Source organism: Eschrichtius robustus, chromosome 14 (assembly GCF_028021215.1).
Source record: "Eschrichtius robustus isolate mEscRob2 chromosome 14, mEscRob2.pri, whole genome shotgun sequence".
In the NCBI taxonomy this organism is placed as follows: domain Eukaryota; kingdom Metazoa; phylum Chordata; class Mammalia; order Artiodactyla; family Eschrichtiidae; genus Eschrichtius; species Eschrichtius robustus.
The window spans coordinates 15638861-15781041 of record NC_090837.1 but is presented as its reverse complement, the minus strand read 5'-3'; the positions used below and the strand labels follow the sequence as shown (position 1 = coordinate 15781041).

The 142181-nt window shown below is 46.2% G+C and overlaps 4 protein-coding genes and 1 pseudogene across 9 annotated transcripts; 4 read left to right on the top strand and 1 right to left on the bottom strand.

Annotated features, from left to right (window-relative positions):
- The first annotated feature begins 31287 nt into the window (after positions 1–31287).
- On the top strand, positions 31288–91859 carry RPH3A (rabphilin 3A). 3 transcript variants are annotated; one of them, XM_068562990.1, is made up of 20 exons: positions 31288–31373; positions 35417–35428; positions 43785–43931; positions 60717–60846; positions 62243–62329; positions 64515–64680; positions 67953–67991; positions 68091–68243; positions 69506–69592; positions 71309–71371; positions 72439–72687; positions 74883–74962; positions 77660–77734; positions 79094–79203; positions 83003–83129; positions 85196–85252; positions 85968–86122; positions 89330–89411; positions 90829–90925; positions 91729–91859. In XM_068562990.1, exons 1-20 carry the CDS (start codon positions 31303–31305, stop codon positions 91857–91859), a joined length of 2118 nt encoding a protein of 705 aa, XP_068419091.1. In that variant the 5' UTR covers positions 31288–31302. The 3 variants fall into 3 exon arrangements, with proteins under 3 accessions (XP_068419091.1, XP_068419092.1, XP_068419093.1); XM_068562991.1 differs by lacking the exon at positions 35417–35428 and having other exon boundaries at positions 31291–31373; XM_068562992.1 differs by lacking the exon at positions 43785–43931 and having other exon boundaries at positions 31303–31373.
- A 5679-nt stretch (positions 91860–97538) lies between these two features.
- On the top strand, positions 97539–105758 carry LOC137776924 (2'-5'-oligoadenylate synthase 1-like). Of its 2 annotated transcripts, none has more exons than XR_011076355.1 (5): positions 97539–97790; positions 99269–99557; positions 100998–101182; positions 103676–103903; positions 104729–104897. XR_011076355.1 is itself a non-coding variant. In XM_068563669.1 (5 exons), the coding sequence occupies exons 1-5, from the start codon at positions 97611–97613 to the stop codon at positions 104886–104888; spliced, it is 1047 nt and encodes a 348-aa protein (XP_068419770.1). In that variant the 5' UTR covers positions 97539–97610; the 3' UTR covers positions 104889–105758. The 2 variants fall into 2 exon arrangements, 1 of the variants encoding a protein (XP_068419770.1); XM_068563669.1 differs by having other exon boundaries at positions 103671–103903; positions 104729–105758.
- Positions 98016–98570, bottom strand: LOC137776432 (ATP synthase F(0) complex subunit C1, mitochondrial pseudogene; annotated as a pseudogene).
- Positions 105759–109613: 3855 nt separating the features above from the next.
- On the top strand, positions 109614–116809 carry LOC137776923 (2'-5'-oligoadenylate synthase 1-like). The gene is made up of 7 exons (XM_068563668.1): positions 109614–109923; positions 110717–111005; positions 112239–112423; positions 113174–113406; positions 114558–114711; positions 115826–115990; positions 116132–116809. The coding sequence occupies exons 1-6, from the start codon at positions 109744–109746 to the stop codon at positions 115946–115948; spliced, it is 1164 nt and encodes a 387-aa protein (XP_068419769.1). The 5' UTR covers positions 109614–109743; the 3' UTR covers positions 115949–115990; positions 116132–116809.
- A 4510-nt stretch (positions 116810–121319) lies between these two features.
- Positions 121320–137879, top strand: OAS2 (2'-5'-oligoadenylate synthetase 2). 3 transcript variants are annotated; one of them, XM_068563667.1, is made up of 11 exons: positions 121320–121582; positions 123623–123806; positions 125558–125736; positions 126843–127078; positions 127553–127694; positions 129910–130083; positions 132824–133106; positions 134300–134487; positions 135522–135760; positions 136645–136798; positions 137710–137879. In XM_068563667.1, the coding sequence occupies exons 1-11, from the start codon at positions 121406–121408 to the stop codon at positions 137797–137799; spliced, it is 2046 nt and encodes a 681-aa protein (XP_068419768.1). In that variant the 5' UTR covers positions 121320–121405; the 3' UTR covers positions 137800–137879. The 3 variants fall into 3 exon arrangements, with proteins under 3 accessions (XP_068419768.1, XP_068419766.1, XP_068419767.1); XM_068563665.1 differs by having other exon boundaries at positions 123536–123806; XM_068563666.1 differs by having other exon boundaries at positions 123536–123806; positions 136645–137827.
- Positions 137880–142181: the final 4302 nt, after the last annotated feature.

Here is a 142181-nt window from a genome sequence, read left to right as displayed (position 1 = left end):
TTGAACATCTACTTGCTGCCTCCCAGCCTTACTTCCTTGGGGGTGGTTAAGATCCAAGAGGCTGCCCTCCCTCCTCCCTCACTACATTTGAATTGGTGCATTATGGTGCACCAGGGAAAGGGAAACAATCTTCTGGAAAGAGCCTTGGACTTGGATCAGGAGACCTGGGTTCCAGCCCCAGCTCTGCCTCCCCTTTCTGGGCCTCAGTTTCTCCATCTTTGCAATGAGGTAGTTGGTCTATGTGACCCCAAGGCCCCTTCCAGCTCTGAGGTTCTATGACTATGTGATGAGTGTACATGTGTGTGCACACACTCAACGCTTCTAGGAATGGTTAGCACTGTGTTTGGGAATTTATCTTATGTGTTGAGGAGGTTTTGTTTGGGTGAATCAGGATGGGGATCGACCCTTTGAGAACTTTGCTAGGTTCCTAGAATCCTGTGCTCATCTGGAGAGGGGTCTTCTTTGTTTATGGCTTCAGTTGCATAGACATCCAGGTTTGGCAGCACTTGAAGGCCCTATAGAGATTTATCCCAGGGAGACACCAAGGACCCCTTTGAGAACCTTCACTCTGAAAAGATGCATATACCCTGTAGCCCACCTGAGCACCTCAAGTTCGGAACCTCTGATCTAGTCTGACCCTTCACGGGCCCCAAAGAGGGAAAGCAACTTGCCCAAGACCACACAGTAAGTCATGCACAGCAACATAAAAGACAAGGCATTACGCTCTCATTCCTGGCTCCAGCAGCCCCCACTCCCCCCACCCAGCCAGGGTGCAGGGGGAGGACTTTCAGCAGCTCCTCTCCATCCTGTGCTGGTAATCAGGAAGCATAACTGTGGAGACAAATGTGGACATTTCCCTTCTCACTGGTGGGAGGGAGGCAGCGGCCAGAGATTCTGCAGTCCAAAACGGTGGCCTGGGAAGTCAGTCTCCCCAGCTTGCTCTGCCTTTTCTCTTTTCTTGCTGCCTGTACACATCCTGGCTGCCTGTCTAAGGCTGTGGGTCTGGTTGGGGTGGTTTATTTGTAGGCTGTGGTATTTACTTTTATTTAACCCTCTCTTTCTTTCTCTCTCTCTCTGTGGGTCATAGAGAGTTTGTGACTTTCTGACAAAAACCACCATGACATATGGACCTGTCTTCTGTTCTTTATCGCCTTCAAGAGGGGAGCTGATCATGAAGGCAGACAAATCGGAGTTGATGTAAAAGTGATGAGAAGCGAACAGCATGGTTTATTTCTGTTAAGCACTGTGGCTGTAACCTGGGATAAAAATAAATCTGGGACCCAGTAGTGGTGGGCTGGAGCCGATGAGCTTAAATTATTCAGCTGCCACCCAGGATGGAGATCCTTGATGTGCTGGGAGAGTGAAGGAGGCACCACAGAAATAGCCCTCTCTCCTTGCTGTTCCCCACCCCTGTCTGCTTCATTAACCAGCCTTTTTAGCCTCCAGGGGCTGCAGTGTGGGTCCCTGGGAGCAGCCAGACCTGAGTTTGAATCCTGGCTCCAGTGCTTCCTTGCTGTGTGACTTCAGGCAAGACCCTAAACCTCTCTGAGCCTCATTTTCCTCAGGTGCAGTGTGGTGGTGAAGAGTGTGGGCTCTGGAAATAGATCTCTTGGGTTTAGATCCTGGTTCTAACACTTTCTAGTTATGTCATATCATCTCTCTGGGCTTCAGTTTCTCCATCATTAAAGTAAGGATAGTAAAGGAACTGTGAGAATTTTGAGTTAATGTTTGCAGTGTGCTTAGTACTGAGCCTGGCAAGGAGTAAGTGTCCAACAAATGTGAGTGATGGGGATGCTGTTGGTGATGGTAACAGTGAAATCACCCCGACCAAAGTAAGACTGGGCCAGGATAGAGGAAGGTGAATCCTTTGTGCCAGGCATACAGCTCTGGGACCCAGGAGAAAGAGGACGTGGCTTGGAGACAGTAGACTTCCAGTCCCACTTATTCTGTATGTGGTCTTTGTGCAGTTGCTGAGGGTCCCCAGACCTCAGTTTATTCACCCATGAAATGGGCATAATTACCTCCTTTCTTTAAGCCTGTGAGGCCCTGAGGAAACAGGGCAGTTGTGAGTGTGGTGGGTAGGCCCTGGAGGAAGGAGTTCAGGAGGAGAAGCCCTCCTGACTACTCTGAGTCTTTCGTTCCTCCAAATCCTTGGGAGGCTTTTGCTGAATCATCTCAACTCACCAGCTCGGAGCCCGAGGATTTTTCCTAGGAGACCTGAGCTTTCCCTCCCTTCCCTGCTATGGTGCTTTCCCTGCCACGATGCTCCTGCATACGGCTCCTGAGATGCTACAAGGCGAGATCCTTGCAGGCCAAGGCTGTGCCATCTTCCTTTTTGGAGTCAGATTTAGCACACAGCAAATGCTCAGCAATGACTTGCGTGAATGAATGGATGAATGAAACCTCGATTGACTAGTGAACTGGTCAGTGTGGGGAGGTGCCTTTGGCCTATGGTCCAGCAAGAGAGCTGCATACAGTCGGTGCTTAGTTACTGTTTGTTGATTATGATGAGTCATTGGTGAAGAGTTTAAAAGGGCTTGGCTTTCATCTCAGATCTGCTACAGGCAAAGGACTGGCCTTTCTCTCCTCCTGTCAAGAGTGTTAATTGACATTTATTCATGTGTCATACATTTATGGAGTACTTACAGTGTGCCTGGTACCATGGTGGACATTGGCAAAAAATAGTGACAAAGACATAATCCCTTTGGGACTTAGATAAAGTAAGCGGCTGCCTACAAAATGTGATCTTTTGGGGGGTTGGTACAAAGAGGGCTTCCTCTGTCACCCTAAAACACTCAGCTCACTGATATGTGAAATTCCATCATTAAAGTTTCATCCTTTGTCTTTAGGCTTTGCTCTTGGATAAAGATGCTTTTGGGTGGAATAATGCATCCAGCCTTATTAGTCATTTACACTTCAGTGAAGAGGAGTTGTAAAATCTCTGAAAAGTGAAGGGAGTGCTTTTTGGGAATGGGAAGTGGAGTTTGCACATACTAAGCTTGAGGTTTCACCTGAGAGGGCAAAAGGCAAAGAAAGACAAACACTGCTGGATTCACATTCTGCTGTAAAAAGCTCTCAATGCTCAAGACTGATTTGCCTGAATTGGGTGATTCATCTAACTCAGTGGTTCTCAGACTGTGGTCCTGGCCACCTTCCCCCCCCACCGCCCCAGCGGTATCGGCATCACCTGAGAACTTGTTAGAAAGGCAAATTCTTGGGTTATATTCTGGACCTGTCCCATCAGAAACTCTGAGTACAGGGCCCTGGGATCTGTGCTATAAAGGAGTTTTTGAAATGCAAAACACTATTACAGGTGTTAGTTATAACAGCTCTGGGTGTGTTGTGAGCTTCAGAATTTTTGCCAAGGTCCCCCACCCTCATCATCCCCCGAGGGGCTGAGGTCTATTGCCTCCTCAGCACACATCATTTACTTTTTGCTACTGGATCCCTCTGTTTCACACGGGAGCACGAGCTGGACCTACCAGGGTTGACCCCATTCCCTGCTAACCTGAGTGCTCCAGGGGGCTGCTTCTTTCTCAGGCAGCACCCAGGGATTCAGGTTATAGGATGGCTCATTGTCAAGGCGTCAAGGGTCAGCCCTCCAGCCTGGCCAGGGAACAGACCTGGTTCCTCTTAGCCCAACACAGCTTCCCATTTGGGCCAGGGGAATGTGGGACACCACTGTGCAGTGCCGAGGCACCAGACTGCCATATGCAATGTCACTGTGGTTTCTTCGAAGTAATTGTCTTGCTGTCATTAGTTTTAATGACATATAATGCACGCTTAAATCTCATTGCAATGGAGCTGTGTCAGACTCTGTCTTAGGAATCCAGCTAGTGAGCAAGATAACATGCCTCAAGAAGCTGGGGTTTTGCCCACCCCTCTGCAATTAATCAACAAGAGGAAATTCATATGACAGCATCATTATGATGTTTGGTTTGTGAAGGATTTATTTGCAGAGTGGAAGAAAAAAAAAATTTCTCCACATCTCTTAATATCTTCTAAGTTCATTCAGCTGCCTTTTTCTTTCTTCTCTCTCTCTCTCTCTCTCTCTGTCTCTCTCCCTTCCTCCCTCCCTCCCTCCCTTCCTTCCTTCCTTTCTTCCTTCCTTCCTTCCTCTCTCTCTCTCCCTTTCTCTCCTTTCTTTCCTCTTGTAATGCATCTACACCATGACAAGCAGCAACTTGTGAATGGAAGCAGCTTTCAGTCGAGAATAGATTCGGTAAGCAGGTTTGGTGCCAGCCATTGATGATGAGGCTGCATTCCGGGGCTGCTGAGAAGAGAGATGGTTTCTTGAAGTTTGTTGGGAGGCCCTCCATGCGAGATGCTGCCAAAAGGCGTCTGTGTGGTCCAGTCTGCCCCATAGCCTGTGCCTGCCCCCGTCCCCTCCCGCTCTACCTGTCAGTTTTTCCTCTGTCGCCATAGCACTGTGTCTCTAAGTCTGTCTCTGTCTCTTTCTCTCTCCCCTTTTCACACCCCCAACCCATCCCCTTCCCCATCTTTCCCATCCTTTAAAAATTCCCTTTCTTTCTTCCTGTGGTTCATCTCTCCTCCCCTTTTTTCCCCCTCATCTGACCTCTCCTGTCTCCCTTCCACTGGCATTTTCTCCCAATCTCTTTTTATCTTCCTGTCCTAACTGCTGCCCTTCCCCATCCCATCTTTAGTCTTGTCCATGCAGATATACCAAAGTGGCTTGGGAAGGGAATGCATTTGTGAGTCCCAAGACCCCAAGTCAGGCCTCCAAGTAGGATCACCAGCTGTCCCAGTTAGCCTGGGACTGAGGGGATTCTTGGCAGGCAGGACTTTCTGTGTTCAAACTGGGAGAGGCTCAGGCAAACCAGGACGAGGTGGTCATCTTACTGCTAAATCAAATGCTTGGGATTTTGTGGCGCTTTCAAAAGGCCAGAGATGTGGCTTTCTGGGCAAATTGCCTGCCCTCCTGCTCTGGGGAGGGACACAGTGGTCTCCGAAGCCCTTCCCAGCCTTGGTGTGCTCTGCATGGCTCTGGGGCCTGAAGACTACCTGGGCATGCAGAGGCCAGTTGTCAGTCAAGGGCACAGGGCTGACTCCTTCCTCCTTCCCCCGACAAGACTGACCACCCAGTCAGTTATGCACTCCTTAGTCACAAGAGGGGATCCGGTGAGAGACTGTAGGTGGTTCTATGACAGAGATTCACAAACTTAAGCCTGTGTCAGAATCCCTTGGAGGGCTGTTAAAACAGAGTTTCTGATTCAGTGAGTGGGGCCCAAGAATTTGCATGTCTAACACATCACTCCCAGGTGATATGGATTCTGCTGCTCCAGGAACCCCACTTTGAGAACCACTGCTTTCTGCAAACTCATTCCCTTTCATTTATTTACTCCTTCATTCATTCATTCTCAAATATTTATTGTATACTACCATGTGCCAGGCACCGGGGACTCAGCAGTGAATGAGACAGAGCTCCCTGCCTTCCTAGAGCTTACAGTCTAGTGGGGAACAAAGGCAATAAACAAGGGAAACACACAAATAAGATGGTTTTAGACCATGTTAAGTGCTATGAAGGAAATGGTATGACATGATCGAGAGTGATAAATAGTGGGTGGGGGAAGAGAGATAATTTAGTTATTACAATTTAGTTATGAAAAGGATGGCCAGGAGAGATGGTAACATTTGGATTGAGAGCTGAGTTTCTAGAAGGAGCCAGAAGGATCCAGGCTGGAGGAACAGCAAGTGCAAAGGCAGAGACAACTGTGGTGTCTTGAGGGAATAGCAAGAAGACCAGTGTAGTGGGATGAGGGGAAAGTGAGGGGGATGAGGTCGGAGGGCCCTGGGGACTGCAGGACCTGCCAGGGTAGGCAAGGAGTCTGGATTTTATTTCACTGGGAAGGGGGCTTTAATCGGGAGAGTGACATGACCTAATTTACAATTTTGGTAATGATCACTTCAGTTTCTGAGTGGAGAAAGGACTGCAGGAGGCGGGGTGGAAGCCAGGAGACCGGTGATGGGGAGCAACGATGGCGCCTGGGCCAAGTGGTAGAAGAAAGACGGTGGTAAGATCTGGGGTGGTGCGGGGCTTCTGCAGTAGCTCAGTCAGGTCAGATATGGGGGAGAGGGAGGAACCAGGGCCCACACCAGGGGATGGGAACCTTCTTGGCAGTGGTTCAGCGGTTGTGATTCTGGGGGTGTGGAGAGGGGCCAGTGGGTTAAGAGGCAAGTGTTCAGAGGGAGGGGCCTTTCAGGGAGGGCTGCAAATGCCCTTCCCACCCAGTTAATGTGCACCATCCTCCCCTCCCCAGAGGAAAAGGCAGCGACAAAGCCTAAATCCAACAGAATGTGACAAAATGCTGGAAAAAGCAGGCGGTTAAAATTGTGCCCTCAGCATCCTTCCTGGTCGGGCCCCAGCAGCTGGGGCTGTGAGTGCTTCCAGGTGGGTGCTCCAAGTCACAGAACACCTGGCTACCGGCAGGTGGCTGATTCCCATGGGGAGCTGGGAGCCTCAGGGTAAACATACAGGGTTCTGTAGGCTACTTCTCATGCTTTGGGGGAAGTTGGGTATCTCCCTCTCCCTCGGCTTCTGTCCTCACCCCACTGCATGTGCCATGAGCAAACCTCTGGGCTCTTTGTTCTTCAGCACCACCAGTTGGTTGGCTCAAGCCAGGGGTGTGTGTGTACCAGGCATTTGTAAAACCTGACTTGCTTGTGGGATACCCCAGCAGTAAGGGGCTCAGCAATGAGAGCTAAGACTCCTTGGGTTCAAATCTGCACTTCATCCCTTTCTAACTGTACAGACTTGGCCAGTTACCAAAGCTCCCAGCACCTCAGGTTTTTTTTTCCAACTATAAAATGGGGATGCTGTTAACAACAACATGTATTTTATAGGGTTCTCATAAGGATCAAATTGGTTCATATGGGCAGAGATCCCAGGACCCTATCGTCACCATTGTTGTTATTTCATAGTAGCCAGTACAAACTCGTTCTAAGATCTTTGGATCTTCCTAGTTCAGGAAGGCTCTTGGAGATCACTTGCTTATGCTAGTGGTTTCCAAACATGGATCTGGCCTGTTTATAAAGTTCCCACTGGCCTTGATGAAAGAAGGAAAATTAGGCCTTTACAGATAGGCAAAATATTGCCAACTAAATTTTCCTAGAACGGATTTTCCTTTAGCCTGACATTGTCTTTTCTGCTCATTTAATGTTACAATATGTTCTTTAAAAATGAAACATTGGCAATAGTTGATGGTAGTTTCTTTCTTTAAAAAAAATATTTTAGTGCCCTTCCTTGGAAAGTAACAACAACAACAAAAGTTGACAACCCTAGGGAGGGCTCCCCTAAAATTTGGAAGAGAATTTTACTCACTTGAGAAATCCAAATGTCTGGGAGCTAATTTTGCCTAGTCATTAACTTCAGGGGTTCTCACATTTTACCGTATTCAAGAATCTCCTGGGATATTTTTTTTAATTCTCAAGGCCCATCCCTAGAAATTCTGATTCAGAAGGTTTGGGGTTGTACCCAGTAACCTGCAGGGTAAAGAGTTTCCTGACCGATTTGGTTGCAGCCGGTCCATGGGTCATTCTGGGAGGAACGCTGCTCTTTCCCGTGGGTGAATCCTCTTCATCACTCCTAGGCCAATGGGCTTGAATGCCTCCATGGTGGTTGGCTCAGCACCTACAAAGTCATTCCACACATTGCTGGACAGGTCTGATCAGCATGATTGTCCTTCCTGGTGTTGACTTCGATCTGACTCCCCTCGCTGCTGATCATTTAACCTTCTGGAGCCAAACTGAAGAAATAAAAATCCTAAGACAGAACATAATCCGTAAGAGTTAAGTGCACATTCGGAGGTGATTGCATGAAGCTATAAATCTGAGTTCATTTTTGTTAGGGGGATAATTCAGAAAAGAATGTCTAGTCTCCTCTGCATTGAAGTTAGGGGTCCCCTCAGTCAACATAAAATCATTTATTCATTCAACATACAATCATCACTATTCAGCTGATAGATATTTATTGACTATCTACTGCCATGAAGGTCAGATGGCCCCAAATACAAGGTTGACCTTCAATTTCCACATTTTCCCAGTAAAATCAGTCCCTCCTAACTTGCACAAAATGGTTAGCCAGACTTTAAAAAATAATCTGTTAGGAACTGAAAGAAAGAAAACAAAACCTATTAGGGATGTAGATGAAATGGTCAAATGTCCATTTATAGTATTTGATTCATCAATCATATTATACAACCATACTTAAAATCACATATTATATAAAATAATCAATTAATCCATAAAAACTTTTTTTTCTGCCACTGACACATATTTTAAAAATAATCAACAAACCAGAAAAGTAAGGAAAGTTTTATAACTTTAACAAAAGTCATCTACTGCAAAAACCTTTTGTTGAAGAATGGGAAAAGGAAGAGATACCATTTGGAGCCTGATGGATGAAAAGTTTAGAAAAAATTTACATAAACTATTCCGTTATTCCAAAAAGTAAATTGAGAGAGATAATGAGAGACACTTGACAGTGTAAAAAAAATATTTTAAGGACCTGGATAGAAGGTGGATTTCTGTTTTCTGAGGGATATTTGGTTGGGGGATCCTTATCTTCTATCTGGTCATTAGTAGTATTTGTCAGGCACTGTGCTCACTGTTGGGATATGGTAGAAAACAATTTAGAGTTGGTACCTTCCCTCAAGGAGGTAGACATAAATCAGTAATGATACAAATGGATGTATAATTAGAACCTGAGGCAAGGGTTCTAAAGAGAGGAACACAGGTCTCTGAGAGCATGTGACAAAGAAACCTGATGTAATCTGGGAGGGCTTCCCTGAGGAAGTGACATTTGACCTGGGAGCTGAAGGATGAATAGGAGTTAACCAAGCAAAAAGAGGAGAAAAGAACATTTATGGCAGTGAGGACAGCATGTGCCAAGGCCCTGAGGTGGTGGTATTCCAGGATCAAAGAAGGCCAGCATGGCTGGAGCACAGGTTTGGGGGGAGCGCAGTGTGAGATGAGGTTGATAGTACCTGCAGGGCCGTGGTGTGGCAACTTGTCTTTATCCCAAGAGCAATGTGGTTTCACAAGCAAAAGGATGACCTGATCTGATCTGTTTTGAAAAGGGCTCCCTAGTTGCAGCACAGGATTCACAATCAGGGGAGGAAGAGGAAATACTCTAAACTGACCCAGAAGGAGTTTCATGTGTTGGCCAATCCCCCTGCACCCCACCCTCTTTACAGCACTGACTCCCTAGAAAGGAGGAGGACAGTGGGACCCCAACCAGGGAGAGATTATGTTCTGCAATTAACCATGGTGTAGGGTCCCTTCCTGAAAAGGAGGGCGGTGAGAGTGGAGGGAGGAGGTAGGGATAGTTGCCAGTCTGCCTAGGTTTGAATCCCAGCTCTGCTGCTGTGTGACTGAGCAAGTTACTAAATCTCCCTGTATACCTCAGTTTCCTCATCTGGAAAATGTGGATGACAATAACATCTACCTCCTGGGGTTGTCTTGGGAATTTAACAAGTCAATATATACAGTCTCTGCTTGGAACAGGCATGAGAGGTGCTCAATAAACATTAGTTATTTTTATTTGATGGTGGTGATGATGATGATGACGAAATCTCAGAGCTCAACATTCTAGAGAGGGTACGCTTAATCCTTTCCACTCTTTGCCCACTACCTCACTTCCTTTTGGACTTTACTTAAACATCACCTTCACAGTGAGGCCTTTTTGGATCATCTTGTTTAAAATTGCACCCGCCTCCAGAATTCTACTTCTTCCTTCTTTATTTTATTTTTCTCCCTAGCACTTAGCACCATGTGACACATGATTTTACTTATTTATTTCATTTGTTGTCTATCTCCCCTCACTAGAATGTCAGTTCCACCAGCACAGGAATATATGAGTGTTTTATTTATGACAGTAAGCTCAATACACTGTATCCCACAGTGTCGGCACACAGTAAGTGCTCAGTAAGTAGTATTTGTTAGATAAATGAGCACTGACAGTGTCAAGCTAATGCTCCTTGCCCTTGTTCGAAACCCGACCCACTCCCCAGGCTGCTCTAACTCATCCTATGGTTCATTAAACAGCAAAAGCAGGAAAAGAAAAAACAATCCCCATATCTTGAAAGGGGTGGGGGACAGTCAGGGAAGGCGTTGAGGCACCGGAGATTTTGGTGCTGGGGAAGAAAGTGAAGGTCTTTTATAAAACCAGCCCAGCAGCCTGATCTTTGTAACCTGATTAGTCGTATTAAGCCTTTGTCAACATCGACATTACCTCAGCCCTGGCTGTGGCAGTTGGTGGAGCAGCAGACTTATTCAATATTTAAGAAGACCTGCATTGCAGGAGAAGGGTTTGGGCCGTGTGTGGAAGAACAAGCAGCAAATGCTCAGTGACAGTCTCTTAAGTGGTGGATTATTTTTAAAAGGAGAGAAATAGGAGAAGAAAAAGCCCCAGAGTATTCAGCCTCCTCCCTCCTGGCCTTCCTTGGTTTCTGGTAACATTTGCTCTGACCCAGGACAAAGAGAATGCTGTCAGCAGAACGGAAACCATGGACCAGGAAATTTGGTGTCCTGGGTTCCGTTTTTCTAGCACTGCACACAGGGGTGGTCCCCAGAGTGTGTGTGGTCCCTAGACCAGCAGCATAACATCACCTGGAACTTAGAAATGCAACTTTTGGGGCTCTGTCCCAGCCTTCCTGAATCAGAAACTCTGGGGCTGGGAAGTGGGCGTCGGTCTCCTTTCCTGAGCCCTCCAGGTGACTCTGATGTACATTCAAGTTGAAGGTGCCCTGGCCGGAGGAGGAAAGGGAGCCTGGAGAGAGTGTGGATCGGGGCACATGGTTCTAAGCTGGTGGTTCTCAGCCCCAGCTGCACATTATAACCACCAGGTGGACTTTTCAGAAAGTATGATGTGGGTACCCACCATGAGCATCTTCTTTAGTTGGTTTGGTTGGGATTCTGGACTTAGCATTATTAATTCCTCTCATCCCCCACCATGATTCTAGGGTGCAGCCAGGGATATGACACTTTGTTCTAAGACAGTCCCTCTGTTTACTACTGATCTGCCTTTGGTGAGTCATCTTACCTTATGTGTCCTCATTTTTGGCATCTTTAAAGTGGGCCCTAAAACTCCCATCTTATGTGACTTGCAAGGAAATGGTGACGCTTAGGAGGGATGCTATTGTGAAATCTTTGCAGTGTGTTAAAGTGCTATGCAGATAGGAGAGTTGATGAGGGTCTCCTGGGTTGTGTCAGTGCCTTTTGACAGTTCTTGACCATTTCCTTCTGGTTGCCCCATCAGCCCCCCTCATCATCTTGGGGATCTAGGGCCACAGAATGCTCACCCCCCGAGATTTTTAAAAGATCACTGAGGCTCCTCAGTATGGAGATTACTGTACCTGGGAGAGGAGGGGGCAGCACAAGGTGCAGAAGGCAGAAAAAACAAAAGGACATGAGTATAAGTTCAAGCCTTACAGGCTGTGGTTGGCAATGAGGACTTTGTATTAGAATTATCATTATTCTGGAATGAGAGCTGCCAGTTACTGAGCATTTAATGTGGGCCAGCACCATGCTGGGAGCACTACGTGTCTGATTTCAACCAGTTCTTCCGTCGGTCCTGAGTAGAAGGTACAATGATAAGCCCTATTTTCTGGACAAGGAAAGCGAGGGGCCAAGGAACTTGCCCAGGGTCCCAGGATAGCAAGAGATAGAGCCAGGAGCAGCCCTAGTGAAGAGTCTAGATTTAAATACTTCATATCCAATGAGTCCCTAAACTGAACACAGGTTGGTTTCCTAGGAGAGGTGATTATTGAGGAGAGGTTCTGAAGATGTCCCCAGAAGCACCAGATGAAATGACAGTGGTAGGAGTTGAACATCACCTTCTTTGCTCTTGCCTCTAAATCCAGACCCTTAACACAATGCCTCCTGCTGGCTTCAGTTCTAAGTCACGAGAGCTTGGTTTTTCACTCAGGGTTTCTCTGTCCCCAGGTCCCATGAAGGCTTGTTGGGGACACTGTCGTTTCCTTCCTTGATTTTCCTTGCAGCTTGGCCATGCAAAAACCAGACCAAAAACTCAGAAATAACTGCAAAGCTTTAACTCCTCTTTTAGAGAGAAATGACCTTCAAGTTTTCCTTTCTTTCCTGAAGAAGGAGCTGGAAATCAGGGCCAAGGGGACTCAATCCTCACTTGTCCTCAGCTTTGAAAGATGAGGACCGTCCTACTCCCTCAAATCAGCCCTCATCAGTGACCCATTTTATTGCAGAAACTGAGCTGGCAGCCTGGCTGGAGAGGAACCACTTGCAACTACCCCTGGCTCACTGCAAACCTTCCGCCTCTGAGCATGCTCTGCGGATGCTAGAGATTGAAAATGTACTTATAAACCCATTTGCTCCCAGCCCTGGTTTGTTATCTGATTAGGCTCCAGAAGGACTGTGTACTAGATGATTCCTGCAAGTTTTCCATCCCCAGTGAATCCCCAAGTCAACTTGTTCACTCTTGGCTGATTTCCATTCTTCTGCTTCACCTCATTCTGCCCCAGAAAGGTGATGGTGTAGGAATGGGGTTTGAAATGCACCTTTGGTATTACATGGGAGAAATTGGCCAGGAAACAAGCCATAATGACAGTACTTTGTAGGTCCTTGGCACTTTTCCTCCCTAATTACCTCTTTGCATCAGTTATCGTATTATCTGCCCTTTGCCTCTACTGTACTTGAAAAATAAAATAGAAAACAGACCAAACTACTAAGCATTTGTCCCACTTAATAGTCCTTATTGTAAGAGGAAAAGTGGAAATGTAAGAGTGCTTGCCGATTAGTATTTTATATATATTTACATATAACACATATGTATGTATATATGATATATAACATCATTACATATTATGTATGTATTATTTATTTTATATATACACATAACTGCATATATGTATGTATGTGTATGTATATATCAATATATACATATCTATACATATATAGGGGGAGAGAGAGAGAGTTGATGATCATTATTTGTAGTAGTTATGTTCTGTGAAGTCACCATGATCACTGAATTAGCAAATACTCAACCATTGCTCCCAGGGGAAATACAGGGTTAGGTTCCTGCAAGCTTCTGGTCACACTGCATCAACCAATCCATACATATCCATGTTTTATGTGTTTCTGTAAAAAAAAAAAACTTATTTAATACTGATGGCAAACCTAACTCAAACTAATTCAAGTGATACAGAGGGACATCTACTGGCCAATGTAATCAAAGAGTCCAAATCACAGCTGAGGCGTGACTGGATCCCGTGGCTCTCTAGGACTGAGTTCTAACCATCTCTTAATTCTGCTTTCCTTTGGGTTAGCCTCACTATCAGGCAGGCTTTCTCCACCTGGTTGAACCTCACCAAGTCCAAGTTTGTATTTTCCCATCTTCAGCCCAGTAAGGAAAAAAACAGAGAATCTCCTTCCTAAGATATTCCAACAAAAGTTGCAGAATTGAGTCTAATTGTCTTGTATTGGGTAACTAATACAACTTTGAACCAGAAGAGGGGAATATGCTGATTGCCCATACCAGGGTCATGTGACTTGCCCCTTAGCTGGTAGTTGAGGTGAGCCCCATCAGAACCCCATGGGTAAGATAGGAAAAGGATGGTTCACTAAAAGAAAATTGGAGTGTTGATAACAGGAGAAGTTCCATTCCTCCATGGAATTTTCAGTCTTGTGGATGATGATTTCTGTGAACTATGGGAGGCTAAGCCCTGAGTTTCTGAATTCCAAGTACATTAAAATTTCAGAGAAGAGAGGGCTCAGGTGACTGTAGAAGGCATTATGGGACGGTGAGGGTTGAACTGGGATTTGAGGTGTTAAGTGGAGGAGCACAAACATTTCAGGGAATGAAAACGGCTTCTCAACACCATACGATCCTGGTAGCTTCTGCTGCATGAACCTCAGGGAGAAAAGTGTGAGTCACATCATAAGGGGATGGTGGACCCCAACTTTTAGGAAGTGCATCAATTACTGGTTTCATCCCTACACACACACACACACACACAGAGAGCGAGAGAGAGAGACACACACACACACACACACACACACTTCCATATATTTACTAAAACAGGGGGAGTAAAGTACATGTGCCGCTGTCTGTGGTCTTGAACCATAGCTTTGGCCAAATCTCTGCTGACATCTCCCCAACTTTTCTGAGGAATGAGGGCTTCTAGTTTGTTGCTGCTGTTGTTTTCTGTCTCCATGAAAAATATGTGCTGTTGACACTGCCTGTGTCAATCAGGATCCCAGCAGGAAACAGATGGCAATTCAAACTGTGTAATTTGGGGACAGTTTTTAAGAGGAACAAAACATGAGCAGGATTAAGGAAAACCAGCCATGGTTAGTGAAGTACCCTGGGGCTAACAATAATGGGGAGCTGTTCCCACCCCTAGTTCTGAAGGGGGAGATAAATAGAATTACCAGAATCATGTGAGAGCTGGAGATGTAGTTATAGGACAGGACCTTCTGACCAGAGATGTGACCTTTGTCAAGGGAGGCAGCCAGCCCATGACAACACTGCAGAAAGGGAGCCCTGACCTCACTCTCCTACCTCCATCCAGTCTCCCCTAGTGCTCTCCATGGGAAAAATCAGAATGGAAGCCAGAGGACAAGGGAGTTGATTGAAGTAATATATACAAGCCAGCCTTCCACAGAATAGAAAAGAGTGGGTAGTAGATGTGGAGGGGCAAGGAGAAGATATGGCACACTACCAGTATCAATTAGTTATTGCTGCAAAACAAATCAGTCCCAAAGTTAGTGGATTAACACACAACCATTTATTTACTTGTAATTCTGCAGTTGGGGCTAGAATCAGTTTGGTGGTACTTCTGTAGGTCTTGCCTGGGGTCACTCATCTGGCTACAGTCATCTGGAGGCTTGATAGCTGTATAGTACAAGATGGTCTCACTCACCTGTCTGTTGATTATCTGGGCTCTTAGCTGGGAGCCTTAGTTTTCTTCCATGTAAGTAGACTGGATTTCTAACATGGTGGTAGGAACACTCCAGAGGGTAAGTCCCAGTAGGCAAGCACTTATCAAGCCTCTGTTTGTGTCATATTGATTGACTTCCCATTGGTGAAAGAAAGTCATATGCTAAACCCAGAGTTAATGTGGGAGACTACACAATGTGGAGGCATGTTCATTGAGGACATCATTTCAAAAGGCTACTGTGCTGCCCCAGTACAGATAGAATCATTGCCAATATTTTACATTTTTGCTGCTGGCTTCATATCCTTTTGCCAGTTCATGCAAGCTCCTGACTATTAAAAAAATGATTCCTGGAAAGTTGGATGTTGAGAGGGTGTGTGTGTCCATGTCTGCCCCTAGTGCAATATAGATGTTTCACTTACTAGATTGAGAAGAGAAACTAGACCAGCTTCAGATGTAGTTTTGATATAATGTCTCTTGAGAAGGTCTTAAGTCAGGGAATGGGCAGTGGCTTATCTGGTGTAGCTTGAGGTAGGGTGTTTACGTGTGTGGTGTAATACATGTATGGTGTATGTATATCTCTGACATCTGGGATTTGAATACTGGCTCATTGTTTGTGACTTTGGGCTAATACCTAACCTCTCTCTGCTTCAGTTTCCTGCTATAAAATGGGGCTAATGATTGAGCTGAGGATTAAGTTAGGTAATACTGTGTTAAGTACCAACATGTGGAAAGCACTTAGCACTGTGCCTGAAACAGGATGAAAGTTCTATATTTATTAAGGGCTCAGTGAAGAAGGATGGGGAGGAGGAAGAAGAGGGTAGGGGGTGATTTAGAGTCAGTCAGGACTGTGTTTAAAGAAGCCCTACTTCTTACTGGTTCTGATTCAGTCTTGGGGAAAGCCAGTTAACCTTTATAAACGTCAATTTTTCTATCTGTAAAATGGACTCAGTGGTGTCTCTTTGCAAGTGTTGTATGAGCCAATGTATGTAAATCACTTAGTGTGGTGCCTGGCACACAGTAGGTGGTAAATACCATTATAGCCGTTATTCTCAGCCTTTATATCCTGGAGATGTGACAAGGGTAACGTACTTCTCTCTACTTAATTCTAACCATGTACCAGACACTGTTCTAAGCACTTTACAAATATTAACTCATTTAATCCTTTAACATCCCTATGAAGTAGATACTATTATCACTATTATTATGAAGTTTTTCATATGAGGAGACTGAGGCACAGAGAGGTTTAGTAATTGTCCTAACATCCTACAGCTAGAAAGAGGCAGAGCTGTAATTTGAACTCTGGCCGCTCAGCACTTTTCAACCTCTGCACTCCCCTGCCTCCAGTGATGAGGGTCATAGCGCCCACCTGCCTGGTCATTGTGAAGACCAAGGGCTTTGTAAATTGCAGAGTGCTCCATCCATACTTAATGTTCTGATGGCTGTTTTCATGGGGACATAGGGAGAGGAACAGGAACTTTGAGGTTCATTCATGTTCTCCAGCCAACACTGACCAAGATTCATTTTTCTGCTGCTTCCCCCCACCTGGTGTCAGGAGGGCCTGGGCGGGAGAGAGGAAGAGATGGAACCAAGTCTTCAAGATTTATTGTTCATGGGAACTTTCTGATGTGGTCTCAGATTTCTTAGAATCCACATCCCAGGGAAGTAGCCATGGCTGGACTGTATGAGGCAAGAAGTATCCTTCCTGGCCAGAGACCCAGTAACCTATGTTATTTTGGAGGGTAGGGTTCTGCAAGAGCCCCTGGGTGACACCTAGTGAGGGTTTGCCTTGCACCAGAACTAGCCTTGATACTCTCTGCTGCTGTTATTTTCCACTCCAACCTCTCAACAATGCTATGAAGTAGCTGCTGTTACAGCCCCCATTTTACAGACAAGAAAATCGACGCTCTGAAATGTTAAGTATTTTGCCCAGGCTCACCCAGCTTGAGTTTAGCTGGGGGTTGAATCCAGGTGTATGTGACTCCAAAGCCTGAGCTCTTGACGGAAGATTCTGTCATGACATTTGTACCATGGGTGAAAATGAGGGTGGTGTGTGTGTGTGTGTTTTGGAAGTGAAGGTGCTTGGGGTGTGGGTGCAGTGGGTGTGGGAGTGACTGGCGTAGATGTGGGTGTGTTGTGGGTGGGATGGTGCTGGGGGTGTGGGGGAGAGGTGAGCAGGAGCGTGTGGAGTGTGTGGCGGCCGGCGTGTGGACGTGTAGTGTGAGTGTAGGTGGGAATAAGGGCATGAGAACGTGCTGTCAGTGGGAATGGGCGAGTGTAGGTGTGTGGTGTGGGTGGGTAGGAATGGGGCTGAAGCAGGGGTGTGTGTGTGTGTGTGTGTGTGTGTGTGTGTGTGTGTGTGTGTGTTGAGTTGAGAAGACAAGTAAAGCTCTTCCCTGGGCTCTAATTGCCTCTTCTTCCAAGGATGAAGTGAAATATGCATTTTCCCAGGACAGGGAGCATCTAAGGCCAGAGTACTTATTCTTTCTGTCTTGTAACCAGAAACTGGCTCTGCTTGCTTGACAAGAGAGCCAGACCAAGTCAAAGATGAGGAGCTTTGCCTGCATATGAGAGGAGAGTCTGTGAGCTTGAACCATTCCTTTCCAAATGCAGAAAGAGGCCATCTCAGAAAAGCATATTGCCCTTTTTACAACAGCCCCAATGAGTAGTTTTTCTGTTTGTGCCTGATTACCTCCAGTGAATGGAAATCCATTACTTCTCAAAGTAGCATATCCTCCTTTTGATACCTCTGATGATTAGAGAGCTGTTCTTTACCTTAAGCCAGACTTTCTCTTACTGTACCTTTCACCTTTTGGTGCTGGGTCTGGCCAGGCAGCTGTGTTATATGAGTGGCTGTCCAGAGTAGTGGTCAAGAGTGTTGGTATTAAGGGGAGATACACCGGGATTTATACCCTGGTTGGCTCCACCATTCCTGGCTGGGACCTTGGGCATATTAAGGCACCCTTCTGAGTCTCAGGAGTGGAAATAACCTCATAGGCTGGTGTTGAGGATGAAATGAGGTGGTATATGGAAATTGCACAACTGAAGGCTTGTGATGTTAATTTCTGTGCTACCCCGCCTTTGCTAATGATAGACCCTCAGGGCAGGAGAGTGAGTTGGTCAAGAGCACAGGCTCTGGAACCACACTGCCAGGATTCTAAATGTGGCCCCATCATTTACTAGCTGTGTGACCTGGGAGTAGCTACCCAACCTCTCTGTACTCCAGGTGTATCACCTGTGAAAAGGGAATAGTCATTGTTTATTAGATCATTGTGAGGATTAGGTGATTCAGTACCCAGAACAGTGCCTGGTATATAGAAGGCACTCAGAAATTGATCACATACCCAAAGGAGTAAATGAAGAGAGTTTAATTAAGCGACTATTTATAGTCATGTGAATGAATCAACAAGGTCAAGGGAAACCAGGGTGCTGAAACACCCCAGCATCCATCAAAGGAAGCCATCACCATCTCCAGGCCTGGAGAGGCAGGAGAAGGAGCAGTTATGGACCCAGAAGAGAAAGGGTTATATGAAGAGGTCCTCCTGACGAGAGTTACCACCTTTAGTGTAGGGCCACAGCCAGCCCGTGGTGACCACCACGAGGGGTCCAGGGAGGAAGTACCCCAGCCTCTTGCTCTTTCCTCCCTCCAATCATCAGCAATCCCTCCAATTAGACAAATCCAACCAGAAACCAGAGGGTAAGGGAACCACTGATGCTGTTCACACAGGCCAACCTCCCAGGGCACAGACTAGGGCGGAAGGGTGAATAGATCTGGAGAGTGAATGGAAAATACCCAGCAAAGCTATTTTTATCATTAGTTTGGCACGATGATGCCACTTTTTAAAACCATATTTGCCATATAAAACCAGCAAGTTAATATGCTTAACCAAATATTATATTATTTGCACCAACAGTCAAGATAGCAGGTGTCTCCCTCCCACCTGCAAGAGGGAGGGGATATGGGGGTATATGTATACGTATAGCTGATTCACTTTGTTATACAGCAGAAACTAACACACCGTTGTAAAGCAATTATACTCCAATAAAGATGTTAAAAAAAAAAAAAAAAAAAGATAGCAGCGTGGTCCGAAGGCTCATTTATCTAAGACCCAGGTCCAGGAATATCTTTGGATATTCCACCTGCTACCAAGTGACCTTGGCAAGCCAGGGCCTCAGTTTCCTTATCTGTAAAATGGGAATGCTACGTCTCCCATCTGTGACTTGTGAAAATGCTCCTCAGATGAGAGGATGCTGTTTTTTTAAGGGGTAAATGCCCCTCTCTACTCTGAGTATTTCATCCCTGAGGCAGAGGAGGGATCAGGGTGACACCTGTGGTCTCTGTGGCATGAGGAGAGTTAGGGCTGCAGATAAGTCAGTTCCAGCTGAGTTTTAATCAGAATGAGTGTCACTGCAACTTGACCCTGAGTGGCAGCTGGAGGCCATTAAGCTAAATGACTTGTTTTAATACTCAGACCTGTCTAATCACATTTTCTTGTTTGGAGCAGTGTGTGTCTGTGTATGCGTGCTCAAGTGCAGAAATAAACCTGAGCTTTTCCTCTTCTCCTTACTCACCACAATGTGGTTGGAGCAGAGATAAGCTCGATAAGCAACACAACAAAAGCAAGCTTCCACTTTATCAAGGAATCAGGTAATTGGCTGGACTGTGCAGGGAGCCCTGAAAAGTGTTCTGTTAACAGTGTCTGCCCTTGCGTTTTGTTGTTCAGTATTTGGGTCTGTAGACTCAGGGCTCGGAGGGACTCATAACCCAGGGGAAGAAGGAAATGTTGAGGGTACCCCTGTCCAGCAAGAGACATTCTCCCCAGGAAGATCAATTCTAGATCCTCTGCCTTGCCTTCAGTGTGTGTCATGTGTTTTCCACTGTGGACTCATTTCGAATGCATGCACTGTTGTGACTTACTCGCTGTGTGTCCTTGGACAAATGACCTTACCTCTCTGGGCTTCAGTTCCCTGATCTGTAAAACTGGGTAATAAAAGGTCCTATTTTCTAGGATGGTTATGGAGATCCAACAAGATGTTGCACATGAAACACTTAGTGCAGTTTCTGGCCCCTAGAGAGCACAGACAGGATGGGTTAGGTTGTGCTGTGGTGACAAACAATCCTCGAAGTTTCAGGGACTGAAACAACAGAGATTTGTTTCTCACTCGTGCTCCCTGGATATGGTGGGTTAGCAGGGGGTGTCTGCTCTGCATTTGTCCTCACACAGGGGCCCAGACTGAGGGGCGATGGAGCTCCATCTTCATTCATCCATGATTGTCAAGACAGGAAAAAGGGGAAGTGCTAAAGTGGGCACCAGCTTTAGAATTTGCACCTGGAAACTTTTATTGGCCAAACAGGTCATGTGACCACTCCCAGCTTTCCATGGAGAGGGACAGGCAATCCTGTTACATGGTGGAAAGCCAGAACTATTTAGCTATCAGCATTAATGACAACCATAGCACTATCAAATGACCCTTGCTTTAGTACAATTATATTGTCATTATCATAATAACAGAATATGTTTTGTTGTTGTTTTTATTTCTGTCATTCATCATTATCATGCTTCATGTACTTAATCTGGCTTCAAGAACCCTGAAACATTTCCCTCTAGTGCCGAAGTTGGGTTCCCATCTCTTTAAGAAAACATACCTGAGATTATTATTAATAATAACATAAATTAATAATAGCTTCCACTTGGCCCCAGACCAAGGACTTCACACATATCATCTCATTTAATCCTCACAGTTCTCTTTTGAGATAGGTCCTATTATTTTCCCCACTCTACAGATGAGGAAACTGAGGCTCAGGAAGGTAAACTCACTTGTTGGGCTCATAAATGGCAGAATGGACTTGACCCCCAAATCCATACCCTAAGTTGCCTTGCTGAACTGTCTGCTAAGAATGTGTTGTCTTAGCCTCTGGATCTTTAAATGGGGAAGCAGGGGTTGTCTGGGTGGAGAGTGCTGGAGACACTATGCACGATCACTGTTGAAACCCACAGAAACAGGGGTTCATCGCTGGGACCCATCCACTCTTTTCTGTCCTGTTTTCCCCTCTTCTCAACCCTGCAATCACCCCAGGCTCCATCCTCATGAATTTCTCCATTCCCTAAATATTCCACATCCATTGAAGCCTCTGAGCCTTTGCTCACTCAGTTCCCTCATCCTTTCCTCCATCCTTCATGTCTTGCACACCCCAGCTCATCCTTCAGGGACCAGCCCCAATTTTCCCCCTTTTGGGAAGACACACCCCCAGGCAGAGCCAATCCCATAATCTGTCTGCTCCCATGGCATTTTGTACATTAATAAATCTAAGCCTTTTCTACACACACACACACACACACACACACACACACACACACACACACACACACACACACACACTCACAATACAGTCTTTTTCGAGGAGGGAAGAAATTATTCTTTGTTTTTAATTAATACCAGCTCTCTCATCCCAACTTTTAATACTGCCACCTCATTTGTCTTATTAAGTACTTAGTTTTGCTTTTAATTAGTGCTGTTTATTTTCACTGAATTTTAATTGTCAGTGCAGGGTCTCAGCAGACCTTGGTGAGGATGCTTTACAAATGTTTCTTGTCCTCCTGCACCACCTCAGCTTCGGTGGCAGTGTCTCTGAGGTAAAGGAGGCAGGGATTCTGAGGGTGGCTGAAGGCAGGTGTGTTTTTTTTCCATACCTCAGCCAATTCTGGTTGCCTTTGAGATTCCTGTTCGCTTCAAGGTAGCTGGTCTATGAAGACACATAGAGCTTAGGAGCATTGCAATGGCAGAAATTCAATTCAAAGTTGACTTCAGGAGAAAAAATAGGAACATATTGGCTCATATGTCCAACATATGGTAGCCAAAAAGACCAGGATTGATTCAGGTGTGGCTCAATCCAGCATTCCAGCAGTGTCGTCTGGAATCGGTCCCTCTCGATCTCTCAGCTCTACTTTCACCCCTTCACAGACCTTTGCCATTTGGTGGCAAAAGTGACCAGTAGCAGCTTCAGGCTTCTGTTCTACCAGTTTAGCAATCCCAGTGGAAAAAGAGTGCTTCTTTCCATATAGTTCCAGCAAAAATCTTAGGGCATGCCTTCATTGGTCCAGACTGGGACATGTGCCTATCCCTGAACCCATGGGGCATCATACACTGATTGATCAGAGGTGGATCATTGGCCCACCTCTAGGGACCAGGTTTGGGTGCCCCCTCATCTGAGCCACACAGATTGATACTGAGAGAGGGGTGGTTTCCCAAAGGAAAATTGGGGTTCTGTTACTCAAAAAAAGAAGGGATAAGTGCTAGACAGGCAAAAAACAAGAAATATCTACCCCAGATGTCCACTGCATTGTCTCACTCAGGCCTAAACAAACACCTGGAATTTAGACATTTGTTTTCCTCCCCAGCCCCACCCTCAAATAACACTAACAGTGACCTCCTTGCCTACTACTTAAAAAGCATTTTATATTACCAGGCCCCTGCACATGTGTTAACCCTTCAGCTCTTCCCAACAACCCTTCGAAGTTGGCATGACAAAGATGGGAATTTTTATGTCCTCATTTTACAGATGCAAAAACTGAGGCCCAGAATGACTAAGTGATGTGCCAGGAAATGAATAGTGGAGCTAAGGTTGGATCCCAGGACTCTGGGTCCAAGGCCGGCAATTGTTCTACAACAATGGGCTGTACTATCAGCCAGCTTTTGCTGCATAACAAACAAAGCACCCCACAGATTAGTGGGTTAGAACAGCAGCGTTTTGTGTTTTTTTTTTTTGATGTGGACCACTTTTAAAGTCTTTATTGAATTTGTTACAACATTGCTTCTGTTTTATGTTTTGGTTTTTTTGGCTACAAGGCATGTGGGATCTTAGCTCCCTGACCAGGGATCAAACCTGCACCCCCTGCATTGGAAGGCGAAGTCTTAACCACTAGACTGCCAGGGAAGTCTCATCAGCCATTTATTTATCTCAAGATTGTTTAAGTCAGTGACTGGGTTGAGTTCAGCTGGGCAGTTCTTCTGGTCTAGGCTAGGCTTGTTCACATCTGTGGTCAACTTGTATGTTGGCTGGGCCTGGCTAGTTTATGATGGGGCCCCCCCACAAACGTGGCCTCTGTAAACTGCCAAAGTTGCAGAGCAGTGTGGGATGAGCTCTGTGCCTGCCTTAAAAACCCATAAAATGGGGACTGTCCTATGGGATTTCTTGAAGGCTCATGGCAGGAACCATCTGTTATTGCTATATGGTGATGGGAGACCCATAGGGAGGTGACAGTAAATTTGCTCTGTTTCAAGGCCAGGAGCACAGAGGTGCCTTCATCTCGAGCATCTCTCAGGCCTGTCTCTGTCCTTGTCTTGGATGCCAGCCAGCTCAGCATGGAAGGAGTCAGGCCTTGTCATTCTAGCTTTGGCCCAGTTCAGGGGAGGCTGGGGATGTCCCATCTGGCTCTAGGAGCAAAGAGAAGCCAGCAGCAGCCTGCACCCTCTGGATGTAGCTGGACCTGTAAGGGATGCTGGGGCTCTGAGAGAGGAGGGTGGAATGGCAAGGCTTGCAGGCGTGTGGAGGGGCACTCAGCTCTGTCAGTAGTAGGCAAGGCAGGAGACCACCATCTCTCTCTTTGCTGAACCAAGTGTTCTTGCCATGGCAAATGTCTATAGGAGCCCTTAGTGCCTGGCAAATGGTCAAACCTGGACGCATGGTTGAGGCAGAATAGAATATATTCAGTTCACTTCTCAAAGCCCTTCTGTGGCTCCTACATCACTCAGAGTAGAAGCTTAAATGGTCCTAATGATCTGATGTCCCTTACCACCCCCACTGCTGCTTCGGCTCCCACTTACCTCCCCCTTGCTCACTCTACTCCAGCCACTCTGCACTCCTTGTCATCTCTCCAGCTAACCAAGCACATACTCATCCCGGAACCTTTGCACTTGCTTTCCCCTCCAACGTAGAATGCTCTGCCTCAGATATCCATGTGGCTCAGTCCATTACCCGCTTCAGTCAGGTCTTTGCTCAGATATCATTTCTCGGTGAGCCCCCATCTGACCGCGACCAGCTTTTTTGTTTGTTTGTTTTGTTTTGTTTTGTGTTTGCCAAGCCTCGCAGCTTACGGGATCTTAGTTCCCCCGCCAGGGATTGAACCTGGCCCCCTGGCAGTGAAAGCGCCAAGTCCTAACCACTGGACCACCAGGGAATTCCTTGACCACCTACTTAAAATCAAACTTCCCTCTCAATCACCGATCCTCCTTCCCTGTTTTTCTCTAAAGCACTCATCACCAGCCAGCATGCTTTACATTTGACTTACTGTTTCCCCACTAGAAGGTTAGCTCCATGAGGACAATGATTTTCCTTTTTTATTTGTTTTAATGCTGTATCCCCAGTGCCTAGAACAGTGTCTGGCACATAGTAATAGATGTTCTATAAATTTTTTTTTATTCTTCCCATTTCTCAAGAGAAGCTGGTAAACTGTATTTTTAATTAAATCCCGTGCTTTTAAAATATTGGCTTAATTTTCCTTTTAAAAAATACTGCATGGGCCAAACAAAAACGTAGTTTCAGCCTGGATGCTGTTGGTGGAGGGCCCCCAACCCCACTCCACCCCTGTTTGGAGCCCTTGGTGTAAGCTGCATTTCCCACGCCGTCAGACATTCCAGGTGATTTTTTTCCAGGTTCTTAATTGAGCAGAGATAGACTGGACTCAGGAGAAGAGGGAAGGGGCAGGAAAAAAGACAGAGAGACGGAACTGACTGGGCACCATCCGAGCTGGTGGCTGCAGGTTCTGCCGCGAAGCATCTGGTTTAATTCCAACACTGTGGGGCTGGGAGGCTGACTGTGGCATTGAACTCTACGCAGACAGCTGCAGCTCACACTGGTTCCCTGCAGCGCCCTGAAGTGCCGCGTATGGCCCCTGCCAGCCCAGCCCAGGCCCACCGTGTCACGCTTAGACACCTGCTGTGGCTCTGAAGCTAAATGGACTTTGAGGGTTGTTTTTTCAGTTCAACTAAAACCAGCAGAAGACCTTGGAGGTTCTGGGGGATGGAGGCACCCTTCCTTAACAAACTGTGCTAAAGGGAGTCAGGGGAGAAGTAGGTGGAACAAAATGTAGAGGGAGAAAGGCAGGGTTCTGGAATCTGGCTTTTCTGGGCTTGGGACAGGGTCTTCGTGTTATTTTAAGATGCAGGTGGCATAAAGATTAGTACCAAGCTGTGGAGGTGGGCAGATCTGGAACAAGGCCTGGCTCTGTCACTTACATGCAGATTTATTGAGTGCCCACTGCACTCATGGAGCTCTGTGACTTGTGTGAAGATTTATTGAGCATCTACTATATACCACACTCAGGACTGGCTGCAAAGTGAAAAATGCAGGGCCCCTTGTTCAAATATTATAAAGAATTTCAAGATGATGACAGCAGAGCATTAAGCCAAGTGTGGGCCTATCTAAGTACAGGGTCCTTCTAAGCTCAGGGTCCTTCTATGCATGGTGCCCTGTGCACCTGTATAGGTCGCAGGCCCATGAAGCTAGCCCTGCATGCACTGGAGTTACAACTGTTGAACAAATACAGACCCGGGCCCTGCTCTCATGGACCTTACAGAATAGGTGGGGAGACAAACGACGAATAAGTAAAAAATAATAATAATTGCACATCACAATAACTACTATAAAGGGAACAAACAGGATGCAGTGAGAGTAAGTAAGGGGTAAGAGGAGGTGACTTAGAGAGTGTAGTCAGGGAAGGCTTCTTGGAGGAGGTGACGTTTGAGCAGAGATCAGCAGAGCATGAGCAGAAACCAGCCATGAGAGAGTGAGAGGAAGATGCTATCAAGGCAGAGAAACAGCAGAGGCAAAAGCCTGGCAGCTGGAAAAGACAGTGTGTCTGGAACATGGTCCGAGATATACAGGAGTAGCGGGCAGAGGGTCATGACAGCTGTTTGAGGTCACGGAGAGAGTCTTAAATCTTACATGCGATGGACAGCCATTGAAGCACTGTATTATTTATCTTTTAAATAAGTCATTTATTTTTGAATAGCCAACATATCCACATGGTTGCAAATACAACGGGGTATCATGTGAAAATTCTTCCCATCTCAGTCCCAGCCTCCCAGTTTCCCTGCATAGAGGCAAACAACGTTGTCCATTTCTCGTGTGTTCTTTGCAGAGATACTTTATGCAGATACAACCCAAAATCACATGCACATATCCTACTTGCCCTTGTGCACACAGATGGTGTTGTTCTGGAATATTTTTCTACATCTTGGCTTTTCCACTAGACAATTAATCTTGGTGATCAATCCATATCCGTCATAAAGAATCTCATTATTCTTTTTTTTTTTAATTTATTTATTTATTTTATTTTATTTTTGGCTGTGTTGGGTCTTCGTTTCTGTGCGAGGGCTTTCTCTAGTTGCGGCAAGCGGGGGCCACTCTTCATCGCGGTGCGCGGGCCTCTCACTGTCACGGCCTCTCTTGTTGTGGAGTACAAGCTCCAGGCGCGCAGGCTCAGTAGTTGTGGCTCACAGGCCCAGTTGCTCCGCGGCATGTGGGATCTTCCCAGACCAGGGCTCGAACCCGTGTCCCCTGCATTGGCAGGCGGATTCTCAACCACTGCGCCACCAGGGAAGCCCTCTCATTATCCTTTACAGCTGTGCAGTCCTCCACCGTACAGATGCACCAACATCCAGCTAGCCAGTGCTTGTTATTCGGCATTTAGATTGCTTCATTGACTAAAGCAGGTCATTGGGAAGCCCACTTAAACTCTCTGTGACTCAGTTACTTATTTGTGAAATGGAATAAGAAGAACATCTACCTTCTAAGGCTATTGTGAGGATTAAATGAGATAAAACCTGAAAGGCACTTAGCAGGTACCAAGCCCTTGATATTTGAACTAGCGATTGTTGCTGTTGTTGCTTTCATTCCTAAAAGCAGACAGTTCCTTGGGGCTCACAGCCGGGCTGTGGGGGACCCTTTGCCCAGGAAAGACCTGAGCCTCTGGCTTCCAGGGGAGGCAATTATTTTATGCTTTCTGAACTTGCAGCTGCAGCACTAGATTTAAGCCAGTGCTTCTACCCTGGTGGAGCCGAAGCATGTGATCTCTCAGAGTCTCCAGGCAGGGGTCTGGGTGGGCAGGTCTCTGTTCGTTGCTGAGGCTGAGGTGGGAATGCAGCCAGGGGCCAATGGCCATCAAACACTCGTCAGAACCCAACAATCTGAAGTCCAGGGAGGAGTGTCCTACAGGTGTGAACACAGTAGTGCATAAGCACCTGGGCTTTGGAGACAGAGTTCAAGGACTGGCTCTGCTACTTGGTAGCTGTGTGATTTTGAGCAGGTGGCTTAACCACTCTGGGTCTCAGCTTTCTCGCCTGTAAAATGAGGATAACACCACTTACCTAGGAGTAAGACTATAAGGATAAAGGCTTAAGGACTGTAAGGATAAAAGCTTCATTATTTAATGAAGCTATGGAATTTGGCACATAGTAGATGCCCAAGAAATGTTAGTCCTTACTGTCAGATAAACTATGATCTAGGAGAAGTAGGAAAAGGGAATTACCATTCTACAAGTGCTTACTGTGCATCAGGGAGTGTGGAGGTGCCTAAACTCATCATCTCAATGACCCCAAGATTCTGCTGCGGTCCTAGGGCTGGAACACACATTTATCTGACACACACACCTCTACCTCTGCTCCTGAGATCAATGGGTGGTTTCCCTCTGCTGGTCCTCCCTGGCTTCCTGTCCGTCATGGTGATGCTGTCTCTGTAGTGGGCAATCAGAAAGATGGGATGATCTGAAAATGTCAGGGGCTCGCCATTGGACTTCCTCCGTTTCTGTTAACTCACCCGTAAACTTGAGATCTTGGCTGGACTTCATGGAGTATTATTTGCAGGCAGGCAGGGGATATGTTAGGATCCAGCTCTGTCAGATTGGAAATGGTTAAGCAGCTTGCCTGAGGTGACATAATGAGCTCCGGGACCAGAGCCCCGCTTTCCTAAGATTCTCCCTTCTACTTCCACATAGAAGTCAAGTTCTCTGGAAGCAGAACCTGAGACAGGTTTTTTAAAAAAATTGTATTGAAGTATAGTTGATTTGCAATGTTGTGTTAATTTCTGCTGTAAAGTGACTCAGTTATACATATATATATTTTTTTCATATTCTTTTCCATTATGGCTTATCACAGGATATTGAATATAGTTCCATGTGCTGTACAGTAGGACCTTGTTGTTTATCCAATTCTATATATAATAGTTTGCATCTGCTAATCCCAAACTCTCAATACTTCCCTCTCCCACCCCTCTCCCCCTTGGCAACCACAAATCTGTTCTCTGTGAGTCCATTTTTGTTCCTTAGATATGTTCATTTATGTCATATTTTAGATTCCCCATATAAGTGATATCATATGGTATTTCTCTTTCTCTTTCTGACTTATTCGCTTAGTATGACAATCTCTAGGTCCATCCATGATGCTGCAAATGGCATTGTTTCATTCTTTCTTATGGCCGAGTGATATTCCATTGTATATATATACCACATCTTCTTTATCCATTCATCTGTCAATGGACATTTAGGCTGTTTCCATGTCTTGGCTATTGTAAGTAGTGCTGCTGTGAACACTTGGGTGTATGTATCTTTTCAAATTAGAGTTTTGTCCGGATATATGCCCAGGAGTAGAATTGCTAGATCATATGGTAACTCTATTTTTAGTTTTTTGAGGAACCTCCATACTGTTTTCCATAGTGGCTGCACCAATTTATATTCCTACCAACAGTGTAAGAGGGTCTCCTTGTCAGTTAGTCATGGCTCTGGGCTGCTCCCTGGGGTGGGGGTAGCCTCCTAGATAACTCTGGGCAAGGCAGATGCTCTCTTTGGCTGAGGGCAATGCTCTGTAAAGTGGGGCTACCATAAGCCCCTAGTTGCTAACACTCCTAGAGGCTGGGGGTGGGGTGGGAGCCCCACCTGTAAGGGGCATCAACAATTTCTGCTGTACCCACTCACCTCCACGGGCATCTCCACCCCCAGCTGAGATGTGGACACATGACCTTCCCTCTCTGGGCTGTTACTCCAGTTGTTCAAATAGCCTTGATTACTCAGGCTTCCCTCTCCAGGCCCAGGCTACTTGACCGGGGCAAGGAGCCCATCCTGGGATATTACACTCTGAGAAGCCTGGGTGGCAAAGCTGAAATAACCAGTGCTGTCCAGGGTGGCTTCTGGCCTGGAGGGACAGAGCTGGGTGGTTTCCATGGGGCGGCCAGCCAGTGAGTTTGGACTTTGCAGGCAGAATTTTAATAGGAAATGAGCTCCCGGTATGCCTGGCTGAATGCAAGAGAGGGTGGGCAAGCCACGTTCTGCCTTGAGGGCAACAGAATTTGGAGATCAGAGTTCCTGGGAGGGGACAGTGTATTCCTTGTCCCAGCTCTCCCCCACCCCGACCTCCTGGGATCCTCCAAGGTCAGTGCTGCCTCTCTGCCTCAAAGCAGGAGGCGAGGTAATCAAATGAACGTTCGGCTGTCCAGACCAAGGGCAGCTGAGGACGCCCCCAGGGGGCCCAGGACAGCCTCATTCAGCTCTTTGCACAGGCAATAATGAGATGTTAAGGTTCTTTTCAGCAGATTTCCTTTACAACAGGAGGCATCTCTCCTTTCTTTCTGTTTTCAAAGTGGAAACAATGAAATGGTCATATTAATCTGGGAAGATTATGTTAACCACCCGGGAGCAGATGAAATGGCTTTTCTCTAAGGGGCCTTTCCTTCCCTGTGTCCAACCATCAGCCGCCCCCCCCCCCCCCGATCCCCGGCTTCACCCACACGAAGATTTAATAATTGCACTGGCTGTAGAATAGGAAAGAGAGTTCTCTCCCTGTTCACCTCCCAACTGCGCATCTATTCAGCTTCCTAGGAAAAAAGACTGTATTGTACCAAGACCTTCAGGGAAATCAGAACCCACTGGACACAGTGACCTACCTTCTAAGGCTTTTTTAAAAAATAAATTAAATGTGATCTCCATGGTCTCTTTCCCCTTATTCTTTTTAGAGATTTATTTATTATTTATTTATTTATCTTATTATTATTATTTTTTTTTTTTTTTGGCTGTGTTGGGTCTTAGTTGCGGCATGCGGGATCTTTTGTTGCACCACGCGGGCTCTTCATTGTGGTGCACGGGCTTCTGTCTAGCTGTGGCCGTGAGTTTTCTCTTCTCTGGTTGTGGTGCTCAGGCTCCAGGGCGCGTGGGCTCTGTAGTTGTGGCGCGCAGGTTCCAGAGCGCATGGGCTCTGTAGTTTGCGGTACGCAGGTTCTCTAGTTGAGGCGCATGAGCTCAGTAGTTGTGGCACACAGGCTTAGTTGCCCCACGGCATGTGGGATCTTAGTTCCCTGACCAGGGATCGAACCCGCGTCCCCTGCATTGCAAGGCGGATTCTTTACCATGGGACCACCAGGGAAGTCCCTCTTTCCCCTTATTCTTTGCTTAGACCTGAGGGAAGGGCAAGGAGGGGGAAGTTCAGAAAGGACATAAGCTTGGCTGAGTTCAGCTAAACTTAGTGTTGATGGAGACTCATTCACGCATTCAACAAATATTTATTAAGTGCCTTCTATGTGCCAGGCACTATGCTGGATATTGGACATTAAGCAGAGAACAAAACAGAAAAAGTTCTGCAAGAGGCTTACATTTTAGCAGGGAGATTCTAACCGTGATGGTGCTGTTTTCACAAGCTGTGATTTATGTTTGTGATGATCTCCCTGGTCACTGTGTAGAGCATGGACTGAAGTGGGCCAAGGGCAGAAGCAGAGAGACCAGTGAAGAGGCTCCTATAGTAAGCCAGGCCGGGATAGTGGTGGTTTGGATCAGCATAGTAGCAATTTAGGCACAGAACATTGAGAAGATTCTGGATCTATTATGATGGTGAAGCCAACATGACTTTCTGATGGCTTGGGTGTAGAGTATTAAAAAGAAAGCAAGCCAGGGATGACTCTGGCATTTGGGACCTCAAAACTCTCAAGACGTGGGTTTGTTTTCTTTTTGACCTGACCAAGTCCAAGTTGACTAGTACATGAGTCAGATGACTTCCTCTAGTAGAAAGACCCTGGATTGGAGTTAAGAGCTCTCACCCTCCCTCCTGGATATGTGGTCTTGCGTCAACAATGAATGGGAGGAACACGGATTAAAGGGAGGAAGTTCTTCCCTCTGATCTATTTCTGCCACGGGGGAGCTGTGACAGTTTCCCTCTTGGGGCCTGAAAGTCCCCATCTGGAAAGCGGAGAAGCTGGATGAAGTTCCGTTTCTTCTCTGTATCCCCCAGAGTGCTTGGCATAGACCAGGGCCCTGAGAAATAAAGGGTGATTGAATGACTGTTTGCATGATGTCCTTTCTGGGCTGTTGTTTTCCAGGAGCACTGGGCTTCTACCATGACTGACACCGTGTTCAGCAACAGCTCTAGCCGTTGGATGTGTCCCAGTGACCGACCCCAGCAATCAAAGTAAGTCGCTGGGTGTTCCTGGGAGTTGTTTGCTTTGGGGCAATGAGGTCCTGATCTACACTTGAAGGAGGAGAGGAATAGCAAGGAAAGAAATTTCCCTCCCTGGGGTGGAGGAAAAAGAACCTAGTGGGAGTTTGTTGTGGAAACTTCACTGATTTTACTTCTTTGCAAGGTTGGAGTAACAAGATTAAATTCTGAGCTCCATGCCCTAAATGAGAGGTGGCTTGGTGGAATGGAAACAGCACTGACCTGGTGGTTAGAATCAGACTTGGTTCTGGTTCTAGATCTGAGCTACTCTGGGTGAATCTCTTTCCCTTCTTTGGGCCTTGGTTTCGTCATCAATTAAATAAGGAAGTTGGACTAGATCAGAGATTGCAAACTGGCAGGCCACCAGCTGACTCTGACTTGCAGAAATGTGTTTTTTCTTTTTTCTTTTTGGCCTGATCATTTAAAAATTGGGAAATTTCACATAAAATAACTTCACATACTCTTTCCAGTAACTATTATACCTGAATCAGTGGTGTGCTGGATCTGTACCATGGTGGTTCCTTAGAGCTGATGTTAAATTTTCAGGAATTTTGCAAGTCAGTTGTTAAACATGGCCAGAATTAAAAATTAAGTTGTATAGTTTTACAATTAAATTACATTAAACACAAAGGTGGTGAATACTTAACGTTAATCACTTCTTAATTTTTTTCAACATCTTTATTGGAGTATAATTGCTTTACACTGGTGTGTTAGTTTCTGCTTTATAACAAAGTGAATCAGCTATACATAGACATATATCCCCATATCTCCTCCCTCTTGCGTCTCCCTCCCATCCTCCCTATCCCACCCCTCTGGGTGGTCACGAAGCACCGAGCTGATCTCCCTGTGCTGCTTCCCACTAGCTATCTATTTTACATTTGGTAGTGTATATGTGTCCATGCCACTCTCTCATTTCGTCCCAGCTTACCCTTCCCCCTACCCGTGTCCTCAAGTCCATTCTCTATGTCTGCATCTTTATTCCTGTTCTGCCCCTATCACTTCTTAATTATTTTACTATGTTTTGTTATTCTCTATGTTATTTGTGCCTATGATACCTGTATGGTGAAATACTATATAATAGTACACTACTGCATGTTTCCTCCCAGTTCTGCATTGAGTGACATCATATAGGTACTCGAAATCAGCCACAGTGGGGCTTTTTCTCCAGAGGTTCAACTGTTAAACATTTACCAGCACACCACTGCCTGAAGACCTTTACAATCTAAGTCTATTGTTTATCATCCCTGCAGATTTTCTCTCAAAGGTCTTGTTTTTTAAACGCTTGGTAATTTTTTATTGTGAGCTCAATCTCTGAGAATCCTGGGGATCTACCATGGGAATATTTTCTTCAGAGAGATTTGCACTTGCTTCTGCCAGGAATCAGGTGTGCTGCTCACCCAGGATGTGACCTGAGCTCCCTTAGAGGGTCCTGGCTCAAAGTGGGGGTCTCAGATTCAGCTTCCTCACCTTGTTAGGAGCTCAGAGTCAGCCTCTGGAACATAATGCTGGTATTTACATTGGCTTACTGCTCACAGCTCCCTGTTCTGGATTCAGTTTGCTGGGTTTTCTTTTTCTTTTTTAAAAAATTGCCTCATAAAGGTATAATTGATTTACCTCCAACAGTACAGTTTGATCATTTTTACGCATATGCGCACACTCATTCCCCTTTGCAGTCTCTCCTTTCTGCCCCTCCCTCTCCCCACCCATCCCTAAGTAATTACTAATCTTCTTTCTGTAACTATAAATTAGTTTGCATTTTTTGGAATTTCTATAAATGGGGTCATTCAGTATGTACTCCTTTTTTGAGAGATGTCTTCTGTCACTTGGCATAATTATCTCATGATCCATCCATATTGTTTTTCATATCAATAGTTTATTCCTTTTTATTGCTAAATAGTATTTCATTGTGTGGATATACCACAATTTGTTTATCCATTCACCTATTGATGAACATTTGGGTTGTTTCCAGTTTTGGGCTAGTACAAATAAAATTTGTATAAACATATACTTTCATTTCTCTTGAGTAAATACCTAGGAGTAGAATGTCTCAGTGGTATGGATAGTAGGTGTATGTTTAACTTTTTAAAAAACTGCCAAACTGTTTTCCAAATTGGTTGTACCACTTTAAATTTCCACCAGAAGTGTACAAGAGTTCCATCTCTCTTCCTCCTCACCAACACTTGATATGATTAGTCTTTTCCATTTTAACCATTCTAATGTGTGCATAGTGGTATTAGTTTTGTGATTTTAATTTGCACTTCCCTAATGACTAATGATGTTGAATGTCTTCTTTTGTAATTTTGCCATTCGTATAACCTCTTTGTTAAAGTGTCTGTTCAAATACTTTGTCCATTTAAAAATTGGGTCCTTTATCTTCTTGTTATTAAGTTTTCTAAGCTTTTTGTCATGTGTTGTAGATAAAAGTCCTCTGCTGGAGACACATTTTGCACGTATTTTTCCTGGTCTATGACTTGCATTTTCTTTTTCGTAACAGAGTCTTGAAGAGGAAAAGTTTTTTTATTGTGATGAAGTCTGTTTTGTTTATTTGTTTCGAAGTAGGGAGGGTTGTTGGAGAATTCCCTTATTTTCTAGCAATCCTAGGGTCTTTTGGAATATTTAGTGCACTCATATTCTTGAAGCAAAAGTCCCTATTTACTACTTCTACCTAAAACCTCCTCTAGTTCTACAAGTTTTATAGTTTTGAAGACATTATTGATCTCTGTTGGTTTCCTTTTTGAAAGGAAACTTCTAGTTTCCAAGCCCTTCCCATGATGTCCTCTTGAAGCCAGCCTTACTTGGCAGACAATATTCCATCAGCCAAAAATTGTCTCTGTAAGATAAACAGTTGCCTGAAGGTGAATGGGGTAAAATATTTATTTTATTTAAGAAATGTCAGTTAATTAAAACCCATCAGAGTTTACTTTAGTCGATATGAAGCCAAACAATTTGCCTTACAGTTAAATTAGAATTATTCAAACAGTCTGGATGCAGTTTCATTCAAGTGCTTCTGGGCTCCTGTGAAACATCTTGGCATTCTGAATGCATCCAGCTGGCTTGATTGCTACTGCATTTTCTTCAGATGTTAAAATTATTTTCCAATAAATGCTAATGGGTGAATTATAGTCATCACACATGCTATCTAGTCTGCAGCAGTGATGATGTGCTAATGCAGACGCTTCAAATGTCTTTCTCCAATGAATTAAGAAATCTAGTCTTAATTAACTGCTGGCTAGCCAGATACACTTTACTGCCTTTGTGATTTCTCTCAGTCTCCTTGAATCTGACGATGGTGTTTGGAACACAGTTGTGGTTGTGTTTGAAAGAAGTGAGTGTATCAGTTTCTTGCATCGGTAGGACAGGGCTTCAGCTGTCTATGTTGTTGATACGTGTGGAGAAATGCTGGTCTCCGATAGTTGATGCTTCTCTATAGTTTTCACGTCTGCAAGCCTGAGAGTGCCAGAGATCAGAGGTGGAAACTGAGGCACAAAGAGGAGATGTGACCTGCCTGTGGTAGCATGTCTAGTAAGTGGAGAGGCTGGTCTCCTTTTTAGAACGGAAGGACTTGCTTCCCCAAACTGGGGCACTGCGAGTTCTGCTTTTGGATGATCCAGTCACGGTTCAGGGCTCGTTGCCTACCTCAGTGTGCTCCTTATCCCCCAGTGTTTGAAACAACAGAAACCAAGAATGATGGTGGCCCTGTTATCATTAAGTGATTCCTTTTTAGTGCCAAAAAACATTATTCAAATACATAAATGATCAGATTGGTTAATTAATAAGCTGAACTGATTGGTCATTTTAATCAAGGCTGTGGCTCATACAACCCTACATTGCTGCAGCCTTGTTTTAGATGTGCTGGAATAAGATAATAATGACTGATAAGAAATGGAAGTAGGTCACTGTGATTTAAACAGAACTGTGCGGCTGTGGCATCCAGACAGTGTTGACATTGTTGAGAGATTTTTTCCCCCTAACTTTATTCATTTTGTTCTTTCTCTCCTTTCTTTGCCTTCCTTCAGTGATAAAGAACAGTGAGTATTTTGTAATACTTTTATTTTTCTACAGACTGAATTTTATCTCTTTTCTGATTAACGTGGCTTGTCCCTAAAGAGAGATGGTTCAAAAAGGAACTAGCATGTTTTACATATCTAAAAACAAATTCCAGTTGTTAAAGAAAAACGCATACCCCTCTTGAGAAAGAAAAATAGGAAATTTCAAAAAAAAAAAATCTTGATAAAAGGTTGGAAAATATTCCTTAGGGGAGCCCTCAGTTTAATTTTTGTTAGCAATTCGTGGGGTTCAGCAAGCTTATTAACCACCGTGTGCCTCTGTTTCTGCACCAGTTTGCCTGGGAACACTGTTTGTAGATAAAGAAAATATTAACTCACATGACTACTATCATTAATCAGATGCTGGTGAGCAGAACAGAGCTTGTGGGAAGTTACGTGCTGTACACATGGTCTCTGTCACCTCATGGAAGGTCAGCCTGATTTCCCAGTGAAATGCCTTTGACTCAGAGGTCCTATCTTTGCTCATAACTTTTGTTTTAAATTGGATTCATTTCCTAAATATGCATGACAGATTGGATGCTGGGTCCAACAAATGAACAGTCAGGCTGCAAAGCAGATGGGGCTTTGGTTGTGTGTACACATTGGGAAACTATGGGAGGTCATTTTTACCTTCCCCTTGATGGGGAAGTTTTCACAGAGCCACAGCCAGAGCGCTGAGTCTAGCCTCAGAACACCCAGGTCTGAGTCCTGCTCTGGGACTCAATGTCAGTGTGGCCTTGGGGCACTGCCCTTCACCTCCTTGAGCCCTGGCCATAACGTGGGTATGTTAACCCTGCCCTTCCACCTTCACTGGGAGGTGGTACGGTCATATGAGATGCATGGGAAAGCTTTGTAAACCGTAAAGCACCAAAATCAGAGGAAGGTGTGGATCACAACCTTGCTTTACCCTTGTGTGTATTTTATATATATATATATATACCTTGTATGTATACATTGTGTGTGCATGCATATATGTACGGTGTGTGTTCTACAGTCTCTGTGTTGGCTGGTAAAATTCTGGTCTTTTTATGAATATTGTGAGCATACCATTCAGACATGCTAGGGAGAGATGCTGAGATGTTGTGCGATTATAGATATGAACATCACAAGAGAGAAGTTCATGACTTCAGAGGGTCCCAAGTGCTTCAGGCTTCCTGAATGCTGAAAGCTGAAAGGTAGGGTGTATGTCCATCCTCCTTCCCTCCCTCCTTCATCCTCTCTTTCCTATCCTCTCCTCTTCCCTTTCTCCCTCCCTCCCTCCCTCCCTTCCTTCATTAACAAACACATATCATGCTCTGTGCTAAGCACCAAGAATACAAGGTTAGCCAAAGTCTGAGTGGATGTCTAGAAGGGTTTACAAACAAATAAATAGTCAGTCACCAACAAATACACTTTATAGTGCAAGGAGCTATAATAGCAGAATCACAGGGGCCAAGGGAGCACAATGATGGGCACCTAACCAGACTTTGGGGTCATGATGGGAGAGCTTCCTGGAAGAAGTAATGTGTAAGCTGAGACCATGTAGAGGAGGTACAAGATAGAGAAGAGACAGAGGAGTTCCAGGTAAGGGAACAGCATGTGCAAAGTCCAAATAGGAGAGAGAGCATGGGATTTTAGAAAAGCTGAATGGCACTCAGTCTCGCTTAAAAGGTTACCAGGAGCCCGAGATCCCCTTAGCTTTCTGAAGGGAGTCGGGATGGCACCCTCTTTAGTCTGTTAGGGGTAAATTTCATCCAAAAGGGCCTTTTTACCAGCAGGGCTTATGTAAAATGTTTTGTGGTGTGGATGCCCCTCCTTCCACACCCTCCCCTTCAGGATTCATTAAAATCTCATTCACTGAGCTGTAAAGAGACTTCCTGCTGACACCTGCTTCTGTCGGCATCCTGGGGGAAGGGAGGGGGTAAGAAGATAGGAAAGAAAAAGGATTCATTTTCTGCACACCACTGCTGTTTAATGCTTCAGAGCCTTCGTGCCCTGACAGCATTTCCATCATCCCACTCCTTTTGGGAGTTATAATATATTAATAGAGACATCTGGTGGGTATTTATTACGTGACTATTGTGTGCATGAAATGAAGAATCAAGGTGGGAGGCAGGAAGGAGCTGGGAATCTGCCCTTTGCAGTATTTTAGGGGTAAACATCTGTGAGGGGCTTCCACCTGCAGTCAGGACTAATTTCCTTTTGTGTTAGAGGCCACTGGTGCTGGTTTGTTGGGAGAGTTCCTTCTGACCATCTCTAGATGCCCCTAACCAAGTACATTCAGGTCACAGATGAAGCACGTCCAGAATGCTGGTGTCTCGAGCCTCTGACCATATTCTCCCCACACAAGAGAATTTCTTGGCAATTCTCTTCCCTCTTCTGAGTGTCAAGCATCTGGAAGATGAGCAGGTCAACTGCAGTGATCTTTAGACTTCTGTTAGCAGCAAAGTTCTTTCTTTGAATACTATTTTATTCAGAAGCTAAATATATAAGACAGATAAAGAGTGGCGATGGATAAAGACCTGTCATGGCTGAAAGCATTAAACATACCACGGTGCAACTGTAAGTTAAAATAATACCAAACTGTAAAGTAAATGTAGGGAGTTTAACAAGCTTCACTTTTTTGTTGCCACAGTAGATAGCGTATCAGTTATCTTTTGCTGTGTAACAAACCACCTTAAAACTCAGTGGGATAGAAAAACGATGACTTATTCTCAGGGACCTGGGCTCAGCTGGTGGCTCTGCTGATCTTGGCTGGGCTTGCTCATGTATCAAAGGGTTGTCTGATCTAGGATGGTTGTGGCTGGAATGACTCAGCTCTGATCCACATGCCTCTCATCCTCCAACAGGCGGTCCTGAGCTTTTTGTCATGGTGATGACAGAGAGTAAGAGAGTAAGTAGAAACACACAAGGCTTTTGCAGGCTTAGCCCCGGATGGCACAACATCTCTCCCCTGTGTTTTATTGGCCAAAGTAAGCCATAAGTCCAAGCAGGATTCAAGGGGTAGGGAGAAAGACCCGGACCTTTCGGTGAGATCAATTTCAAAGTCACATGGCAAAGGGCATGGATGCTTAGAATGGTGAAGTATTGAGGTCACCAATGTAATAAACTATATCTCATGATTTTATTAAATATCAAATATTAAATTCTTTAAAAATTTTTTTCTCTCACTCTCTTTGTTTTTAAACTGGCATCCTTGCTTTGCTAGTGTTGGGAACCCAGCATTGCCATCTGGGCCGAAATGAGGATGGAGGGCCTGGTTCCCTGCCCACTCTGTCCCTCTACGACCCACTCACCTGCAGCCCTTTGAGATCCCTCCAGGGAACTACAGACAATAGTTTGAAAACCATGGCTTAGACAATTTGGGGAAATAGGAGGCAGGTGCCCTTTGATGATTCTCCAGGAAGCATTGTCCTAGGTATGTGAATGAGAGCAGAGATGGGCCAGCCCTCTTCGCCCTGTCTCAGCCAGTAAGCCAGGGGTCTCTCCTCATGCAGCTACTGAGGGTCAGGAGTAGCCTCTGAAGGAAGGCTGTTTCCAGCAGGAAACAGACATGAAATCATTCCCACTTAACAGATCTGGAAACTGACATTCAGAGTGGCTCAGGGCCCTAGTACACACTGCTAATAAGCCACAGGTCCAGAATTCCAGTCTTAAACCCCGCCAGGTCAAGGAGGGCTCAAGTTGGTACACAGTAGGCCCTCTGGGTATTTACTGGACTGGATACAATGCTCTGAGTCACTTGTCCAAGGAAGCAACACTTTGATCTCCACCTTTGGTTTTTAATGAGATCCCAACACTGGACTCTGGTCTTAAGGACGTGGAGCTGGAATCCTGTGCCCAGAGGCCCTTGGCAAGGGTGCCACCGTCCTGTCACAGGAGAATTCTCAAGGCCCCCATGCTCACAGTGTTCTCCAGCCCAGAGGAGGCCCAGACAAGCCCATTTTCTCCCTTGAGAGCAAAGGCTTTGGTTTGAAAAACCATCTCATTTCCCTCTGTTTACTTTTGGGATTAAAACATGAAAATCCACAGGAGGCTTGCGAGTCCCCACTGAGAGCAATCAGTGACATTTTCAAACACTAGATGAACTGTTTGTCAACCGCGTGTTTCTGAGCAGAGGATGGGGGTCTGCAGAGGTGCCGGCAGCCTCTAGCAGGCCTTCTGCTCATCTGCAAATGGAGACAGTTGTCCTCGGCAGACCTCTTGTGGACCCCCATTCCTGCTTATCTTTCTGCAGTCGTGCATTTCCTGTGCATTCTGATCCCAGCGAGTTGTGTGGTGGGGTGAGAGGCATTGGCTTCAGGTCTGACCCATGGCTGACCGTACCCATGACCAGATTGTGAGCTGTGGGAATGTGCCCTTGAAAGGGTCTCCACTGGGTATGAGGCCCAGCATCTCACCTGTGCTCTGTCTTGGTCACTGAACTACTTCGTAAAGGCAGGAAATAAATGGAAGGGGCGATCAGAAGAGAATGAAGGAAGAAAAGAAGGGATGAAGGAAGGAAGAATAGGGGCAGCTGAGGCATCCATTTCCACAGAAAACCAGAGGGACCTGGGGAGGTGGCTGGATGAGGTTATAACTAAGGCTCTTTGGGAAGGATGGTGGTCTTCATTATGCAGGAGTCCAATGTATCCTTTACAATTAATGGGAAGAAACATCAGGCTGAGGGATATTAGCACACTGTAAGGAAGATCTTTCCAACAGAACGGCATAGACTCCTAATGAGAGAGTGAGGTCTTCATCACGGGGAGCATTCAAGCAAGGCTGGAAAGACCCCTGTAGGGAGGCTGTGCCAGATGGGCTTTCAGGTGATCCTCAATGGCCCTCCCCTCCTGGTGTTCATGCCTTTGTGTAAGCTCCTCGCCTTGAGTGCGTGCAGGACCTGGGATGTGTTTCTAACCTATAGAATACGACAAATGGGATGGAACATCACCCTTGTGATTACATCATGTTATATAAGACCCTTTCTCATTTGACCGGAGCTTGAGAGTCACCTTGTATACTTGATGAAGGAAGTGGCCCACAGGATGAAGTTGGAGAAGTCTGCTTGGTTAGGAATTGCAGGCTGCCTCCAAGACATGGAGGTGACTTCCTGCTAATAGCCAACAAAAAGCTGGGGTCCTAGGTCACATGGCTGCCAGGAAATGAATTCTGCCAATAACTCAAATTTGCCTGGAAGCTGATTCTTCCCCAGAAAGGCTCAAGATGAGAACCCAACCCAGCCGACAACTGATTGCAGCCTTGTGAGATGCTGAGCAGAGGACCCAGCTAAGCCGTGCCTGGACTTCTGACATGGAAACTGTGAGATAATAAATGTGTGTTGTGTAAAGCCCCTAAGTTTGTAATAACTTGTTATGTAGCAATCGAAAATGAACACAGACACTATCGCTGGGGCTTTGTGCCACCCTGTCTCTATCCTCCAGCTGGGCTGATTTTTCCAGTTATCTAATGCTGCAGAACAAATCATATCAAACGTAGTGGCTTAAGCAACAGAAACTACTTATTACCTCTTGCAGTTTTTGTTGGTAGATATTTGAGAGTGGCTTGGCTGGGTGGGTCTGGCACAGTTGTAGTCTTATGTCAGCTGGGGCTGCAGCCACATAAGGGCTCGACAAGGGCTAGAGGATCACACAGCTGGCACGTTTGGTGCTGGCTGTTGGCAGGGGGCCTCAATTCCTCTCCACAGGGATGTTTGAGTATCCTCATGACATGGCATCTGACTTCCCCTAGACTGCATGACCCAAGGCACCAAGGCAGAAGTTGCAATGTCTTTTGTGACCTAGCCTTGGAAGTCACCCACGGTCACTTCCATTGTATTTAGCTGGTCACACAGGACCAGCTGGGATTCAGTGTGGGAGGGGATGACACAGGGAGGGTGTGAATACCAGGAGGCAGAGATCCTTGGCGAGCATCTTGTAGGCTGGCTACCATATTGATCTTCCTTCACCTCCTCAGGCACACTGCCCACTCTCTCAACTCCAGGCCTCTGCAAAGACCATTCCTCTGTCAGGCTCAGTTTCTTCCTCTGCCTTCCTCTCACCAACTCTAGTTTATCTCTGAGGTCTCAGTAGGAGCCAGCCATACCTTTCTGCAGCCTGGAGCTTATGTAATTTAGGAGAGCCCTCTTCAAAATAAAGAAGACAAAAATATCTCTCTTTTACAAAGTTTTCAGGACAGATGATCATTACGAGGGCTCTTCCCAGGGCCTTGGAAGGTGCCTGTGCTAGCAAAAGGTCCCAAATTTAAGCTCCACCAGCATCACAGTAAATCCTCTTCAGGGTCTCAGAGTAGATATCACTCCCTCAAGGCACTCTCCTTGGTCCCCTAGACTAAGTGACTTCTGTTGCTTCAGTCTTGCTGTGGGTCACACTTATAATCAGACATTTATCATCCCTTTTGGCCATAAGGTATTGTGTCTTATTCGAAAACTCTTTCTGTGCTTACTCTCAGACACTATTCTAAATGCCATTGACATAATAGTGACCCAGACCCAGACAAGGTCCCTGTCCTCCTGGAATCCTACGTTCAGGTGGGGGGAGAGAGGCAACAAACAGGTAAACAACAAACTTCTTTTAAAAGATAATTTCAGTTAGTGATGGATACAAGTGAACCTGGGCAATGAGAGCTCAGGGGAGACCTCTCTGAAAGGCTGACATTTGAGCTGAGACCTGAATGATGAGAAGGGGGAGATCTGGGGAGATGAGTGTTCCTGGAAGCCGGGACAGCAAGTGCAAAAGCCCTGAAACAAAAACAAGGTTTCAGTGTTCAAGATTGAGCAGGGAGGCCAGTACAGCTGGAGTGTAGTGAGAAGGGGCGAAAAGGATGGAGAGTCAGGTAAAGCACAGATCGGGTAGGACTTTGCAGATGGGCAAGAAACTGAGTCTTACTTTTATTAAGGTAAAATTCACTTAACATGCAATTAACCGTTTTAAAGTGCACACTGCAGTGGCATTTAGCACATTCACCACATTGTGCAACCACCACCTCTATGTAGTCCTGGGTTTTATTCTAAATCAATGAGAAGCCATTGGAGGGTTCAGGGAAGGGGATTTGAGTATGTTTAGCGTTTGTTCATCCCCAGAGGCCCCTGATCCAAGGCAAGATGTGTTTCCACCAGAATTTCCCCAGGCTACCCCCTCCTTCCCTTTCTCGCAACAAGACTTGCCCCCAAGACATCTGCTTCCATTGCTTTCAGACTCTTCCTTCTGTGCTCTTCTGAACAAACCAGCTAAGGTGGGAGGATGGAAGAAGAGGCGGGAGCAGGGAGGAAGATGGGGCCTTTAATTTCCAACTTTGAGTGTCAAAAGGCAATTTCATGCCTGCTGACGTGATTAGAGCAGTGGAAGTAATAGAGGCTGGCAGCTAATGGGGTGCTGGCTCCAGGGGATTCACAGTTACTGATTTTTCCCCCAACAGGGACAAGAATTTCTAGTGGTGTTGAAGCCTGCATTCCACTTGGGCGATACACCTCAGTGCCCTGGGGTGTGGACCATGTTACTAGTGGAGAGGATGATACTTTGCCATAGACCACAGCGTCAGCTCTCTACCCAGCAGCCTCTGATCCTCTGCAGCGTTCAGTTCTCTCCGTACTGTGGAGGTTAAGTGTGCAGGCTGCCCAGGTCCGAATTCCACCTCTGCCACTTCCCAGCCATGTGACCTTGGACAAGTGGTCTAATGTCTCCTCACCAGAAAATAGACAGTAACAGTCCTGCCTTGTAGAAATGTTGTGAGGATTAAATGAGATAATGTGGGCATCCAGTAGGTGCTACATCAGTATTTGCTTTTTGTATTTTAAAAAAAAGATCAAGGAGAGCACAGGATGGAACTCAAAATGCTATAGGAGCTTTGGAGGCAGGAGGAGAGCTAGATGTTTATGTGAAATCAAGAGATTTTTATAAAACTAGTTGACCACTAGTTTAAACTTTTTTTTAAGGACTCTGTGGCCTACACCAAATGTATTTGTGCCAGACAGGGGCTGGCGTCAACCTGGGATCCAGGGCTTCAGACCAGCCTCCCAGAACTGTTTCCACTCCTGCTGTAGAAGTCTACCGTTTAGATTCTTTTCCTGAGAACACCATTATCCTCCAGGTTTCCATGAACTTCCTGCACATGCTACTTCCAGAGTGTCTGCCATGTGCTAAGCACTTAATAAGCTCATCAGAACCTTATGAGGGCGGTATGTGTGTCCTGTTGTACAGATGAGCAAACTGAGGCTCTGAGAGATTGGATTCTTTTGCCCAGGGTCTCCCGGCAAGGATTTGAACGGAAGTTTACCAGACTCCGGGAGCTAGAGCCTAACCACCACTCTGCAACTGCTGACTTTGTCTGCAGCCTCACACCTTCCTATATTACCTTTCAGGCTCCAGACAGGATGGTCCGTTCACCCCAGTGGTCAGCCAGACAGACAAAGGAAGCAGGAAGAGCTGACAGATGAGGAGAAGGAAATCATCAACAGGGTGATTGCTCGTGCTGAGAAGATGGAAGAGATGGAGCAGGAGCGAATCGGGTGAGGCCTGATGCTTCCCATCCGTTCTGAGAGCCAGTGAGGGCCAGGAGGCTCTGCTGCTCAGGGCGGGTGTGCTGTGGTGGGGCAGGGCTGCCTTCGGGGTTTGTGATCTGTGATGTACCAAGCCACCCACTCAGGCAGAACTGGAATCCTTGGCGTATGAGGTGGGAGAGCTGGAAGACAGAAAAGAGAACAGGGGAGAGAGTGGGCTGGGGGCTGGCTGGGGAGGGGGCTTCTGGGCTGGGGATGCATTAAAGATGGAGAAGGAGGGATCTTCTGAGAGGGGGATGAGAGATTGTCTCTGAAGGCTGGAGACGTGTGTGTGAGCACAGGTGTCATACCCATTCCAGCTGCATAGGAATATGTTCTAGAGACATTGGCCATGCAGATGCCAGAACGATAGCTGAGGGGGAGGTAAGGGGGAGGAAGTGTATGTCAAAGAGACAGTATGTGAAAGAGCATATCTGAAACGACTTATATGAGAGAATTGGAGAAATCCATCCTGAAGGGAGGCCAGCACGAGAGCGAGGTAGCAGAGGTTGGGTCTGGACTCTTATAAGAACTCGGCTTCCATCCCAGCTCCCCCGCTTGCCGGCTGTGGATCCTGGGCCATGTTGCTTCACCCTCTGAGCCTCAGTTTGCTCACTTGTAGAATGGGAGAAATAAAAGGAATAGTCCCACAGGATTGTTGTAAGGAGTAAGTGAAATGATGCTTGTATGGTTCCTGGACCAGGCCTGGTCATACTTCATGTTTAATGAATGGTAGGAGGAAGGGAAAAAGTGGGGTTTGGAGGGCAAAGGTAACAAAAAACATGTATGGGATGTAAGAAGGTGTGTGTGTCAGAGCATCAGTGAGCCAGGACAGTGTTAGAGAGAGAGGGAGGGCTCTGTGCCTGGGCTTGGGAAGGGTGGAGTGGGGAAGTGAGAGGGGAGGAGTGTCTGGGAGAAGAGGAGAGTGAGCGTATGTATGGAGGAGGGGGGCTCTTGGTGTGGGTGGAAACTTCCACTGCCAGGATGCAGGGAGGCCGCTAAGGGGTCCTCTAAGACTGAACCTCAAATGGGAAATGGGAGGAGCTGCTGAGATGCCACCCCCTCCCCAGACCTTTCTTCCAAGGGGCAGCCTTTGCCAACTGCTTACAACTGGTTTGGGCACTGGGGTGCCCTTTCATCTCCCTACCCAGCCACTCAGTGGGGGGTTAACAAGATTCTTGGATGGAAAATGATGCTGTGAACACACAGGAAGTGGGTGCCTTTGATTTGAGCCTCTGCAGATCATTTTATTCAGAGTGGGCTGGGGAGATCAGAGGTGCCATTGACAAATGACAAATAGCCTGGCACAGGCGGAGTCAGCTTTGTGCTCGGCCCTCCGTCAGGTTCCTCAGTAGGTTGCTAAAGGGATGGGTCTTGAGGGGTCTGCTTATAGGGTTGAGTTTTTATTTTGCTTTTTAAAAGATACGTCAGGAGTGAGGAGTTGTCCAGGTGGGAGGTCTGTGAGCATGTGTGTATGTGAGTGTGGGAGTGTGTGTGTGTGTGTGTTCACTTCAACCAACAAGGAGCCTCAGCCTTGCAGGAAGGAAGAATATAGATGTTAAATTCTTGCTTGGAAGCAAGAACTTCCAGGCTTTTTCCTGTGGAGCACTTTCCACTAGCTAACTTTGAATTTTATACATTGATTATATCTCTCTCCCCGTTAGATTATGATTCCTGAGTGTAGAGATTTTTGCCTGTTTTGTTTGCCACAGAATCCCCAGTCCTAGTACATAGTAGGTGTTCAGTAAAATATTTGGTGAGTGAGTGAGTGAACATGGTAGACAGTGCTGCCCCCCAATTTCTTTCTGCATCTCCTGTGACCAAGAGGCTGGAGAGCTTAGAATTTTGTAGTCCAGGGTCCATATTCCCAGGGAAGACACTATGATTGGCTGCTGCCTTATGTTTATATCAGATTCTATCCCTGTTAACTGTGGCCAGAGGTGCTGGCTACATTGTGCAAGCGTGGCCACTAGGCTGCCTTTGGGTGTAAAGTTAAGGGGATCTCTGTGGACTGAGCAGATTCTGGCTTGAACATTCTAGAACAGGGCTGATGGGTTCCCTGCCTTGTCCCCCATGTCCTGCCACATTGCCTGACCTGGTGACATGGTGGGAGAGCACAGTGGTTAATCCCTGGGACCCCAGAGTCAGAGAGACCTGGCTTCAAATTCCAGCTCTGCCACTTATTCCCTGTGTGACCGTAGATAAGGCACTTTACCTCCCCCTCAGTTTCCTCAGCTGCAAAATGGGGATAACATTAGCACACATGTCTCGGGGAGTGTTTAATTCACATGCAAAGGATTATCGTGGTGCCTGGCACAGAGCGCATGCTTAGTTAATGGGGACAATCATTAATGACAAATTTGCTGAGGAAACTTGTTTTTTTACACTGGCCAAGGTCTCCGTTCTAGAATCATGCCCGAGACTCCTGTTTGGCAAGCCCCTGGCTTCCCCTGAAGGAGATTTCAGAGCCTTCCAGGGAAGCTGGGGCCAAGCCCATGGTGACAGAGTGTCCCTTTGCTGAGAGAGTATGTTTTCTGCCGGAACGGGGAGGATAGTCCTAGAGGACTCTGGCTGAGGCCGTCCGCCCCGCCCCCACCGCCCCGCCACTCCCTTCCAGCTGCCAGCCCTCGCTGGTAGCATCGCCAGAGGCAAGCCCATGCTATTTGTCTTATGACCTTGAACCTGCCCTCATTCCTGTTCTACTCACACTTACTTGGGAGAGGATCAGAGTGAAGTCAGATGAAAGGAGAGAGACACATCAGACACGGATCGAGGCCGAAAACGGGGCGCCATCAGGGCTCCCCCTCCAGAACCTGAGGCTCAGTTAATGAGCCTTGGGGGCTTCAGTTCCCCACTTGTCCAATGAGGCGGGTCAGTCTGAGTCTCAGGATCCTTCCTGATCCGACTCTACGGTATTTGGGGGTGTCTGGTGGAGGACCCTGTACCCTGTTGTTGGCTGCACCTCTCAGAGCAAATGAGCTCCTTCTGGCTCTTCTAACTGTTAAAACTGCAGATGTAGTTATGTCCCCTTCTGGGTCTAGACACCAGCTCTGTGATGCTGAGTTTTCTTTTCTATTACCGAACAGTCATCTGGGAGACAAGTGAAGTCATCGTTTACATAATAAACAATCATTATAAATGGGTACCATTTATTGATTGAGCACTTACTATGTGCCAAACATCAAACCTAAAAACTTGATATGGATTTAACTCATTAACTGCTCCTCTCAACCCTATCAAGTAGGTGCTATTTTGCAGGTGAGGAAACTGAGGCTTAGGTCACTTGTCCAAGGTCACACAGAGCTAAGATATATGTCCCTGTCTGGCTGACTCTCAGAACTATGTTCTAAACTATTAGATGTCTTTCCTGAAGGCATGGCCTCAAATTCTTAGACTTTTCAGGACATGGAAATTTTTAAAGCTCAGGTTTGGAGGGGACATTTGGGGAGCTAGAAGCTAGAATCCCTTCTGTGCTGGCCCAGTGATTCCTTCCCAGTGATCTTATTAACCTGTTTGTACCTCCAAAGCTGCCAGAACTGGTCTCCATGGTCCTAAGGCCATGGAGAGTTCCCTGGGAGAATCACCCTAAGGTGTCCCAGGAGGTGCTGCCTCCCTGGGGCAGTTTTGCTAGAGTTTGCTGCCCCAGGGAGCACCAGATGATGCAGTGGACCAGAGTTGGTTCTCACCTTGGAGCCTCTGCTTTTGCCCAAGGCGGTGTCTAAACCTTCACTGAGTGGTAACTCAGCCCACAACCAAGCTCTGCTCTCTTCAGCACCCCCAGAAGGAGAGATGAGGGTCAGAAGGGAAACTCATTAAAGAGCCTCATTTTGCCCCACCTCCCTTATTCAAGGCTAAGTGGGATCTCAGAATTTATTTTGCATGACCTGACTGCTGTAGACTTTCTATACTAGTTAGGACACTTGGCTTGCAAGAAAAGGAATTAGTTCCAGCTAGGTTGTTTCAGTTATCTATCACTGCATAACAAACCACCCAAAACTTACTACAAGCATCAATAGTATACTCTTTTTCATAATTCTGTGGGTTAAGAATTTAGGCAGGGCTCTGCTAGGTTGATTTTTGCTCCATGTGGCATAGCCTGGGTTCACTCAACTCAACTGCATTCAGTGGGTGGCTGGGTTGGACTGGAAGGGCCAGGAAAGCTCCAAACCTTTGTCTGTGCCTCAGTGCACTCTGCATGGCCCCTCTCTCTCCACGGAATCTTTCCTTACTCAGTAGTCTGGCCCGAGTCCTTTAGATGGCAGCTGACTCCCAAGAGAGCAAGGATGGAAGTCTCCAGGATTCTTAACAGCTAGGTCTGGAACTGGTAGGGCATCGCTCCACTGCAATCTATTGGAGAGGAGAAATAGATCCCATCTCCTCCTGGAAGAATGACTTATGCATCCAGGGAAGGAAGATGTTAATGGTGGTCATCTTTGGAGAGTCTACCCCAATAGGCAAAAGGGGAATTTAATATAAGGATTCAGAGGTATCTCAAGGGATCCAAGGGCAGGAACACAGCCTGGTCTCATGAAAGGTCTGCTTCTCATCCCACATCTTAGAAAATATAATCTCATACTATACCTTCCTAGTTGTTATATTTCTTCTTAGTCCTAATTCCAAATTCCCGGGGAAGGAACTCTGATTGGTCCAGGTCACCCTGAGTGCCGCTCCTCATCCAATCAGCCGTGGCCAGAGGTGCCAGGCTATACAAACAAGGCTGCTGAGTGCTACTCTAGAGAGTGCAAAGGGCCTTTGTAAATTGAACAGACACCCAGGGGGTGTCCACAGGACTTTTAAAACATATTAAATATGGAATTAAACATTTGTCTGGGGAAATTTGTGTGTGCGGGTTTTGTTTTTGTTTTGTTTCCCAGTGGTAGGTTCCTCCATGTCTTTATCATGTTTCTTTCTATCCAGAGCCTCTCAGAGACATTTACTCATATATTCTGCCTGCAAAGGGATAGGCAGCTTGGTGGCTTCCATTCGAGGTCATCATCCCTCAACAGATGGGCCCGAAGAAGTAATTAGGATTTGTCATTAACCTTGGTGTCCAGACACTGTGATAGAGGAGGAAGTGAAAGAGACACAGAGAGACCTGTCGTTGACAGAATCTGTTGGGTTGCTATCACCTCCCCATCCCAGTTCCACCATCCCCTATAGTTTTGGCACAGAATTTTTCCAAAATGTGGACAGGGGGAGAAGTGAGTAATAATGCTTGGAATTTGCTACATCTAATTAGGTAGGCATCTTTCCTATGGTTTGACAAGCTGACGGTAAACCAGGTCATAGTCTCCTCTTTCTAAAGGAAGATTCCCCTACCGCCCCGCCACTTTTTTTTTTTTTGACTTGGGGTCCTAGACATTCTGTGGGTAGAACTCAGGGGTTCTGGGGCATCCTGATATTATAGACATAGTTATCCATGTGTCTGTGTGCTTTTTTTTTTTAATAAATTTATTTTTTTTTAATTTTACTTTTGGCTGCGTTGGGTCTTCGTTGCTGCACGCGGGCTTTTCTCTAGTGGCGAGTGGGGACTACTCTTCGTTGCGGTGCGCGGGCTTCTCATTGCGGTGGCTTCTCTTGTTGCGGAGCTTGGGCTTTAGGTGTGCGGGCTTCAGTAGTTGTGGCACGCGGGCTCAGTAGTTGTGGCTCGCGGGCTCTAGAGCACAGGCTCAGTAGTTGTGGTGCACGGGCTTAGTTGCTTCGTGGCATGTGGGATCTTCCCAGACCAGGGCTTGAACACATGTCCCCTGCATTGGCAGGTGGATTCTTAACCACTGTGCCACCAGGGAAGTCCCTGTGTGCATTTTTAAGAAGAAATATTCATAGATTTCATCAGGTTTGGGGGGACTCTGAACCCGCCCCCCATGTTGAGAACCACTGAGTAGTACCTCAGTTTTCTCAGGGTTTGGGTCGATGCCTTCTAATGTCCATCCAGCCTTAATAATTTATGGAATCTGTTTGCACAAAATGAAAATGAAGTCTTCTTAATTCCTTAAGCAGCCCAGTGCCTGGCATAAAAGAGAAAGCAAATGAATACATATTGGATGAATTCTAAACCCAACTAACTAAGCCTCTCATTGAATGTTTTTAACCTCAGGGTTTCCTGGACCTTATCTATAAAATGGACCATGTGGTCTCCAAGTCCCTCTAGCCCAAGGTTCCTGAACCTTGGCACTGTTTACATTTGGAGACAGATAATTCTTTGTGGTGGGTGCTGTCCTGTGCACCATAGGATTTTTTAGCAGCATCTCTGGCTCCCACCAACTAGGTGCCTGTAGTAACCGGGTCTGTTACCAAGCTGTGACAACCCAAAATGTCTCCAGACATCGCCACATGCCCCCTGAGGGGCAAAATCACCCCCTGTTGAGAACCACTGCTCTAGCCTTTTTGTTGAGTGGCTCAAGAAAGGAAGAAGAAACAAATGAGAATTTCCCTGCAACCACACTCAACTTCTAGAGAAATAATAATACCCCACCCTTACAAAGCACCATGTGTTGGCACTGTACTCAAAGCTTTATGTAGATTCATCTATGTAACCCTCACAACAGCCCTATGCATTAAGCCGCATTATTATCATTCCCATTTTACAGATGAGGCAACTGAGGCACAGAGTGGTTAAGCAACTTGCCCAGGGTCACACGGTTAACAAGCAATACAACTGGGATTACAAACCCAGGCTGGCTGGCTCCAGGATTAGAGTCCTATTCTGCTGTTCTATAGAAAGATAAACATTTATAGCCAAGCATTGTATTAGGAACTTTCAAATATGTTGTATTTCCTTTAATCCCCATTATGTTCTCTCAGAGAGACAGACTATTGTCTTTGCTTCACAGATGAGATTATTGAAGTTCATGGAGGTTAAGACACTTGCCCAGGGGCACACAGGTTTTACGTGGCCAAACCAGACTTTGAATCTGTCTTTCCACATTATCCTATTGCCTTTTGGCAGTGCAGGTAGGGATGGCAATTGACAAATGACTTCAGAGTTTCAGGGAAGTCAATAATTTACAGGGTGTCTCATATTTACTCAGGTTAATTGGTTCAGTCTCATACTTCTTCCTACCATAAGACAGTTCACCCCTCTCCACCACAATGACCCTTGTCCCCTGTGGGCCTCAGCAGCACATTCTCTCAACTCTACTTTCCACAACAGAAAAGGGCAGGTGGAGGGGTTAGAAAGAGCCCCAGCTATAAGCACTGAAATGAAACAAAGGCTTCATTCTTCCAAAGCGGGTAACAGCGTCTGGGTAGCTAGACCTAGCCTCTGATCCCATCTCTGCCACTTGCCAGCTGTGTGCCTTTGGTAAGTGACTCCCTGTCAGTGTGCCTCGGTTTCCCTATCTGTAAAATGGGAGTGAATAATAGAACTGATCTCACAGGTTGTATGACTTAAGGAAAACCATGCATATGGAATGCTTAACACAGCTCCTGATAACTGTTGCTATTATTGGGTTTAAATGACCCAGCTCCTTGCCTGACTGACTACATTAGCCCAGTGGAGCTGTCTAGCTGTCTTTCTCTCTTGGTTCCAACTCGGACCCAGGGTGACCCGCTTCCCCAAAGTGCTGAGGTCCAGACAGGAATCCCATTCACCAGTCCATCAAGGAGAGAGATTACGATCAATGGCTCCCCAGGTAGTGACGGTAGTAAACAACAGTGGGAATTAATGAGTCTGAACTGCGCACACCCTGCGTGCCAGCCGCGTGGCTTCATGACAGAGCAACTTAGTCATTTAAGGACAGGTTCCCGAGAGACCCTGGCATTGGAGTCTCAGACCACCCCCCTTCAGAGCAGCCATGTCCGTGTTCACAGCTGATGGCCCAGTCTAGACTTCAGAAAATGCCGAGTTTAATAAACTTAATGGTAACATCCACTTGGCAATTAGGGTGATGGGAAAAGCAGCATGATTCTGGAATTAATGGTGTGTGTGTGTGTGAGAAAGAGAGAGAGAAGTTGAGAGACAGAGATAGAGACAGAGGGACAACATGACATCCACTCTCCTACTTTGCTGCATTTTACAAACTATTGTGTAATCATGCTCAATCACAGCTCTAACGCAGCTGCTCTGGCTTCATACCTTCAGTGATGGAACCCCAGCTTTTCACCATTTCCCTCACCAATTCAGGAACCGGCACATAAAGCCATCACACTTTCACTGGCAGGGTGTCCTCAGCTCTGCAGCTCGCCACGTTAAGCCCACTTCCTGGAGCAATTGTACATCCATTAGCCTTCTCTTCAGCATTCATCAAGACACTGCGGCAATACTGGTTTGAAAGCTCAAAAGCAGTTGCCTGAATGTTTCCGAGGCCAGTTTGAACTTTTTTGAGGGAGCCTGGGCTTAACAAGTAAGCACTGTCTGATCTGCATTTGGCTTATATCCTTGTCTGCAGAAGGCAGCAAACTAGGGCTTGGCTCCCTGCAAGAGCGGAGTGTGTACAGCCGTGTGTGTGAAAGTGTGTTCTGTACATGGGTGCTGATCATGCACCTGTTCCTGTGTGGGTACATGTGCCATCCGTGTGTGTATTTAGAGATGGGCACACGAGTCCTGTCAGTTTCGAGTCACTGCAGCCCCTTTAAAAGCTTTAGAAAGACGGATTTCATGGGCAGATTTTAGCACCCTCGTTATAGAGGGAAAAAATGTGAGTATAGGGAGCTATAAAAGCCACAAATTTCCAGAAGAAATAATTAGCAGCAATCATGACTGAGTAGTTACCATGTTCTGGGCATTTTACAAACACTCTCATTTTTTTTTTTTTAATTTTTTTTTTGAACATCTTTACTGGAGTATAATTGCTTTGCAATGGTGTGTTAGTTTCTGCTTTATAACAAAGTAAATCAGCTATACATGTACATATATCCCCATATCTCTTCCCTCTTACGTCTCCCTCCCTCCCACCCTCCCTATCGCACCCCTCTAGGTGGTCACAAAGCACCGAGCTGATCTCCCTGTGCTATGCGGCTGCTTCCCACTAGCTATCTGTTTTACATTTGGTAGTGTATATATGTCCATGCCACTCTCTCACTTCGTCCCAGTTTACCCTTCCCCCTCCCCGTGTCCTCAAGTCCATTCTCTAGGAGGTCTGCGTCTTTATTCCCATCTTGCCCCTAGGTTCTTCATGACTATTTAACTCTCATTTTATCTTTGCAACAATCCTAGGAAACAAGGACTTTGTTTTCCCTAATTTACACATGAAAAACAGAGGCTCAGAAAGGTTAAGTAACTTTCTTGAGGTCACAGAGCTAGGAAGTAGCAAAGTCCAAATATGGACCCAGGCAAGGTCACTCCAGAATGGACACCCCAACACACCTGCATCATAAGTGCCTTGTGGGACTTCCCTGGCAGTCCAGTGGTTAAGACACCGTGCTTCCAATGCAGGGGGCGCAGGATTGATCCCTGGTCAGAAAGCTAAGATCCCACATGCTGTGCGGTGTGGCCAAAATTTAAAAAAAAATAAGTGCCTCGTATTTCTAAATTCTGAAAGTGTGTGTGCGTGCAGGTGTGCATGTGTGTGTGTATGTGTGGAGAGTCTATGTTTTCCTGGGGTTGTACTTGGAGAGGGTGATTAGAACCTCACAGAGTCCAAAGCCTGATCTGTCTGACATCCACAGCAAGGCAGGGAGGAATTGCCCAAACCTTGCTCTGGAGAGGAGGACTGGAATCTGATTTGGACCTGAATCAGGTGGAAATAGAACCTGGGTGGCAGATGGGGCAGGAATGTGGGTGTGCTGGGTAGAATAATGCCCTCCCCCACCGCAAAGATGTTCACATCCTAATCCCTGGAACCTGTGAATATGTTATCTTACATGGCCAAAGGGACTCTGCAGGCATGATTAAGAATCTTGAGATGGGGAGATGATCCCGGATTACCCAATGTAATCACACGGGTCCTTATAGGAGGGAGGCAGGAGAGTCAGAGTCACAGCAAGATTGAAAAATGCTACACGGCTGGATCGAAGATGGAGGAAGGGGCCACAAGCCAAGGAATGTGGGGCAGCTTCTAGAAACTAGAAAAGGCAAGGGAACAGACTTTCCCCTTGAGCTTCCAGAAAGAACACAGCCCTGCCTGCCAACACCTCGACTAAGTGAAACCCATGTCAGATATCTGATATCTAGAACTATTAAGATAGTAAATAATATATGTTGTCGTAAGCCACTAAGTTGTAATTTGTTACCGCAACACTGGGAAGCTAACACACAGAGTGACTCCTTGAAGCTGGCTAGCGCGCAATGGCATCTCTCACGGCCTTCCTGCTAGTGTACACTTTCACCACCACTGAGTTAGACCCACTTGGGGCAGTCTTGTAGTTTCAAGAGACCTGGTCCAGCCCCATGTGTAGACAAAGTCCAGGGACCTGCCTGCCTCATTCAACCTGGAACCACTGCGGCATTTGAAACTCTCACTGCTCCGAGCCTCCCAAGGACTCCATTCATATGTCCATATGTTGTCTCAAAATGGGGGAAGTTGAGTGTCCTCTACTTAAAGCCCTTTCATGCTGTCCCATCACTCTTAGACTCAAGACCCTGCTTGGAGTGGCCCCTGCCCACCCTCCAGCCTCATCTTCTACCGTCCAGCCCACCAGCGCTGCTAAGCCTCTCAAGTCCCTTGCACACGCTGTTCCCTCTTCTTCCAGTGCCTTTCCTCACCCTCTTTACTGGCCCAGCTCCTCTTTATCCTCAGGTCTCAGCTCAACAGTCACTTCCTCTGAGGCCCCATCTTACTGTTCATGTCCCTCTCTGTGAGTTCTCATAGCTTCCCATACTTGTCCTTCAGAGCACGTACTCCAAGTGTAATTGTGATGATCGGTGTGATCGTTTAAATAACGTCTGAGTCCCCAACTAGAATGCCAGCTCCATGATGGCAGGCACCTCATTTGTTTTGCCCCCCCTTGGGTCCTCACTGTCTACTGTCACATGGTAGGTTCTCCATAAATATTTGTCAAATGAATGAGTAGACCATCTGCATCTATTTGGACAGCAAGGTCAGAGCAACTTGGGAATCCACTTCCCACCCCCTCTAGAGGTCATCTGTTGGTGCTCAGAGGAGGGGACATAACCTTTCTGGTGCCTCCGGGAGCATCCTGGGAAATGGGAGATGCCCACCCAGCTTCACTGAGTAACCGTCACCTCCCCTTAAGCACCCAGCCTGGTGATAATATGGGTTTCCTGGACTGAGGTGCAAGTAGGAGTCATAAAGTTAATCAGACGTGTAAAGACATAACTAGAAAGTGACAGCCACTTACAGTGTCCAGCTAATTGGGCCCTTAATGTGGAGACATTAGACAGGCAAGCAAAAGTATCCTGCCAATGCAGACAGGTCTTCTCTTAGTCATTGAAGGTCCTTCAGTTTCAAAACACAAGGGGAAATCTTGATGTTTCAGCCTCAGCATCTGAGAATCCCTGGATGTTGCCCATGGCAGGAAGCTTGAGGTGCGTCTCATCTTACCCCTCACATTATTGTCTGGGAAGAGGGCATGCAGAGAACAAAGCCTTTTCAAGGTCATTGACTGGATAAGAGGTAGGATTCAAAGCCATGACTTTTAACCCTTGGCTTACATGTTCTCTATCTTCAAAAATGCACTTTATTGTCTAATGTAACGCATGTTTCTTGTAGAAAGTTAAGGAAGTATGAGGAGTCCAGGTAATTGGTGCTTTAGGAAAGGGGGTAGCAGAAGCTTTATAGAAGGAAATAAATATTGCTCATAATCCCACCACCTGGTGATAATCCCTGTGAATATTTCGGTGTGTCTCCTTTCTAATTTTTTTTTTTGTCCAGTGCACACCATGAAGATATTCAGATGAGCATCTTCCAAACCCAACCTCATATCGTGATCACAATTCTACATCCTGGGTTTGGGGTTTTTTTCCCCCACTTAACATAATAAGGAGAGCATTTTCTCATGGGATTTCTCCCACTGCTTCCTTCCTTACTGAAACATTTCTCAAAGTGTGGCCAGGAATTCACCAGCATCAGGATCGTATAGGGAGTCACTTCAAAATGCACACGCTCTGGATCCACCCCAGTCCCATAGAATCATTGTCTGAATGTTGAACACTCTCCGCAGGTGATCTAGATGGACCATACATTTTGGAAACATCCCCCCATGCCGTGGCTCTCAACAGGACTGCATGCTGAAATGCTGGTATCCGGGCGTGACCAGATCCATAGCTGAGGAGTTTTAGAGCTGGGGCCCCAGGCGCTGGTATTTAAAAAAAATTCTTTCTGGGTCATTAACATGGGTTGAGGGTTGCCGGCATCTTTCATAATGCACATAGGTCTCTCCTGCCAAGACTGGTAACAACAAACATTCCTTATGGGGTGAAGAAACTGAAATGTTTTACCACCAGGATAAAGACCCATCTGTGACTCACGGTCTTCCATGACATAATTTGGACTTAACTTCCCGCAAAGTTTTACTTCCAAGTTTATGCCACTTGGCTGTTGGGGCCCTCCCTGTTGAGGCCCTAGCATTCGGGGCTGCAGAGAGGATGTCCAAAAGGGCGGGCTACAGGAACCCCCCGCTCATCTTGATCTTTGAGCAGAGAAGGAAGGTCTGCCCATCCCCACTCCACTTCCTTCTCTCTTTATTGGTCTGGACTGAATTCATAAATAACAAGGGTCTCTACGCTGAGAGATGTGAATAATGATCTTCAGTCTGTTGTTTTTCCATGCCATTTGCTGCCACTGATAGAAGCTAATGAGACGCTCCCGGTACAGTGCATGTTAATGGGGGCTGTTGGAGTTGAGGATCGAATGGTGGAAGGAACAGGCATCTTGGTAAGGATGCTAGACGGTGGGTTTGCAAGAGGTGGGTGACTCCACACCCTTATTTTCCAAGAGGAGACAAGTAAGCCTCGTAGGTTTCCTGAGCAAAGTACACTGCAGTTTAGAATTGGGTCATCTATCCCATGCTCTCTTCCTGAGCTGGGTGGGCAAAGCTTGACTTGAGGCAGGAGGCCATGAGGGGACTTCATGGAAAGCAAAGGTGGTTTACTGACACAGAGGACGAGATTCTAGCCCAGGCTGAGTGACCCAAGTGACTCTGTGCCTTGGGACCCCCATTGATAGAGTGAGAAGAACAAAATCTAACCGCTTTCTGGCTAGATCAGTCCATGAAGGAGAAAATAGGTGAGAACAAAGGTGTGTGCCAAAAAAAGAGAGAAAAAGAAAATATATATCACTGTGCAATTTCCATCCCCTGCCTCCGTTAGCTTACCTCATTGTCTCAATGCTATGGCATTGAAAGGCAACCTGAAATTCATCTGCTCCAGACGACTTCAAACTGTTTCTTTAAACAGTGGAACCAACTTTCCAAAGGATATCTAATTCAACAGCTCAAACAAATGAAAGAGATAAATGCAGACATGCTCTGGATTAAATGGGATTTTTTGGCTCCTCAGAATCACTCCCACCATGCCACTATAGTGGGTGGCCCCAAAATGGTCTCTAAAGAACCCCTGGGGTGCCATAAAGCACAATTTGACAACCACCAATTTAGCCCAACACCTTCTCTTTTACAGATGAGGAAACTGAAGCCCAGAGAGGCAAAATTCAGGGCTAAAATCCAGATTTCTCAACCCTATGTTGAGGATTCTTTAGGGGAACAAGATGATGGCACAGCTGTTGGGTGTCTTGTCCCGACCTCTGAGAAGTCAGAGGCAGGTGAGATAGAAGCAGCTGGGGTGACTGCATGTGTGCAACTTGGTACCTACCAGTGATGGAGGGTCCCTTGGTGTGGGCAAGGCAGGGAAATCGAGCAGGGTGGAGGTTGGACTGTTCAAGAAGGTCCCCATGGCTCTGCTTGGCAGTAGTGGCAGCGAGGTCTGATTAAGAACAGGAACTATAGCTGATTCATTTTGCTGTACAGTAGAAACTAACACAACATTGTAAAGCAACTATATTCCAATAAAAATTAATTTAAAAAAAAAAGAAGAAGAAGAAGAAGAACAGGCACTCGAGAGCCAGACTGCCTGGGTCTGAGTCCAGGCTTTCTCCACCTCCCCGCTGTGTGACTTGGGTACCTCACTTAACCTCTCTGTGCTTCACTTTTCTCATTTGGAAAATGGGGACAAGAACAGTCTTTAGCTTATAGTGCTGCTGGAAGGATTCATTAAGAAAATCCATGTGGATTGCTTATCTCTGTGCCTGGCACATTGAAATTGCTCAGCAGACACTGGCTACTGGTGTTCTGAGACTGAGGACTGGGCGCTCCTGGTTTGTGCTGCCTCCCAACATCCTGTAAAAGCAATTTCTAGGGAAAATGCGGGGAGGGTTGGGGTAGAGGAAGAGGAGGAGGAGGAAGAGAAGAGCATGCTGCCTTTGGTTCTGCACATCCTGCCTCTCGAAGCAGCTCTGTCCGATCTGGGTCACAGCAGGCGCTAGAGCCTACAGGCTGCCTTTGGCTCCTCCTTGGGCTCCTCTGTTGAATGGAACACAAAGGGAGAAGCTGCTGTTTATAACACAGCGAGTAGCGTGCTTTGAGGGGATGGCAGGAGCGAGGAGGGCCTGTGGGGAGAGTCAGCATCAGGTGGCGGCCAGCAGGTCTGCCAGGGACTTTCTGGAGCCTGTGATACCCAAGTCCCATCAGAGCGGTTCTCACGCCTGTGGTGTCCACAGCTGAGAGCCAGTGCGTGGAGGGGTGGGCAGGGTCCGGCTCCATCTGGGTCCACTGGCTGTGGCTGGAACAGGAACAATAAGGTTCTGTTTGAGGAAAAAGCAAAGAGGTGACTTCAGGCTGGTGGGAAGGGTCAAAAACAACCCACCTGAGATCGAAGCAGGATGCCCCCACAGGTGTAGTCATTATGTGTAGCCTTGCTATTCAGAGTGTGCCCTTGGGCCAGTAGCATCATGTGGAATCACTTGGGAGTTTTCTAGGAGTGTAGCACCTCAGGCCTCACCCCAGACATGATGCTTCAGAATCTGTTTTAACAAGATGCCAGTGTGACTTGTGTGCACATTAAGTTTGAGAAGTGCCAGTGTAATACACATGATACCTGGCTTCCAGTTTTAGCTCTGTTACTTCCTAGCTGTGTGACCTTGGACGAGTAATTTAACTTCCTTGTGCCTCACTTGCCTTACTTGTAGAATGGCTTCTTAATAGTGCCTGTCTCTTAGGGTTGGGTGCCAAAGCACTTCATACCATGCCAGGCCCATAATGAACACTATGTTAAGTATAAGCTGCTATTGTATGTCACTTGACATTCAACTCAGCTTGCTTTTGCTGGATACAAATTTGGGAAGTGGCCTGCCTTCATTCATTCATTCGTTCATTCATTCATTGGTTCGACCATCATGTGTGAGCACTCACTGTGGACCCCAGGTACTGTTCTGGTCCTGAGGACACAGCAGGGAACGGGACAGACAAGATCCCGGGCCCAGGGGAGCTCAGAGTCTAGGAAGGCAGCCAGGTATGGACTCACAATTACCTAATTACTTAATGTAGACAATTCCACAATTACTTACAAATGTGACAGGTGCTATGCAGAAGGGTTGCCAAAAAAGTAAATAAAATGGATGGTCAGAGAAGGCTTCTAAGGGGAGGTGATATTTTAACTGGAATATGAAGGATAAGGAGAATCTAGGCAGGAAAAGTGTGTGTGTGTTTGTGTGTGTGAGAGAGAGAGAGAGATCACAAATATGTGTAATGAGGGAAGGCTGCATTCCAGGCACAAGGACCAGAATGTGCAAAAGTGCTGAGGCAGTTAGGAGAACTAGAACTCAAAGAAGACCAGTGTAACCAGAGCAGTGGTTCTTAAACTTTTGTCAAAATCCCCTGGAGGGCTTGTTTAAACAGATTGCTGCCCCGCCCACGGAGTCTCTGATTAGGGTTGTTGTGGAGTGGGGCCCAAGAATTTGCATTTCTAACAAGTTCCCAGGTGATTCTGATGCTGATGGTCTGGTCATAACACTTAGTGAACCACTGAGCTAGAACATTGAAGCAAGACCAAGAGGGCGAAGAGGTTTGGGGTCTCATCTGGGGCCAGACCACGTAAGGTCATGGAAACCTCATGGAATGAGAACCAACTAAAGGTTTTAAAGGGAAGTGGGAGTGCCATGATCAGATTCATGTTTTAGGAATATCACCAAGGCTGTGATGGGGAGAACAGACTGTAGAAGGCATGAATGAAAGCATGGAGACTAAGGGGTTAGTCATCCAGGGGAGAGAGATGTCAGTGGCTTGGTTGAGGTGAGGATGCAGAGAAATGGGTGGATTCCAGAAATGTTAGAGCATTTGACATGATAGGATTTGGTTGGGTCATTGAACGTCTGGGAGGAGGGGCTCAGGAAGGCCCTCTAGGTTTCTGGTTCAAGCAAGTTAGCGGACAGTGGTGCCATTTCCTGAGAATGGGAGCAGGTTTGCTGAGGATGAGGATGAAGAGCAGCCAAGATGAAGAGTTCAGCTGAAAGCACAAGTTTGAGGCCCAAGTGAAGACGTCATACAGACAATTAGATAAACAGATCTGGACCTCAGAAGACAGTTTCTGGAGGAGGTGACATGAGAAAAGACTAGATAATGTTCTTAATCTGAAGTTGGTAGAATAGATGGGCTTTGGGGGATGTCGGAGGGGATCCATGGTGTTCTGAAAATATATCAGAATATATGTGCCTTTTTCTGGGGAGGGGTCCAGTAGTCATTATCAGATACTCAAGAATCTATGACTCAAAGAAGGTTAAGACCATCAGCCGGATAATGAGGGAGAAGCTGGTGGTCCTGGTCCTATAAGGTCCGTCCGTATAACCCTGACTCTGCTTCCAGGCGCCTGGTGGACCGTCTGGAGAACATGAGGAAGAACGTGGCTGGGGACGGGGTGAACTGCTGCATACTGTGTGGAGAAGAGCTGGGGATGCTGGGCTCTGCCTGTGTAGTGTGTGAGGACTGTAAGAAGGTACCATCGCCCTCCCCTTCCCTGCTTCCCCGCTCATCACATGCATAGGGGCTAGGCCTGGGCTCCAGCCTTTGGGGGCCTTGGGTCTTGGGGATGGAGCTTGGATCGGGAAAGGTAGTTGCCAGAATATGATTCCTTCTGGGATGCTCCCATGCCCAGCTGTATTCCGAGGTAACCCTGATCCTGGTTCCTCCCCTAGAAGTCACTCTGACCCTTCTGTCTCCTTGGAGCTCAGCTCCATCCAGGATGAACTTGGGAGACTGAAGTAGGACATGAACTATGGTTGAGCCTGCAAGTATCCTGGTTGTGGCTTAGCAAGTTATAGGTCAGGCTAAAGAGCATGCTGGGGGAATTCCCTGGCGGTCCAGTGGTTAAGACTCCGCGCTTCCACTGCAGTGGGCACGGGTTCAATCCCTGGTCGGGGAACTAAGATCCCGCATGCCACACAGTGTGGCCCAAAAAAAAAAGCATGCTGGGCTTGTGTCTACATGGAAGACACATGTGTACATGGAAGCCCTACCCAGCATTCTCTACCTTGGGGTACAGTTCAAGCCACTTAGAAAGCCCCTCTCTAGCCAAGTTAGGCCAACTTAGACTTTGGTCTTCTTAAGCATTCACTCTTGAAGGGGAGTCTCCCTGTGCTCTCTCCACCCTGCACCCTCTCCTCAAGCTGTCTGAACTTGACAATTCCAGGACAGAAATACTACTGTCCTTGGGTCTGTCTGATTCCCAGGAAAGGAATTCAGGGGAGTGACCCAGCTGGAGACATCCATAATGTCACTTGGCATCTCCTACTTGGGGTCCCATTTAGCATTTAGAATGGAATATTGGGGAAAGGTTATCTACTCCAAAAAACTTGCCTTCTGTAGTCAACTAGATAGCGAGAATTTTGTGACCTATTTGTTTTGACTGCCAGAAAACTCAGCCAAAAGTATAATGTTACATCATATAGTCATGGCATTTACTCAGATAACGTCCTTCTCCATAAGGAGTTGAACCTGTAGTCATAGTCTAGGGTGTCTCAGATTCATTTGGGAAAGAAAGAAGAAATAAAGTAATAAACAAAATGGATATACAGTCTCTCATGATTAAAAAATCATGTCAGTGAACTCCCTTGTATGGATGATGAAAACTCCAACCCCACAGGGACTCTTGGAGAATCCCTTTGTCCCGTGCTTGGGAATGACTCCAGTTCTTGTTATCACAAATCAGGACTCAGATTGGAACTTTATTCTAACTGGCCTTGGTCATGGAAGGGAGGTGAAGAGAGTTCTATCTCTTTATATCCACCAAGGGAGAATAGGGCTTCATTGCCACCATTCCCAGCCACTTCTGATCACCGGCAGCTCCAAGCCTGGCATATCTGAGTGTGCACTGGGCTATGTTTTGTCCCCAGAATGTCTGCACCAAGTGTGGAGTGGAGACCTCCAACAGCCGCCCGCACCCTGTGTGGCTCTGCAAAATCTGCATCGAGCAGAGAGAGGTGAGTGGATTGGTCCCATTCAGCTCCTGGAGCATTCTCCCTTCTTTGTACAATTCCCCCTTCCTTGCTATAACCAGGGGAGTAAGGTGGCAGTTGGGGGGCTGGGGAACCTGTTCAGGCACATGTCTTAAGGGGTTGGTATAAAAGGAACCAGCTCAGCTGTGAACACTGGTGGGACACAGTATTTGACTGAATTTCTTTTCTCATCTCTCGCTTCTGTGACTTTTCCTTCTTTCCCTCCCTGCTCTCCTCTTATTCATTGCCCTCTGACAGCCATTATTCCCTACTCCCCATTTCTCATCTTCTGGGTCTTCCCCTACTGCCACCTTCTCTTTCTCTTTCCCTCTACCTCACTTCTTGTCTCACACTTTCCCTCATTTTCTTTTCTTTCCCTATACAGATCTTCCTCAACTTACAATGGGGTTGCGTCCCGATAAACCCATTGTTAAGTGGAAAATGCATTTAATACACCTAACCTAGTGAACGTCATAGCCTAGCCTACCTTAAATATGCCCAGGGCATTTACAGTAGCCGACAGCTGGGCAAAATCATCTAAGACAAAGCCCATTTTATAATAAGTGTTGAGTATCTCCTGTAATTTATTGAATACTGTACTGAAGGTTAAAAAAAAAAAAAGAAAGAATAGCTGCATGGGTACAGAATCATTGTCAGTGTATCAGTTGTTTCCCATCGTGATCGTGTGGCTGACTGGGAGCTGTGGCTCCCTGCCGCTGGTCAGCATCACGAGACAGTATCCGATCGAGTATTGCTAGCCCAGGAAAAGATCAGAATTCAAAATTCGAAAAGGACTTCCATGGCAGTCCAGTGGTTAAGACTCTGAGCTTCCACTGCAGGGGGCATGGGTTCGATCCCTGGTCAGGGAACTAAGATCCTGCATACTGCATGGTGTGGCAAAAAAAAAAAAAATTCAGAATTTGAAGTATGGTTTTTACTGAATGCATATCGATTTTGCACCACCGTAAGTTCAAAAACATCACAAGAAAACCATTGTAAGTCTAGGGCCGTCTGTACTCTCCTCCTCAGAGCTCTTTTTTCCCTTTCATCCTTATCTCCTCTGCCTTTTCTTCTTTCTCTCTTTGCCTCTCACCCTTCACACTTCTTCCTCTGCACTGTCTTCACTCTATCTCTGTTTTTTTCTCTCATGGAATCTTTCTCTTACCTAGGCTTGCTTTTTATTACCCACTTTGTCCCAATTAACTCCCTTCGCCTTTTTCCAGTTTCTTCATCACTCATCTTCTGCTGCAGATTCCTGCCTTGGAGACTGTTCCAAGGACCATATTTCCCTCAATATCAGTCAGGGTCCTGGGAAAACAGATGGCACAATCCATCAGGATTATCAAGGAGGCTTTGATAAAGGTGCTGTTTGCAAAGGTCTGGGCAGGGATGAGGAGGATCAGCGAGGCATGGTGAAGCACGCAGCACCAGCAATAGCAGGGTTGCTGATACCACTCCTGAGACGGAAGGAGTGGAGGAGGGAGCAGTTACCAGACTGGACACTAGGTATCAACCAGCAGAAATGTAGCCACTGCCTGCCTAGCAAGGAGGGAGCCAAGGGACTCAATACCCTCACCTCACTATCTTCTTTCCGCCGATCCCCCACTGATGCTCTCCTTGACCAGATCCACCTGGAGGATAGAGATCAAGAAAGTCCAGTTACTGTAGTCCTTACTGGTCAGCTTCCTGGGGCACAGAGCAGGGTGAAAAAAGATGTAGAACCAATCTGAAGGGGCAACAGAAGATGTTCAACACACTGCCCCAGGTGGAATGCTAATCCACAAGGCAGGGAAGAAGGCCAGAGGACTTGGGGAGGATGTACGTGGATCATCCTCTTTACAGCAGCCAGTGTAGTAGGGAGCACAACACATTTAAGAGGTGGGAGACTTGGTGTCCAGTCCACTCTCTGGCTGTGTAACCTTATACCTGTTCATAACCTCTCTGATATTCAACTGTTTCCATCGAGAGATTGGTTATTCTCTATTGAGTGTTCAGGGGTATTGTGTGAATCAAATAAGAATAGTGAAAGACTGTGTACTGGTGAGAAAATGCACTGCCTATTGTGTCAGTGCTCTGTGAGCAGGGAGAAGAGTGAAAAATTGGCTCTCGTGAAGGCAGGAGCAATAGTGCTTGGCTGTCGTGTCTTCATGTTCTACCTCTCCTCCCCCAGGTGTGGAAGCGCTCTGGAGCATGGTTCTTCAAGGGCTTCCCCAAACAGGTCCTCCCACAGCCTATGCCCATAAAGAAGACCAAGCCCCAGCAGCCAGCCAGTGAGCCCGCTGCCCCTGAGCAGCCCGCCCCTGAGCCCAAACACCCTGCCCGGGCTCCAGCTCAAGGTAGGAAAATACAGCTTCTCCTTTCAGAACCAAGGACAGGTCTTGGCTAACTGGTCTACCTGGAGGGTGTCCTGACATCATGTCTGTGTTTCTACCCAGCTGGTGGACAGCCAGCCTCTGGGCTTGGGTCTAGGTCCCCTATGTCTCCTTCACAGCTCATCACAAACCTTTATCAAGAAAGTAGTTCAGGGACCTCTCCAGCAATGCCAGGCTGCCAAAAGACTTTGTTGTCATCCCTGATGGATTATTTAGAGGTACAACAGAGGTGGAAATCAAAATTAGGGACTGAGAAAGACTCCCAACATCAAAATACACGCTGGAGTCTGGGGGGCGGGGGAAAGGGGGCTTGCTGAGAAGGCCTTCTTTGCTCCTGATATTTCTTCTATCAATCATCAGCAAATCTGAAATTGGACTAATTAAAAATGAAAGGTGAATAGCAAGGAAATTAGTAAAAGAAAATTACCACTACTCTGGATATTATCACTATTATGTAAGTATTATTATTAATTATTAAAATGATGGTAAAAAAGGGAGAGACAAAGCAATAAAAAGAAAAAATATGACCCCAATGAAAACACATTTTAATATAATAAGGCCACTAAGACTGACCAGATAAAGCCCTTGCAATACTTTCAATTAACTAAGTGATAAAATCTGGTCTGAATGACAATTCTAGAGTTGAGCGCAGTCAGTGCTTCTAAAAGGAAGGTTATAGTTGAAGGTCTCAAAAATTGAAGTGCCCAACTATAACTTCTCAAGGTGCCCTGTACAGTGTCTGGCAGTCAGAAGGCACTCAACAAATACTTTCATCCTGGCAAGCCATCAGCAATTTCTGCTCCTTGCAGAGACTCACCAAATTGTCAAGATATACTGCATCCCTGAGAAGCCCCAGGTTTCCACCTCTAGAACATCATTCTTCCTGGTTAAACATTACACCCTCTAGGCTGAGAAGACTGCATAGCTTTACTGTCGAGATCTTGAACATCAGAGCCCAGGAAGACCTGAGTTTGAATTCCAGCTCTGCCACTTACAAGTCATGTGAGCTTGGATGAGTGACCTAACCTCTCTAAAACTCTTTCCTCATCTATAAAATGAGATTAATAACTCACTGGGTTATTTTGAAGATTAAATGAGATGCTACAGTCATACCTCATTTTATTGCACTTTGCTTTATTGCACTTCACAGTCATTGCAGTTTTTTATAAACTGAAGGTTTGTGGCAACCCTGTATCAAGCAAGTCTGTCGGTGCCGTTTTTCCTGCTCACTTTGTCTCTCTGTGTCACATTTGGGTAATTCTCACAGTATTTCAAACTTTTTCATTATTATTATATTTGTTATGGTGATCTGTGATCAGTGATCTTCGATGTTACTATTGTAATTGTTTTGGCACTTTTTTCACAATAAAATATTTTAAATTAAGGTATGTGCATTTTTAAGACATAATGCTGTTTCACACTTAATAGACTACAGTATAGTGTAAACATAACTTTTATATGCAGTGGGAAAAAATTCATGTGACTCACTTTTTTTGTGATATTCGCTTTATGGCAGTGGTTTGGAACTGAACCTACAATGTCTCCAAGGTATGCCTGTACATGTACAGTACTTTGCAGAGTGCAGCACTTAGTAAATGTTGGCCAGTAGTACATAGTATTAATCACCTATACACAGACACGTACACTTACACACATAAATGGTATGAATTAGCTTATTATATAAACTCTAGACAAAACAAATAACTCTGAAAGTATTCACCTCATTGGAAAGAAGTAACATCACCTGCATTGCATAGCAACTCCTAAACAATTATTGGCAATAACATCTAGTGCTGGTGAGTATGTGGAGAAATGATGGTATAAACTGTTGGTAGGACTATAAGTCACCTCCAGCCTCTTGAAAAGTAATATGGCAGATGTTATTAAAATTCGAAGTGTATATGCTATTTGATCCAACAGTCCCTCTCTGGGAATATATTTAACAGCAAGAAAAGTTCCCATATAAAAGACATATGTATAAGCGTATTTATTGCATCATTGTTTATGGTAGCAAAAAATACTGGAAAAAACTAAGCGTTCATTAACGGGATAATTGTTGAATAGATTATGGTATATCCACACCATGGTGTATTAAGCACCTTTTAAAATTGAATGATGTAGGGACTTCCCTGGTGGTCCAGTGGTAAAGAATCCGCCTTCCAATTCAGGGGATGCGGGTTCGATCCCTGGTAGGGGAACTAAGATCCCACATGCCACGGGGCAACTAAGCCTGTGCACCACAACTACTGAGCCCGCGTGCCTCAGCGAGAGAGCCCGTGTGCCACAAACTACAGAGCCCATGCCCCCTGGAGCCTGCGTGCCACAACTAGAGAGAGAAAACCCACATGTCGCAACTAGAGAGAAGCCTGTGTGCTGCAACGAAAGATCCCGCGTACTGCAACTAAGACCCGATGCAGCCAAAAAAAAAAAATAAAGGAAATAAATAAAGGAAATAAATATTTTAAAAAATTGAATGATGTAAGTGTATATTGTAGATTTGGAATTATGCCCATGATATGAGCTTTCAATATTCCCTTAATGAACAGTTACGGAACACCTAGTGAGTTCCAGGCTCTGTTCTATGCCCCAGGGAATCAGTGAATGGAACAGATAAAATCCATGCTCTCATGCAATTAAAATTCTATTGGGGGAAACAGATGATCAACAAACAGCAAATGCAAGTACAACATAATATCAGGTAGCGATAAGTGCCAGGAAGAAAAATGAAACAGATAGAGGGGATAGAGGCTTCATGTTGGACAGAATGGCCAGAGAAGGGCTGTCTGAGAGATGATATTTGGGGAGAAACCCGACCAAGGTGATAAAGAGGGCTCATAGAATCTTCGGAAATACCGTGTGCAAAGGGTTTGAGGTGGGAGCATGCTTGGTGAGTTCTGGGGAAATTCAAGTTAAGTGAACAAAGCACATTCTAGAAGCAGTACGTAGCCCATGATCCCAATTTGTTTGCAGTGGAAATAATGTGAAATTTGTAGATAGGCTCTACATCAAAGGGGAAGTTGGGAAAGGAAACTTTTAATTTTGTTTTAAAAGTTCTTGGGAATGGTGGATGGGCCCTTTTGTGAGCTCCTTAAGTGTCAGCTCTCCAGAAAACATCAAATATTGGGAGTTTGCCAAAAAGTTCATTTGGGTTTTTCCATAGGATGTTACAGAAAAACCCAGGTGAACATTTTGGCCAACCCAATACATAACTCCTCATCAGTTTTCTCTCTCTCCAGGTGACGCTGATGACAGGAGGGGCCCAGGTCAGAAGACGGGTGGGTTCTGCCGACTCTGTCTTCTACTTTTGAGACAGGAGTCCTTTTCCCCATTCCTCCATTGCCTTTTCTCCATTCAATTCATGCTTTTCCTTTCAGGCCCTGACCTGGCCTCTGCTCCTGGGCGAGGAAGCTATGGGCCTCCTGTGCGCAGGGCCTCCGAGGCGCGAATGAGCTCATCTAGCCGGGACTCAGAGAGCTGGGACCAGAGCCACGGCGGAGCTGCTGGTGACCCCAGCCGGAGCCCAGCAGGTGAGAGAGATGGGCAAATCCAGACAGGCTTCCTGGATGAGGAGAATCAAAAGGAATGGGGAGAACAGTGGTTTTTTTCATTTATTCATTGGCGCTTGGTAGACATTGAATGAACACTTGTTGAGTGAGTGAGTGAGTGAGTGAGTGAGTGAGTGAGTGAGTGGTTGGATGGATGGATGGATGGATGAACAAGGACCCAAATGGACAAGCAAATGGAAGTGCTAATGCAGGACCCTGGGACAAGAATTTGTAAGCCCCAGCCAGAGGTGGCAAAGCACTTTCTGTCATGAGCATTCAAGCATCTCTCCAGTGAAAAATATTTGGATTCAGAAAAGGTGGGATCCAGCCCAGTGAGGTGAGAGAAGACAGGGTATTCTTCTAGGAATGTCATACCTTCTCAGTACCAGGAACTGCTGTGTATATCATCCCCATTTGATCCCCCAACAGCTCTGCAGGAGGCAGTAGCATCTAATAGTCTCAGGTAGACTCTGGAGACCAAATGCCTGAGTTCAAACCCTGGCTCGGCTACTAACTAGCCAAGAGACATTAGGTGAGCTCCTTAACCCCTCTGTGCCGCAGTTTCCCCATTTGTAAAATGGAGCTAATAAAACACCCACCTCATAGGGTGTAGAGATGAAATAAGTTCTTATAAAAATGTTAATCAAGTGGGTAGAGTTGTTGCCTCCATGAAGCATCTGAGGTTCAGAGAGGGTAAGTGACCAGCCCAAAGACACACAGCTTATAGAAGAAAAATCTGGGATGCAAAGCTAGGTCCATGTGAAGATAAGAACAGTCTTTCAATAATTATAAAGTAGTATCAACATCTGCCAGATGTTGAGTGTTCACTATATGCCAGGCACTGTTCTGAGCACTTTACATGTATTGTATCATTGTGTCTCCACCACAACCCTATGAGGTAAGTATTGTTATCCCCATTTGATGGATGAGGAGACTGAGGCCCAAAGAGGATAGGTCATTTGTGCAAGGTCACAGATGTCGGAAGCAATGTCGCAGAACCTGAGCTTTTCAACATCCATGTTGTTGCAGTGAGTTGCCCAGGAGGATCTGAGTATTGGAAAGAGAGAACACACGGAGGGGAGGAGAAGAGGGTCTGAAAGAGCTGGGAATGTCGGGGGGCTGCATCCAGTTCACACCCAGAGGACCATGCCTCATGCCAGCTGACCGGTCCCAGGCTTCTTCCTGCTTTGACTGTGTGTGAGTGTGTGTGTGCGATATGACAGGCTCTTTCCTTTTCCCTGCAGGTTTGAGACGGCCCAACTCAGTCCAGGCCTCTAGACCCACCCCGGCCTCGATACAGAGTCCAGCGCCCCCCCAGCCTGGGCAGCCAGGTACGTGCCACCGACCCACCCGCCCAGGCTGTCACTCAGCTGTGACCCCAATACCTCCCACCCTTGCTTGCAGAACCCTCTGGGCTTTCTGCAGAGCTGCAGCCACCACCAAACCCTAAAGTCTTCAAAGACCTTTAGAATGAATAATACTCCAGGCTGGGAAGCTGGTGGGGGTGGGAGGAAGGGTAGCATCATACCTACCTAAATGCAAGAAGTGACAGTACTTCATCCCTCACTGTTTCCCACCTTCTGACATCATCACTCCACTTTCCCAATTTTTACCACATGCACCTATGATCTGCCCTCTTATTTCCTTAATATTTTCTTCAAATTGACCTCCTTTAAGAACATAATTGAGAGAAGTTATCATAAACTCTTTCAAGGAAATTTTAAGGACTTCAGACTTCAAGGAAAAGGCAAAGGTTCTCAGACAGATATGTGAGATTCAGGAAGAAATGGTGGGCAAAGAGATTAGTAATGTGAGAAAATCTGAACACGTATGGCTTGTGTAAAACAATGGAAATAATTCCTAATTGGTACAGTTAAAAACCTGTTACTTTAAAAGAAACCTATAATAATGGCATAAGTGGGAAACCAGTATTCCATACCAGAAGAAGAGTATATTAGTTTGCTAGGGCAGCCATAACAAATATCACAAACTGGGTGGCTTAAAATAACAGAAATGTATTGTCTCACGGTTCTAGAAGCCAGAAGTCCAAAATCAAGGTGTTGCCAGTGTTGGTTCCTTCCACAAACTGTGAGGGAGAATCTGTCCCAGCCTCTCCTCTTGCTTCTGGGGGCCTCGGGCATTCCTTGGCTTGTGGATGTGTCTTCACATCATCTTCCTTCTATGCATGGGTCCCTGTGTGTCCAAATTTCCCCTCTTTATAAGGGCGTAGTCATATTGGATTAGGGCTCACCCTAATGGCCTCATCTTAACTTGATCACCTGCAAAGGTGATCAAATATTCACATTCACAGGGACTAGGGGTTAGAACTTGAACATTTTTTGGAGAACACCATTCGACCTATTGTGGGGGGCTATTATACAAATTAATGTACTGAAAATAAAACGGTGCAATGACATTCTCAGTACTCTGGCCTGCTGAAGGTTCGGAGCCGAGGCCTGTCCTCTTTTGCTCAAAAGGGACATTTACAAAGGTTAGAGAAGTGTTAAAGTAGCACCTAGATGAGACTTTTCCCATGACGGGATCAGTATGGAAAGGCAATGGGAACCCAGAATGACTTTCTCACTCTGTCACTGACTGTTATTTCATGCCCCATCCCTGTGGCTCTCCCCCACATGCCAAACTTTGGAAATGTAGTTATATAGAATCCTCTGGACCAGTAATGACCCCGTAATAATGGTGGACTCAAAGCCTGGACTCGCCCGTTACCTTGCAAGCGATTCTTGCTCCATTTGTTTGTCGACCTCATAACAGCCAACAAAACATGAAGAGCAGGTAATACCTGCTCTTCCCCACTTCACAGAGGAGGAAGCTGAGGCCCAGGATGGAAGGATTTGGGCTTGAAGCCAGGGCTTTCCAACGCCAGAATCCCCCAATGGGACCGTTCCTGCAACCCTGGGTGCCTCTGCACGTCACCTGCTGCCCCTGGGCCTGTGTCCACACCTGTGAAATGAGGGCGGCTCAGGGCAAATACCCAAATGATGCCGCCTTCTCTATTCCAAACTTCTTTCTCTCTTTGCCCCACTCAGGACCCCCAGGAGGCAGCAGACCCAGTCCCGGGCCAGCAGGACGTTTTCCAGATCAGAGACCAGGCAAGTGTTCGCCTCTTTCTGTGCCTGCGCAGGTGACCACCTCTTCCACTGACTGACAGAGAGAGAGAGAGAGAGAGAGAGAGAGCAGGGGCTGCCAGACATTGGCCCATTCTGCATCCTGAGACCTATCTGATGAGCTCTAAGGGAATTTCCTAATTCTAAAAGTCTAGAGAGTCTGTACAAAGATTAGATAGATAGAAAATGACAATACATACAGTGGTTAAGAGTACAAGCTGCCTGCATTCAAATCACTGCTTCTTTACTTCCCAGCTGTGTGACCCTGGGCAAGTCACTTAACTTCCCAGAGCCTCAGTTTCCTTATCTCTAAAAGGAGAATAATCCAAGGACCTACCTCACAGAGTTGCTGGGAGGATTAAGTAAACCAATACATGGAACACCTTAGCACGTGGCCTACAATGTATGAAGACCACACCGAGTGACAGTGATTATCACACATGCTATATATGCAGCAGCACCAATCACTACAACAGATTCATTGCTTTCTAATGCACCAGGTACTGTGTTAAGTGCTGTGCATATACTAGAAAATTGTTAAAATAATAGCTAATACTATTTGAGCACCTTCAGGTCTTAAAATTCCCATTTTACAGGTGAGAAAACTGAGGCTCAGAGGTAAGTAATCTTGCTCCAGCTGAGATTCAAATCCAGGCTGTCTGGCTTCAGAGCCCATACCAGTGAGGGCTCTCAGTGAGGTCTGTTTTGCTCATGGAACTTGTTATAAACCATAGATTCCAAGGCCCCACCACAGGGCCTACAGATTCTAGATGGAGCCTGGGAACCTGGATTTTTGCAAGCCTTCCCTGGGTGGCTTTGACAAAGGCAACATTCTGAGAACCGGTGAACGGCATGATGTGGCCCCCCTGTCCACTGGAAGTGACAGTCCCGCATTGCAGGGCAGTGGGTGATTGTGGCACAAAGCTCGCCAAGCACCTGGTACACAGTAGGTGCCCATCACTCGCGGTAATGCTGCAGCAGGTGTCACTGCTGTCGTTATGACACAGGGACTCAGCTGCCTCTTTCCCACCCTCTCCCCATCTCCCCTGCAGAGGTGGCTCCGAGTGACCCCGCCTATACAGGGGTCACCGCCCCACCGCGAGAGGAGAGAACGGGGGGAGTTGGGGGCTATTCGGCAGTTGGAGCCAAGGAGGACCGAGCGGGCCGCCCACTGGGCCCCTGTTCCCAAGCGTCTGCTGCTGCTCCCCAGCCGGCCGCGGCCCCGGCCCGCCAGCCCCCACGCCCACAGGAGGAGGAGGAGGAGGAGGAGGAAGCCAACAGCTATGATTCAGATGAAGCAAGTAGGTGACGCGTAACGGAGGGGTGGCTGGAAAAGTCACTTCAGGGGTCGCCCCCAGGGAAATAGGAATGGCTCTGGGGACAGCTCTGTACATCCCCAGCCCCCCAATATGCCAAACCTAATAAACGTATTTACCAAGTTATAAAAATACAAATTTGTGTTACTAAATTCACAAAATGACATCGGCTTTCTAAAGTATAAGTGCTATCTATTTTTTTCATTGTTGTAAAAGACACATAACATCAACGTTAACCATTTACATAATTTTTTAAGAATGCATTTCAACTATATTCACAAAGTTCTATTTAGTGGTTCCATAGAACTATCATATGACTCAGCAATTCCACTCCTAGGTGTATATATAGATAGATATCTATTTTAATTGTTTCCCAGACTCTTTGGTGTGTGTCTTCTAAAAGTCATTTTTTAACCATGACTTTAAAATTTCTGTTACTTCCTCTTGCATCCATCCATTCAATGATTTATAAAGTGCCTGCTCTATGCCACACACACACACACACACACACACCAGTGGTACTTCTCCTGGGTGTGGCTGGGAGCAGCAGGGGAGAGCTGGGGTGGCCTTTGTGAGCTGCAGGGAAGCATGGATGGGTTGTGTCTGGACCTGATGCGTGCTGTGGGGTTGGGGGGAGGTTCCAAGAGCTCCTGGTCAGATGGGGAGACTGGACCCACTCAGAAGAAATGGACCAAGGGCTGTGATCAGCGGAATGGCTTTGGCCCATCACGTCACCTCCCCTCGTTGTAAAAGGGAAAGCAAATACCACCTCCCATACAGGGCTGAGGGGTCATAAACTGAGATACCTGCTGAGAAAGGGCTTCATAAACCAGAAATCATTATTATATAGTGCGAAACACACATGAGGAATTATTATTATATGACATGCACATCAGAAGTAATAATAGTCAACACTTGTTGAGCCCTTATTTTGTGCCGGGCACTTTTCTAAGTGTGTTACGTGCACATGCTCAATTTAATCATCCCAGTGAGCCTGGGAATAGTTGCTTTTCCTATTCCGATTTCACAGATAAGGAGACAGAGGCTCGGAGAGGTTCAGGGGCTTGTCCAAGTTCATATGGCCAGTGAGTGGAGGGACTGACAATCAGTCTCATTGCTGCAGCAGCTCAGAGGCCAGACCTGGAGGAAATATCAGCTGTCCTGTCTCTCCCAGGGGTCATGAGTCTGCAGGCTCAGGGAAAAGGAGTCTGAGGAGCCCACCCCCACCTCGCTGGCTGGGGGCTGTTTCTGCCCTGGAAATGCACCATGTCTCTCCCACCTTCCTGGCTTTCCACATCCTGGTCCTTCTGCCTGGAGCAGTGGCCACTGCTCCTTCCATCTGCCTTAAGTGTCTCTTTGCTGACCTGCCAAGCCTAGAAGATCCCTCCCAGCCGGTGTATGTCCCTGTTAGGAGCTGTCCCTAGTGATTTATAACAAGACTGTCTCTGTATTCAACTCCCTCCCTCACTCATCTCTATATTTGACAAGTATTTATTGAGCACCTACGAGGTGCCCCCAAACTATTCTAAGTGCTAGGGATACCATGGCAAAAAAAGAAAAAAAAAAATAACAGACAAGATGGCTGATCTAATGGAACTAATATTCTAGTGGAGAGAAACATACCAATGAGTTCATTTCAGGTAAAGACAGAGCACTGTGAAGGAAATAAAATAGGGTGGATGACCATGAGGGTGGCTGCTTTAGATGGATCAATCAGGGAGGGTTTCTCTGAGGAGGTGACATTTAAGCTGCGATGTGGATAATGAGAAGGCACCAGCCATGTGAGGATCTAGAGAGAGAGCATTCCAGACAGAGGCAACAGCAAATGCTAAGACTCATTTATTCCTTCAGCAAGTAAGTGAGCACAAACTGTGTGCCCTGCACTGTGCCCAGCGGGGACAGCAGTGAACAAGGCAGTCACAGCCTTGCCCTCATGGGACTCTCAACCTAGCAGATGGAAGTCATTAACTAGGCAATTGCACAAATGATTAACTGATCACAGGTGTGCTGAGGGCTCCAAAGAAGAGGAGGGTCTACCAGGATGGGGAGTCCAGAGGGACTGAGTCTTCCTCTCCTCTGTAGGCTCAATGGCTAGCCCAGACTGCGCACACGGTAAGTGCTCAGGAAATGTTTGTTGAATGAATTAATGTCCTCTTGGTACCTGCCTCTGTCTTCTTCAGCCACCCTGGGTGCCCTGGAGTTCAGCCTTCTCTACGACCAGGACAACAGCTCCCTGCACTGCACCATCATAAAGGCCAAGGTGGGTAAGGGGGCCAAGCTGGGGACCACTCAGGATGTTCTGGCATTTCTAGGGGACTTGGGGAGGGCATGGGTGACCAATTCTGTCTCCTGTCATTGCCTTGTCTATCTGTGACAGTGACAGTGATGAGAAAAGAGCAGGAATTAGCCACGGCCAGTTCCTCTGCAGGGAGGACTTCCTCCGGGGAAGGTCCCAGAGGGGTTTCACTTAACTGCAGCTGCCTCCCGGGAGTGGAGGAAACCAAGCTTCAAGGGCAGAGCCAAGATCCGCCCAGCCCCCTCCACACCCTCTGGAGGGGATCTCAGAGGTGTCACTCGGGAGCAGTGACAGCCTAACTTGACAGCTGACATGCCACTGAACAGCTCCTTCTATAGACGGGGCTGTCAAGCTGGAGCTACAGACTGAGTCAGGACTTACTGTTGCAGATGGAAGGACAGTAATCTGGGCTTCTGAGAGGGGGAAAAAGGCAAACCAGATTGAAAGAGCATCTCCATGCTATAGGCTCCAGGGGCAGTGAGCCAACTTTACTCCAGCCCGCAAAGAAAGCTGGATGATGCCAATGCCAATCCCAGGAAGTAGTTGACCAGGATCTCCCCCTGCCCCAAGTCTGGTCTATAGAAAATAACAAGCAAGGTTCAGGAACCAGACTTCCTGGATTCAAATACCAGCTCCGCCCCTCCTAGCTGTGGGATTTGGGGGAAGTTAACCTCTCTGTGCCTCAGGGATAATAATAGAGTCTCTCCCATGAGGATGTTGGTGAGTATTACGTGGAAGGTGGCGGGGTGTCCCAGTTTGCACAGATGGTCCCCAGCTATGCCTGTTGCCTTGATGAAATAATTAAGAACTCCCCTTTCCACTCACAAAATGTCCCAGTTTGGATGATCAATAATGTATGAAATGCTTAACACAACTTCTAGATCAACATACCCAGGTCACTTCTTCAGCAGACACTTAGATGCATTTACACGTGCCCTCCAATAACACAGTGAGGTAAGGCCCTGCATTGTCTTATTTCATCTTCATAGGAACCTCTGAGGAAGAGATTATTATTAGCCCCATTGTACAGATGGGAAAACTGAGGCTTAGAAAGTTAAAGCCTGAGGCCACTCAGCTGGTAAGGGATAGAGCTGGATTTGAATCCAGATGTAACCACCTCCAGCTCCAGAAATGGGGGAAAGCCACACCATTACAGCCCCCTTGAGACAGGGGTACAGAAAACTCAATGGCTCAGGGGCTGGGCTGGTAAAGAGACGAGAAAAGCGTGTGAGACATTAGGGAATGGTAGTAACTTTGGTAAACTAAACTGGTGTGAGCAGGACCCAAACAAAGATGTTCAAGTTCAAATTTGAAAAACACAGCGTCTGCCAATTTGTAACCTCCCAATCCAAACAGACATTACAGACGTGTTTATTAGATACCTACTCTGTACCAGGAACTACCCTAAATGTTGGAGAATATTAGAATGAGCAAGAATAGACTGTGCCCTCATGGAGAAATGGACAAGAAACCATCACTATAGCATCTCCTGAGTATTGTATACCCTCTGGGGCTTTCTACAAATTATTTCGTCCCATTTAATCTTCACAACAAACCTATGAGGAAGGTTTTCATCATCATTCCCATTTTATAGATGGGGAAATTGAGGCACAGAGAGAGTAAGGGACTTGCCCAAATCACACAGCCAGGAAGTGGTGGAGCTAGGATTTGAACCAGTGTTGCCCAGCTCAAAAGCCTATGCTCTTCTAGGCTACCCGGCCAGATTTCCCCCTTGCACCCCACTTTGTGGCCTCCTCGCCCAACCTAGTAGTAGCAAACGTTGTTCATACTGAACTTGTGCCAGGGCCAGAGTTCAGCCTTCACAGATGAGATCTCATTTAACCCTCCAAGAATCCCATGAAGCAGGGTCTGTGATCAGCCCCACTGAACAGATGAGGAAACTGAAGTCCCTGGAGATCACAGGGCACGATACATGGGATTGGGGATTAGTGCTGTGAGAGGAGACAGTGGGAGCCCAGAGATAAGACACCTGCCTCAGCCAGGGCCTAGGGGGATGGGCAGAGCGCATCTGAGCCCCAGGAATTTTGGAACTGCTCATGTTAACAAGCCCAGCTTAACTCCCACCCCGGACAAACTGCTCTCCCCTACAGTGGCTCATTTTAGCCATTTTAGCCATGCCAGCTCTGTGAGGGGGGCCAGGCAGAGATTGTGATCCCCATCATATGGATGGAGAAACTGCGGTCTCAGAAGTGAGTGCAAGGGCCAGGGCCAGAACTCAGGCCTCCTTTCGCTGGCCTTTCCTCCTCTCCCACCCATTCTGGGACATGTCCTCCCATCCCTGCAATAACAATCCAGCCTTGATGGAGCACTTCCTGTGTGCCAGGCACTGTGCCAAGCACTTTACAGGTGGGATCACGTTTAAATCTCACCAGCCCATGAAGCATCCCATTTGACAGGTGAGGAAATGAGGCTCAGAGAGGTTAAGAAACTTGCCTAAGGTCACACAGCCAGTAAGTGACTTGGCCAGGCTTTAAACCCCATCTGCCGGATTCCAGTGCTCATTTCAAGATACTGCATTTCCCTTCTCTTTCTTTGGAAGAGGAAGCACACAGGGTGGAGTGATAGCTGTGCCCATTGCCTGTGATAGCTGAGCGCCCAGCCCTCCCCAGGCCCTCACGCCATTGCCTTCTTCTCTTACAGGGACTGAAGCCCATGGATTCCAATGGCTTGGCCGATCCCTACGTTAAGCTGCACCTCCTGCCAGGAGCCAGCAAGGTACCATATGGCCTGGTCCTCTTGGCAAGGCGGGGCACATGGGCTCTGGAAAGCACCCAAGGTTCCCAGCTCAGAGCCTAAAATAGCCCTCCCCAAACCCCCTCTTCCCTGATTGGCAAAGTTCTTACAAGGGGTAAGGGATGGGCCAGAGCCATTCTCCTTCAAGAGGCAGGGGCTCTGCTCATTTCTCTAACTCAGAAACCTGGGATCCAGGAGAGAAGCTGATACCCTGATTATGCCCTTGACCTGCTCAAACACCTTCAGGGCTCCCCAGTGCTGACCATGGTCCACCTCCCCCACCCATTTTGTGCCCCAGCCAAACACCTCTCGACAGAAATGACTAACTCTTTCCAGATACCTTGAGAAAAGGTTCTATTATTAAGAGAAAATGTACCCCCATCCCTTCCACCTTTCTGGGAGGGAAAGTGGGATTAATTCTCCTTTCTTTGGATTGACCAACTCAGAGCACATGGCTGGAAATGGAAGTGTGCCTTCTTGGGTTTTATTTTTTGCTTTGTTGTGTTAATTTGACATGGATGTCCTAAAAACAAGGCTGCCTATATACTTGGTTACATGATCTTAGAAAAATGCCTTTGAGAAATCTCTGCAAGTATCAAATGCCCCATAAGACAAAAAAGGACACACACACACACACACACACACACACACACGGGCACATACACACTTTATCTCACTCTTTTTTTGTTTGGATCAAGGAAAGACAGTCCCACCTGGCCGTGGCCAAACTGGTTGGCCACTACTCCTTCTAACTCCCCAGCGACCTTTGCTTCTCCTTGACCCACTCCCTTGCCCACTCCTAAATCCAAACCTGCTTTGCCAAAGAATCCAATCAGTCATTTACATGTTAGTATGAATTAGATTTCTCACCAGGCCACCAGGTGCATTTCTAACCTTCTCTCTTAGAGTAAAATGAAAAATTTTGTTCTCTCTAAGGAATTTCAGGCATGGAGGATGCTATCTGGGGAAACAGAGGGGACCATTCCAATATCCCCAGAAATTATTTCTTCACTGCCTAGGAATGGGAGACTCTCATTTCTGCCTCCCTGGCCTAGAAGTAATACTTTTTCTCAAAGAAAAATATCTTTGCTTTCTAATCTTTATGAAGAGTTCAAAGAGTGGGCCCAGTGCCTGGAGGGAGGGCTGGCCCAGTATCCAGTGTTGGTGATGCACCCTAGAGGATGACCCCACTCCCTGAGAACATGCATTTGGGAGCAACAGAGCCCCTGGACACTCCTGAGGGAAGTGGACTCCTAAGTCACCCACCCATCGCAGATGAGCCCAAGGGATGGAGCTGCAGGGCTGGCTCCCCACTGAGACAGATGTCTGTCTGGGTTCTAGTCCAACAAACTTCGTACGAAAACCCTGCGGAACACCCGAAATCCCATCTGGAATGAGACTCTGGTCTATCATGGCATCACGGATGAGGACATGCAGAGGAAGACCCTCAGGTGCCTGCCGGGAGGGTGGGCAGAGAGGGGCCTGAGGCTGGGCAGACTGAGGCATGCGTGGTTCCTGGGGGCAGCGCTTTAAAACATCTCAGAGTAGTTTTTTGTTTCTTTTTTTCTTCTAAAAAGCAATATATATTTCTGATAGACACTTTTGAACATACAGATAAGTGAAACTGTTAACATCTTGGTGTGTGGACATTTGGGTTTAGCGTGTGTCTATATTTGTGTGTATGTGTTTGTGTGTGTGTGTGTGTGTGTGTGTGTGTGTGTGCGCGAAAGTTTTTTTTTTTTAATAAAGTTGAGTATTTTTAAAAGTTTATAAAAATGGGCCATCCTATTAAGTAATCAACCAGTTTCACTTAATATACTGACGGCACTTCATATTATTCTACAGTGTATTAAAGTGCATTTTAAATTACATAAGTAATAAATGAGTACATTGTTCTTGTAAAGAATTATTGAGAAAACAAAGCTGCTTTCAAATGTTAGTCCCCTCCCTCAGCCTGGGTTGCCTTTCTCCTTCTGTGAGTGTGTGTATATTCATATATACATACATACACTATATATATATATATATATATATACTGTCATTTACAATATAAGAAATATCATGTTGAATATATCTGGACCTTGCCTTTTTTCTTAACAATACATCTTGGGGCTGTGGCCATGAGAAGACATTTAGATCTACCTAATTTTTAACTGCTTCAGAGTACTCCATAGCATGGGTTTATCACATATTTTTTTAATGTTTTATTATTAAGTGTTATGAATATACAGAAAAATACAGAATATAATAAAAACAAATACCCATGAACCCAATACTCAGTCTTTCAAAAATCTTAATTGTTTTATTTGCTTCAGCTCTTTTTGTAAGGAATAAAGCACTACAGATGCAAATTGAAGCTCCTCTTGTATACTTCATCCCCCACCCCCTTCTCTTCTTTCCTCCCCAGGGCGAAACACTATCCTGAATTCTATGGGTATCATTTCCAAGCGTGTCCTATGCTTCAGCTACTTAATTATGTATCTATAAACAATATATGGTATTGTTGGCATGTCTTAAAATTTTATGTAACTGTTCACCACTTTATCCAGTTCCCTGTGGATAGACATTTAGATAGCTTCTACCTTTTCTCTATTACAAACAAATTTGCAGTGAGCATTCTTCATGCTTCCTTGTGTTCATATGAGTATTTCCTTAGGACAGAAACCAAGGAGGAATATCCGCTGGATCACAGAATATGGGGTGTGGGTCTTTTTAATTTTGCAAGGCATACAAACTGGTTTGCAAATGGGCTGTTCCAAGTACATTCCTATCAGCTACAATATTATTTTAAGGAAACATAAACATTTTTATTGCAGTGTAATAACATCCATTTAGAAAAGTGCACACAGAAAAAGTGTACAGATTGATGAATTTTCACCAAGTGAACACACTGGGTTAAGGGAACAGAACATTCCCAGACCACAGAAGCACTCCCCTTGTGCCCCCTTCCAGTGAGGACCTTTTCCCCCAGGGGATTCACTACCCTAACTGCTAACAGGAAAAATTAATTTAGTCTAGTTCTGTACTTTATACAAATGAAATCATACCACATAATTCCTGTATGTCTGTCTTCTTTCAGTTAATAGTATATTTGTGATACTCATCCAAGTTGTTGTGGGTACTTGTAGGTTGTTCTTTCTCATTGCTATTTAGTATTCCATTGTGTGAATATAACACGATGTTATTTATTCATTCTACCGTTAATTGGCATTTGGTTGGTTTTCTGTTTGGGGCTATTACAAATAGTGCTGCTGGGAACATTCTAGTAGCTATTTCTTGCATACATTTCTGTTGTATATACACCTGGGAGTGTAATGGCTGAGCCATGGTGTATGTATATGTTTAGCTTTAGTAGAAACTGCCAGTTTTCCATAGTGATTGCACCAATTTACACTCCTACCGGCAATGGGAGTTCTGGGAGTTCCAGTTGCTTCACATCCTCATCAACACTTTTCCATTTTGGCCACTCTGGCGGGTGTGTAATGGTGTCGCATTGTGGTTTTGCATTTCCCTGATGAGCAATTACAACATTATTTTCAACGCGTACTGTTACATTTTTAGGGTTACTTCATAATTTTCTTAAGAAGTTCCCCCATTATAGAATACTTATGTTATTTCTGCTTTTTCACAACTATAAACAAAACTGTGGTAAAGATCTTTGTAGTTACGTATTTTTTCACTTACGCCTTCAAGGTAAATTCCTAGAAGTGGCATTACTAGGTCAAAAATGGTGATTATTCGTGAGTCTTTGGAGACATTGTCCTGCAGAAAGGATGGTGGTGTTTACACCCCCACCGGCTAAATGGAGACAATTTCTCTCTCCAGTTGTGTACAGTGTGGGGCTCAGCAGGAGGGTGTTCTGACCCTTCAGAACTTTGAAACTTGTTCAACAAATGTTAATGGCCAAGAAGCAAGGTGCTGTTAGTTCCTATCTGTCCCCCATGGGGGGAAAAGTCCTTTCTTCCTCTTAGTATATATCAGGATGAATTATCATGCCTCGATTGGTCCTTTTGGCCTCCTGAGGGACCTTTCTCATGACCTGCCCTTTTTTGTGCCTCTGGTCTACTCAATGCTGTGCAAAGTAGATAGCAAAAGACAATATAGTGTTCTGGAAATCAGGAGCTTCAAATTCTGGTTCTGCCCCTTACTGGGGAAAAATTATTCAACCTTTCTGGGCCCCAGTCTCCTCTCCAAAGTGGGAAACTCAGAGGTCTGGGGGGAGAAAGAATTAAATGAGAAGAGTCAGCTAAGTTCCTAGCCTAACTTTGCAACAGATGATGCTGAAATGACCGTAAAGTAGATGTAAAGGGGGCTGAACTTCATTAATCATCAGGGAAATGTATTGGGTTGGCCAAAAAGTTCGTTTGGGTTTTTTCCACAACATCTTGTGGAATACTAATAAATTAATACTACAAGGAGATACTATGGCCCACTCAGAAAGGCTAAAATTAAAGACCGACAAAATCGAAGCTAGAATGAAGAGCAACCAGAACCTGCCTAAACTGCTGGTGGGAGTGTAATTGGTGGAATCACTTTGGAAAACTGTTTAGAAGTTTCTACTGAGGTTAAACCTGTGTGTAGTCCATGGCTCAGCAATTCTGCTCCTACCTAACAGAAATATGTATCTGTGCATATAGAAAAGACATGAACATGAATGTTCCATTGCAGCTTTATTCATAACAGCTAGAAATGGCTCAAAACCAAATGCCCATAAGTAGCAAAATTATTACAACATATTTACACAATAGAATACTATACAACCAAAAAAGGGACAGATAACTATTGACATGGATGAATCTCACAGACATAATGTTGAACAAAAGAAACCAAATGTAAAAGGGTCTATACATCTGATTTAAATGTAGGTCAAAAACAAGACACTGAATCTTGCCAAGAGAACAAGATAGTGATTATCTTTGAGGGAGGTAGTGACTAGGAGGGATCATGAGGGTCTTCTGGGAGCTGGAGTGTTCTATATCTTGATCCATCTGAGTGGTAGTTGCATGGGTGTATGCAAATTCAAAAATCCTACAAGCTAGAAATTTAAGATTTGTGCATGTTATTGCTTGTTAAGTATACTGTGATCAAGAAGAAATTAAAAGTACCTGGCCTAGTGCTCAATAAATAGGAAGTTGTATTATTCCTGTGCGCATTACACATTCCTTGCCAGCATCAATCAGAGCTCTTGGTACATAGTAGGAGCTCAATATATGCTCTTCTTTCTTTCTCCATCCTTTATGTCAATCGCAGGATCTCTGTCTGTGATGAGGACAAATTCGGCCATAACGAGTTTATCGGTGAGACCAGATTCTCGCTCAAAAAATTGAAGCCCAGCCAGAGGAAGAACTTCAATATCTGTCTGGAGCGGGTGATCCCAGTGAGTGCCTTTGTCCCAAGGGTTCAATGGGGAAGAAGAGTTGGAGAGGTGGATGCTGCCTTCTTCTGGGCCTGTAAAGGATGTGATAGATCTGATCTGTAGGGTGCCAGACAGGAGAGGGGCTGTGGCAGCTGTTGGAGGGAGGGTGAAGATTTCAGGTCAGAACATGGGGGGTTGCATCCTGGCCATGCCTTCTACCAACCCTGTGTTAGCATCACTTCTGAAGGTCAGAGTGGTTTGGCAGTGTGGCCTGCCTGGGTTCAAAGCCAGCTCTGCCATTTCCCTGCTCCCTGGCCTTCACCAAGGGTCTGAACTATTCTGGGCCTCAGTTTTTCTTGTCTCTAAAATGGGTGTTACAACAGCACCTGCCTCATAGGAGGCAGAACCTAGTACCTAATAAGCACTCGTAAGTTAACTGTTGTTATTATAGTAAATAATACTTCCTTACCCACCTGTCGGTCAAGAAGTCATAAAGAATCATAGAGAGACACAGGAGGCAGGATACCATAGCGCTTAAGAGCATGGGCTCTGGAGCCAGACTGAGTTTGAGTCCCAGTTTCTGCCACTTATAGTATAACTTGAGTCAAATGACTTAACCTCTCTGTGCCTCAGTTTTCTTGTCTGTAAAATGGGGTAATATAGTACCAACCTCATAGGGTCTTTTAAGGATTAATGTAAAAGTACATGTAAAGCATTAAAACTGTTATTGTTAGATGTGATACTCACCTTTTGAGAAAGAACAAGAACCAAATTGAGGTTGTCCAATTGGGCTACACCTCAGAATCAACTAGAGATTTTAAAACCAGAGCTTTACAAAATAGATTCTGTGGGGGATCTCCCTGGATATTCTGACTTAGCAAGATAGAGTGAGACCTAGCAATCTGTATTTTTAGGCATAATCCAACCTACCCTTTTTTACGTCTGAGCCACCTGGGGCCCAAAAAGAGGAGCGAGTTGCCAAGGTCATACCACAAGTCAGTGACTGTGTTCTCAGGCACCAGCCAGAGCCCAGCTTTCTTGCAATGACCATCGTGCCTGCTCCCCCTGGGCAGTGGGCCAGCACCCCATTGGGAAGCCATGGGGGGTGGGAGGGGGACTCCTGCAGCATCCTCCCACCAGATGGCCAGCCTGAGGATGGACTGTCTGTGTGCTGCACCATATTTTATAGCACAGACAAAGGAACAAGACACAACAGGGAAAATTGCAAGGAAGAATTTACACGGAATGCCAGTCTCCCAGTAAATCATTAGACGTGCCTAGGAATGAAGCCTTTCCTCTGGGTCTTTGCCTGGTAACAGTTGGCTCTTCAGGCTTCGTCATCCTTCCATCACTCAGTGAGTCCAGTTGGTCAGCACAGGGGCCAGGACCCCGTCTGAGTCTTCAGCTCCTGGGTCTGCCATCTCGCTGTGATGGACGCAGCCAGCCTCAGAGGCACAGAGGTGGCAGGACAGGCCCGCACTGGCCCCAAAACCCTGCTGATCATCTCCTTTGCTCTTAAACCTCCCACCACCAACTCCCCTCTTATGGCCCACTAAGGACAGGGACCTCATAAGCTCTGACCCCCTCTCCTCTGGACATCAGTTTTCCTCATTTCTAAAGTGAAGAGGTTGGATTTAACCAGTGCTTTTCACATTGTGTTCCCCAGAGCCTTAGAATCCTGCAAAAGGGCCTTAGGAGACATGGGGGAAGAAGCACCTGGTGGCCCCTGTGCCACTTCAACCAGAGCAGGCAAAATCTTATCTGTTTTGTGCATGGGCTACTTTGCCACTTATTGGTTGTGGCAAGTGGTTTAACCACTCTGACCCTCAGTGTCATCATCTGTAAAATGGGGATAGTAATACAACCTACATCAATAGGCTGTTGTGCATTAACATGGTCTCTCAAATGGTTAGCGTTATATACATTTTAGCTGAATGGGGGAAAGCTGGAGGGCCACAGAAGCTTGGAGAACCCATCCTCATGGCTCTGGATGTCAGTGGAGGGGAGAAGGGGTTTCTGGTCTTTCTTGTGTAGGGAGATGAGCCCCATTGACAATGTTATTTTTCCTTTCTGTCTCCTTCCTCCAGATGAAGCGTGCTGGAACCACCGGGTCAGCCCGAGGCATGGCCCTTTATGAGGAGGAGGTGAGCGCTGAGTGGGTATTGAAGCCACAGTCAGGGTCTGGCATCTCCCTTTTCTCTCCCTCCCTGGCCCCTTTCCCACTCTTTTACTCCAAACCACCTGCCTGTTGGTTCACCATGAGAGGTGCCCTTGCCCAGGGCATTAGAACATGAGACCAGGAGCATGCTTTTCACACCTGGAGCCCCCAAGGTGGGGGAAGCCCCATCCTCTCACACCTGAGAGACACCTTCGAATTCCTTGACCTTGTTGGCAGAAGCTCTGCTGGCAATTCTGCTGCACTAGAGCAATGCCACGCTCCCTCCATGGGGATGTAGGGCAGGTTCTTTGAGCTGTGTGTCTGGCAGAGGCTGGAGTTTGGCTTCACAACCATGCCCTCGGCCCCAAGGACTGTACTTTTGAGAAAACTGAATGGGTGGGGGGAGTCTGAGCTGAGTCACGTTGGAATCAGGGTCAAGCTCAGCCTATGATCAGAGTCAGGGTCAGTCCGTGTCTAAGTCAGAGTAAAGCCATTGGCCCCCATGTACCTAGGACTGGGCCCCTTGGCTTTCATCATTTGCTCCTCCCTGGAGTCTGGGGTGTCTGCTGTCTGTAGTGCTGATTGCACTAGCACTGGCCCAGCTCCTCCTACTTTCCACAGACTCTCTCTTTAATGATCACCATCCACGTTGCCCGGACCCCTTCCCTCCTAGGCCCACACACCCTCTTCTCCTCCTGCAGCAGGTGGAGCGTATTGGTGACACAGAGGAACGCGGCAAGATCCTGGTGTCCCTCATGTACAGCACACAGCAGGGAGGCCTCATTGTGGGCATCATACGCTGCGTGCACCTGGCGGCCATGGACGCCAATGGCTACTCAGATCCATTCGTCAAGCTGTGAGTCAATATCTGGGGACTATAAATGAGCCCCAGAGGGGGGTCCTAGATCCTTGCAAAGAGAGAACCAGAGAGCTTCCCCAAGATCATTGTACATTGAGGCCCAGAGAGGGCAAGGAACCTGCCCAAGGTCACACAGTGAGACGGATGCCCAGAACTGGTGAGTGTGAGTCTGGAGTCTCAGTCAGCCTGGTATGTCACCCACCCATATGAGAAGTTTTGTGGCTCTTCTCCTGTGGGAGAGGGGTGGTCGGCAAGGTTACAGTAATCCCATTTGTCGCCCCTGGGAATCAGCAACACATCCCTCCAGAGTCCAGAGCCCCACCACCAAAGAAGCAACCTGACTTTTTCTGGATTCAGTCTGGAAATGCTCAAAGAAAAGACCTTAGGCTTTGGGGTTATTCCAGTTATCTCAATCATGGGGAATAAGAGAGGCTTTGTGTTCTGGGTCCTCTGAGAAGATGCCAAGAGGGGATTAAACAGAGGAGAAATGCCTGTGTGAGGGAAAGTAGGGGGAGAGTCAGGGGAAATGGGACAGCAGTTAGACGGCCATTCGAGTCTGACCCTAAGTGAGGGGACGAGGGAGGGAGGGATGGGTGGAAGCATCCCAGATGCAAGTTCAGCAAAGCCATCAGGAAGTCCTCAAGCCAAAATTGGCCATCACATGAGGCCCATGTCTCCTAGGAGTAGGCCTGCCATACGTATCCCTGCCATGTTCGGTAGTCAGCTGGGAGTGTGGCTTGGCACAAACATGGCATGGATTTCCAAGCGCGGCAGCTGGGGCCTTGGTCATTTATGTTCCCTGTAGTTGGAGGTCCTCCAGGCACATTCTGCAAGCCGCCATTGAATCAGACATGGGATGCACCTCCCATCTCTGCCAGCTACCAGCTGTGTAACTATAAGCAAGTTATTTGATGTCTCTGAGCCTCAGATTCTTCATTGGTAAAGTGGAGAAAACAAGTCCACTTATTTCCAAGAGTGCCCATAAGGCTCAAATGAGATATCATATAAAAGGAATAAAATTACGCCTGGTACAGAAACATTTAGCTACTCTGAATAGAATTCTGCCTTGCTTGTGGCAGTAAAATGTGTGTTTATGTGGTTGTTGAGAGCCTGAGCTCTGGATCCAGACTGCCCGGGTTTGAATCCCAGATCCAATAGTCTTCAATATTCTCCAGCTGTGTGACCTTGGGCTCATGCCTTAACATCTCTCGGCCTCAATGTCCTCATCTATGAAATGGGAAGAGTGATATTGGTCATTTGGTCCTGTCCTCCAAGAAGCAGACACCAAGACTAGATGAGATGCTAAGAGATTTGCTGGGGAAAGCGCCTGGGAAGGAAAATTGAGAGAGAGCTGGAGGAGGACCATAGAGACAACAGGCCTGGTGCACATCTGCTTCCTGAGGGGTAGTGGGGGGATGGTTGGGCAGGAAGAGTCTTAGACTGCAGTGCAGTTCTGTGTAAGTTTCAACCACTGTGGTGGGGAATCCCTGAGCGCAGTCGCCCATTAGAGGAGCCCCGCATCTCCCAGAAATGGGGCTGCCTACTGTCGCTGCTGGCTCAGGTACTGGCTGAGAGCAGCCTGTGGGGAGCATGGCCACATGAAAACACAGTGGTGAATTCAGAGCCCAGCAGCTTGTCAGTCTCCCCCTGCAGTTGGAGATCTGAGAGATGCATTTTCATGGAGTTGGTGCTCAATAAATACCTGCCATTATGGTTATAAATAATTACTATCACTATCTTACTCATGGCAAAGAGTGTTTATTAATGATCTCTCCAACCTGGGAGACACTCCTTCCCCCATCCCCACTGCCTCTGACAATAGAAATCAATGCTTCCCTTAAGGTCATGGCTACAAATGAGGCCACAGTGAACCTTGCTCCAGATTTTCTTTGAAAGAGGATTTTAGTTAACAAAAGAACACACATGTCTGGAATGCGTTTGATTTCTAGGAGTAATTTGGTGTAATTTTCTAATTTTCCCATATGGTCCAATAGAGAACATTAGCTCCTGGGCTCCTGTCCTGTACTCCATTGAATCCCAGACACATGCAAATTGTTTTTCTTAAATAACTCTCCCCACCACCCCTTCTCCTATCTACCCAACCCTCCAGAAGAAGTAGAGTTGCAGTGGTCACCAGTGAATCAGCTGCCCTGGTGGGCATTGTAAAAAAGAAAACAGGAGATCATTAATCAATTTAAGATCCAATGAAGTTTTTTAAAGTCAGAATTGCCCTTTATTTTTGTTCAGCATCTGGTACCTTTCAAATCCCCTTTTGTATCTCTTCTTTCAGATTATCCTCAAAAGCAGTTCTGTGAGTGAGAAAGAAAAGTTTGCCTTCTTTACAGATTGGGACGCTGAGGCATACCAAAGTTACACTCATGTTGAGAGTTGCACAGCTAGTGACAGCTTGCATCAGAATCCAATTTTCCTAACTCTTAAGAGTTTTTAGCCCATTTTATTTATTCGCCCAGAAAATACTGATTGAGCACCTACTACGTGTCATGCATTGTGTCTACACTGGGGAAGAGCCTTCTAGGCAGAAGAAATAGTATGTGCAAAGGCCCTGGGATGGAAAGGAGAGTGAATGGGGTGTGGGGTGAAGCACGTGGCACAAGATCAGGCTGGACAGGAGCAGGGACCCAACCACGCAGAGCCTTAAGGCCACATTAAGGATATTGAACTTCACCCTGAGGTCAAAGGAGAGCCAAGGAATAGTTTTGAACAGGAGACTGATTGTCATCAGATTTGCATCTTCTCCCTTTTGTGCATACACTCATCATCTCCCCAGGACCTGGGGGCAGCTTAAGAGATAATCAGTAGTGAAGCCCCAGGCATCCAGGTTCTCAACGATCCATTGGGAGAAAGTCCTAGCTAAGAGCACAGACTCCAGAGGCAGCAGCTGGGTTGAGTCCCCAGCTGTGTGACCAGAGGCACATGTCTCAACTTCTCTGAACGCTCAGTTTCCTTATATGTAAATGGGTGGTTGTACCATCTAGGGTTTGTTGAGGGTTAAATATGCATAAGGTGCTTAGGTAATGCCTGGCACCAAGTAGATGCTCTGATGCACATTGGTCATTATTAATGTTGATTCACTTTCTGATCTGTTCATTATTCTCCTGACACTGGGAGGACCTTTGGGGTCATCAAGAGGCTGTTCTTATTCATTAAACTTCATCCATAATGGCCTCTCATGTCTCCTCTCAGCTGGCTGAAACCAGATATGGGAAAGAAAGCCAAACATAAGACTCAAATTAAGAAGAAAACCTTGAATCCTGAATTTAATGAGGTAAGGCTGCCCCATTTTCTGCCATGCTCTGGGATAGTTCCTATATGTGAGGGAGGAACAAATTCCCTGCTAGAAAGTTGTAAAGCACAAAAAAAAAAAAAAAAATTTCATACATAGATCAGCTTGAATTATCTAAAGAAGAAGGAATGAGTTCCTCATCATTGGAGGGAACCAAGCCTAAAACAAAAGCCTATAGATTTGGAATGTCATAGGGAAGACACTGTATTTGGAGAGAGAATGAATTAAATCATCTCCAATGTCTTTACCAACTCTAATAGTATATAATACTGACATTTGAGGAAATAAATAGGGGCAGTTGTCCCCTTTCACCCACCCAGTTGGCACTGCCCTCTCCCTCTCCCTTTCCCTCTCCCTCTCCCTCTGCCTCTCCCTCTGCCTCTCCCTCTCCCTCTCCCCCTCCCCCTCCCTCTCCCTCTCCCTCTCTCTCAATCCTCACGTCCGTCCAGTGCATCCAGTCCTGCTAAAGCCACTGTCTAGATACCCATTGAATGTGCTTATTCCTCTGTATTCACACTGTGACTTGTCAGTCATCTCAATACTCAAATGTTGAGCACTAGGTTATGGTCCAGCCACACAGCTGTTAGACAAAGCCATAAAAGTGGTGATGCAGAAAAAAAATTAAAAGTAAAAATAAAGTGGTGATGTAGAAAAAAAAAACTGCTAACATGCAAAGTTGGTTTTTACCATATGTTATAAAATGGAAAAAGGAAGCCACAGTACAGTATATTCATATTATATTTCTATAATACAATATTCAAATATTTCATATGGTATAAAATTCAAATTAATATTCATATTAATTTTTCAAAACAGACACCAGTATGGTCACACATGGGGAATGTTGACAGTGGTCATTCTTGGGTAGATAGATAGCAAGTTTCTGTTTTGGGTTTTTGTGGGGTTTTGTTTTTTTTTTTGCTTCCTTGTTTGTTTTAAAGATGAACATGAATGAATTTTATGATTAGGCAGAAGAGTTACTGACAAAATCAGATTATCTGAAAACATAAGCACCTAACCCTCAACTACCTTTAATCTGTGAACAATGGAGAGGGAGGAAAACTGCTTCAGAAGCTATCAGAATGGAAGGACTGAGTTCATGGCTATCTGCCTTTAAGGAGTCTTGACCAGGACCAGCCCTCTTAGAAACACCCCGCCAGTCTTCCCAACTTCAAGCAGAGTCATTGAAAAGAGAATTATAGGGCCTGGGGGGCTTTGTTATACAGAGTGTTGGTTGAGAGGGGATCATCAGGCCTGGGGTAAAGGCCCCTTTGATTCCAGATACCCAGTACAAGGTCCTCCCCTTGGTCCATGAACCCCTAGGACTCAGCCTCTTAGCTCCCGATGCCGAAGGCTCAGAGAACCCTGTCACTCACATGTCTTCCTCTGCTGCATCTAGGAATTTTTCTATGACATCAAACATAGTGACCTGGCAAAGAAGTCACTGGACATCTCAGTCTGGGACTATGACATTGGCAAGTCCAATGATTACATCGGTGAGTGCTCCCAGCTCCCGAGGAAAACCCTATCCTCTATCCTCCCAGGAGAGGAGAGCCTTACCCAGGGATGCACAGGGTTGAGGGCACTGCTTTACTTTGGTAATTACATTGTCCAAACGCTAAGTCGGGACCCATGGTCCTCACTTGGGTCCAATTTGGCTTACAAAGCTGGGAAGATTGGATCATGATTGGTTATTTGCTGAACAAATCACCTCCAGCAGAATAATTAAATTACAGAAGAGTGGAGTGTGTGGCCTCTGCAGAAAATAAGGTGCAAAGGAAGTCTCCTTAATCTATTTGCAAGTCCAGAATGAAGGTTCTACTGTTTCCAGTCCCCCTCCAAATAATGAGGAAGAACAGTCATTACAGGTGGAGCAGGGAGGGAATTCCAGACAATGGATACAGCATGAGCAAAGGTGTGCAGGCAGGATTGAGCAGGGTGATGAAACTGACTCTTTGGAAATAGATGATGAGTACCAGAAGTAGTGAGAGAGAATTTCAGTGAGTGCAGTGGTGACTTAAAGAAGGTCTTAAAAAATAGACAATGAAGTTGTGACTTGATGCCACAGTAGGGAGCCATTGCAGGTTCTTGAGTAGGTAGTCTGTAGGCAGAGAAAGCCAGTAGTAGTAATAACATCATAACCACAACCTCCAGAGAGAATGGATCCCAAGTGGCTGGAGGGGGTGGGTCACTGCTTGGTGGCAGTTTTTCCCCAACTAGACATTTGGGTCCAGAATGAGATTCCCGTGCATGCCTCCACTCTGACCGCCTGCCCCTATCTTCCCATCTTGTCCTCCAGGAGGCTGCCAGCTGGGGATCTCAGCCAAGGGAGAGCGCTTAAAACACTGGTACGAGTGTCTGAAAAACAAGGACAAGAAGATCGAACGCTGGCACCAGCTACAGAATGAGAACCACGTGTCAAGCGATTAGGATGGCGCCCAGGTCCCCACCTCCATGCCCCAGCCCATGCCCCGTCACCCCACAGCCTGTCCCAGCTGCCCATTGCACTCTGGTCTCTCTTCTCTACGCCTCCCCCAAGCCCATCACTCCTGGAGCCTGCCTTTGCAGTCTCCCCCGCACCTTGGACATTGCCACCAAAAACCCCCCCTCTCCTCAACGCTGCGATGCGGGCTCTGAGCGCAGCCCCTCTCTGATCCCTCCAGAATGGAGCCATAGGGATGGGGATGGGGAGATTTTCACAAGGAGGTTGTTAATTTAACAACCTCTCAGCCTGGGTAAATTACAGAGGCTCTTCATCATTTAGGACTGTTTTTAGACCCTCCTGGCCTTGGACACACGCACATAACACACACACACACACACACACACACACACGCACAACTTGTTTCCTATGTCGCATCCACCTATACCCTCAGTTGTCAGCAGAGTCAGACAAGGCTGTGAGGATAAGCATTTGGGTAGAAATAGAGCATCCCGGGTCCCTCCACCTCTTCACATCATACACCCCAATTGCCACAAAGCAGAGCCCCATGTTTAAACTCCCCGGTGACTAGGAACACACCCTCCTGGCTCCAGGTGCATCAAGAAATGACCATGCAGAATACCCAAAGGAACTGGGTAGCCCCCCCTCTTTCAGGATGTCCCCTATTTGCTTCCTAGCAGAAACTAGCTCCCATTCTCTACCACCCACCTCGCCCCTTCTCCTCCTTCCCCTTCCCTTTGCCCAACGCCACGTTCACCTCTCCCTTCCTCACCCTCTCACCTCTTCTCTCTGCTCCCACCTCTCGCCCCTTCTCCTTTCTCCTTCTCTGAGGGGGTAAAATAGCAAAAGCAAAAAAGTGTATCTTAACGCAGCCTCACCTTCTCACCTCCTCTCACCAGCCTCACCAGCAAATGCTGAGAAACTGGCAAAACCCTGAACTTCCATGTAGGTCTGCGCGTCTACAACCACCCACTTCTCCCCTTGGCAGAGCCGGGTGTCCTTGGGCCTTGGGCTGCTGCTGGCGCTGCCCTGGGTGCATGGCGGCATCCCGCAAGCTGTGTAGACACCCCGTAGAGGGGCTTTCTCAGCCCCTGGCCTCCCCAAGTGGGCGCAGAAGGTGTTTAAACCAGAGGTCTGGGTTCCAGGGGGCCTCTCCAAAGCCCCTAGCCCTTCTCCTTCCTTTGCTCTTAGCTAAATGAACAAATGACCCCCCCCCACCCACCCCCTCTCTCTCTGACTCTCTTGCATCCTGTCTCTCACTCAGAATCGCCTCTGGTCTCTCTGTCTCTCTATCTCTTGCACCCTCTTCATTGTGTCCAGAGAACAAAACACCATCATGGACATAAAACTTTAGAGAGTGACAGATCCTGACACCAAAGGCTTTTGTTCCATCATGAATTGTTCAGTCTTTCTTCCTAAAAATTAAAAAAAAAATTTTTTTTTTCAAAGGAGGTAAAGGCAACGAGGACAGACATTATAAGGTTCAGGGTCAGGTCATCTTCAGTGCCCTGTGAGAAAGGTTTGATTTTTCCCAATTTCCAGTAAGTCTTCCCCTATGAAAATTGCCCCCCCTCTCTCCAATACCCCACCATTATCTATAGAAGTAGCCAGAGGGGCACTAAAACTCTCACTTTCTCCAAACACACATCTTTTAACCTTCCATTTCGGGGCCCTCCACCCCTAGCTCCCTTGACAAGTCATTGGAAGTCATGGATTTCTTGCCTTGAATAACCGTTTTCTAGACACCAGGTATTTCGCCTTCTCCACGATGGCCAACAGCTTCCTGGCTGCCATCTTCCCTCCTGACCCTCTCTCTCCAGTGGCCCCCTTGGTGCCCACTCTCAGCCCACCTCCTGTTCATGGTTTGCCCTTAGGAGAAAGCATGCTGGCTGTGTCTTCCAGGCCTAACTCTGGCATTGGCGCTGGACTCAGCATGCGGCTAGCTCACAGTGCCTCGGTCCAGGCGTGCCCCCTCCCTGACTAATGTAAACAACTCTGCTAGAACACACATACACACACACACACACACACACAAACACAAACACACGCCCTCTGGTGCATGCAGAACCGCCCATCGCCTTTCTTTGTGATGATGTAGCCAAAAATAAAGTAGGAATAGCCAGGAAAACTGATGGCCTGGGTTTTTCCTCTCTGGTTTCTGGAAGCTCTTTCTCCCCACCAACATACATGATGTTACCTGGATAGTCAGTAGTTAATGAGCATCTACTATGTTCCAGCTACTGGAGATACAGCAGTAAGCAAGGCAGATGCGGTCCCTGCCCCCGTGAAGTTTGCTTTCTGATGGATTTCATCTTGGAAAGGTGGGCTCCAGCCAACTTGACTGACCTCACACCCTCCTGGAAGAATGCTTTTTGCTGGTGTCCACCCAATAAGAAGGCAGCATCCTCATCTTTTCCCGACTAACCCAACCTTGGGGAAAACTCCCTAGTGGTTGTGGAATCAGATAATTTCAAGGCTGAAAGAGACCACAGAGTTGAGCCAGAGCCTAGTTCAATCAGCTCACTTACCTGACAGATGAATAACCCAAAGCCCAGAGAAGGGAATTGGCACTTCCAACATCTCATGGCTGCAGTGCCAGGAAGGGAGCTAGATCGTTGGACCCCCTGTGCGATGCTCTTCATGTACCGATTATAAGAAGGCAGATCACCAAACACCTCTTTTATATTGAAGCACTTTCCATCCTGCGATGAGCCTTTTCAGAAATGACCCCTCACTTGAGATTCTCAACAGTCCTGAAAGTGAGCTAGTAAGTAACTAACTTTCCAGAAGGATTTTTAAACTCACTACAAGTGAGATTTTCAGCTTAAGTCAAAAGAGCTTAAGCAACCCATCAGGAAGATTGGTTGCTTCTCAGAAGGAGCTGACAATTCCATCCAACTGAAACTTCTCTTCCATGCCAAGTTTTCTCACTCACAAAAGGGTGGCTCTCACTGTTGGGGGCAGAAGTTGGCATATTAGAATCACCTGGGGAGATTTATTTTTCAAACTACCCATGCTCTCCCTGCCACCATCCCCCCTCCCTGCAGATTCTGCTACACCCCGGGGACCAGAGGTATATTTGAAAATATTTCCTGGTTGATGGTTTGGGCTTCCCACCTCCATCGTGACTTTGCAAACCACTGCCCTAAAAGTCCATCATTTTGCCTACGATTCAGTCAGCTACCACTAAGTGGAGAGGGGTGCCAGTTAGGGCCACACAGGCCTCTCAGAACGGCAGTAAACCCTAGTTGTCACTCTCTTTCCTGTGCTCATGGTGGATCACTAATCAATACGGCATTTTTCCCACAGAACCCACTAGCAGCATCTGCATCCTTCTCAACACAGCAGTCTACCCCTGGCAGCCGCCACCCGTCAGTCATGGGCAGCTGAAAGAAGCCTAATTTCCACCTCTGAAATGGTTGATCTCCTTCCCTAGGCGTGGGATATGCTTAACAGGCTGAGATGAATACACATGAGGAAAGTTTTCATAAATATCAGTACACCTAACTTGACGAATTTTCTTTTTTCCCCACTGAAACCAAACATAGCGTAAGAGGCAGCGTGGTGTGGTAGAAATCACCTGACCAGAAAAGCACACCAGCTTTTTAATCCACTCAGTGCAACATTCAGATCCTGACTGTCACTTACTAGCTGTGGAACCTAACCTCTCTGAGTCTCGGTTTCCTCATCTGGAAAATGGGGACAGTATGTGAGCTTGAGCAAGTCCCTTCCTCCTGTGGGTCTTCAACTGTATAGGCAGGACATCATTTGTAGTCCCCTGGGCCCACAAATAATGCTTTCATTTCCCAGTCATTCAAAGAAGACCTAAACCTCGTTGAGGGCAGATCCCCTGACTGCAGTCCTGCATTATCTGTTTTGCATAAAACACACAAGAATGAGCCATCTATAATTTCCTGTTCTGTTTCTTTAAAGAAAACAAGAACGTAAAGTCACCTGCAAAGACATGAGGGCCTAATTCTGGATTTTTCCAATTATGCCCTCAGTTCTGTTAGAGTTGTCTCACTCATACCTAATTCTCTGCACTGTTTTACGGCACTAGGCTTTGTTACATCTTTCCAAAGAATTCAGTGCTGGTTTTCTAAGGACAGATAGCTTTCGCACTCATGCTGGATTTGTTTACGTATATTTTGTCAAAAGTATATATTTCATTAACAAGTACGATTGCCCAAAAAGCATTTGGGAGCAAACAGAATCTTTGATAAACATACATTCCAACTGTGTGTATAGAGTGTCACGTAGATGAATGCCCATCCCCTTCATGGTCCCACGTGCCTTAGGCATAAGTCAATATATTATACAGAAGGAGTGGGGAGTGTCAATTAATTGATGAGCTGGTTAAGAGAAGGGTGATTCAGAAAGATAGCTAATTGTCACTGACGGACTGCTTCACCCAACAACGGCAGAATACACATTATTCTCAAGCTCACATGGGATATTCACCGAGATAGACTACTGTCTGGGCCATAGAACACACCTTAACAGATTCAAAAGCATAGATAGCATACAAGGTATGCTCTTTACCACAATGGAATTAAACAAGAAACCAAGAAAAGAAAGATCTGGAAAATTCCAACATCTTTGGAGATTAAATAACACACTTCTAACACACACATGGGTCTAAAAGTCTCAAGAGACATTGAAAAAATATTTTACACTCAAGGAAAAGAAAAAATAAAATTTAGAGACACAGTGAAAGCAGTGCTTAGAGGAGAATTTTTAGCACTGAATGCATATATTAGAAGAGAAGAAACATCTAAACTCAGAGATCGTGGAGCAACAGGTGAGACAATTCTGCAATGATTTCATAATTGGTGGAGACAACACGTTATGATTTGGCAAACCCATAAAATGTACAACGTAGCGTGAACCCTAATGTAAACTTTGAACTTTATTTAATGATAACATATCAATTATCAATTCATCTTGCAACAAATGTACCACACCAAATTTGATAATAGGGGAAACTATAGGTGGAAGGAGAGGGGACATAAGTGAACTCTGTACTTCAATTTTTCTTTAAACCCAAAACTTCTTTAGGAAATAAAGTCTATTAATCAAAAGGGGGAAAAGTATAGGACAATGTCATTTAGAAAAAAGAGATACATGGTTAGAGTTTGTGTGTATGTGTGTGTGCGTTAACATAGAAAAAAATATCTGGAAAGATCTCCACCAAAATGTTTATAGATGTAGTCTTCGAAGTTTAGGATCCTGGATGGTCTTTATGCTCCCTGATTTTTCTGACATTTTTCTTTTTATAATATGCAGGTACTGCTGTAAAGATCGTAGGAGACCATAAACCAATTTTGTAGGTAACAAAAAAAGACAAAGGAAACCCCCCCAAAAGTTTTTACTTATGATTTCTCTTGGGTGAGGTACTAACCTGGGTTAAAAAGCAACATTTTCAGAACAGTCTGAAGAAAGGCCTGATGTTCTAGGGGGCTGGATAAAGGCAGAGCAAGTCTCAGAGAGCAGGGGAAAGAGCTGGGAGACACAGGGTCAAAGGGGTTTTTGATTTCTTAAAGGCAAAGAACAAGGGTATGGCTCCTCCCTTTCAAAGAAAGGAAACCAGTGACACTCCAGACTCAGGTCACAGCTCCACCCTTTCGAGAAAATGAAACTAACAGCCTCCTAGACCCAGGCAGCAGAAGAGGTAGAAGCTAACAGGGTTTGGCAGCCAACTCTGCCGCCTCTGGCTCTCCTGTCCCTGCCTGAGCATCATGAAGAAGCTCAGAAAGACCCGAGCCAACCAACTGGACAAGTTCATCGAAGACCGCCTCCTGCCAGACGAGGATTTCCGCACACAGGTCAATGAAGCCATCCACATCATCTGCAGTTTCCTGAAGGAGAGGTGTTTCCAATCGGCCCCCTACCCTGTTCGGGTGTCCAAAGTTGTGAAGGTGAGTCCAGAACTGCCTGGCTGGGGAGAAGGGGGCTGAATGAGCAAGTGTTTCCACAGAGACAGAGCAAAAGGTTGAGGTCTCTGGGGCTGGTGGTTTCTGATTTATCCATGCCAAAACTATAACCACAGCTTGTGAAAGTAGCTTCTGGGGTGACGGCCTCCACCTGTAAGTTTTTTGTTTTGTTTTGTTTTTAGAGAAACATTGTGTTTAATGGTAAAAGCTTAGCACACTCTAGCACCGGGCATGGCCTGGAGTCGAAGCAGCAGGGGTGGATAGGTGCCCTCCATGGAGCCTCACATGGCAAAGAGGATGAGGAAGGCGACCATCAAACAGAAGAGTCCCATAGCCTCAGACAGGGCAAAGCCCAGAATGGCATAGGAGAAGAGCTGCTGCTTCAGAGACAGGTTCCTGGCATAGCCAGTGATCAAACTGCCGAACACTGTTCCAATGCCGGCCCCTGAACCAGCCACACCAACTGTGGCAGCCCCAGCACCAATAAACTTGGCCGCTGTGTCAATGTCCCGGGAGACAACACTGGTCTGGAACTCCCGCCTGGCCACCTGGAGTGGGACACTGCTGTAAGAAGGCTGTTCAGATGGGATCTCTGGCCTACTCAGGAAGGAGGCAGACACAGGCCTACTCAGACCCCTGGTACAAGAGCAGATCAGAGCAGGAGGAATGAGTAGTGCCCTGGTGGTCTGCATTTTTTCGGTCTGCACTCCCACTGTCCTGCTGCCCCTGCTCAGAACACAGCGCTCGCCCGGCTCAAGGTGACTGACTCACCTGTAAGTTTTTTTTTTTTTTTTTTTTTTTTTTTTAACATCCTTATTACCTGTAAGTTTTTAACAAATGCCCAGGTGAAGTGTATAAACCACCTGTGTCACGTCCACTACAGAGATAGACAAACTGAAGCCCAGCTGTATCAACAATCTGCTAATCATCAACCAGGCTGGGGACTCACCATTCCTGCAGACTCATGAGCTGGTTAAGAGTGTAAGTTTTGAAAGCAGATAGCACCTGCTGCTGTGAAATCTTGGGCAAGTCACTTAACCTCTCTGTGCCTCAATTTCATCCATAATTCCCAGTACCCTGCAGGGCTTGCAGGTCAAGTAAAATAAGCCATGGACCAGTTTACAGTATTAATTATATAAGGTCAAAAAGAACAGGGAATAAAGAACACAGACCCTGTAAAAAGGCAACCAGGGTGTGAATTGCATCTCTGCCACCTACTAGCTGCATGATCGGGCTGATACATAATCTCTCTCAGCATCTGTTTCTCCATCTGGAAAATGAGAACAGATGATAATAGTAGCTAAATCATAGAGTTTTTGTGAGCATTCTAGGAGTTGACTGGTAATGCCTTCAGAACACTGAGTGGCTAGCACTCAGAATGTTAGTGATTGTTCTCAGCATTTTATTTAGGAAGGCTCTTCTCAGTGATAAATGTCGGTTCTCATCCTCATCACCTTTTTTAGGGTGGCTCCTCAGGCAAAGGCACAACCCTCAAGGGCCTATCAGATGCTGACCTTGTAATCTTCGTCACCAGTCTCACAAGTTTTCGGGAACAGCTTCAGTACCGAAGACGATTCATCGAGGAAATTAGGAAACAGCTGGAAGCTTGTCAAAGAGAGGAAATATTTGAAGTGGTGTTTGAGGTCCAGAAACGCCGAAGGAAGAAGCCCCGTGCTCTCAGCTTCGTGCTCAGGTCCCCTCAGCTCCTCCAGGGGGTAAAGTTTGATGTCCTGCCTGCCTTTGATGCCCTGGGTGAGCACTCCCAGTCACAAGGTGTTTCAGCCTTTGTCCTATGTCAGGGCTTCTTCCTCTTTTTTTTTTTTTTTTTTTTTTCATGTTTCTGAGCAGAAATCTTCCTCAGTTCAAGAGTCTATTAAAACATAAACATCCCTTCAACATGGGGAGGAGATCTTAGTATCTCTCTCGGAGCAAGATAACTAGGGTCATGTTCAGCCACCACAGTGACATTACACAACAAATTGGTACAATTTGGGGGTAAGACATTTCTTATACAACACCCGCTAGGCTTACTAGTTCTACTTATGGCAAATTGTGTGAATCTTACCTTTCTATAAATGAGGCAGCAAAAGATGCACACTACTACATATAAAGTAGATCACCAACAAGGTTTTACTGAATAGCATAGGGAACTATATTCAATATCTTATAAATTTGTAACTGAATCACTTTGCTGGACACCTGAAAATAACACAATATTGTAAATCAACTATACTTCAATTAAAAACAAATAGATAAATCCCCAAAAAATGAAGCAGCATGTATCTGGTGTAAACACAGTATGTTAATTTCATCTTTTATCCAAAGCATAAGGAAATATCATCAAATTTATCTGAGGGTTGGAATTGGTAGACAATGTGCAGGAACACTGGGACAGGAAGCAGTACATCTCTGAGGCTCAGTTTCCACTGAGTACCTTCCATGTGCAAGGCACTGTTCTATGGCCATAAATGAGACAGACAGGGAACCTCTCTCCGAGCCTGACAATAATAATTTAAATACCATAAATGAAAGGATAACTTGTTGTGACAAAAACTAAATATGGTGATTCAAAAGAGAATGATGGGGCTTAGAGGGCATTTTTAGACAGGGCAACAAGGAAGGTGACCTCTGACCCGAGGCCCGAGGGATGAGAGGAAGCCAAACCTGGGAAGATCTGGGGCCTCCAGGAAGAGGAAACAGCAAGTGCAAAGGCCCTGAGACAGGAATGAGCTTGGCATATTTGAAGAAGTGAAATAACCAGGGGAGTAAGTAGCAAAGGGATCAAGGCAAGAGGTGAGATGGCAGAGGTGGCAGGAGACAGGTCACACCGAACCTCCTGGGCCACTGCGAGGACTTTGGATTTTATTCAGATGTCCTGGGAAGCAAGAAGTGGAAGGATCAGGTTTTAAAAGGCCTCTGTGGGCGCTGGGTAGAGAATGGGCTGTGGAGGATGCAGGAAGGAGGCTGCTGCCATCTCTGCTGTGTCCAGGTGAGAGATGATGCTGGCTTGGACGGGGTGGCGACAGTGGAGCTGGGAGCAGCGAGGACTGGGGATGGCCCTCAGGCCTCCTGGCTCTGGGCCTGCTGACCTTTCCACTGCCCCCCATGGTCAGTGAGCTTGTCTCCTCAGAGGGACTGAAAGAAACTCAGAGAAGAGCTGACATCTTCACATTATGGATTAATTCCCAACAGGTCAGTTGACCAGAGGCTACAGACCTGACCCTAAAGTCTACGTCCAGCTTATCCAAGAGTGCGAGTCCCTGGGGAGAGAGGGCGAGTTCTCCCCCTGCTTCACGGAGCTGCAGCGAGCCTTCCTGAAGGAGCGTCCAACCAAGCTGAAGAGCCTCATCCGCCTTGTGAAGCACTGGTACCAAATGGTATGGCATGTCCCATCTAGACAGAGAGCAGAGGAGGAGGAGGAGGAGGGAGAGAAGGAAGAGAGTGAGAACAAGAGGTGGAGGGAGGGGTGGAATAGAGGGAGGGAAGGAGGAGGGAGAGGTGTGGGGAGGAAGCAAGGATGAGGCAGCGGGAGGGGGAAGAAGGAAAGGGAGGGGAGGGGAGAGGAGTGGGGAAGAGAAGAAAGAGGAGCGGGAGGAGGAGGAGGAGAGGAATCAGAAAGGATGGGGGAGGAAGGAGGGAGATGGACAGAGATGAATGGAGAGGAGGGAAAGAGCATGAAGGAGGGGAGAAGGCAGGGAACAAGGAGGGAGAGGATGAGAGGAAGAAGGTGGAAGAGTAGAGGTTGTGGGGAGGGGGGAAAGGAAAGGGAGAAGAAGGGTAGGGCCCGGGACAGGTGCCAGTGGACTCAGGTATCTCATTCTTCCTGGTCTTCCCTTATCAGGAAATAACAACTCCACCCCTCCAGTTACTCTGGACAAAACTGTGGCTCTTTCTTATCTTTTGCACACACAGACACACACACACACACACACACACACACACACACACACACAAATACATATCCAACCAGTCTGTAAATGGCTTGGTCCTGTATCTAAAATATACCCATTATCATCAGCCATCACCACCTCAGTCACTCCCACCCTGGTCCAAGTCACTTGGGAGGCTCACAGGATCTGCCCTCGACCTCTCTGAACCCCCATCTCTGCCCCCTCACCACTCCCCCAGGCCATGCTCTCCTCTTCATTAGTCCTCCAAGAGGGAAACTCTACTCCAGCCTCAGGGCCTTTGCATGAGCTTATTTGTTTATTGCCTGTCTCCCCACTAAAAATGTACATAAAAGAAGGGATTTGTATATTTTCTTCACTGCTGTATCCCCAGAACCTAGAATAGTGCCTGGCACATAATAGGTTCTCAGTAAGTAATTACTCAATAAATTAATGAGTGCTAACACCCCCACCCCCCAACACACTCTTCGGTTCACTTCCTAGCTGTCTGAATTTGGGCAAATGAATTAACATCTTGTCCCTCCCGTTTTCTCACTTGCAAATAGTAACATGGCACAGCAGTAGTAAATCACATACCACAGTGATGCGCATGTAGATTGCTTTGGGTAGTATGCACATTGTAACAATATTAATTCCTTGAATCCATGAGCATGGTATATCTTTCCTTTTATTTTTGTCATCTTCAGTTTCTCTCATCAAAGTCTTATATACTTCAGGGTACGGGTCTTTCACATTTATGGTTAAAGTTATTCCTAGTTTTTTTCTTCTTTTTGATGCAATTGTAAATGAGATTGTTTTAAAATTTCTCTTTCTGATAGTTTGTTATTCATGTATAGAAATGCAACAGATTTCTGTATATTATTTTTGTGTCCTGCAATATTCCTGTATTCAGTTTTTAGTTCTAAAAGTTTTTTGGTGGCGTCTTTAGGGTTTTCTATGTATAGTATCATGTCACCTGCAAATAGCAATAGTGTAACTTCTGTTTTAATTTGGATGCATTTTGTTTCCTTTTTTAATGTTTTTTTAAAGTTTATTTATTTTTGGATCCGTTGGGTCTTTGTTGCTGCACGTGGGCTTTCCCTAGTTGCAGCGAGCGGGGGCTACTCTTCCTTGCAGTTCACGGGCTTCTTATTGCGGTGGCTTCTCTTGTTGCGGAGCACGGGCTGTCGGCCCGTGGGCTTCAGTAGTTGCAGCACGCAGGCTCAGTAGTTGTGGTGCATGGGGCGGGCTTAGTCGCTCCGCGGCATGTGGGATCTTCCCGGAGCAGGGCTCGAACCCGTGTCACCTGCATTGGCAGGCGGATTCTTAACCACTGCGCCACCAGGGAAGTCCCTGCATTTTGTTTCTTTTTCATGCCTGATTGCCATGGACGGACTTCCAATACTATGTTGAATATATGTGGGGAGAGTGGGCATATATGTCTTGTTCCTGATCTTAAAGGAAAAGCTTTCAGCCTTCACCATTGAGTATGGTTTAGCCGTGGGTTGGTCGTGTAGGGCCTATATTGAGTTATGTTCTCTCCATACCCACCTTGTTAAGAGTTTGTATCACAGAAGGCTGTTGAATTTTCTCAAATGTTTTTTCTGTATCTGTGGAAATGGTCATATGCTTTTTATCCTTCGTTTTGTTAATGCAAATGTATCACGTTGATTGATTTGTGGATACAGAAGCATCCTTGAATCGGTGGAATATATCCAACTTGATCATGGTGTATGATCTTTTAATATATTGTTGAATTTGCTTTGCTAATATTTTGTCGAGGATTTTTGCATCTATGATCATCAGGCCTATAATTTTCTTTTTTTGTAATATCTTTGTCTGGTTTTGGTGTAGAATGAGTTTGGAACCATCTCTTAATCCACAATTTTCTGGAATAGTTTGAGAAGAATAGGCATTAACTCTTGTTCACATAAAAGCTGAACAAACTCATTTTCCTAATTTTTTTTCCTCTTCTCAGTGTAGGATGAGACGTGGGAAAAAACTGCCCCCACAATATGCCCTGGAGCTCCTGACAGTCTATGCTTGGGAGCAAGGAAGCATGGAAACAGAATTCAGCACAGCTCAGGGATTTCGGACTGTTTTGGAATTAGTCCTGAAGCACCAGCATCTCTGCATCTACTGGGAAAAGTATTATGACTTTAAAAACCCTATTATTGGACAATACCTGAGAAGGCAACTTGCAAAACCCAGGTACTCTATCCCCACATGGCTTAGCTCCCCACATAAATGAACCCATGATTACAGCTGTGGCACCTTGGAAATGTAGGAAGTGGGAGGGATCCATATTTATTGATCATCATCTATTGTCAATCATTTTGCTGGGCACTTTACTCCTACCATCTGATTTAGATAATAAATTTAAATAATAACCTCCAATCCAGTGAGGCAGGCACTATGCTAACCATTCTACAGATGACTGAGGTTTGGAGAAATAAGAGCTTGTCCAAACCTTAACAGAAAATGAGTGAAATAGCTGAAATTTGACTCAAATAACAATAGCTACAGCAACAATAATGACTGCTCCCAGGAAGTAAGAGCTTGCTGTAAGACTAACACATTCGAACAGAATAGTAAAATTTGGGTTATTAAAACTGACATGTATGGACCCCTTATTATGTTCCAGTTACTGTTCTGAGCACTTCACATGCTTGTCTAGATCCTCATACAACATCCTTTGAGGTAGGGTTACTCAAATCTCCCCATTTCACTGATGAGGATACTGAGGATTAGAGATTCAGGTGACCTGCCCAAGGACACACCACTAATAAAGAGCAGAGGTAAGATTCAAACCCAGGTCTATCAGGGCCCAAATGCAAGCCTCCTTCTCCTTGTGTTCAATGCCCACCGTAGGGGAGGGCACTCAGGTCACACCCCAGGGAGCAGTGCCCTCCTGGGCCCCTCCTGCTGCCCTGAGTCCCAGTCTGCCCAAGTTGGTATTTTGCTCTGCCAGGAGCTCTAGGCCCCCTCAACACAGCCCACATACTCACCTGCCCCTCTCTAACTGTTGCTTTTCAGACCTGTGATTCTGGACCCAGCTGACCCTACTGGAAATGTGGCTGGTAAAGACCCATATAGCTGGCAGCTACTGGCACAAGAGGTTAGAGTCTGGCTGGGGTACTCATGCTGTAAGAATTGGGATGGGTCTCCAGTCAGCACCTGGAAGGTGCCGGTGTGACCTCCTGATTCCCTCATGTGACCTGATATTAATGGCACGTTGAAAGAACAACTTCTAGAAATACTGCATTAAATCAAATTGAATTTCATCTCTGTCTTTGTACTCTTTTACGGTGGTTACTAGAAAATGTAAAATTACACATATGTTCTGCCCCAGAGTGAATCACTGGATTAGACAATAGGCTTACCAACTCACATTGTCACCCCGTCTTGGTACCAAAAACAACATTGCATTTACAGAAGTCCAGTCAATAAAAACTCCCTTAAGGATGCACAAAAGATCAAGCATGTTCTTACCACCTGAGTCACTGGTCACGTGTGTGGCTGCGAAACAGTCTTTGGCTTCTCCATATTACTGTTCCTCCTTTGAGTCCTCCAGCATCCCTGTGAGATGGTTCTTATTCTTGTTGTCATAATAATACACTGAGATTTGGGCACTTGCTCAAGTCACCAAACATTCCAGCAGCATTTGTTGAAGGGACCATCCTTTCCCCACTGTTCTGTAAAAGCCACCTCTAACATACGTCCAGAGCCTGTCTGTGTGTGAGTCTGTGTAGTTCCATTGGTCAACTTTGGCATCCTTGAGTTAATACTATCTTGACTAATTACTCTAGCCTGGTGTTAATTCTTAATATCTTGTAGAAAACTCCGTTCTTATCCAAACCAATGTCTTCTCTTGGCTCTATTTCTATGTTAATATTATACTCCATTTGTGAAATTTCACCCAAAATACGGGGAGGCATTTGATTAGAATTCCATAAATTAGTTCAGGGAAGATGACATCTATTGAGAATCCGAATCCACAAACTTGGAGCTTCTTTCCATTAATTTTCCTCTTCTTGAATGACTCTGTTAACTATGTTTTATAGTTTTTCCCTGCATTGGTCTTAAGTGTGTTTTGTCATATCATTCCTAGATACTTGTTTTTATGTTATTGTACTTAGTAGGTTTTCTTTAATTTCATTTTGTAATGGTTGGTTTCATGAAGACCTAAATGTTTTCAGTGGGTATATTCGATTAAAGCATGGTGAGTGAGCTTTGTACTTTTCTGAATTTTGCGATTTTTGTTTTGCTGTAAATTTGTACTGCTTGAATGACCACAAGAAACAATAAAGCCTTTTCTTTCAAAACCTTTTGTGATAAGTATTTGTCAGCTGAGCTCTGATAGTTTGGGCAAAGCTGGCAGACCCAGGTGACAGGAAGCTCAAGGGTGCTGCAGTTTGGAGCTGCTGGTTCAGGTACAAGTTCATGAGGTTCAGAAACAGAGGAGCAAGTGTGTAAGGGATGACGGAAATGCTCTCATGAAATTTGAAGCACCCGAGTCATAAATTCCTGACTGCCCAGAGCTGAGTCCCCATTCTGGGCAACTTCCTGCTGAGGAAATGAAACTGGGAAGAACTAAGGTTGAAGCAACAGAGATGAGGGTGGAGTTCTCTGAGCCGCCCTGGGCACTCAGCATCGTGGCCAGGTGCCCCAGCCCCACCAGGGGGTGCAGTTATTTTTTTCATTATTATTAACTTTTATCGGAGTATAGTTGCTTTACAGTTTGTGTAGGGTGCAGTTTGATGTACTGCCTGCCTTCCACCCTCCCAGCCACATGGGGTTTCAGTCTTTGTCCTGTATCAGGGCTTCTTTCTCTCTCTCTTCATATTTCCGAGCAGACGCCCCCCACAGTTTGAGAGTCTTACCAAAATAAGGTGTCCCTAAAAAATGGGGAGGAGATCACATTGGGTGGGCCAAAAAGTACCTTCGGTTTTCAAGTAAAAATAAAAGACCCATTTTTCATTTTTACCAAGAACTTTATTGAACAACGTAATCACCCTTTTGTTCCACTACCTTCTGCCATTTTTCAGGCAACTTCATAATTCCATCTTTCCAAAACTTTTTATCTTTTTGAGCAAAGAACTGTTCCAGGTGCCTTTTACAGTCTTCCAGGGAACTGAAATTTTTTCCATTAAGACAATTTTGTAAAGACCGAAATAAATGGAAATCCGAAGGTGCAATATTTGGTGAATACGGCGGATGGATCAGAGCTTCCCAGCCAAGCTGTAACAGTTTTTGCCTGGTTATCAAAGAAACATGCGGTCTTGTGTTACCCTCATGGAAGATTATGCGTTTTCTGTTGACTAATTCTGGACGCTTTTCATCGAGCGCGGCTTTCAGTTGGTCTAATTGGGAGCAGTACTTGTTGGAATTAATTGTTTGGTTTTCGAGAAGGAGCTCATAATAGAGGACTCCCAATCCCACCATTTACTCAACATCACCTTCCTTGGATGAAGACTGGCCTTTGGTGTGGTTGGTGGTGGTTCATTTCACTTGCCCCACGATCTCTTCCATTCCACATTATACAGTATCCACTTTTCATCGCCCGTCACAATTTGTTTTTAAAACGGAACGTTTTCAGTACGTTTCAGTAGAGAATCACATGCGGAAATATGGTCAAGAAGGTTTTTTTCACATAACTTATGTGGAGTCCAAACATCAAAGTGATTCACATAACCAAGCTGGTGCAAATGATTTTCAGCACTTGATTTGGATATTTTGAGTGTGTCAGCTATCTCCTACATGGTATAACGTTGATTGTTCTCAATTATTGTTTCGATTTGATCGCTATCAACTTCAACTGGTCTACCCGACCGTGGAACATCGTCCAGCGAGAAATCTCCAGCACAAAACTTAGCAAACCACTTTTGACATGTTCGATCAGTCACAGCACCTTCTCCATACACTGTACCAATCTTTTCTTGTGTTTCAGTTGCGGTTTTACCTTTCTTGAAATAATAAAGCATAATATGCGGAAAATGTTGTTTTTTTCTTCCATCTTCAATATTAAAATGGCTACACAAAAATTCACCAATTTTGATGTCTTTTTTTAAATACACGCTGATATGACCGCTGTCACATACAATCTAACAAAATTGTTTGGAATGAAGTTAAAGCCAACTAAGTGCTGCTAGAGCCATCGTACGGAAAAAACCGAATGAAACTTTTGGCCCACCCAGTAGTATCTCTCCTGGGGCAGTCCTGATTAAACCATGCAAGCAACAGTAAACAGCAAACTGGCACAATTTGGGGCCAAGACATTTCTTATGGAACCCCTACCAGGCTTACTTGTTTGATTTATGGCAAAGTGTGTGAACTTTACTTTTCTAACAATGGGCCAGCATAGATCTGTCCTCTGCAGTTGGGGATCTGAGAGGAGCACTTTTGTGGAGTCTGCTACATAGGAAGTGCTCAGTTAATACCTGCCATTATGGTTATAAGTAATTACCATCGCTATCTTACTCATGGCAAAGAGTGTTTATTAATGATCTCTCCAGTCTGGGAGACACTCCCTCCCATCCCCTGCTCCCACACCGCCTCTGATAATAGAATGCAATGCTTCCCTTAAGGTCATGGCTAAAAACTCAGGCCAGTGTGGACTTTGCTCCAGATTCTCTTCGAATGAAGAATTCTTAACAAAAGAATACGCATGTCAGGGATAAGTCTGATTTTTCATAATTTGGTGTAATTTTCTCATACGATGCAATAGAGAACGTTAGCTCCTGGGCTCCTGTCCTGCACTCCCATAAATCCCAGCCACATGCAAATTGCTTTTCTTAAATAACTCTCCCCACCACCCCATCTACCCAACCCTCCAGAAGTAGAGTTAACAGCAACCACCAGTGAAACAGCTGCCCTGGTGACCATTGTGAAAATGGGAACAGGAAACGATTTAAGACCCAATGAAGATTTTTAAAGTCAGAATTGCCCTTTATTTTATTTTTTTTTTAAGATTTTTTTTTGATGTGGACCATTTTTAAAGTCTTTATTGAATTTGTTACAATACTGCTTCTGTTTTTTGTGTTTTGGTTTTTTGGCCCCGAGGCATGAGGGATCTTAGCTCCGCGACCAGGGATCGAACCCACATCCCCTACACTGGAAGGCAAGGTCTTAACCACTGGACCGCCAGGTAAGTCCCTGCCCTTTATTTATGCTCAGCATTTGATACCTTTCAAATCCCCTTTTGTGTCTCTTCTTTCAGATTATCCTCAGAAGCAGTTCTGTGAGTGAGAAAGAAAAGTTTGCCCTCTCTACAGATTGGGACATTGAGGCATGCCCAGTTACACACGTGTTCAAAGATGCACAGCTAGAGACAGCTCGCAATTTTTCTATCGACTTAAAAATGCCTTAAGAAATAAAGTCTATTAATCAAAAAGTAAAATCATTATAGTCATGCCATTAAAAAAGAGAGAGAGAGACAAATTATGTTTGTGTGTATGTGTGTGTTAACCTAGAAAAACATCTGAAAAGATCTGCACCAAAGTAGTTATAGTTGTAGTCTTTGAGGTTTAGGATCAGGGATGGACTTTATGCTTCTGGATTTTTCTGACCATTTCTGTTTGCAATATACATGTACTGCTGCAAAGATCACAGGAGACTATAAAACAATTTTGTCAGCAACGAAAAAAGAGGAAAAGGAAACAAAAAGTGTGTTTTTACTCATGATTACTCTTGGGTGAAGTACTAACCTGGGTTAAAAAGTACCTTTCCAGAGTACAGTCTGAAGAAAGACCAGATGTTCTAGGTTGCCTGTTAAAGGCAGGGAGTAATTCTGGGATACTGGAGGAAAGAGCTGGGAGAACGAACAGGGTTCAGAATCAAAGGAATGTTGGATTTGCTGAGAGACAAAGACTCAGGGCAAAGCCCCTCCCTTCCAAGGAAACGAAACCAACAGCAGCCCAGACTCAGGGCACAGCTCCTCCCTTCCAGTGAAATGAAACTAACAGCCTCCTGGACCCAGGCAGCAGAAGAGATAGAAGCTAAAAGGTTTTCCCCGCCAGCTCTGCCCCTTCTGGCTCTCCCGTCCCAGCGTCATGATGGAGCTCAGTGATACCCCGGCCAGGTTTCTAGACAAGTTCATCGAAGACCACCTCCTGCCAGACGAGGATTTCCGCACACAGGTCAATGAAGCCATCCACATCATCTGCAGTTTCCTGAAGGAGAGGTGTTTCCGATGGGCCTCCCACCCTATTCGGGTGTCCAAAGTTGTGAAGGTGAGTCCAGAACTGCCTGGCTGGGGAGAAGGAGGCCGGAAGAGCAAGCGTTTCCACAGAGACAGACAGAGAGCAAAAGGTTGAGGTCTCTGGGGCTGGTGGTTTCTGATTTATCCATGCCAAAACTATAACCACAGCTTGTGAAAATAGCTTTTGGGGTGAGGGCCTCCATCTATAAGCTTTTAACAAATGCCCAGGTGAAGTTTATAAACCACCTATGTCACGTCCGCCACAGAGATAGACAAACTGAAGCCCAGCAGTATCAACAATCCGCTAATCATTGACCAGGCTGGGAACTCACCATTCCTGCAGACTCATGAGCTGGTTAAGAGTATAAGTTTTGAAAGCAGATAGCACCTGCTGCTGTGAAATCTTGGGCAAGTCACTTAACCTCTCTGTGCCTCAATTTCATCATCCATAATTCCCAGTACTTTGCAGGGCTTGCAGATCAAGTAAAATAAGCCATGGGCCAGTTTACAGTATTAATCATATAAGGTCGTAAAGAACAGGGAGTAAAGAACACAGACTGAATTGCATCTCTGCCACCTACCAGCTGTGTGATTGGGCTGATACATAATCTCTCTCAGCATCTGTTTCCCCATCTGGAAAATGGGAACAGATAATAATAGTAGCTAAATCACAGAGTTCTCGTGAGCATTCTAGGAGTTAAGACTGGTAATGCCTTCAGAACAGTGGCTAGTACTCAAAATGTTAGTGATTGTTCTCAGCATTTTATTTAGGGAGGCTCTTCTCAATGATAAATGTCAGTTCTCATTCTCATCACCTTTTTTAGGGTGGCTCCTCAGGCAAAGGCACGACCCTCAGGGGCCGATCAGATGCTGACCTCGTCATCTTCCTCACCAATCTTAAAAGTTTTCAGGAACAACTTGAGCGCCGAGGAGAATTCATCGAGGAAATTAGGAGACAGCTGGAAGCCTGTCAAAGGGAGGAAACATTTGAAGTGAAGTTTGAAGTCCAGAAACAGCAATGGAAGAATCCCCGTGCTCTCAGCTTCGTGCTTAGATCCCCTCAGCTCCACGAGCGGGTGGAGTTTGATGTCCTGCCCGCTTTTGATGCCCTGGGTGAGCACTCTCAGCCACGAGGTGTTTCAGCCTTTGTCCTATGTCAGGGCTTCTTCTGCTCTCTTTGCATGTTTCTGAGCAGAAATCTCTCTCACTTTGAGAGTCTTATTAAACAGGGCATCCCTTCAAGTGGGGAGGAGATCCTAGCATCTCTTCTGGGGCAAGAATGTTTAGGGTCATACTCAGCCACTGCAGTGACATTAACAACAAATTGGTACAATTTGGGAGCAGTATATTTTTATAGAACACCTGCCAAGCTTACTAGTTTTACTCTTGGCAAAGTGTGTGAATCTTCTCTTTCTAAAAACGAGGCAGCGTATATCTGGTGTAAACACAGTATGTTAATTTCATCTTTTATCCAAAGCATAAGGAAATATCATCAAATTTGTCTGAGGGTTGGAATCGGTAGACAATGTGCAGGAACACTGGGACAGGAAGCAGTACATCTCTGAGGCTCAGTTTCCACTGAGTACCTTCCATGTGCAAGGCACTGTTCTATGGCCATAAATGAGACAGACAGGGAACCTCTCTCCTGGAGCCTGACAATAATAATTTAAATACCATAAATGAAAGGATAACTTGTTGTGACAAAAACTAAATATGGTGATTCAAAAGAGAATGATGGGGCTTAGAGGGCGTTTTTAGACAGGGCAACAAGGAAGGTGACCTCTGACCCAAGGCCCGAGGGATGAGAGGTAGCCAAACCTGGGAAGATCTGGGGCCTCCAGGAAGAGGAAACAGCAAGTGCAAAGGCCCTGAGACAGGAATGAGCTTGGCATATTTGAAGAAGTGAAATAACCAGGGGAGTAAGTAGCAAAGGGATCAAGGCAAGAGGTGAGATGGCAGAGGTGGCAGGAGACAGGTCACACCGAACCTCCTGGGCCACTGCGAGGACTTTGGATTTTATTCAGATGTCCTGGGAAGCAAGAAGTGGAAGGATCAGGTTTTAAAAGGCCTCTGTGGGCGCTGGGTAGAGAATGGGCTGTGGAGGATGCAGGAAGGAGGCTGCTGCCATCTCTGCTGTGTCCAGGTGAGAGATGATGCTGGCTTGGACGGGGTGGCGGCAGTGGAGCTGGGAGCAGCGAGGACTGGGGATGGCCCTCAGGCCTCCTGGCTCTGGGCCTGCTGACCTTTCCACTGCCCCCCATGGTCAGTGAGCTTGTCTCCTCAGAGGGACTGAAAGAAACTCAGAGAAGAGCTGACATCTTCACATTATGGATTAATTCCCAACAGGTCAGTTGACCAGAGGCTACAGACCTGACCCTAAAGTCTACGTCCAGCTTATCCGAGAGTGCGAGTTCCTGGGGAGAGAGGGCGAGTTCTCCCCCTGCTTCACGGAGCTGCAGCGAGCCTTCCTGAAGGAGCGTCCAACCAAGCTGAAGAGCCTCATCCGCCTTGTGAAGCACTGGTACCAAATGGTATGGCATGTCCCATCTAGACAGAGAGCGGAGGAGGAGGAGGGAGAGAAGGAAGAGAGTGAGGACATGAGGAGGAGGGAGGGGTGGAATAGAGCGGAAAGTTTTGTGGACTTATTACTATTTTATTTTTTGTTTTTGTTAGTCATCACTCTGGGTGTCTTGTTTCTTTGTGTGCCTGGATACTTATGTGATGGTCATTGTACATGAAAATTATCTGTGAAAGAGTTGGAGACTTTGGATTAAATATCTTCCTCCAGAAAAAAACAAAAAAAATTCTTTGCTTCTTTAGGCTCTTAGGAACACTACAAGTCCTTCCTCTCAGTTAATTTTCCTAGTATCCTTCTGAGGAAGGTGCAATTATTACCATTCACTTGGCAAATGAGAAAAAATAAGGCTCCAAGAGTCTACATTGTCTGCTCAAATCAGATAATGGTGGAACCAGGATTCAAACCCACATCAGTCAGAATCCAGAGCTCATACCTTTAACCAGGGGTCAATAAACTTTCCGTAAAGGGCAAGTCAGCAAATATTTTAGACTTTATAAGTCACACGGTCTCTGTCACAAATACTCAACAATGCCTTTGTAGCATGAATGCCACCATAAACTACACATAAATGAATAGGTGCGGATTTGCTCTCAGAAAACTTTATACACAAAAACAAGTGGCAGGCTGAATTTGGTCCATGAGAAATGTGCTTTACACGAAAGCTAGAGAAACCCACTTTTCTGATTGTTTTTCCTCTACTCAGTGTAAGGAGAAGCTTGGGAAGCCACTGCCCCCACAGTATGCCCTGGAGCTCCTGACAGTCTATGCTTGGGAGCAAGGAAGCATGGAAACAAGATTCAGCACAGCTCAGGGATTTCAGACTGTCTTGGAATTAGTCCTGAAGCATCAGAAGCTTTGCATCTACTGGAAAAAGTATTACAACTTTGAAAACCCTATTATTGGACAATACCTGTCAAGGCAACTTGTAAAACCCAGGTACTCTATCCCCACATGGCTTAGCTCCCCACATAAATGAACCCATGATTACAGCTGTGACACCTTGGAAATGTAAGAAGTGGGAGAGTTCCACATTTATCGATCATCTTCTGGTGCTAATGATTCTGCTGGGCACTTTACTACTGCCATCTAATTTTTTTTAAGCATTTAAAAAAAAATATTTATTTATATATTTATTTTTGGCTGCTTTGGGTCTTTGTTGCTGTGTGCAGGCTTTCTCTAGCTGCATCGAGCAAGGGCTACTCTTTGTTGAAGTGCACAGGCTTCTCATTGCTCCTTCTCAAGGTGGCTCCTCTTGTTGCAGAGAACAGGCTCTAGAGCGCAGGCTCAGTAGTTGTGGCACACGGGCTTAGTTGCTCTGCAGCATGTGGGATCTTCCCGGACCAGGGATCGAACCCATGTCCCCTGAATTGGCAGGTGGATTCTTAACCACTGCGCCACCAGGGAAGCCCTTCCGTCTAATTTTAAAAACAATGTGCAAGCAACCCTGTGAGGCAGGCACTATGCTACCTGCTTTACAGATGACTAAACCAAGATTCTGAAAGGTAAAGAGCTTGTCCAAACCTTAACAAAAAATGAGTGAAACAGCTGAAATTTCAACTAAAATAACAACAGCTGCAACAATAATAATTGCTCCCAGGAACTAAGAGCTTGCTATAAGACTAACACACTCTAATAGCATAGTAAAAATTATGATTATTGCAACTGCCATGTATTGACCCCTTATTATGTCCCAATTACTGTGCTGAGCATTTCACATGCTTGTCTAGATCCTCATACAACATCCTTGGAGGTAGGGATGTTCAATTCTCCCCATTTCACAGATGAGGATACTGAGGATTAGAGAGGTCAAAAGACCTGCCCAAGGTCACACCCCTAATAAAGGGCAGAGGTAAGATTCAAACCGAAGTCTATCAAAGCCCAAATGCAAGGCTCCTCCTTCTCCTCACTGTTCTCCATAGGGCAGGGCACCCAGGACACACCCCAGGGAGCAGTGCCCTGCTGGTCCCCTCCTGCTGCCCTGAGTCCCAGCCTGTGCCAGGCTGGTACTTTTCTCTTCCAGGAGCATCTAGACCCCCCAGACATAGCCCAGCTTCTCACCTATTCTCTCTCTAAATATTGCTCTTCAGGCCTGTGATTCTGGACCCGGCTGACCCTACAGGAAACGTTGGTGGTGGAAACCCATATAGCTGGCAGCGGCTGGCACAAGAGGCTAGAGCCTGGCTGAGTTACCCATGCTTTAAGAAATCGGACGGGTCTGCAGTAGGCTCCTGGGATGTGTCGGTGAGACCTTCTGCTTCTTCCCTGCCGTCCTTCCCCCACCCCCTCCACACAGCATGGGGCAGGTAGATAGAGACCATTCTTTCCTAAGAAATTGCCTCTTGCTAGAGGTCACTCACATTCATATAGTGTCAGGCTGTGCTCTCTATTTTACAAGGCATTTTGGCCCCATACAGAGAGTTCCTGGACTTCTCACATCCCTCATCCAGAGTTCATTCTTTAATTAATGCCTCCTTGTCCGGAAGTAACTTTTTTAACAGCTCCAGTTGACTCATTCCACTAAGAAGAAAAATAAACAATAACAACCACCACTTAATAAATACCTGCTTTGGGCTAAGGTTCTGTTCTAAACCCCTTAAATTTCATTATTTCATTAAATCCTCACAACACCCCATGAGATATGTTTTCTACGCCCATCTTACAGATGAGGAAAGGAAGCTCGGAGAGGTGAAGTCACCTGCTCAAGGCCACTCAGCCAGGGAGTGGTGGAGCTGGGGTTCTAACTCGGTAGACTCCAACGCCAGTGTTTACTCCACTGAGCTAAACATCCTGCCTTGTATCCCCTCCCCCCTCAATATCATGTGACAAATGAGCGACTCAGAGCAGCTGAGGACGTGGGCATGTTACCCAGCTAAGTATGAGGCTGAGGGCCTGACCTTTCCACTCCAAGAGTAGAGATCTTTCTCATGCCGGGGTGGGGAGGGTTGATGATGCCATAGATGTGTTTCCTAGGAAAAAAACTCTGGGATGAAGTTTACGTGCAGGATGTTTCAGGGGAGGACCATTGGATCCAACACCTGTGTAAAGGAGGGGAATTAAGCGGGTACCAGCACAGGGAGAGGTGCAGCTGGGGAGCCCTGGAGCTTCAACGGCCTTCAGAGTTGTCCTGCAGAAGACTGAGGTGGCAGGTCTTTATACCCTAACATGGATCAGCCACTGAATGGACAACTCAGGAGGGGGCGTGGCCTTCCTCAAAGGGGATCCAGGTGGCACATCACAGTGTCCACCTGTCCACCATAAATGTTCACTGAGACCCAGTGCCAAGGTGGGAGGCCCAGCTCTCCAGTGTGATCATGTGCTTTACCCTCCAATGTGATCATGTGCTTCACCCTTTCAGCCCCAAGACCTGACGTGCGAGGCCTATGGTTTTAGACAGCACTGTGGAACCTCTCCGAGACTCAGACTCCAGGGAGGGGCCCCTCCCCAGGTGGAAGAGGATTGGACATGTGCCATCCTCTGAATGCCAGAATCTCTTACAGGCAAGGTCTCCGGAGCCATCCAGGTCAGCCCCCCTCATTTCTAGGGGCGGGGTGGGGGGCCTCGATCCCGAGAGGGCCATGAGTTGGTGTCAGACCTGGGACCAGAATCCAGGTCTCCTGACCCCCATCCTTCCCGCCATTCTATGCTCTCTCTTCTTTCACAGATAGCATTTTCCGACAGCTCCCTCCCCACCAGAGCCTGTTCTCCGACAATATCCTCTGAGAGACAGCAGGAGAGACTCAGACAAAAGAGAGGAATCCCAGTCTTCACGCTCTTCTCTGTACCTGGTGGGAGGGTTGTGGTCCAATTTATTGTCAATAACAACAAAAATAGTAGCAAATACCATTTGTTGGGTGTTAATTAACCACAAGGCACAGAGCCAAGAAGTATATCTGCATATTATATGTGTGTGCGTATGTATGTGTGCGTATTCGTTGATTCAACTTAAAATATTAATTGAGCACCTACTATGTGCCAAGCATCGTTCTGGGCACTGGAACATAGCAATGAGCAAAGCAGACAAAAATCCCTGCCTCATGGAGCTGACATTTTGTGGAATATTCTGCCGTTGGATAGACTAGGATCCTTCCAAATTTCAATTACAGGTAATCCTGAGACAAACATCTTTGGTTCATCCTTTGTCCACATCTCTGATTATTTATCCAGGAAAAGTTTTAGAACTGCCCTGTGTAATACAGTAGTCACTACTGAGCACTTGAAATGTAGCTGGACCCAATCGAGATGTGCTTATCTTTATACTTTTTTGAATTTTCAGATTTTATTAATTTTTGGCCATAAGTTTGTACTGTTTGTATGACCACAAGAAACAATAAAGCAATGTTTCTTGCACAAAAAATTTTAATAAATATTTCTCTCAGCTGAGCTCTGATAGTTTTTGCAAAGCCAGCCGGCCCAGGTTATAGAAAAGTCTGGGGTACTGGTATTGGGAGCTGTTGGTTCAAGTCCAAATTCATGAGATTTGGAAACAGAGGAGCAACTGTGTAAGGGATGACGGAAATGCTGGAATGAAAATTGGAGCACCCGAGTCATAAATTTTTGATTCCCTGCAGAGAAAGCCCCATTCTGGGCAATTCCTTCCGGGGAAACAAAAACCGGCAGATCTAATGTTTAGCCAAAGGAGATAAGGGTGGAGACCCTCCCTGCACCCCCATTTGAGGAACCACCTTGCTGTAGCCCATAGCAGCTGCACCATTTACATCCCCTTCAGCAATAAATGGGGGTTTCAGTCTCTCCACATCTTGGCCAACACTTTGTAATTATTCATCATTTTGATTATTGCCATACTAGTTGGTGTAAAAGAGTTAAGTACTCTCAAAATAATCGGGCCTGCTAAGCAAGGTCACGACCCTACTTGGGAAAGACTGGGACCCTGACACATAGACTGCGGACATAAGAGTGGAAGCCCCTGAAAATCTTGAATCCCCAGACTCCTCTGAACCTGGGGCTCAGAAATGTCCCATCTACCCCTTCTGTTAAAAGCTAGCACCTCCCCCCTTGCAAGGAGACTCTGCAGAGGTCTCTCTTCCATAAGACCCCGCAGGACCGGCACCCACTTCCCCTCCTGCCCACTAGGACTATGAGTAGGGTTGAGTCCCAAAATAGCCCAGCCAGGGGCGTGCTGGGCCTGCTGAGGGAGGGATGGACCTATATCCCAAACAGCCAGAAGACCCGGGCAGCGTGTAGCAGCAAAAGTCAGGTGGGTGTGTGTGGAAGTGACCCCGAGGGCACTTGATCAAGGGGCTCCAGTGTCAGGTCAGATGCGGAAGAGTTTATTGGCTTGGAAGTCCCCTCCTGGAATTCAGGACTTCACACCCTGGCAAGGACCCCAGGAGACGGTGCGGAGTTGCTGTTAGCCAGGCTCTCAGAATGGAAAAAGTGAGAGCTTCTGCCGGGTGAGAACAAAATGCTGATATTCCCATGGGAGATGGTGGAAGATGGGATTCAAAGGTCAGGGAAGTGGATGTGCTTGGGTGGATGTGCTATATAAGTCCAGAAAATTATCTCCCATGGAAAAGCAGAGAATACAGCGTTACCGAGGCCATAAAGAATACGCCAGTGAGAGGACTCAGCATCACTAAGAAGCTCGGGTGGCCTCCTCCATAGAAGATGCTGTCACAGGCCTCCTAACAGCACTGGGGATGGTAGAACCCCGAAATCATAGCGGCCATGAGACAACACTTACCCGTGACGTGGACACACTTCTCTTCGTGAGTGGTAGGGTGGAGGGGCAGTAAGGATGGCCTGACCCACAGAGAATTAAGGAGCTAGTCATAAAATATGGTGTCCCTGGGGGCAAACTAAATGGGCCACAAACGAGGGGCGCTCAGTCTGCCCCATCAAACCACTTCAAGGATGGACCATTAGAACACTGAGGGATTCCCCCAATAAAAAGTCACCATCCCTTTCCCAGTGGCTTCCCAGGAGATCCATCTCTGACACATGACATCTAAATGTAACATGATCCTAGATTTGGAGGAGGGGGGGGGTTTGCTATAAAGAACAACATTGGAATAACTGGTAAAAATTGAATATAAGAATATATCCATTATATATGCTATAAGAGATGATAGCATTGTATCAAAGGTACAATTCTGAATGGCGTTGTCATTCTGTGTTTATGTAACAAGATACCCATATTCTTAGGGGATACATATGGAAGTATTTAAGAGTAAAGGGGACTGGGTGATTCTGATGTGTCCATGAAGGTTCATCACTTGTAACAAGTGTCCCACTCTCCCACTCTGCTGGGGGATGTTGATAGTGGGCAAGGCTGTGTGGGTGGGGGAGGGGGAGGAGGCGGGGGGGGGCGGTATATAGGAAATCTCTTGGCTTCTGCCCAATTATCTGCAACATGCACTCAAATGGCTCAGTAATAATGATACTGATACATAGAGAATGAGGAGCAAATGTGGTGAAATATTTCAGGATGAAGGATATGAGAGAGTTCTTTGTGTTTCAAAAGATTTCAAAATAAAATATTTTAAAAATAAAAATAAAGCACCGACTTTGGAAAGTGGGTAGTTAGAACCTAGTCAGACAACTTACAAGCTGTATGATCTTGGGCAAATTTTTTCAACTCTCTGAGCCTCTATGTTCTTATCTAGAAAAGAAGCCTTATGATCTCTGCCCGCCCAGCCTACCTCTAGGTGTTACAGTAGAAGTCAGATAAGGGCAGGGAAGGGCCCTTAATGCGCAGGTGTGATAATCAAGTTTCTCCAGAGAAAATGAACACATAAAGGGAAACCTCATTTTAAGTGGAGTCAGGAGACCAGAAGGCGGCGCTCTCACACACCTCAAGTACCACCGGAATTCAGTCATAGGAAAGACAGTCAATCAACAGACTCCAACAAGAAGAAGCATCAACAGGAAAACACTGTCAATGACAGGCCTGGACAGGAATGATGTACATTGCATCTCTTGGAGGAAACTGGCTACCCCGGCAGCTAAGCCAATCACTTGTCATCACCCTGAATTCTTGCTTTTCTCCAATGGACTCTCGTTCAAAACAACCCCTCCCAACTTCCTCCTTTTTCTCTATAAAATAATGTTCCTCTTCTTTGTTTGTTGGACTTGCCTATGACTTTTGCTATAGCCTGCTTGTCCCAAATTGAAATTCTCTGCTGTTCCCGAATAAAGCCATTTTGCTGGTAAAATAACTGGCTGTTTTACTTTTGAGGTTAACAGAACTAATAGGTTTTATAGATCTAGATTTAGAGAAAGATTTGTTTTAATGAATCGGCTTGTGCCATTGCAGGGGCCAACAAGTCCAAATTCTGCAGGGTAGGCTGGCCGGCTGGAAACCCAGGGAAGCATCTGCTGGTGGAATTCCCTCTTCCTTGGGGGAGATCAGGCTTTTTTCTTTTTTCTTTTAATTTATATTTTTGGCTACATTGGGTCCTTGTTGCTGCTTGCAGGCTTTCTCTAGTTGCGGCTTGCAGGCTTTCTCTAGTTGCGGCGAGCAGGGGCTACTCTTCGTTGTGGTGCATGGGGTTCTCACTGTGGTGGCTTCTCTTGTTGCGGAGCACAGGCTCTAGGCACGTGGGCTTAGTAGTTGCAGCATGCAGGCTCAGTAGTTGCAGCACGCAGGCTCAGTAGTTGTGGCGCATGGGCTTAGTTGCTCTGCAGCATGTGGGATCTTCCTGGACCAGGGCTCAAACCCGTGTCCCCTGCATTGGCAGGCAGATTCTTAACCACTGTGCCAACAGGGATGTCCCCAGGCTTTTTTCTATTCATGCCTTCAGCTGATTGGATGAGGCCCACCCACATTATAGAGAGTAATCTGCTTTCCTTGAAGTTTACTGATTTAAATGTTGATCTCATCTCAAAAATACCTTCAAAAAAACATCTAGAAGACTGTTTGACCAAATATCTGAGTACCATGGTCCTAGCCAAGTTGACACAAAATTAATCATCACAACAGAGAAGGGGGTCTGCTTCTGTCCCACCTTGGAGATGTTTACCTTCTGTGTTACAGAGGAAGCCAGTGGGAGCTGCCTGGGAGTTTCATTTTCATGGTCCTGAACACAAGAGTTGCATGTCTGTCTCCCCTCTGGCCTGTGTGCTCCTGGGCCTGTTTTCCTTCCTTGCTGGGTGGGGTAAGTGCCCGATGAAACCTGGCAGGTGTCCATGTGTGTGCTGAGGAACTGGACACACAGACACAGACCTCTTGGGACCTGTGTTTGCTCAGTGGCAGAACTAAAACCCGAGTGGCTGAGCCCTTGCCTTGCTGTGTGTCCCTGAACAAGTCAGTGCCCTCTCTGGGTCTCTTTCTCCTCGCTGTTCTCATTAACTCTGAGTTCCCAGGCCATTGGGAACAGGGAGAAGGGGAAAGAGCCTCAAAAGATAACCTCTGGGGAAATAATCTAAAAAAAACTATATACAGACATAGATATAACTGAATCACTTTGCTGTATACCTGAAACTAACACAATATTGTAAATCAGCTATACTTCAATTAAAAAAAAGAAAAAAGATGACCTTTGGCCCCCTATGAAGTTATTTGCTTAACAAACACTTTACAGCTCTACCCGTGTGCCAGGTCCTGTTCTAAGGACTTTGCAAGTCTTTAATCCTTGCATTAAGCCTGTGAGACAGGTACCATTGTTATCCCCATTTTATAGATGGAGAAATCAAGGCACAAAAAGGACTGGCAATGTGCTCAAGGACACAGATCTCGCATGTATCAAGCCCTCATAGTCCAGCTCCAGAGGCTGCATTTTTAACCACAAGTATCCCTTGAGAGCAGCTGAAAGGCTGATCATCACAGCTTGGGGGAGGGCAACCGGCTGGGACGGTTCTGTGAGTTTCCTTTTCCCCAGACATGAGTTTCGGTTTCAGTCTCCTGGCACAGGAGTTCCTCATTCTCTTCTGCCTCCAGCTCTGCCATTAGCTGTCATCTCAGCAGCCAGCCAGAGCAATGGGAAACTGGGAGTCCCATCTCTACGAACAGCCTGCCCAGAAACTGGGTGAGTTTATCCAGGACAACCTGAGGCCCTTTGAAGACTGTCAGAAACGGATCGACCAGACCGTGGACACCATCTGTGCAGTCCTGCAGGAAGCTGAGCAGTTCCCCATGGTGACCAGTGTGGCCAAAGTGAGTAGAAGGCTGGGGTCAGGGCTTCTGGGACCCAGAAGGCAGAGAAACTTGGTGCTGAGCACCTACTGTGTGCCGGGCCCTGGGCACACAAGACATCATCTTGTCTAGCCCCACACTCGAGTGAGATGGTGGGATATGGTGTAGAGTTTAGGAGTACAGGTTGGGGAGCCGGTTCTACCCCTTACTACTGTGCGACCCAGGGCAGGTTGCTTAACCTCTCTGTGCCTCAGTGTCTGAATCTGTAAAATGGGAGAGAAATAATACTCATTGCAAAGTCTTATGAGGCTTAAGCACATAATGTTCTTGCACAGGGCTTGGTACAAAGTTAGAGCAGTAAATTAGCTGTGGTTACTTTTATTGTTTTTATCCTCCCCATTTTACGGAGGAGTAAACTGAGTCTACAAGGCTTCAGTAAAACTACCCAAGGATGCTCTGTGTCTTCTCAACAGCAAGGGGCGGGGAGCTCTCATCAGTTAGAAATGTTTGGTGCTATGGGCACAAATCCCAGGGTTGAGGCTGAAGATTCTGGACCTTTGGGGAAGAAAGGGTGCTGGGAAGGGGCCAGGACCCTAGGGTGGGGAGGGGCTTAGGGATGCCCACCACAAACCCCATGTTCTCTGGCACCGGAATCCCACTTCTCTGGAGTCACAGTGCTTTCTGGCCTCTGCCCTTACACACACCCACTAGCCCTAGCAGTAAAGATACCTGGACACTTGGTATCTCCTGCCTTGGCCCAGATGAGGAAACTGAAGCGTGGAGAAGTTATTTAATAGTTGGCATCCGACCTGGGATTTTAAGCTCAGGTAATCTGTTTGGGAGCATGCACCCTTAACCACTATACCATCATACCTCTCAATATTGTTAACTTTTTTCTAATTAAAAATACATACAAAAAGTGCACAGATCTAAGTGTACAGCCTGATGGATTGCCACAAACAACATACATGTGTAACCTATGCCCAGATCAAGAAATAAAATATTCCCAGCCCCGACCCAAGAGCCCCTGAAACCCCATCCAGTCGCTACCCCCAACCCCAGGCAACAACTCTCCTGACGTCTGACAGCATAGCATAGATTAGTTTTGCCTATTTTTAAACTTTGTATAGAGTGACCAACCATCCCAGTTTGCCCGGGACTGAAGGGTTTTCTGGGACATGGGCCTCTTGGTGCTAAAACTGAGCAAGTCCAGGGTAAACCAGAGGTTGGTCACCCTGTATAAAAGGAATCATGTACTGTGTGGCTTTAGTGTGTGGGTTTTTTTGATCCATCTGTTGACGAAATTTATGTTGTTGTGTGCAGCTGTTGTTTGTCATTTCATTGTTGTCATGTGTTCCCTGTATGAATACACCACATTTGTCCATTCTACTGCTGATGGCCATTCAAGTTGCCTCCAGTTTGGGGCTCGTAGGAAAAGTGCTGCTATGGGGCTTCCCTGGTGGTGCAGTGGTTGAGAATCCGCCTGCCAGTGCAGGGGACACGGGTTCGAGCCCTGGTCCGGGAAGAGCCCACATGCCGCGGAGCAACTAAGCCCGTGTGCCACAGCTACTGAGCCTGCGCTCTAGAGCCCGTGAGCCACAACTACTGAGCCCGCACGCCTAGAGCCCGTGCTCCGCAACAAGAGAAGCCACCGCAATGAGAAGCTGGTGCACCACAACGAAGAGTAGCCCCCGCTCGCCGCAACAAGAGAAAGCCCGTGCGCAGCAACAAAGACCCAACACAGCCAAAAATAATAAATAAATAATACAATAAATAAATTTATTAAAAAAAAAGTGCTGCTATGGGCATCCTGATTCAGTTCTTTGGGTGGACAAGTGAACATCTGCCACTCAGCTTTTAGACTATGTTGACATTTGGGGCTTTTGCTTGAAGTGAGAAATACTTCTGCCCGTCGGGGTGCCCTGCGACCCCAAAGGGTTCAGAGTCTCACATCCGCTTCTCTGTTGCTGGCAGGGTGGCTCCTATGGCCGGAGAACAGTCTTGAGGGGCAACTCCGATGGTACCCTCGTCATCTTCATCGGTGGCCTTGAACAATTCCAGGATCAGAAGAAAAGCCAACATGACCTCCTCAGCAAAATCTGGGCACAGTTGAAACACTGTGAGCTCACAATGAAGCTGGCAGCCAAGATGGAGATCCAAAGCATCAATGGCAAGCTCACCATCCAGCTGTCCACAAAACAGCAGAGCATCACTTTTGAGATGGTGCCCGCCTTCAACGCTCTGGGTGAGCCCCCCTGTGTGTGTGTGGGGGGGGGTGGAGGTTTGGGTCTGGAGGGGCTTGTCAAGAGAGCAAAGCCAAAAAAAGGGGTGGTAGATAGCCTGGCATCTGAATAAATACCACTGGTGCTTTCCAAAATGAGGGACCGTAGACTTTCCCTCCTTCCTTTCTTTCTTTCTTTCTCTCTCTCTTCCTTCCTTCCTTTCTTTCTTTCTTCCTTTCTTTCCTTTCTTTCTTTTCTCACTGTGTGGCATGCAGGATGTTAGTTCCCCTACCAGGGATGGAACCTGCACCCCCTGCAGTGGAAGTGCAGAGTCTTAACCACTGGACCACCAGGAAAGTCCTGAGAGACCGTTGACTTTCAAAAGAGGAGCTTCCTCCTACCCTGAGCTTATTCTCGTCTGTAGAATTTCTCCCTTGTCTCCTAGTTGACTTTGGAGGAAATGTTCTAGACTCTAGAGTAGAGCATCTCAAACTGTGACATGCACACAGATCACCTGAGAAACTTGTTAAAATGCAGGTTCTGATTCAGGAGATTGGGGTCCAGGATTCTATATTTCTAACCAGTGCCATGATATTGCTGCTGTTCTGTGGACTACATTGGAGGATTTAGACTAGAATAAATGCTGGTTAGAGGTAGAGGATGGGGCAAACATCTGGGAAAAGTTCAGCTGGAGCAGGTATTTGGAATGTGCCTCTAATCAGGTCAACATCAAGGCAACTTCCATGGGCAGCTGTTTGAATGGATAGATGGTTGGCTGGCTGGCTGGCTGGCTGGATGGATGGATGGTTGACTGGATAGATGGATGGATGGTTGATTGAATGGGTAAGACTAAGAACAGTCACAGCTTAGTCTCAAGCACAGGTACATATATTATCACAAACTTAAATACCAGAGCTGGAATTCAACCCCTCATTAAACAAGTGAGGAAGCAGAACGAAATGAATGTGTCCAGGGCCACACAGCCAGTTACTGACAGAACTAGAATAAAAGCCCAGGTCTTTTAAGCCCCAGGCCCAGTGCCTTCAAGGTGGACACACACACACACACACACACACACCCTGACGACTTACATTCACAGAAAGGTGACATAGTGCAGAGAAAAATGCACCAGTGTGCAAGGTAGGCAGCCTTGAATTCTCATCCTGGTCTTACTACTAACCCACTTTTGCCAACTGTAAGATCAAGGCTAGAAACAGCTAACTTGCAGGACCTTTAGGATGATAAGGGTTGAGTATACATGCCTGACTCAAAGGAAGGCTGGAGTCAAGGTGAAGAGACAGAGTGTGACTCAGAATTCCCAGGAGATCCTATGTTCTGTCCTCTGGTTCAGAGCACGGTGGCTGGAGATTAGGCTAGAGCGCCCTCTGCTGGCTGCACTCCATCTCGCAAAGAATGATGTGAGAACGAGAAATCAGCTCTTCCTCACATGTAGTACGGAGAAGCTGCCACCAGATAGCGGCAGAGCTACACATTCCAAACAGATAACCTTTCCTAGACGGAAACAATAATGGTCGCTTTCTGAGAAAAGTAAACTACTGAGAAATTTTTAAATTACTTTCTTTACTAAATATTAGCCTAATTACATTTTATTATCTAGCAGAACAAGCCGCCCCTCACCTTTTATGCAAATGCACCAGTCCTCTTACAGATGAAGCAGTGAACGTGTGCTACCAAACCACATCCAGCCTTCTTTGTGGGCTCACCGAGGCCAAGTTCCATGAAAACCAAAAGTTCTGTTTCTGTTTCACACCAGGCTTAAGTGAGAAGCCCAGCCTCCGCACCTATCGAGAGCTCAAAAGAGCCTTGGATGTGGTGAAAGCCAGCCCCGGTGAGTTCTCAATCTGCTTCACTGAACTCCAGGAGAAGTTTTTTAGCAACCATCCCAGCAAGCTGAAGGATTTGATCCTCTTGGTAAAGTACTGGTGTCAAAAGGTAAACTTCAAATTGCATGTCTATTGCTATCATCCGTTTCCCTTTTACTGAGATAATTCACGTTGGGTAAAGTACAACAATGTTAAGAATACAGCTCAGGGATTTCCTGGTGGTCCAATGGTTAAGATGCTGCCCTTGCAGTGCAGAGGGTGCTGGTTCGAACCCTGGTGGGAGAACTAAGATCCCACATGCCGTGTGGGCAAAGAAAAAAAAAAAAAAAGAATACAGCTCAATGTGTTTTTATAGCCTTTCAGGCAACACCCAGATCAAAATAGGGCACATTTCCTGCGCTCCAGCAGGACGCCCACTCCCAGACCATACTCCCCCCAAACAAACCACTATACTAACATCTGTTACCACAAATTAGTTTTGCTTGTTTTTAAACTTGATGTCAATGGAATCATACTGCATGTACTTTGTGTTTGCCATCTTTTGCTCAATATTATGCCTGAGAGGTTTGTCCGTGTTGTTGCAGGGAGTAGTGGTTCTTCATTGTTTTGTACTATTCCATTGCATTAATACACTGTACATGGAGGCATTCTACTGCTGAGGGCCATATTATGAATTAGGTTACAGTGGATATTCCCCTACATGTCTTTTTGTGAATTTAAGCAGTCATTCCTCTTGGGTAAATATGCAGGAGTGAGACTGCTGTGCTATAAGGTATACCTTATATATGTATGTGTGTGTGTGTGTATATATATATATACACACACACGTACCTCATATATATACACACATTGTACATATATACATTATATATACCTTATCTGTGTATATATATGTATATGTGTATACATATACACATGGCATATATGAATAAATTTGTGGAATATATATATATAACTTTAGTAAATACACCCAAATAGTTTTCCCAAATGGTTGTACCAAATCACACTCCTGTCAGCAGTGTACGACAATTTCAGGTGCTCCACATTCTTATCAACACTTGCTATTGTCAGTCCATCGAATTTTAGCCATGATATCATTTCAATCACTGACAGGGGACAGTGACTTCCTATAGACTTCTAGTTTCTTGATTTCAGACCCCTGGCATGGGCGGAACTGGGTTCCAAATTATCTGCTACACTCTTCTCCTTCCACAGTGCCAGGAAAAGCTGAAGGATTCATCCCTGCTGCCCCTGTATGCGCTGGAGCTGCTTACAGTCTATGCCTGGGAACAGGGGTGTGGAGCAGAAGACTTTGATATAGCTGAAGGTATCAGGACTGTTCTGGAGCTTATCAGCAAGCAGGAGCAGCTGTGTGTCTATTGGACAGTCAACTACAACTTTGAGGATGAGACCGTCCGCAACATCCTGCTGGGCCACCTCCGATCCCCGAGGTACCAAACTTCCCACGGCCCTCTCTCCTTACCTCTTTATCTACATGCCAGGCTGTGCCCCCTTAGAATGAGGGTGCATCCCTGTCTTTCCCGGCCAAGCATGCACCAAAAGAATGCCAGCAGCAGTGGGTAGGGAGGCAAAGAGAGGTCTGTCTGAAAGAGGGACGCTTCGATGCTTTTCACATTCTAAACCATTGTCACATTTTGTCCCCAAAGCAAACACTTCCCCTCATAGAAGGAAGGGGCAAAGAGAGGAGGGGTCAGCAGAAAGAGGAGACCATTTTATTAGGTTATGAATGGAACATGTCTGTAAAGCAGAGAACACAGGACCAGAGAGGCTAGACATCTTAGAGCACTTCAGCAATTGGGAGGAACTGCAGGAGGTAAAATCCAGGTTTCCAGATGCCCAGTCCAGGCCTCTTTCCCCCAAGTTGATTTCTTCTCCCAACTGATTTTTTTAAATCAAATTCATAGGCCGGTGATCTTGGATCCAACTGACCCAACCAGTAATGTGAGCAAAGATAACACCTGCTGGCAGCTGCTAAAACAAGAAGCTCAAACCTGGTTATTTTCTCTCAGGCTGAACGAGTCACCTGGACTGTCCTGGAATGTTCTGGTGAGAGGGCTTTCCAATATAGCTCGTGTCCTGCTGCAGGCAGGGCCCTCCCGATACTCAGACTGCAGCTTAGCCAAGATCACCGTGAGCTGGTTTCCCAGAGGTGCCATGACAAAGCACCATGCACTGGTGGCTTAAAGCAACAGAAATTTACTCTTTCACAGTTTTGGGGGCTAGAAATCCAAGATCAAGATGTTGGCAGGGCCACGCTCCCTCTGAAGGCTCTAGGGAAAAGTCCTTCCTCACCTCTTCCAGCTTCTGGTGGTCGTTAGCAGTCCGTGGCCCGTGGCAGCAACACTCCAATCTCTGCCTCTGTTGTCACACGGCCTTCTCTGTGTGTGTGTGTGGTGTCTTCACAATGTCCTCCCTCCAGGCATGTCTGTCTCTGTGTCTCTCTCCTCTTCTTATAAGGACACCAGTCGTACCAGATTAGGGCCCACAGTAATGACCTCGTCTTAACTTGATTACCTGTTTGCAAAGACCCTATTTCCATATAAGGTCACATTCATAGGGCCTAGAGGTTGGGACTTCAACATATCTTTTAGGGGGACACAATTCAGTCTATAACACACCATTAGGGACGTCCTCTTCCATTAAAATGATAGTAAAGTGCAAAATTGAACAAAGAGTAAAGGCGGGCACCTGCAGATGAGAGATTTCAATTCGTTTCTGCAAGAGAGAAAGCAGGTGAGAAGGTGGTGACAGATGAAATGGAGCAGAGCCCAAGAGACGTGGGTGGCAGTCACCCCTGCAGATGCTGGGACAACCTCTGAGCTCTACTGAAGCAGGCATTGGGGGCGAGAGCGAGAAGCGAGGCTGCAAATGGGAGAACTAATGAAGGGCCAGATGCATTGGTCTTTCCCCTCCCATCCCCCAGAGGAGAAGCACATCTATCAACACAAATTTGATCATATCCGCAAAGTCCCGTTTTCCATATAGGGTAATAGTCATAGAGCAGGACGTGGACTTTGTGTGTGGGGGGGGTGATATCACTATTCTCCCTCCCACTAGCAAGAAGTAAACTGCCTCTGCAGACTGAGGCCTGACCAGAGCACGCAGAACAGGGAAGAGAAGATGCTGAGGTGTCATGACCTGTGGTCCATGGAGCACATCCCATCTGATGTTTTCTACTGGAGAGGAGAGAACTTCACTTTTATGCAGGTGTCAGACCCCATTTAGACATCAGAATATGGTTTCCTTCCAGAAGTGACCACAGGTACAAGGGAGTGAGCAGGTCCCACCCTCCACGGTCCCATTGGATTAGAGAACAGGTAACTGTCCCTTCAGACTGAACACACGGCCCCTCTGACTCCAGGACAGCCCTCTCTTCAACACACTTAGAGGGAACAGCATCCCCTGGTGTGGAGGGTTGAATAGTGTCCCGCAAAATTCATGTCCACCCGGATCCTCAGAATGTGACCTTCTTTGGAAGTAGGGTCTTTGCAGGTATTACCCGTTAAGAGGTCATCCTGGATCAGCGTGGACCCTGAAACCAGTGACTGGTGCCCTTATAGGAAGATACACAGGGACACAGACACAGAAGGGAGAAAGCCACGTGACAACAGAGGCAGGGGTCAGCATGATGCAGCCACAAGACAAGGAAGGCCGTGGACTTCCAGAAGCTGGAAGACACAAGGAAGGATTTCCCCTAGAGCCTTTGGAGGGAGCATGGCCCTGCCTACACTTTTATTGCAGACGTCTAGAACCGTGATTTGTTACGGCAGTGCGGGGAAACCAATCCACCTGGGCACAGGGTGTTTAACAGAGGCTGATAGAACCTTGAAAAAGGAATGAGTGTGATCATCAGAAGTCAAAAATACCTATAATAAATGGGAAAATAAGGAAGGAACAGAGCAGTCGGAGAAGCCAAGAGGTGCTGGCCATTTGTGGACGATCCCGGAACAGAAAGCGGAAACTAGACAGTAATTTGGAGCCAGGTCTTCACAGACCTGTTGGGAGAAGGATCCAGATCCCTTCCAGAGGGTGAGAGGAGCAACTAGGAGAGGTTCTGTTTCTGGGGGATCTTGGGTACCACCCGAAACGCTCAGGTATGCTCTTGGGATATGTCAATGCAAGAACTCAGGATGACAAAGGTACCAGCAGGAGAGTTGGGAGCAGGAGGGAGAGATCAGGGGGGCAGAGCAGGCAGGGGAGGAAGCGGGGGTGGGGGACAGGCGGCTGGCAGGCGGCATCTCACAGCGGGCTCCTTCCACAGCCTGCACCGCTCTACGTGACCCCAGGCCATCTTCTAGATAAGTTCATCAAGGACTGTCTCCAGCCCAACAGGACTTTCCTAGATCAGATCAAGAAAGCTGTTGATGTCATCTGTAAGTTCCTTAAAGAAAATTGCTTTCGACATTCAACTACAAAGTGTCAGAAGATTGTCAAGGTGAGCAATGGCCTTTCTCTTTGTTATTGGCGGGGACTAAGCCGTTCCTGTAACTCTGCAATGCTCGTGACCACTGGAAATGTGAGGACAAAGGATGAGGGAGGGAAGCTGGGGAGATGGGCAGCTAGGACCCTGGTTTTCAGTGGAGGGTGCTGATGCACTGCTTACGTCATTCACAATAGACTTTTGAGGGGGTGCACATTGTGCGGCTTGCGGCATCCTAGTTCCCCGACCTGGTTATCTTCAGGGATTGAGCCCGGCCCACGGCAGTGAAAGTGCCAAGTTCTAATCACTGGACTGCCAGGGAAGTCCCATTCACAATAGACTTCTGATTCTGTGTTAACCTCCGAGAGCTGCTGGCAACGCTTGCCGGTGCTTGGCTTGTAGTGCATCACTCCAATCTCTGCCTCTCTCTCCCCGTCACCTTCTCCTCTGGGTCTTTCTTCTCTTCCCTTCTAAGAACACTTGTCATTGGATTTAGGGCCCGCAGATCCCTAACTTAATTACATCTATAAAGACCCTTTTTCCAAAAAACATCGCATTCACACATGTTGCCAGCAGACATCTCTTTTGGGGGGGCCACCATTCAAACCACAGCAGATTCTAAGCTCCACGTGTATTAAAACAAAAAGTGACAGTCTTCCTGGTTTCAATTCATCCCATCAACTGAGCTAGAGATTCAGCAGATGGGGCCATTCTTGTCCAAGACTCCAAGGTCACGCGCTGACACACTTGCCTCCGTCTGTTGGCCACCAACCAGATAACTGTGTGTCCAGGGTCCCAAGAAGGGAGGGAGAAAAGTGCTGACCTGTGAGCAAAAACATTTGCTGTGATACAAAAAACAGATCTGTGTGCATGCTGCCCTGGGACGGGTCTGGGGACCAGTACCGACGTCCCATGCGCCATGAGTAAAATGTCTCACGAGGTTAATTTGAGGGAAAACAAGACTGGCTGTGTTCATGGTCAGTGAACCATTGTTGAAGCACTCATTTTGTCCTCTCCTTCCCCAGCCTCTCATTAACATGATAGTAAATAAATAAGAAACGTTAATGACACATCAAAGAAGAAAATAGGAAGAGAGCCTTTGGCCGATAAGAAGTTGCTTTCTATCTTCCTGAAGTTGGTTGCAAGAAAGAGTTGTCTGCTGAGGTGATGGAGGAGGTGCCAGCTGGAGAATGTAGGGAGGGGGCTGTGGCCCGGGAGACCAGCTGCATGAATGAAGTGGCATGGACCAGGGATTAATTGAGCATCTGTGTACAGGAAGCTCCACTCCCTCCCCTCGCCTCCTAGGCCAAGTAGCCAGGCATTCACTACCCATGGGTAAAATAAACATTGCCTTTGCAGAAATCAAATGAGCTTTCTGGGGAAAACCAGGAAAACATACATGCGGGTTGATGCTCAGAGCAAATCCCACCGAAGTTGTGGCATTGAGAGAGCTCCGTGCGAAGCTGGCTTTTCCCCGACTCACTCTCACAGACGCCCGTCAGCTAAGGAGCTGTGCCTTCAGGGAGAACTTCACAAAATAGACAGAATGAACCTGTGTGCCTGCCTAAGCTGCCTCGTGCAGAGCTTGGCAAGCCAGGGCCAGCGAGCTAAGAGTGGTTTTACATTTTTACATAGTTGAAGAAGAAGGAGAAGAAGGGAGGGGAGGAAGAGGAAGAGGAAAAGGAGGAGGATGGGGAGGAGAAAAGTGAGGAGGGGGAAGTAGAAACTTATGTGGCAGAGACACACGTGGCCCACGAAGCCTAAAACATGTATCATCTAATGCTTTACAGAAAGTTTGCCGACCCCTGCGTCTAAATGATGAATATTCATCCAATGGTCCCCAGATTGCAGGAGGGAAGAGACGATGTCAGGCTTGCCTTTAGTTTGATTTATTGCAGGTCACAGGAATTCAAATAAAGCTACATACTCTTTTTTTGTTTGTTTGTCCAGTATACTGTAAATGGACATCTTGAGGACTATATTTCATAAGATCAAGTATGCAAAGGGATCTATATAATGTCTAACAGAGCACATTCAACTGATATTAATACAGTGCCTTGTGTTTAAAATTTGCTCATTGCATATTGATCCATTCGAATTTTGTTTTATCTAGGGGGAAAATTTTAGATTTTCACTCTTAGTTGAGGATTTTTTTTCTCACTATGGTCTCTTTTTAAAATTTATTTATGTTTTTTGAAGTATAGTTGCTGTACAATATTATATGTTACAGGTGTACAGTATAGTGGTTCACAATTTTTAAAGGTTATACTCCATTTATAGTTATTATAAAATATTGGCTATATACCCCATGTTGTACAATATAACCTTGTAGCTTATTTTATTGCTTACAGTTTACACCTCTTACGTCCCCACCCCTGTAGTGCCCCTCTGCACTTCCCTCTCCTCACTGTAAGCACTAGTTTGTTCTCCATGTCTGTGAGTCTGTAAAGCTACGTAGTCTTTACCAGAAATCTTTAGGAAGTTGACTTGAGAAGCAGGTCATTTATAACTAGCCCATCCATTGTTTGTGGGCAAATTCACACATCAAATGGCACGAGATGAGCCACCTTTGGAACCAGATGATTCTATTTGTTTGGAAAATGAAACACTCTGCTTTGGAATCAGCCCTAACTGGAGACTCGAACTTGGCACTGCCCCTGGCAACCTCATTAATTAGCCCAACGGGCGCCAGCCCATGGGGGTGAGGGCTCAAGCTCTAGAAAGTGCTGTATCTCGATTTGCCTTTCTTCCCTAGGGGGGGTCAACCGCCAAAGGCACGGCTCTGAAGAGTGGCTCCGATGCCGACCTTGTTGTGTTCGTGGACTCGCTGAAAAGCTACACCTCCCAAAAAAACGAGAGATGCAGAATCATCAAGGAAATCCATAAGCAGCTGGAAGCCTGTCAGCAGGAGAAGGATTTTGAAGTGAAGTTTGAGATTTCAAAATGGAAGGCTCCCCGGGTGCTGAGCTTCACTCTGAAATCCAAAGTCCTCAACCAAAGTGTTGACTTTGATGTGCTGCCTGCATTTAATGCCCTAGGTAAGACTCCTAAGATTTGAACTTCTGGAAGAGGAAGAGGGATTCTGGTGTGATGGGGGGGTGGGGGGTGGGGGGGGGGGTGGAGGGAAAGTCACGTGACTTACTGATCGGACCTGGTCCAGTGCCCCAACAGGTGGTATTCATAATGACAGCAATACCTTACACCTGTATACATTTTCATTCTCGTTTATTTTATCCCTACGACGGCCAGAACCAACATCTTATAGTCCCATGGTGTCATTCACAACATCTGTCAAAGAATGGGGTACACAGGAATTCAGTACACATTTATAGATAAAATGCCTCAAGTATTAGGGAAGGAAATGAAAAAACGACTGTGGGAGAAATTCTGAGGCAAAGACAGGAAATCTGGGTGTTCGCCTTCAATCTTAGGCAAAAACTCCTTTAGAAATTCAATTCGTGAGTGACAGATACACAATGGTGTATTAAAAGAAACCAAGGCTATTTCAGGCATTTTCCAAATCAAAATCAAGAAGACTCTGGTACCTTCCCTCTGAATGGTTCTTAGGGTCTTTAGAGAGGAAATGACAGTATATAGGTCGGGGGTCAGCTAACTTTTTTAATAAAAGGCAAGAGAGCAAATATTTTCAGCTTTAAGGACCATAAGGTATCTGTCACAACTGCTCAACTCTGCCTTTGTAGCTTGAAAACAGCCATAGGCGATACATTAATAAGTGGGCGTGACTGTGTTCCGAAAAAACTTTATTTACAAAAACAAGCAGGTGGCCAGATTTAGTCTGGGGGCCACAGTTTGCAAACTTCACATCAGCACTGTCCAGAAGGCCTTTCTGGGATAACGAAAATGTCCTATATCTGTGTTCTGTGTCTATTGAGAGCTTGAAATGCTGCTAGTACGAGTAAGGAACTAAATTTTTCATTTGATTTTCCTTTCCTAATGCAAATAGCCACCTTGGCTGATGGCTACCCTATTGGACAGTGCAGGTCTAGATAACACTTTAATAATAAATACCACCTATACTCATATAAACCATGTAATTTTTAATATCTCATTACTCTAGAGATGACCCGATATCTTAGACATCAGTAATTCACATACACTAATAGAGTTCAAAATAATTTCCCAGAATTAAATTATAGTTGTCAACAGTGTTTTGAAATCTGTTACTTTCTATACAGATTAAAGCATAATGTAAATTTCTTCCCCATGTTAGGTGAACTGAAGTCTGGCTTTACACCCAGCCCCAGGATCTATGCTGACCTCATCCGTTTGCATAAATCCTCAGATGCCCTAGGGGGAGAATTTTCTACCTGTTTCACGGAGCTACAGCGCAATTTCGTTTGCTCCCGGCCCACCAAACTGAAGGATTTAATTCGCCTGGTGAAGCACTGGTACAAATGGGTATGACAGCTCTTGTCCTGGCCATCTGGTATTATTTTTATCAGTACTCTGTGACCATGAAACCAGCACTTACCAGGTGCTCACAGTCTCCCATGCTGGGGGCTGGACCACATTACAGAATCTTCCCACTCCTAACCCTGAGTATCTTTGTGGGGTTCCCATCACTAACCCCATTGAGATGGGTCAGATGTAAGCATCTCCTACCAACAAAGCTGCTACACATGGTTTATTTTGCTTTTGCTCTGACACCCAAAGAAGTCTGCAGGAATCCAAGTTATCGTGCCTCCAAAGGGCAGCTGAAGTTGGGATTTTCATGCCTACAAGTCACCCGCATGGCTTATCTGCTGCTGGGTGTCCATAATTAATAGACACAGATGCTACCTCTTGGAAGGCAGGTTGAAGCGACAGGCAGCGCCAGGGGCTGCATTTTCTGCATTTTACTGGTTCGCCTCCCTTCACTTCCATCAGTCTTGCTCCCAGGGTAGTTTCTGAGTATTTTCATGACAGCAGACACCCAGCACAATAGCAGCTCTTTCAGGAGATGTCTCCTTTCTGTGTCCAGCTTCCTGAAACCCGAGGAGACTGAACCCTGTGGTTTCCACCTCTACACCCAGCCCCAGGGTGCTCAGAGCGCTCAGGGCTACAGGGTGACCTTGAGCAAGTCACTTCACTTCCCCATGACTTCATCATGGCGACCTCTGCCCCCTGTGTAGGGATGTTGGGGGATCAGGAATGAATGACGTAGGTGGAATGTCTGGCCCCATAATTAGCACACGGTGGGTCTTTAGTAAATGGCACTATGTTATAACTCCAGGAAGTCACATAAAGCCAAAGCACAACAAAGAAGCCTGTGTGGACTGCCTTTAAGCTGCAAAGTTACCCTTCCCAGACCAGTCCCAGCACTGCGTCTCAAGACTTGGGTGCCCTACTGCGGCCCCAGCAGTCCTTCATGTGCACCCTCTACGGCTCTTGCTACGCTCATTTCACCTTCGTGCTTTAACCAGTATCGTCTGATGTTTCCACTCTTCCCTCAGTGTGGAAGCAAACTGAAGCAAAAGGGGTCTCTGCCCCCCAAATATGCCTTGGAGCTGCTCACCATCTATGCCTGGGAGCAGGGGAGCGGGGCGCAGGATTTTGACACGGCTGAAGGTTTCCGGACGGTCCTGGAGTTGGTCACAAAATATCAGCATCTCTGTGTCTTCTGGTTGGTCAACTACAACTTTGATGATGAGACTGTGAGGAACTTCCTCCTGACCCAGATCCAGAGAACCAGGTGCCCCAAACCTCAGCCCCCTCCATTTCTTAACCTGATTCCCTCCAATGCTATTTTGGTGACCTGAATTCACCTCCCACGGGGTCTTGATCCATTATTCCTCATATGAAACTGAGAAGGGAATGTGCTGACCGTCAGAACCACCCACAGTCTCCAGGGGTAAAATCCCAGGGAGGCAGGAGAAATGTCATCCAGGAGGAATAAAGAAGGAAGGACCAAGGTACCAGGTCCCTGAGTTGCTTTCATCTTTCTAGGTCAGAAGGAAAAGCATGGATTCATTAGCAGGTCTAAAAGGTGTGGAAGTTGGAAGTGTGTTCCTGAGAAATAATGCTATTATTCCCTGCCGGTGTATCCTGCAGGCTGTTTATTAGATCAGGTTTTATCTCCCCTTTCCAACCTCCATCCCACAAAACCTTTATCCTTCAAGAATAGGAAGGAATCTTAGTGTATCCACTCAGCACCAGCAGCAGGGAACCAAAACAGTAGAAGCAAAAGAAAAGAGAAGAGAGAAAAGAAAGAAACGTTGAGAAAGAATAGAGGAGGAAAAAAAAAAAGACAACAAGATACCCTGGCTTGCCTACCATGGGTGTGACCTACTTGACAGTAGAGTTGATTAAATGATACATTATATTTCAGTTGCCCTAGCATGGAGAGATGTTTATAGAATGCCTTCATGTGTATAATAATGAACAGCTTTCAAAACTTTTATGACAAATATGATGTAATTCTAGGAAATCACTTTGAACTGTGTTGGTACATTTGAATTACAGACATCTAAGCTAGAAAGACACATTGTTTTATTACGAAGAGTAGAATGGGCCCCCAATTCTGAGGCCACTGGTTCTAAAAAGCATGCCTCTAATGACTTCTAATCTCTCGTTTAGGCCTGTGATCTTGGACCCAGCTGATCCTACTGGCGACGTGGGTGGAGGGCACCATTGGTGTTGGCATCTTCTGGCAGAAGAAGCTACTGAATGGTTGTCATCTCTCTGTTTCAAAGATGGGTCGGGTTGTCCCATACAATCGTGGAAAGTGCCAGTAAGAATCATCTAAAGGAAGTGTCATCTGGAGATTACCCTGGGACAGGCTTAAATAAAAGAGCTTCCCTGCTGTAGCGACTTGGGATTCACTCAGCCACAAATAACAGATAGCCCAACTCAGGAGCTTAAACGATTGGGTTTTTTCTTCCCAAAGCAAGAAATCCTAAGGCAGGCAATCTAGGACTCACACAACAGCTCCATTGGACTTTCCCCAGGAGCAGATAATCTCTACCGTGGCACTTGGTATTCGGGGCTGGATAGTTCTTCATGGTAGGGGCTGTCTTGGGTAGTGTAAGATGTTGGGCCGCATCCCTGGTCTCTACCCACCAGATGCAGTAGCACCGCCCCTGAGTGCAACAACCAAAAATGCCTCCAGACATGACCAAGGGTCCCCTGGGGCAAGCTCATCCCCAGCTCTTCCTGGCTCCACCCTCTTTAGTCGTTCGTTTGAGTCTAAATGGCATTGAGAGTGGCTATTGCACCTCCAGGTGGCGGGTTCACGGTCAGGTTGGAGGAACAGGAAGGGGGAGGATACCCACCCAGGGTGTCTTATTAGAAGCCTCATCCAGCAAACTCTCTTACATTTCAAGTTGCAGCTACCTGTAACTTAAAAGTGGCTCCAAAAAGGGGGGTGAAGACAGCTGTGGATGGGAGTTGGGTCAGCCAGCCAAGAGTGCCTGCCACCCCTGTCCAAAGCTCCACCGCCAACCAAGATACCTGCCACCAGGTATACTTGGTTCCCCCGTCAGGTTCTCTGTCAACAAGTACCCAAAATTGTCCCTGGTAATAGTCACCTTCTCAGATACACTTCCTTCTTTCTTTTTGTTTTTTTTTTCCTGTCTCTTTTAACCAATGGTTCTAACTGCTTGGATATGTATTATTCTTGCACATATATTTCTTTCTTTCTAGACAGTGCAGTCACCAAGAAGTTGCGGAGCAGGGATACATTCTATTGTCAGTGAGATGCACTTATTCAGAAGATGTAGATTCCTGGAATAATAATGCTGGAAGAAACCTCTAGAGACCATCAGGCAATTGCTTTTTTTTTTTTTTTTATGGTTAATAAACTACAAAATTTACAAACCCAAGCCTGAATGAACGGTATTACTGTACTCCTTCATATTAGCATTATTGGTATAACATATTATCCATGATTGATAGCAAAAATCATTGTACATAATAAATATTGTGCTTTATTTAGAAAGATGACTTATAAGCACCGCTGTAGGCCTGCTAGATAGGGCTTTGATTTTCTAATAATACTATTAAGTTATCTAATCTATTCAAAATAGCTCGACCTGATGGCCACAATCTATGTTTTTCAGATGACTGGTATGATTAGAAATTTGGCTTATGACTAAGGCACGAGGCTCTTTTCTAGGAAAAGTTATTATCATCGTCAGTGGGTCAGCCCACAAAGTTTATTTGTCCTCTCAAACACCGTCTGAAGCACGACGCCCCCTCTGCCCCCTCTGTTCGGCAGAAGAGGAGAGCGGAAATCCCACCGTGTGCTTTATACCGTGACTGGCTGCATTCAGGCCTGTTAGGGAGGCGGTTCTGAGGAGCTAGTCTCCAGTCTTCTTTCTCTGTAATCTCATCTGAACAACTTAATGCACATCCATGGCCTCCCCCACCCGTGGCAGGCAATTGCTTTTAAAGAATCGGTTCACTGTGTGAAAGAGTAGCCTATTCTTCCCTTGACGGTCCCCACGACTTCTTCCCTCGCTTCTTCAACTCCTCTTGAAATCAAGACCTCCACGTCCTTCGTAAAGTCTCACCTCGCCTTGCTGAAGTCTTGTTCCATGTGTGACCTCCGTTATTAAAAACATTTGCTCTCGTCCAGGTTTACGTGCACTGTATTTGTCAACCATTCTGTATTTTCCCAATTACTAACTCCTCCCTTTTCCTTCAAGTCTTAGAAGAGGCTCTTTTCCCAAAGTGAAGCCCTTTACCTGCCCCTTTGTTCCCGTAATTCCATGATCTTGCTCTCATACTCCTCCACCCCGCCCACCACCTGTCTCTTTTCCTCTGTACCCAAAACCCTGTCTGCCCCTGCCGAATAGAGGTCTCTGAAACCAGTAATGAGCTGGCCTCTTCTTACACCTGCAAACTCTCCAAAGGCTTGGATTATAACTGTTGAGTTAGATAGATGATAGATAGATAGATAGATAGATAGATAGATAGATAGATAGATAGGTATCAGCAGTTGTTTTATATATATATAAAATATTATACATGTATATATATAACTGCTGTCATTTCCTTCTGAGCCTACCTTTTCTCCCCCATCCATGAGTATCTTCTTGCCAAATCTAAAGGCTTTATCCTCTGGCTTTAGCTTCCAAGATACTTGAAGATCTAAGTGCTTTGACCTCATATATCCACTTAATGTTTCATTACTGCCACATATACCAACTTGCTTGTCATATAAGAAAGAATAGGTCTGGTCTTTTCCCCAGTTCCAAGCTTCAAAAAACCCTTGGAATTTCCTGATAGGGTGTATTTTGTATTCATAAGGAGCCTCTTCCAACCCTCCCTGAGTTATGCTAACGAGGTGTGTGTCCTTAGATAGTTTCGAAGGATGGGTTGGCCATGCCAGAAATGCCAAGTGTGTGATGAGAGGGTTGAAACTTTCAGCCCCACCCCCTCCCCCAACCTTCCAAGAGGACAGGAGGGCTGGAGATTGAATCCAAGCACATGGCTAGTGATTTAATCAATCGTGCCTTTGTAATGAAACCCTAATAAAAACTCTGGACAGCAAGGTTTCCTGGTTGTCGAGCGTATGGATGTATCACGAAGATAACACATCCTGACTCCAAGTGGATGGGAGCTTTTGTGCTCACGAGCCTTCCAGCCCTCACCCCCTGTGTATCTCTTCATCTGGCTGTTCATTTGTATCCTTTATAATAAAATGGTGATTGTAAGTATAGCACTTTCCTGAGTTCTGTGAGTCATTCTAATGAACTACTGAACCTGAGGGGGCGGTCATGGGAACCCCTGAATTTGTAGCCAAGTCAGGCAGAAGTCAGAGTTGTCTGCAGCTGGGATCTGAAGTGGGGACAATCTTGTTGGGACCTTGCCCTTTAACCTGTAGGGTCTGCCCCACCTCCAAGTAATGTCAGAATTGAATTGGATTGTTGTAGGACACCCGATTGGTGTCAGTGAGTTGGTGTTGGAATGCACCACTGTTCTTGCCCAGAACAAGGACAAAGGAAATTGCTGTGGCCTCAGGTTGAGGAATGAAAGAATGACCAAGTTCACATCTACTCAGGCTACAACTAATGACCAGACCCCTCTAGACACCTGAACTTGCCCTAGATCCATAGATAGGAAACTATAAGACACCACCCCGCCCTCCCGGGGCTTATGATGTACCTACAGGAACGAGAACACATAACCCCGAATCCCTTACAGAACAATGAAGGGCAATTTACAACCATGTGCTAAGCGATTTGTCTACAGCGGACGAAGACCAGTCAGGATAAAGTGAGCAACTTAAAGCTCACCCCAGAGGCACAAAGGGACCATTTCAGTCTTCTCAGCATTCAGTAGATATTTACGTTCATTAAGAGCAAAGATAAGGAAAAGTTTCAGCGATCAAGAAACATGTGGTCATGGATCACCGTTGAAAGTAACTAGGGCACCAACCCATTTTTTTTTTCCAGAAAACTGGCAACTAACAACAATGAATAGGAAATAAACCCAGACTTTCTTGTACAAACTTTATTTCAGGATAAACAAACGGCCATGACTGATAAGGAAACAAAAATTTTAACAGAAATATTCTACTTAATATGTGTTGAAAGGACAACAACTTAGAAACATCAATTTTGCAGCCTCTGATGAAATAGGTGATTTAAGCAGAGATTGTCAATGGATGAAACCATTAGATGAAGTGCTGATGGGGAACTCTATGATAGACGCAGGAGAGACTGTCACCTCCCAAATCTACGGTTTAATTATAGCATCAGTAGGAGAGGGACAGCCAGACACGGTGTGCCGGCTGGTGTGAGGCCCATGGAGCACACAGCCCTATCCAGTAAGTAGTTTTGCCAAATTAAAAAAAAAAAAAAAAATGTTGTAAGAGACAAAAAGGAATTGAGTTAGCAAACTCCAGGGAAAATGTATAGGCCAGACAGACTTCATAGGAAGAGAACAGCAAAGTCAGGAGAAACGAGGACAAGAAATGTGGAAGGGTGTGTGCGTTTTTACAACCGCAAAAGGGGCCCATGTTCCACTGCTGGTTACCCTGGCAACGAGGTCACTTCCATCAAAGGAAGTAAGCAATGATTGGAAGCAGGGCTACACATGGCGACTGGTCAATGGCCCAGGAGGAGTTTGGGAAGAGTCTGGGCAGCAGATCACAAATGAGGCCACCAATGGGGAGAATTTGTGGATAAAAGGATTCTCTGGAGACTGCATCCTGGAGGGTATTGGCTGCTGTGACCTGAGGCTTCTCCAGCTGTGTTTGGTCAAATCTGAGTGGGCAAAATGTTATCACTCTTTGGTTCTATTTCTTCTCATCCGTGCACGGGATGAACCTCAGCAAGGAAAAGGTGAAGAAAGTTCTTTATCTCTCGCTCTCTCTCACGCTTGCTCTCCTGGGGCCACCCTGTGTGAACTGGCCTGGGTCCACTCTGAGTGGGGTGTAGACCTGGAGGGAAGAAGTTGGCGCAGGGAGCAAAATGTGATGATCCCAGTAACTGAACCCAGCTTAACCCAACCCAACCAAGAGGGTTCCATCTGAGCACCAACGGTGCCCATCATGCTCGCTGAGGATGAAAATTCTCAAAGAGGTACAGAATCCAAGTTACTTTCCCTTTGTTATAGGGCCAGGCTGGGAACTGCAAAGGAGAACTTCTCATGTTCTGAGGGACAAGGCTCCAGTTGACGGAGCAGGAAGTCATCACCCAGAGAAGGGAGAAGGCTCAGCTGTTGTGCTGGGGGTGCTGGTCAGGAAAAGGGATCCTTCCCCAGGGCTTGGCCATGGTGATGCCAGAATAACGGGAGAACAAGATAGCCAGTGGGTGACCCCTATGAGCTCTGACAGCGAGAGGAGAAACTGCCACAAACCACAAGAGACCTGGGAAAGCAAGAAGGGGGTGTGGCAGGTGGAATAATTACCCCCCAAAGATGTCCGCATCCTAATCCCTGGAACCTGTGAGTATGTTACCTTACGTGGCAAAGGGACTTTGAAAATGTGATTAAGGACCTTGAGATGGGGAGATGATCCTGAGTTATTCAGGTGGCTTCAGGTGGGTCCAATCTAATCCCGCGAGCCCTTAAAAGCAGAGAAGCAGTCCCACCTGAAGTCAGAGAGATTCAGCTGAAGGAGAGGCAGGTGAGGGATCTGAGCGGCTGTTGCCGGCTCGAAGGGCCGA

Excerpts from the sequence above, each read along its gene's own strand:
- RPH3A (XM_068562990.1), top strand. The coding sequence starts at position 31,303 with ATGACTGACACCGTGTTCAGCAACAGCTCTAGCCGTTGGATGTGTCCC. Across the intron at positions 83,130-85,195 it reads GTCTGGAGCGGGTGATCCCA|ATGAAGCGTGCTGGAACCAC; the intron begins GTGAGTGCCTTT and ends TCCTTCCTCCAG. Across the intron at positions 85,253-85,967 it reads TGGCCCTTTATGAGGAGGAG|CAGGTGGAGCGTATTGGTGA; the intron begins GTGAGCGCTGAG and ends CTCCTCCTGCAG.
- LOC137776924 (XM_068563669.1), top strand. The coding sequence starts at position 97,611 with ATGAAGAAGCTCAGAAAGACCCGAGCCAACCAACTGGACAAGTTCATC. Across the intron at positions 97,791-99,268 it reads GGGTGTCCAAAGTTGTGAAG|GGTGGCTCCTCAGGCAAAGG; the intron begins GTGAGTCCAGAA and ends CACCTTTTTTAG. Across the intron at positions 101,183-103,670 it reads TGAAGCACTGGTACCAAATG|TGTAGGATGAGACGTGGGAA; the intron begins GTATGGCATGTC and ends TCCTCTTCTCAG.
- LOC137776923 (XM_068563668.1), top strand. The coding sequence starts at position 109,744 with ATGATGGAGCTCAGTGATACCCCGGCCAGGTTTCTAGACAAGTTCATC. Across the intron at positions 111,006-112,238 it reads GCCCGCTTTTGATGCCCTGG|GTCAGTTGACCAGAGGCTAC; the intron begins GTGAGCACTCTC and ends AATTCCCAACAG. Across the intron at positions 113,407-114,557 it reads AGGCAACTTGTAAAACCCAG|GCCTGTGATTCTGGACCCGG; the intron begins GTACTCTATCCC and ends ATTGCTCTTCAG.
- OAS2 (XM_068563665.1), top strand. The coding sequence starts at position 121,406 with ATGGGAAACTGGGAGTCCCATCTCTACGAACAGCCTGCCCAGAAACTG. Across the intron at positions 121,583-123,535 it reads TGGTGACCAGTGTGGCCAAA|GGTGGCTCCTATGGCCGGAG; the intron begins GTGAGTAGAAGG and ends TGTTGCTGGCAG. Across the intron at positions 125,737-126,842 it reads TAAAGTACTGGTGTCAAAAG|TGCCAGGAAAAGCTGAAGGA; the intron begins GTAAACTTCAAA and ends CTCCTTCCACAG.